At 39.6% G+C, this 116,855-nt stretch overlaps 9 protein-coding genes and 3 pseudogenes across 10 annotated transcripts; 9 read left to right on the top strand and 3 right to left on the bottom strand.

The window, feature by feature from the left end:
• Nucleotides 1-2,146: 2,146 nt before the first annotated feature.
• On the top strand, nucleotides 2,147-8,343 carry LOC131540664 (GTPase IMAP family member 9-like). The gene is made up of 4 exons (XM_058775781.1): nucleotides 2,147-2,290; nucleotides 3,724-3,894; nucleotides 4,624-4,675; nucleotides 4,818-8,343. The coding sequence occupies exons 2-4, from the start codon at nucleotides 3,772-3,774 to the stop codon at nucleotides 5,654-5,656; spliced, it is 1,014 nt and encodes a 337-aa protein (XP_058631764.1). The 5' UTR covers nucleotides 2,147-2,290; nucleotides 3,724-3,771; the 3' UTR covers nucleotides 5,657-8,343.
• A 3,442-nt stretch (nucleotides 8,344-11,785) lies between these two features.
• On the top strand, nucleotides 11,786-17,102 carry LOC131542085 (GTPase IMAP family member 4-like). The gene is made up of 4 exons (XM_058778397.1): nucleotides 11,786-11,909; nucleotides 12,438-12,550; nucleotides 12,637-12,688; nucleotides 14,452-17,102. The coding sequence occupies exons 2-4, from the start codon at nucleotides 12,470-12,472 to the stop codon at nucleotides 15,195-15,197; spliced, it is 879 nt and encodes a 292-aa protein (XP_058634380.1). The 5' UTR covers nucleotides 11,786-11,909; nucleotides 12,438-12,469; the 3' UTR covers nucleotides 15,198-17,102.
• Nucleotides 17,103-17,649: 547 nt separating this feature from the next.
• Nucleotides 17,650-23,986, top strand: LOC131544666 (sterile alpha motif domain-containing protein 9-like). Its single transcript, XM_058783049.1, has 3 exons — nucleotides 17,650-18,290; nucleotides 19,659-19,711; nucleotides 19,929-23,986. The coding sequence occupies exons 2-3, from the start codon at nucleotides 19,685-19,687 to the stop codon at nucleotides 21,402-21,404; spliced, it is 1,503 nt and encodes a 500-aa protein (XP_058639032.1). The 5' UTR covers nucleotides 17,650-18,290; nucleotides 19,659-19,684; the 3' UTR covers nucleotides 21,405-23,986.
• A 13,181-nt stretch (nucleotides 23,987-37,167) lies between these two features.
• Nucleotides 37,168-38,047, top strand: LOC131543825 (GTPase IMAP family member 9-like; annotated as a pseudogene).
• Nucleotides 38,048-40,426: 2,379 nt separating this feature from the next.
• Nucleotides 40,427-41,574, top strand: LOC131543818 (GTPase IMAP family member 4-like; annotated as a pseudogene).
• Nucleotides 41,575-43,286: 1,712 nt separating this feature from the next.
• Nucleotides 43,287-44,424, top strand: LOC131546142 (uncharacterized; annotated as a pseudogene).
• Nucleotides 44,425-60,027: 15,603 nt separating this feature from the next.
• Nucleotides 60,028-61,478, bottom strand: LOC131543806 (GTPase IMAP family member 6-like). The gene is made up of 2 exons (XM_058781608.1): nucleotides 61,457-61,478; nucleotides 60,028-61,215 (listed from the first exon to the last, which is right to left on the bottom strand). The coding sequence occupies exons 1-2, from the start codon at nucleotides 61,476-61,478 to the stop codon at nucleotides 60,308-60,310; spliced, it is 930 nt and encodes a 309-aa protein (XP_058637591.1). The 3' UTR covers nucleotides 60,028-60,307.
• A 136-nt stretch (nucleotides 61,479-61,614) lies between these two features.
• Nucleotides 61,615-64,043, bottom strand: LOC131543799 (GTPase IMAP family member 9-like). The gene is made up of 2 exons (XM_058781596.1): nucleotides 64,028-64,043; nucleotides 61,615-62,411 (listed from the first exon to the last, which is right to left on the bottom strand). The coding sequence occupies exons 1-2, from the start codon at nucleotides 64,041-64,043 to the stop codon at nucleotides 61,615-61,617; spliced, it is 813 nt and encodes a 270-aa protein (XP_058637579.1).
• A 17,608-nt stretch (nucleotides 64,044-81,651) lies between these two features.
• Nucleotides 81,652-97,263, bottom strand: tesk1a (testis associated actin remodelling kinase 1a). 2 transcript variants are annotated; one of them, XM_058789516.1, is made up of 11 exons: nucleotides 96,937-97,263; nucleotides 95,896-96,465; nucleotides 90,788-90,909; nucleotides 90,484-90,532; nucleotides 90,249-90,395; nucleotides 89,292-89,374; nucleotides 89,012-89,102; nucleotides 88,842-88,925; nucleotides 87,162-87,248; nucleotides 86,963-87,059; nucleotides 81,653-86,221 (listed from the first exon to the last, which is right to left on the bottom strand). In XM_058789516.1, exons 2-11 carry the CDS (start codon nucleotides 96,088-96,090, stop codon nucleotides 85,176-85,178), a joined length of 2,001 nt encoding a protein of 666 aa, XP_058645499.1. In that variant the 5' UTR covers nucleotides 96,091-96,465; nucleotides 96,937-97,263; the 3' UTR covers nucleotides 81,653-85,175. The 2 variants fall into 2 exon arrangements, with proteins under 2 accessions (XP_058645510.1, XP_058645499.1); XM_058789527.1 differs by lacking the exon at nucleotides 95,896-96,465 and having other exon boundaries at nucleotides 81,652-86,221.
• Nucleotides 97,264-102,499: 5,236 nt separating this feature from the next.
• Nucleotides 102,500-103,234, top strand: LOC131541388 (serine/threonine-protein kinase pim-1-like). Its single transcript, XM_058777137.1, has 2 exons — nucleotides 102,500-102,860; nucleotides 103,052-103,234. Exons 1-2 carry the CDS (start codon nucleotides 102,680-102,682, stop codon nucleotides 103,180-103,182), a joined length of 312 nt encoding a protein of 103 aa, XP_058633120.1. The 5' UTR covers nucleotides 102,500-102,679; the 3' UTR covers nucleotides 103,183-103,234.
• A 529-nt stretch (nucleotides 103,235-103,763) lies between these two features.
• Nucleotides 103,764-105,054, top strand: LOC131544683 (serine/threonine-protein kinase pim-1-like). The gene is made up of 4 exons (XM_058783072.1): nucleotides 103,764-103,964; nucleotides 104,086-104,264; nucleotides 104,407-104,457; nucleotides 104,593-105,054. The coding sequence occupies exons 2-4, from the start codon at nucleotides 104,202-104,204 to the stop codon at nucleotides 104,998-105,000; spliced, it is 522 nt and encodes a 173-aa protein (XP_058639055.1). The 5' UTR covers nucleotides 103,764-103,964; nucleotides 104,086-104,201; the 3' UTR covers nucleotides 105,001-105,054.
• Nucleotides 105,055-108,392: 3,338 nt separating this feature from the next.
• LOC131543795 (uncharacterized) lies at nucleotides 108,393-113,560 on the top strand. Its single transcript, XM_058781583.1, has 6 exons — nucleotides 108,393-108,411; nucleotides 108,624-108,671; nucleotides 108,757-109,059; nucleotides 109,137-109,261; nucleotides 113,272-113,448; nucleotides 113,528-113,560. Exons 1-6 carry the CDS (start codon nucleotides 108,393-108,395, stop codon nucleotides 113,558-113,560), a joined length of 705 nt encoding a protein of 234 aa, XP_058637566.1.
• The last annotated feature ends 3,295 nt before the right edge of the window (nucleotides 113,561-116,855 follow it).

Here is a 116,855-nt window from a genome sequence, read left to right as displayed (position 1 = left end):
GGAGAGATAGAGTATGTGCTTTCCGTACATAATAAAGCGTGATTTTGTGGCAAAAACATGGACATGATCTGTCGTTTTTATCCTTTTATTTACTATATTTATTTATTTGGCCAGTGTCGTTGTGGGTTTTGGTTATTTTGCTGTTGTAAGACCTTTGAAATAACAGAAATCATTTTGCTAAGTGATATGGTCATGTAATGCGGTCAAGAGATGCCTGGAACTACGTTCGCTGTGCGTTTCCCTGAAAATAATTGCACACCTCAGAACGTTCATCAGCCAATCAGATTCAAGCATTCAACGGCCCTGTAGTATAAGAATGAATTAATGCGTATTATTGCCACCGTATTGTAAAGTGTTACCATTATTTTTCTCTTTGCGCCATTATATTCACTGTTTGGCAGTTCGCATGCTTCTTTGATGTTTTTAATCATTCAGTAGAATGTTGTTCAGTGATTCATTTGTCAGCAGGCCAATGTCTTGTGTTAAAGTGATGATACACCAGGCAACATTTTGAGAGTGCATTTTATTCTCTGCTCTTGGTTCACGTCTTCTTAATTGTGATTCAGCTGAGCAGATTCACAGATAAAGATGCAAAGATTTTTGGTGAGGACTCCTCCATATACACCATGGCACTGTTCACTCATGGAGATCATCTGGAGGACAAAAACATTCACACTCATTTGTGTGTAACAGCAACAAACTGCTAAGTTTCATCAAAACTTGCAGTGGAAGAGTCCATGTGTTCAATAATGAAGAACAGAATCCTGGACAGGTCAGATTGACAATAGGTCACTCGTGTAAAATGCATGATTTACTTACACATTTGAGAAACTAGATATTTCGTGAAATAGTTAACCAGTTTGGGAATATTTTGAAAAAAATAAAATAAAACATAAGCCTATGTATACAGTGCTATCGTGGCCAGGCCATGCACTCATTATTTTTGAGGGGGCACGAGTTTGGGGGTCGTCATGTGACACACAACAGCCACAACAGCACTTAGCCTATGTTTAATTAATTTTTTTCTTTATTCGAAACATTCCCAAACACATTAACTATATCATGAAATATCTTGATTCTCACCTTTATTGATTATGTTTATAGTGGGGGATGGTCAAAGTAATTAATATAATGTAATCTATTAACTATGCATAAAAACCTGTCTGTTTATGGGTGTCATGCCATAACATATTTTTAATACTACTGACTTTATATTTAATGTGAATTTAACATTGAAAGTTAATGTGAATAAACACATTGCCAGTTAGGCTACTAATAGCCTACTTTCATTGTAGCTACAGAAAGAGAGCAAAGAACATTTACATGATCAAAGAACATTTTCACTGACAGTCTACTTTAAGTAGGCCTACTCTTAAAAACTCCCATTAAAATCACTGAAGCTGTTTACACTGTGAAATTAATATCTAACTTACAGATTCTTAGGAGAGAATTCGCCAGAAAGAGGTATTCAGTCAGCCAGCTAATGAAGAAAACACAGGCATTTTAGCAATGACTCATCTGAACGCCTCTGATTGGTCATTGCATTCATAAGCACAACAGCATCGTGTGTGATTGGTTATAATGCACAGTGCTGTAAAAACGCTTCTGTATCTGGCTCAGCACCAGCTAATGCAGATTTGAATTTAGCAGCTGATGATATGACCGCTGAACGATTTAATCACAATGTGATTGTATTAAATATAGAAAATATTAATCGGCGGTTTTTTTTTTTTGTCTTTTGGAAGCTGCATTCAAAATCCACTTGGCTCAAAAATCTGAGGGGGCACGTGGGCATGACACCTCTGATCGTGGCTGCTGTGTGTCACATGGCATGCATGACCAGCCACTAGCCCAGCGCATGACGCCCCTGTTTGTAATGGTATTTGTAGGGCAAACCATTAGCATTTCTGTGATGGTTTCTATTGTTTTTTCATCAGGGTTGTGACTCTACATTTCATATGAATTTCAACATTTCAGGACTTTTCAATATTTAAAAAAATATTAATTACTATTAATTAATTTTTTTGTGTAAATCATTTTTATGAAGAAAAATTCAGCTTTATAATCTGTTTGTGATTAAATACATTTCTAAACAGGCGACGTGCTGCTTTACTGACTGATAAATCTTATCATCATGCAGTGGCGTCTGGTCTCCTATAGATGGTAGTCTACACCAGACAACCCTTCCTGTGAAGCAAGGCTAGCAAGCGAAACTAAATCTCATGGATAGGAAAGTAAATCGAAACCTAGTTCAATCTAGCTATTTGCACAACGTGCTCTTCATTTAAAAGTGAGTAGTAAATTATGTTTGTTTGTTTTTCATCCATTAGTAAGAATGGTTTATACTAACTTATATTTGCACTGAAAGCCTGCGGATTAAAGTAGTTATTTAATAAAAGTCCATTGTTTTGTGTGATCGAGATGCGGCACCCGTTTAGGGTAGCTATAAATCAGGGAGCCAACTTCGGTCCTCGAGTGCCGATGTCCTGCAGAGTTGAGCTCCATTTCTAAGTACATAAAAAGTAGACTAAAAGTATACTTTCCTATTTTAAGTTTAAAAGAAGTATACTAATAGCACACTTGAATAAACTTCTTTTTCGTAAGGGCAGAGACAATGAGAGAAAATGGAGAAAAAAATCATGCGCGGAGTAAATGATGTAATCTGGGGTTTAGTGTAGGTATATAAACCTTGGTTTCAAGTAATATGTTTGTTGTCCCTTTGCCCATTTTAAATAAAGTTGAATAAAATTTGAATTACAAATATGAACACATCATGTGAGTAATAAGAGATGGGCTAGGAAGAGATGACATTTCTCATTTATTTCTTTATTTTACTTATTGTAAAGGCTGTCACATTTTAGGATTGCATTACTAGAACAATAGTTTTGACTGTACTTTCTCATTAGCTATGGACATAGGCGGCGCTAGGGAGGGGCTAGCAGGTGGGGGCGGGATCACACAGTTTAAATAAAATAAAAATCAGCAAGTACTGTGGAACCAAATAAATGAGAAACGAATGTTAATAAATAAATTAAAAATTTCCAATATTAGGCTAAATGGCAGGCCAACAGGCTTTTCCAAAATCCAAAATATTTTTAAAACAGGAGATTTTACATTTGGTTTTGAAACTCTTCTGCCATCGTCTTGTCTGTCTCACCTCACTCTTCTCGACAGTCAGCTCGACTCACTCTCCTCACGTGATAAATTAAATCTGGTCTGTGATGCGCGACTGTCGTTAGTTCGGTGTGCTGCATTGAGCAGCCGCGTTTAGTTCTAATTGTTGTGCCTGTTCTCTAAACTGAACTAAAGTATTTTTAATCTATTAAAAAAAATCTAAATGACGGTGAGGGACGGTGCTTAACACCGGTATCACCGCCAACACCGTTGCAGCAAGCCTAATGCACCTATACTACATAATCAGAAAATATTTGTTTTTTTGTTTGTTTGTGTGTTTTTTTAATAGGTTTTCAAGATTTCTGCAAATTTATTTGTTATGTCTGTTTAAGCTCATTCCTCAGGAAAAATAAATAAATAAATAAAATTATTGCGCAAACGCCCCCATGTCATACAGTAGGCTAAGCGCGATAATACTCCCACTCCTCATAAACATTTGAAATGCGCCTATATAGCAATTTTATTATTCATATAAAAAATAATAATAACAACAACATGTTTTGGTCATATTTACTATTAATTGCCCAGCTCCCCCTGTCTTTGATCTAGCACCCCCTCAGCACCTGCGTTCAGAATTCTCTGGCGCCGCCCCTGGCTATGGAGGACACCATTCATTCTCAGAGACAGTTATCAACAACATCAAGATCATGGGTCTCATCTTCCTTCATTATACTGGTAGTGCTTGGAATAATTGGGGTAACTGCTGCAGTAGTGGTGCAGGTATGTATTTGAAAATTCTTACCTTGTTACAATACAAGAAAATATTTACATTTTTGTAATATGGATATGTAAAAATAGCTTAGAAATGATTTAATTTCAATCCACCACTGCTGTATTGGGCAGCGTGTGAATTTTTTTTATATACTTTTCTCTGTCTAAACTAATTACCTTTTAAAAGGACATATTGTACACACACACTAAAAGGTTCTTCAGTGGTTCTTTGGGGTGGGTGAGCAACACTGCCATATAAAGAACCTGACCTCTGTGTAGTTCTTTAAAGGTTCTCTAACTCTCTCTTAGTTTAGTTGGGGAAAGGGTTAAAATATGACATTAAATACAGTGTATTTTCTGAAGACATCGTGGTTCTCAACCTTTTTGGCCCCCAAAGGCCCCCTGTAAGAAAATATTCCAGGGCCCCCACATGAGACTTTTTGACTTTAGAAAAGCATAAAAGTGATTCAAAACAGCTTTTGCCAGAAACACAAAATCACGAGTAAATTCTCATTCATAGCAAACAAAGAGTGAGAAACATCTCAAATCTAAGGAGGAGAATGGGGTTCCTCTTATGGTTCTACATAGCACCATTTGACAAAGGAGCTGTACGGAACCTTTAAAGTGCTACATATGAACCACTTTTAGTGCTATTTAGCACCATTTTTTAGAGTGTATAAATATTCTATAAATGAGAAAATGTGATCAAATGTTTGATATTGTGTTAATAATTTCTAGATGTTTAGGCTACAAAATCATCAACATCATGTTCATGATTCAGTTGATATAGGTAAGTATTTTTCCCAACTAGTGGCTCAAATATTATTGTATAAATGTTGCATTATGGCTTTTGTTTATATGTATATGTAAAGATTGGCAAGTGATTATCATGTAAATTTAATGTAATACTTGTAATTCTTGTAAATGCACAGTGCATCATCCAGGTGACGAGCTCCGGATTGTTCTGGTTGGAAAAACAGGTGTGGGGAAAAGTGCAACAGGCAACACTATTTTGAGGAAAAGGGTTTTTAAATCAGAGATATCCTCCTCCTCTGTGACTGGACAATGTGAAAAATTTTATGCGATAATAAATGGCAGAATAATATCTGTCATTGACTCTCCAGGTCTGTTTGACACCAGCCTAACTGCAGATGATGTGATTGCCAGAATTAAACGCTGTATTCCTCTCTCTGCTCCTGGTCCACATGTCTTCTTAGTTGTGATTCAGGTGGGCAGATTCACAGATGAAGAGGCAGCAGCTGTTAGAACCATCCAAGCAATTTTTGGTGAGGAATCCTCCAATTACACCATGGCACTATTCACTCATGGAGATCGACTGGAGGACAAAAACATTCACACATTTGTGCGGAATAGCCCCAAACTGCTCAGTTTCATTAAAACATGCAGCGGACGATACCATGTGTTCAACAATCAAGAACGAAATCCTGAACAAGTCAATCAGTTGCTCGACCAGATTGATAAAATGGTCACTGGGAACGGTGGTCAACATTACACCAGTGAGATGCTTGAAAGGGCTGAGAGAGCAATTGAGGAAGAAAAACAACGTATCCTGAAGGAGAATGAGGAGAAGAGACTAAAGGAGATAGAAGCTCTGAGGGCTACACTTGAAGGTGAGGCCCTTAAAAAAGCTGAAGAAAAGCTAAAGAATGATCACGAGCAGCAAGCAAGATGGCAAGCTGAGAGAAGCACTTCAATTTGGGGCAAAATCATTACATTTCTCGGCAACGTGAAGAAATTTTTCTTAGGCTAAGTCAGTTCAGGAAAGACTATAAGTATTAAATAAATAAAACATGACATGGATTTATACATTTATATATAAATTTAAACTGTATACATTATATATTTTTTATATAAATTTATATAACTACAGAAGAACACATGAGTAATGCAATATTAGCACGCTAGTAACTACTAGTAACTAACAAGCAACTTTGATTAATGAATTAGTAAGTAACAGTGCTTAGTCGAATATGGTAGTTCACTATTACCTAATCAGTAACTATTATTTTTTCCATACCTCCCCAAGAACTACTAAGAACTACTGTATACAGGTTAATAATTAATATGAATAATACATAATGCATAATTAATTCTAAATTAAAGGTCATGGTAACCCACTAGTAATGACTCAAGTATTACCAAATTCCTCAGAAGGAATTACTAATTATTTGGATCAGTATTCTAAAGTGAATAACATGATAATTATCTAGTAATTACTGAAGTCATTGTGAACTTTTGAGGTTTTTGTAAGGTCCTGGTTAGTAATTAATTTAGCTAGATTTGGTAACACTGAAATCATTACTAGTGGGTTACCGTGATCTTCACTTTAGAATACTGATCCAAATAATTAGTAGTTTCTTCAGAAGGATGTAGTAACACTTGAGTCATTATTATCCAAAACATTACATAGATCTCAAAAGCTCACAATGACATCAGTCAATATTAGGAAGTTATGATGATTTTCACTTTAGAATACTGATCCAAGTAACTAGTAGTTCATTTAGAAGGATTTGGTAATACTTGAGTCATTACTAGTGGGTTACCATGAATTAATTATTCATTATGCATAATTCACATTAATTATAAACCTGTATAAAGTAGTTCTTAGGAGTTCTCAGGATATATGAAAAAAAAGTAGTTATTGTTTAGCTAATAGTGAACTACCAGTTTCAACTTAACACTATTTCTTAATAAATCGTTAATCACAGTTTCTTGTTAGTTAATAGTAGTTACTACAATGTTAATAGTGCATTAGCCATTTGTTCTGTGTAGTTATTCAATAACGATGGAACAGTATTCTAAAGTGTTACCATAAATTTAAACTGCATTTTATTTTGTTCTCATGAATAGAATATTACTCAGTTTTAATTATATATAAAATGCTCATATCAGATGTAATTGTGATTCCATGGCATGTTTTATTTATTTAATAATTATACCTCTTTCCACTCTAACCAAGGATAATATTCAGCTTGATTTATGTTGCTAGGTTATTATTTGTATACCCTAGCTGCTTATCAAATTTTTATTTTTATTTGTGCCCTTTGCATGAGTATGAACTGAGTGCCCTTAAGTTGTCTGTATGGGGTTGAGAATTAGGTGTGCTTAACACCCAAAAAGCAATATACAATAGACATTTAGAAGATGCATTCCTAGCAACAAATGGCAATTTTGTAAATTTCTTACCGTAAATATATCAAAACATAATTTTTGATTAGTAATATGCATTGCTAAGAACTTCATTTGGACAAATTTAAAGGCGATTTTCTCAATATTTAGATTTTTTTGCACCCTCAGATTCCAGATTTTCAAATAGTTGTATCTCAGCCAAATATTATCCGATCCTAACAAACCATACGTCAATGGAAAGCTTATTTATTCAGCTTTCAGATGATGTATAAATCTCAATTTCGAAAAATTGACACTTAAGACTGGTTTTGTGGTCCAGGGTCACATAAGACATCGACGAACTGAATATCTGAATCTGAATATATGAAATTTAGTTTGTATTGATTAAGCAGGTGCTTTGTCATTCAATGAACTGTACTGTTAACTCATTTTAGTAGGTGTTTTTCTCAGGGACTGGAGGTACAAATACAGATCAGCATAAAAACAAGCATTATTAATTATGTGATGAACACATTTATTTGTTGTTATCAGTCATTGCACATTCTATGATGAAAGGGGTTTCTTAAGATATATTTGTCACAACATCAAGTTTTGAAATTTTGGAATTTTTTTTTTCATGCAACAAGCACAAGTGTGATTGCGTGTTATTCTCTTTCTCCTAAGTTATTTTGGCTTCTATTCAGTTTGATTTGATATTTGTAGTTTTTTATGCAGCATGATCACATGATGTATTATTGTGACAAATCAGCAGAATTTGCAACAACAATGTCAAGGAAACATCAGAAAACCAAACAAACCATACATAAAATTGATGTTTGATAATTTTCTTCTTCTCAAAATCACTGAAAATATTTAAGTGAAAGAGCAAATCAGTTTAAATGAGAGGCAACTAAAATTTGAATTGGAAAAATTTAGAATTTGCATTCCCATTTGACTACAATGCTTGCAAAACTTGGTTGCTTTCGAAGCACTGCTTCATGAAGCTTCAAAACCTTTGGCCAGTGTCTATGTTTTTTACCTCGGATCAGTTTTATAAATTTGTAGACATTTTAAATTACATATTTGTATAATAAAAAGTAAGAGTAGTATTTAATATTCTCTTATAATTTAATAAGCCCCCCCATAAAACAAACAAAACAAGCCCCTAAAGTAAAAAAACACATTTATACAGACACTTCATATTTAATGATATTTGATGAATTGTTAATTGCATTGAATTGATTACACTCTCAATAAAACATTTGCAATTTTTAAACATGTTTGGTCCTGTGTCCTGTGTGTAAATAAAATGAAAGAATAAATTTAAAGTCATGGGAACTGTCACGAATCCGGTCTGTGAATTTCCATTCACCCTCCACCAGAGGTCACTCGCTCACCACATTGACTCCATGACACTGGACTCCATTTCCCATCATTCATTGCACTGATTGCACACACGGCTGATTGCACTAATCACACGCACACCTGATCCCACGCACACACTGATTACATGCCTTATTTAAACCCTGGACTTTCTTTCCTTCACGGCCGAGTATTGTATGCACTTATGCCTCGCCTAGCGATAGCTACTACGGAGCCCACTTTGTTGTCTTAGGGTGTATTCACACCAGGAAAGTCCGATAGTTCACTTGCTTTGGTCCGGACCAAATAGAATGTTTTTTTTGTTTGTTTGGTGCGGTTCGCTTTCACACTGCCCTTTTTGTAAGTGAACCAGAAATTGTAAACACAACCACATGTGTGCTAAGGTCATCCGTTCATTGGACAGAAATTCTCAAGCAGGGAAAAACAGGAAGTGCAAAAACAGGCTAATCATGGAGGTCTTTCGTAGTGCAATTTTTATTATTTTACTGATTTGCTGTCATGAGAGAAAAACGCAATATGAAGAAACTTATGAGCATCATATATGAGACATGTCATACAATGTTGTAATTACAACTTGCCAAAAATAAAATCTATAGACATGAAATACTCAAAGCATATCAAAATGTTAGTTTAAACATTTACATAGATACATGTGCGCTAGGCGTACATCATATCGTTTGTGCGGAGAGTGGAAGCTGAAGCGCGCTTCAGAACATCATACAAATACGCCGTAATTGTTGCTCATAAAGGTAATAATAATACATCGTTCGGAACTGTAAAGGGTATATTTTTATTTGTGTGCACTCACAATATCAAGAAAACGTGCCTTTCTAAAATAAATAAAACTAATTGGATGCGCTTCCCGTCAAAAATGAACCGTAACTGAATGTTTTCCTTACAGACATGATGAATATATCTATAGAAAGCTTTGAATTTCTACAAAGCGAAATAAATCATATTCAAAACAAAAACTCTTTCATTATAATCCCTAAAGATGCATTTCTTTCTAAAGGCGCGTCCAATGAGGAGATGCGAGTCAGGATTTTTAACTTCATTTTTGTGACACCGACTCAGAAAACACTAGTTTATTAATAAATAATTCAAATATCTCCTTACTATTTTCCCAAGACACATTCATTGTAACTTTTGCCGGGGCTTTGCGGCAAGCTTTAGCCTATTTAGTGCACTCATGTCATGTTGCTGTGGGCGCTATGGTCACGAAAACTCATAATTTGCACGCGTTTTTAAGCATTGCGGTTTGAAAACGAGTGATTTAAGCGATTGAAATGCAAACAACAGCACTATATGCGCGAGCTGTGTGTTTTCTGAGCGTGCTTTCTGCAGTTGGATCGGATCAAGGCGGTTCATATTCACACCTTAAACGAACCGTACCAGAGTTCGTTTGAGCGGACCGAGACCACCTCTTCAGCTGGGTCTCGCACGCTTGTTTGGTCCGCTTTGGTGCGCACCCGCTGCATTCTCACCTGCCCAAACGAACCGTACCAAGAGGGAAAACGAACTCTAGTACGATTCAACCGAACTAAATGAGGCAGGTGTGAAAGCACCCTTAGTCTTGCCTGTTCTCCTGTGTTTGTTCTAGCCCGGGTTCCCTGGATTAACCCTTGCCTTGCCGTTTGGACACTGTTTGCACCCCTATTGGATTCTAGCCCGTGTTCCCTGGATTATCTCTCTGCTTTGCCCATTGGATACTGTTCGCCGATCGTCGACCCACGCTTGCCCTAGGATTACTCTTTGTCTTGTCCCTGCCATACCTGTTTGCCATTGTTTCGACCCTGCCTGTATTTATGACCATGCCTGTAAATAAAAGCTTGCACTTGGATCCGCACGTCTCACGTCTTGTCAGCCCCGTTACAGGAACAAATTCTTAATTCATCGCCACAATATATTTCATTTCGCCCTTTGGTTGTCATGTCCTATGGCAAGCCGTTTTAGCATTTACTCTATAAAACACACAAGTACCCATATATATATATTCATGCTACTGGTACTTATTTTTCTAGTACTTATTTTCTATTACCTAATTGTTAAGTAATGTGTCATTGTGGTTATGGATTTTGAATTAGTTAGTCATGTGCCTCAACAAGTAAAGTCGTAACAATGATATCTTTGTTGTAAATCATTAGCTAATGATTAAAGCAACTGGAAGTTGAAATACATCGCTTCGAACCACTGTCGTAATTAACACATGAATTTACACTATTAGCTAATATAATATGTTATTAGGAAATTAATACATTATGACACATTTAACTAATAACAATTTATTGATTACTTAATCTATGAATCATATAGAATGTTTATTTGTTGCTGATGCAGTAATTATTAATAAATGGTTTAGTTCTTCACGAGTTATATTAACTCAATGATTATCTGTGCATTAGTTAAGCATGAATTAATGCATATTAGTGCCACCGTATTGTAAAGTGTTACCATTATTTTTCTCTTTGTGCCATTATATTCATTGTTTGGCAGTTCGCATGCTTCTTTGATGTCGTTCAGTAGAATGTTGTTCAGTGATTCATCTGTCAGCAGGCCATGTCTTGTGTTAAAGTGATGATACACCAGGCAACATTTTGAGAGTGCATTTTATTCTCTGCTCTTGGTTCACGTCTTCTTAATTGTGATTCAGCTGAGCAGATTCACAGATAAAGATGCAAAGATTTTTGGTGAGGACTCCTCCATATACACCATGGCACTGTTCACTCATGGAGATCATCTGGAGGACAAAAACATTCACACTCATTTGTGTGTAACAGCAACAAACTGCTAAGTTTCATCAAAACTTGCAGTGGAAGAGTCCATGTGTTCAATAATGAAGAACAGAATCCTGGACAGGTCAGATTGGCAATAGGTCACTCGTGTAAAATGCATGATTTACTTACACATTTGAGAAACGAGATATTTCGTGAAATAGTTAACCAGTTTGGGAATATTTCGAAAAAATAAATGAATAAAGCATAAGCCTATGTATACAGTGCTATCGTGGCTGCTGTGTGTCACATTACATTCATGACCAGCCACTAACCCCCCCTTCGTGCCCCCTCAGAAATAATGAGCGCATGACGCCCCTGTTTGTAATGGTATTTGTAGGGCAAACCATTAGCATTTCTGTGATGGTTTCTATTGTTTTTTTCATCAGGGTTGTGACTCTACATTTCATATGAATTTCAACATTTCAGGCATTTTCAATATTTTTTAAAAATATTAATTACTATTAATTTTCTTTCATGTAAATCACTTTTATGAAGAAAAATTCAGCTTTATAATCTGTTTGTGATTAAATACATTTCTAAACAGGCGACGTGCTGCTTTACTGACTGATAAATCTTATCATCATGCAGTGGCGTCTGGTCTCCTATAGATGGTAGTCTACACCAGACAACCCTTCCTGTGAAGCAAGGCTAGCAAGCGAAACTAAATCTCATGGATAGGAAAGTAAATCGAAACCTAGTTCAATCTAGCTATTTGCACAACGTGCTCTTCATTTAAAAGTGAGTAGTAAATTATGTTTTTTTTTTCATCCATTAGTGAGAATGGTTTATACTAACTTATATTTGCACTGAAAACCTGCGGATTAAAGTAGTTATTTAATAAAAGTCCATTGTTTTGTGTGATCGAGATGCGGCACCCGTTTAGGGTAGCTATAAATCAGGGAGGCAACGTCGGTCCTCGAGTGCCGATGTCCTGCAGAGTTGAGCTCCAACCCTGAAAAAACCTCCCCTGCCTGTAGCCCTAGTAATTCTGAGGACCTTGATTAGCTTGTTCAGGTGTGTTTGATTAGGGTTGGAGCTAAACTCTGCAGGACAGCGGCACTCCAGGACCGACGTTGCCTGCCCCTGCTATAGATAAAGCTTGATTTAAAGCAGTAGCAAACAGAGTTGGTGTAAAATTCATACAATATAAATTAGGATTAGCAAACTAGCATAAAAAGTGTATTTAGTTTAAAATTCATGACATAAAATGGCCTTGTTTATCTATCTATATTGTATCTAATTATCTATTTTTACATGCCTTTATAGCTGTGCAGGACATTTCTCTAAGACCATCAACAATGACGTCTTGGAACTCATCTTTCTCTTCAATACTACTGATGCTTTGTATAATTGTTGCAGCTATTTCAGTAGGAATTCAGGTATGCTTACATGCTATACGTTTAAAATATGATACTTTGTCCTGTTTTCATTCTAAGCTGATTATCTTTTTGACATACTGTATAAGTGGCCAAATGTCAGGATCTTCAAGCAACAAAAACAGGATTTGGATGATATAGGTAAGCTATTGATTTATTATCCATCTATATACACTGCTGCTCAAAAGTTGGGACCAGTAAAATTTTTAATGTTTTTTAAAGACGTTTCTTCTGCTCATCAAGGTTGTATCTATTTGATCAAAAATACAGAAAATTTTTTTATTTTGTGAAATATTATTGCAATTTAAAATAACACTTTTCTATTTTAATATACTTAAAAATAGAATATATTTCTGTGATCAAAGCTGCATTTTCATTATTCCAGTCTTCAGTGTCACATGATCCTTCAGAAATCATTCTATGCATAATATGCTGATTTATTTTTGTTATATATATATATATATATTGTCCATATTATATATTGTGTTTTTTGCTATTTTGTACATTGTCTATTTTGTATATTATTCTTTTTATTATCTGTCTTGTCTTGTTGCTGTCATTCTGTTGCACTGTGGAGCTTCTGTCACTAGAACCAATTCCTTGTGTGTGTAAACATACCTGGCAATAAAGCTCATTCTGATTCTGATTCTGATTTCTGAAGGATCGTGTGACACTAGAGTACAAGACTAGAGTAATGATGCTGAAAATTCAGCACTGCGTCACAGAAATAAATTCTATTTTAAAGTATATTAAAATAGGAAACCAATATTAGAAATTACAATAAGATTTCACAATATTACTGTCACGAATCAGGTCCATGGACTTCCATTCACTCTTGCAACTGTTGCACGTCACCCAGGACTTCAATTCCCATCATCCATTGCACTGATGACTCACACACAGCTGATTGCACTGATCACACAGCTGATTCCCATCACACACTTTACTTAAACCATGAACTTCCTTTCACAGATCGCCGAGTATTGTTCTGCGTTTAGCACTCCCTTAGAGTTAGCTGCCTTACCGAGCCATTCTGTGTTTCTGTTTAATCTCCAGTATTGTTCTGCATTTATTACTCTCCTAGTTTTAGCTGCGATACGGAACCCTCTTAGTTGTCTTAGTCTAGCCTTGTCTGTATTCTCGTGTTTTGTTTCTTGCCCGTGTTCCTGGATTAACCCTTCGTCTTTCCGTTTGGACTCTGTTTGCCCCTGCTTGGACTATTGCTCATGTTCTCGGATTACCCCTCTTGTCTAAACCCTTTGGATATTGTTCGCCGATCTACGACCCACGCATGCCCTTGGAATACTCTTGTGTCTTGTCCTCAACATATCTTTTAACTTATGTTTGACCCTGCCTGTGTTTTGACCATGTCACTCTATAATAAAAGCTTTGCTCATGGATCCGCATGTCTCAGGTCTCGTTTGCCCAGTTACAATTACTGTTTTTTTTTTTCTGTATTTTTGATTGAATAAATACAGCGTTGATGAGCAGAAGAGACTACCTTAAAAAACATTAAAAATCTTACTGATCCCAAATGTTTTTGGGATAACGGATTTGTGATTTGATAACAGATTTGTGACAACTTTGCAAATGTATTAAAAAGGAAAAGCTGTAATAAGAACATTGCATAAGTGCATAAGAACTTTTACAACCTCAAGTCTTTTTGGGTATGATGCGACAAGCTTTGCACATCTGCATTTATCCGCATTTTTGCATTCGCAATTATCTGCCATTCTTCTCCTCACCTCTTCACTTCTCAAGATCTGTCAGGTTGAATCATGCAATGTATTTATTTCAGTTTTTTATTTTTAATAAATTAGCAAAATTAACAATTTTTTATTAAAAAATATATATAAACAAGAGTTAAAAAAAAAAAAAAAGATATAATTCTCATTAATGTTCAGTGCATCATCCAGGCGAGCCACTCCGGATTCTTTTGGTTGGAAAAACAGGTGTGGGGAAAAGCACAACAGGCAACGTCATCCTGGGACAAAAGGTTTTTAAATCAGAGATATCACCCTCCTCTGTGACTGGACAATGTGAAAAATTTAATGCAATTATAAATAGCAGAAATGTATCAGTCATTGACTCTCCAGGTCTGTTTGACACCAGCCTAACTACAGAGGAAGTGGTCAACAGAATTAAACGTTGTATCCCTCTCTCTGCTCCTGGTCCACATGTCGTCTTAGTTGTGATTCAGCTGGGCAGATTCACAGATGAAGAAGCAGAAGCTGTTAGAATCATTCAAACAGTTTTTGGTGAGGAATCCTCCAATTACACCATGGCACTGTTCACTCATGGAGATCGACTGGAGGACAAAAACATTCACACATTTGTGCGGGACAACCCAAAACTGCTCAGTTTCATCAAAACATGCAGCGGACGATACCATGTGTTCAACAATCAAGAACAAAATCCTGAACAAGTCAATCAGTTGTTCGACCAGATTGATAAAATGGTCACTGGGAACGGTGGTCAACATTACACCAGTGAGATGCTTGAAAGGGCTGAGAGAGAGATTGAGGAAGAGAAACAATGTATCCTGAAGGAGACTGAGGAGCAGAAACAGAGGGAGATAGAAGCTCTAAGGGCTCAACTTGAAGATGAGGCCTATGAAAAAGCATTAAAAAAGTTAAACAATAATAAATGACCAGTTGGCAAGATACCAAGCTCAGAATGATCTTCCATTCTTAATCCAAGGGGTCAGTTTTTTGATTAAGGCATTAAGCAAATTCTTATATTGATCACCTTCTGATGTGACCCATGTGAAAACTCACTGAGTGTTTCTACTGAAAAACTAAATTAACTGCAGAAGGCATTTCAAATCTCAAGATGAATAGTTAAATAGTCAAGTCATTAAAAAATAGAATTAAAGCACGTTTACCTCCTGGTGAATGGGACATAAGAAAGTTTAACTGTGAAAAGATGAACATGAAATGTCTGATAAATGTGTATCTTTGTAGTACAAACTTGTTTGTATATGAAGTAGAAGTGTGTATTTGAAGGTTGGAAAACTCCACACACAGTAAATTCCCTGGTGTTAAATCAACACTGCATGGTGTACATTTGGGAAACATATGTACACAAAGTGGTGTTGATTTAACACTGAGAAATTTACTGTGCATAACAGGCATCCAGACTTTCATGAGCACCACATCAAAAGTGAGTTTTAACTTCTATCTATAATGAATAAGGAATAATTTATTTTGAAGTGATAAACATTTGCTTAAAGGACAAAAACAAGGACATATTGTTGCTGGTAATAATAACCACTAACTGTAAATCCAGTGTTCAAATCAGACAACAGAGATTGGGAGAACTGGAAAAAAAAAAGAAGACAGAACATGCACAGAGAGTAAATGATGTATAATCTTCGGTTTATTTTGCCAAAGATAAAAGTAATAAGTGTTCAAAAGACAGCATTAGTGCTGAAGAGGGGCTAGGAACACATTACAATTTTCAAGCACACATTCAAGCACTTTTTTCCTGTCTATATCAAGATTACAATGGCAGTGACAGGATTATACAGCAAGAACAACAGTTTCTACCCCACTCTCTCATGGGTTATGTAGGACACTGAAGCATCTCCTTCGAAACCAACAACAACTTTACATCATGGGTATCACCCTCCTTTATTACACTGTTAGTACTTGGCATTGGTTTTACTGCTACAATAGTGGTGCATTTATGTATTTGAAAATTCTTGTTTTGTGCAAGTCACAATAAAAGCACTTCATTTTGGCCTTCATTTAAACTTAAGAATAGTTAGCTTTTGACTTGAAGGTATTATATAATTTCAGTCTACAACTGCTGTATTGTACAGTATGAAAATGTACAAGTGTAGATTATATACTTTTCCTTATCCTTATAAATGTTGAACTAAAGAGAGATTATAATTTAAAATGGTACAAAAGCTGTCACTGGGGCAGTGCCTTTTCAAAAGGTACTAATATGTAATATTTAGGTTCTAATATTTAAACTTTATGTATTAATCTGGATCTTTAAGCTACTAATATGCGCCATTTAGAGATAAAGAAAGTACAAAAGTGTACCTTTTTTAAAAAAAGCCGCACCTCACGGATATGCTGTTTTCCATCAAATCAAAGCGTAAATACACGTAGAAGACGTATCCGTGCAGTGCGGCTGACACAGAAGAGCGTGCGCAGTTTGCGTCCAGTAAAACATAAAACAATAGTCTACCATACACACCCAGAATTTGAATGCCTTCTCAAACAGACAATTGCTGTGTCCCAAATTGCTCATTCGTTCATTACTGCTTATTTAGTAAATGTTTTGTAACATTTTACATGCAGGAGAAAAGGGAAAAAGTGAGCGAATTCCAACATCATGTAAATTGAGAAATATATTTGTACTATACATGTACCTTACTTTGCGAAACTGAATATGCTGTCATCTCTCTGTGCTTTTGTCTCTTTTGTTGTATGAGTCAGTGCTTGACTTCTATATATTAGGGCTGGTACAGTACATGCTGGTGAGCATCTGTGTGCTCTTTTTGTGGGAGAACACTGCCACCTTAATAAAAGTAAAATCATCAGTCTTTTAATAGGGTTGTTTAAGCATATAAAGATGCTGTCTGAATTCATAATTGCATACTACTGTTATTTTTGCCATACAAAGATATTTCAGCTATTGTGAGAGACTAGCTACAGCACACAGTCAACATGGTCATGAATTACATTACTGTGCGTCAAGCTCAAAAAATACCATTAAGTAGTTGCCTACATGTATGCTTCTTGTATTACAAGTCTTTTGAAGCCATAACACAGCTTTTTTCCAAGGACATGATGAAATTAAGTGATTATTCATAAAGTTTTTCCTGTTGTCCTATGCACGGTACACCTGCCAACTCTTTTCATTCAGGTGAATGTGCGGCATTCAGCAGCAAAGACAAAAAGCAGAAACAGAAACAATGCTAAAAATGTCATTTGCCTTTGTGTGTATTGTTGTACTGAGACTATAATGAGAAATGACTTCTCTCCATTCTCTCAAGTATGGTTGAGATAAGTTTAGGACAGGATTCATACATTGTGTTTGTAAGTTAATTTTATAACTTTTTCTGGCCCTCTAATCATAATCTAGAATTGAATTTGAATGTAAAACAGGACAGTGCACAAAGAGCCCGCAGGATGTGGCAATTCAGGTGACACACCTCTTCCTGGGCCTACTGTCATACCCTGCTGTTTTGACTGCAATTTTTCCAATAATAGGTTTGAAGAAGCACATTGTTGAGAGCGAACGAGAGAGAGAGAGATATATACCCCTTTAAGTAAGCGTGGTGGTGAGCGCTTGGTAAACTTCCTGGAAGTTAGTTGGAACAGGGACCACGAAATCACAGCGTTCATACATACATACGATACGTGACACAGTCTTATTTGTGCATCTTCGTTTCCGAGGGAAAGATACAGCTGTGTATCATCGCTCAAGGCTCCTCAGGAAGTTTCCTCGTTCATCGTTTCCTTGAGAACTGAGATGCCCTTCAAAGATGGCTCTGGTTTCCGTGTTACAAGCTGACAGCGGAGTGAGAAAACGAGGATCAATTTGAGTATGGAGACGCACCCATAGACTACGTTTTTATTCAGTGGTCCTCGGAATATCACATTCAGCAAATCTGCCGCCGTCTACATCTGATTTAAACTGCTGGCACATGTGTCCAGTTCACAGAGCATCCCGCACCATAACACCGACGAAGAGAACCTGTCCTAACAACTGCAACAATATCTCAGTGAGTAACAGACTGTAAACTTATAAGTTCTTTAAGTTATAAGTTCCGCAGCTGTAGGGGAGACCGTTGTAAACACGGGGTCGGTTGCTACACTGTCATTTTAGAGAAAGAAAAGAGCTCTGATTTCATCATCAGTATCCAATATTCTCAACTGAGCAACATTTTTTCGCTAGATTTAGCGACTTCCCCACAAAAATAGCGCCTATCGACAAATCTAGCGACCAGACAAACTTTATTTAGTTTCTCGCCCTCGCCGGTACAGCTGCACGAGCGCGAGGTCTCGCTTTCCCAGCGCGCGCGCACACACCTATCTGTCTGCCCAGCAGAGGCGTCATGCCCATTCACGTGCCCCCTCAGATTTTTGAGCCAAGTGGATTTTGAACCCCCCCCAAAAATCGTGCCCCCTCAAAAATAATGAGTGCATGACGCCCCTGCTGCCCAGAGTTAAAATTGTACATGCAGGTGTATAGCCGAAATCACAAGTACAGCCGTTGTCTTTATCGAATGTGTATTTGATTCGTCAAAATCAAAATATGGCTCCATTATAAACCAGGATTTTAGTGCACATTAACATCTTTGAAGGGAGAGCTGGTTATAATCTTAATGGGCCGCGTTTCAGTCACTATCTCATATTCATCCCATTGTCTGACAACAGAAACAAAAATATATCAGTGACAGCAGAGAATCTGGGTGCATTAAAACACAGAGAGGCAAACAAATGTAATAACGGAATGACGCAATGAACATGCTAATTCACATGAAGTCATCTAGCGACATTTAAACTATTTTTCAAGCAGGCTTTAGCTACTTTCCACTGAAAGAAGCTGAACCAAAATAATCAAAGTTGGCACACCATGGCTCCAGAGATAGAAAAATATTTATTTATGTTCTGAAAGAAGAATTTATATTGAAAGAAGCTGGCAATAGTGAAGGCTATCATACACTCCCATCACATCTTACAGGAAATGTGGCATGCGACTGTGATAAACTTTGTTGAATTAATGACCAAAAACAAGTTTTCAGGAAAAGAAACCTTTTTATTAAGATTATTTATTTGCATAGCATTGTAGATTTCACTTACATTACCTAAAGTTGCCATTTCTCCAGTTTAACTTGATGCTTTGCTTTCGTGTTCAAGGGCACATTAAATATGACAGAAAGAGGTTTACACCATGTTCCAGAGAAATATAACTTTTCATTACCGAACATTTCATTACTGTCTTGCCTTTTTTTGTGGACTCTAGGACATACATGGCACATGCTGTAGGTGTTGTGTACTCCCTGTGCTCATTCTCTCTATTCACCTGAATGTAAGGAAATTTAAAGCAGCCAATGTGAAACTTAATTTGTTTATAATTTGGTTTATAGAAAGTGTTCCAACTGTTGTAAGAGCGATGGAGCAAAAAGAACCATCAGAAAAGGTATTGTAATTTTGTTTGCATTGTTTCTTTTTTATTTTTAATGTATTTGAGATTCTAATTCAGATAGAAAATTAGTTTCAACTTTGAAATATCAAAGATAATGAAATCGTTGTCTGTTCACACAAATATTTAACTTAGAATTTCAGTGATTTAGACTTTTATTCATTTTAATGAATAAAAATTCTCAATATAAATTTTTACATCATTATCTTTTCAGCGTGTAGAATGTTCCGAGCACACCAGAAAATCAGACAAGTGGACAAACCTGAATAACATGAATGACTGGACGAAAGATTATGTCTATGAGTGGCTAATCAAGAAGAAAGTCCCTGAGCAGTATGCTAAGATTCTTTACAGTGAGGATGTTTATGGAGCCTCTCTAATTCATTTTGACAAACAAGACCTCCTAGACATTGGTTTAAAGCATGGACCTGCGGTTCACATTGCTAAAATAGTGGCCGAGTTCAAAGCATCCTCAGAAAACTTGAAGCACAGTGCCATACCCAAGGACACAGATGCATCAATAGGGACCTCTGCAGCACAGCATTTCCAACAAGAAAAAGAAACAGCTGAAATTCCTTCCACTGGATCTGCTGAAATGGAGACACCTGCACAAATCAGCATTGAAGAAAAGAATGGTGATATTAAAACAAAAAGTGGTAATGTATCAAGTGTGCGAGGATTCTTCTCAAAAGACATACCCAAATATACAGGCAGTGGAGAGAAGTCACCTTTTCAAGATGAGAACACTTTATTATTGGAGGAACAGAATGATGGCATGGATACCAAAGGAGATGAGGCAAGTGGTGCACAATCCCTGGATTCACATTTGACACAATGGACAAAACAAACAAATAATTTTGGGAGTGAGACCAAAGCACACCTGATTGACTCAGAGAACCCAGAGGACACGTCAACGAGCTCTGTATTTCATTACTGTGCACCTCGTCCTTTTGATGAAAGCAGCGAAACATTTGAATACACACAAAATGAAATACTTCCGCCTGAGACTGGCCCAAGCAATCTTATTGACCCTCTGCATGAGTACAAACTCATGACAAATACAAAGAATGCTTTAGAAGAGAATGTTTTCAAAAAATTCAGAGATGAAATATTCTGGTTTGCTGCGGCATGCATGAATACTCGATCAAATGGAACTATCCATTTTGGTGTTGGAGATGAACCACTGTACAAACACGGACAAATTATTGGACTAGAGGTGCCATGTCGTAATAAATATGTAAACGAATTTGATAAAGGTCTGAAGGAGCACTTCAAAGGAAAAAGTAATATTGCAATGATATGCATTAGGCCCCCCAAGTTTGTAAAGGTAATATGTCCAGATAACAAGGACAAGTGGGTTATTGAAATTGATGTTGTCCCAAAGTATAAATTAACTCAGAAGAAATTTTTTTACACTACATTAGACAAGAAGAAAAGGAAGTCAACTTGCCTTTTTATTCGTTCTGGCGCAAACACCATTAATTATTTTCCAGAAAATAATCTTAAGATTCGTAAGCAAAACTCTGAGAATTTAAAAAAAGATGTAGAATTATGGGCTTTAGCTAGACAGTTAGCTGAAGAGCATATAGCTAGCTTAAGGCCGTGTTTCCACCAATGCATTTCTTCCAGAGGTCAGCATCAGCAGCATGCCTGCGGGGGAGGTGGCGGTCTCGAGCCCCTGCCCCTTTAATGCCAATGCTAAAATGCCCTTTTGGTCCTATTGAGGTGCCCCGGACCACGATTTCTTTCGTCGGCTGACTAAATTTTCTCAGTGTGTTCCGCACCATCGGCTGAAGTTGGTCCTCGTCTGCTTTTTTCGGCCGTTTCGACATGTTGAATTGGCGTCGGAGCTCGTCGGTCAGTCAGGCCATCTGATCATTCTGATTGGCTGTTCTGGCGAACCAGTGCACAAGAAGGCGCAGAATGGACGTGCTACTTTGCCATCGGGCGTCGAGCGTCGGCTTGGTGTGTCAGAGCAACTTTGGAACCAGATGCTGCCGACGTGAGCAGTCTGCTTTCGTCGCCACTAGTTCGTAGGCGTCGACTTTTTTTTTTTCCACAAAAGCACCACAGCCCATCATGTTTTGACTGTGAAGCAGATGATGTTAAATTTGCCCAGACACAAATTAATCCATGATGTCACAACTCAGTGGAATTCAATAAATGACATGTTGGAAAGATACACAGAACATACGGCCCGCCATCAACATTCTGAGAAGTTTGTCAAGAACATCGCAATGTTGAATGACAGTGAACAGAAACTGGCAGAAGAACGTATTCAGGTCCTCAAACCACTGAAAACACTGACAAGTCTCTTGATCAGTGTAAAAAGGCACATTATATCGACGATCCTTCCCCTAAAGAGATCTCAAATCCATGGCACCAGGTGTTCAGGACAGTGCAACAGTCAGAGAAGCCAAAGCAGCAATTACAAATAACCTGGCAAGGAGTTACACTGATCCTAAACATCATGATTACCTCCAGCCATTGATCCCAGTATTAAAACCTGCCATACTTTGATGGCAACTCTCATGATAGGCTCCTCATTATCAGAGAAATTCTGGAGCAGGTGCTGTTTGATTATATTTTTTGTTAACTGTATGTGATTTTTGTATGTTATACTGGAGATGGCTGTAGTTCTGAGCTGTGTATGCAGGTGTGTGCATCTGTGTGGGGGAGGAGCAATTATACTACGTGATCTTTCCCTTTGATACACGGGCTGTAGCACAGAATCCTGTGCCCTCCACAGAGGAAGAAAATCCATCCTCTCCCCTCCCAAAGAAGACCACAGGGTCAGAGGTATTTGGAGAGCTTTTCAGAACAGAGGAACAACAGGCCAGGCCCTTTCACTGAAGAGGAAGTCACCACATACAAGTTAGCTGACAGTATTCATGTGGATGCTGATCCATTCTTGTGGTGGGAAACAAATGATGTTCCCCCATGTAGCAAAAGTTGCACAATGACGCCTAGGTACTAGGGGTTGAACGACTTCTGTTTTTTTAAAGTCGACTTTTATGTGAAGAAAGTCGATTCGAAGTCGACTAGTCGCTGATGACGTCATTAATGAACAAATAAGTCTGGAGCTGTGACAAACACCTTGTGCACAGCTATGGCATATGACACAGTGCCGCCCACATGGCTATTGCTCCTATAACAGATCATTTTTATCAGTTCTTTTGTCATTATATTCGTTATATTTCTCACAGATTTCTGCTCGTTCTAAATCACATACAGATAAAGTTGCACAGTAAAGATTACATTCATATGAATGCATTAGTGAGAGTGATTGCGTGTGTGAATTAATTCTACCTGGCAGCTACTCTCTACTAGTAATGAAGCTGTGGGATTTAGTTATTAGGAAATATATGCTTGAACGTTTCAGTTTCTAAGCTATTTTATTGATAAATCGCAGAACAGTGTTGACAATACATTTCCGCACTGAACGATTCTGTACGCGCGCGTTCTGCTGTCTGAAGCCTATGTGTGCGCGTTACAGAGCAGCAGCGCATTATATTAGAATGGCGATTAACTGACCTGTACTATAAGCTGTTTAAAACGTGCATTCTCCCGTTCAATTTCGAGCATCCAGTAATATAATCACACGTCTTGTGGAGCGCTTTCAGAGTATGCATTTATTTGTCATTTTAACTGTTTGGAAACGGAGCTTAAATGTGGAAGTCCTTCAGAGATTTCTTATATTGTTGCGCCCTCTATAGGGCCAGCGACTAGTCGATGCAAGCTTAAAGTGTCATGACAGAGCATTAAAGTCGACTAGTCGATTAGTTGGTGCAACCCCTACTAGGTACCTCTGTTGCGAGTGAAGTGTAAACCACCCTCGCCTTGCTGCAGACAATGACTGCGTTTACATGCGCACGAATATTGCGATTATTTCCAATAATCAGAGTAAGGACTTAATCGCATTTTGATGTTTACATGTCAAGAGCAAAGCTCTTACTCCCGTTTACATGCAATTTCCATTATTCTTATTATTCGCTAAGAATTGTGGTTAATTTTTTCACTGCCATTATTCACATACCCCACTGGACAGCACAAATGATGGACTCATGTCGCTGTTTTAATCTATTTAAGTCTAATGCATAATGATTTTGTATCGCTGTATTCCACGCTTTTTCGGCGCCATGATAGAAATATGATGGAATTTGTTTGCCTATACGCTGCCGTCGCGTTCTGTTCGTCCTTTCTGGATGAGGGTAAGGAACAGAGCAACCTGATCTCACAGAATTCCGTGTAATGTTCACGGACTTAATTAACCCCGAATCTGTGGTGGCATCACGGAATCGCCGAAAATTCCGTGATGGGCTCACAGAAGGCATCAGCCGTGGTCCATGCACGGATTCACTGGTTTCCGTGCGTGGAGCATGGCTGATGCCTGTCACTGACTTACATTGGTATCACTTCTGTGAGCCCATCACGGATTTTTTTCTGTGAGTCCATCACGGAATTTTCGGCGATTCCGTGATGCCACCACAGATTCGGTTAATTAAGTCCGTGAACATTACACGGAATTCTGTGAGATCATGTTGCACAGAGACTGCTGGCAGCTTGTTGTGTTTTCCTCAGAATGCGATGCTTTCTTCCCCTCCATCGTTTCTAATCTCCGTATTATTACAGGTGCGTGTCACGTTATTCATATATGTCACAAGCGCATGCGCACTTTGGTCAGAGCGGCAATACTGCGATTAAGGTGTTTACATGCCTGTATATTCCGATTAAAATCGGCGTACGCCACCTATGTTAATACGATTATGCTTGCTGCGATTATAAGCTTAATCGTATTATTTAGATCGAAGTATTGCGTTTACATGAGGTAAAGCATAATCGCAATATCGCCAAAATCTCATTATAATCGCATTAAGAGGGTCCATGTAAACGCACTCAATGTTGGCAATGTAGGCTTATCCTTTTACAGAAATTGCACTTTACATTCTAAATGAAGGCTAACTGTACTAAAGTACTGGTAAATTTCATTGAGATGGTCAGTTTATGTTTACTGAAGTACAGGTATGTTTGTATGAAATGGTCAATTTATGTTTACATGTATGTTCATTTTTAAAATTTAGGGATTTATGTGTCAGCTGTGTGTTGCCAATGTTAAGAAGCACTTTTTTTGTTCTGGATGTGTTAATTTATCTGTCTATCTATATATTTATTTATGTATTTTTTTTTTTTAATTAAAATAAAGAAAGAAAGACTATTGCAATAAAAAATTGTATTTTTTCATCTTATCCTATTACTGTTTCTGTAGATGTGCCAAGCCATCAGAACCAAACAGAAACTAAATGTTTGCTAACTGAACTGCAGGCTAACTGTATTGTTGCATCTCTAGTACGGCCCCTAGTAAGGTGTTTTATGTATAGAATCACTGTGATAGCAGTTAGGGCCACATGCTGTATGTTTTGTTCAAATAGTTAGAGTACGTTAGCTAGAGAGGATAAGTCTTTATATTTTTCTTATTCATCAGATGCCTTCCTGAGCTTGAGTGTTTTTTAATGTTCTTTGATTTGATGCCACTCCCCTTGATTGTTTTGTACTTCGTTTTTCTTTCATTGCTGCATTGTTTATATAAATAAATATGTTTATTATTGCATTGTACCTTCAGTGTAATTTTTGTCCTAGCACATACATAATAATAATTGATACAAAATTTTAATGTTACTCTTAAACTCCTCCAACTGTGGGTCTCTGTAGGTCGTAATCAGCCATTTATCAAATTATGAGAGATCTTGACATCTTGCCAATTTTAACAAGTAGAATTTCTATTAAACAACTGTTAGACAGATGGTTTGAGAGAATAAATAGGCTTAAATAAAAACAATCATTCAGTCATTCATTCTAAGCCTTTGCCTAGATTGCTGTCAAGTGTTTACATATGGGTTGACAGTTTATTTTAATAAATATCAAAATTGTTAAATGTGTGGATCACCTCACACCTGCATGAACACTTTACAGTTGGTTGTGTGTATTCTATGTACATCTGTAAGAGTATCTAAAGCTTTTTTTCTGGCCCTACTAGGCAGAATTACTCTGCAACATGCATTAGACTGATTTGCCATTAAATTAGTTGGACATGCAACCGCACCAGTTGCACCGCCCAAAGGACGGCCCTGAGTATACATGTCTATATTTTTGATGTTTTTCTTAAAGAGTCTATTTATTTCATTTGAGCTGCACACCTGTGTTATATAGGCTAATATTTAATCAAATGAATGCTTCATGAAACCCCAGACTACTTTTTCTGAGATTTTAGCAGAGGTGTTTGTGTTGCACATCATAGAAGACAATGCTAGTATCCGATAATTTTAACTGTTTGAGAAAACTGGTTAATTTTAAGCTTTTTGCGCTATTTTCATCTTCGGGGTTTAAAAGTTACATTGTGTTGACGTCACAGTTTGTGACGTGGCATTGGACTAGTACATCGATGACGCTTCGGTGTCTATTAAATTATTCATGAGACGGCGTGTTCTTATCAAATGAGAAGACGCTTCGCTTAATTATTCACAGCAGCATGTGTTGATTTGCTATGACAGAGGCTTCAGACTGTGAGATCGTGTACATTAACTGAGAGAAACGTTCATGGATCGAAGGAGAGCGTTTGTTTTTGCTTTGTAATAAGAGCTCGGTACAAACGCGATTCATTCACTTTTAGTGAGTGTAACCGTTTTTACAGCTCCGTGACACAACCCCTCAAAAGGCTTATATAAACGCAGCAGAATAAGCCTAAAATGTTATCAGAGGTGCAACAGCCATTCAAATATATGTTTTCGATACAGAGTGCAAATGGCTGTGAATTTATTTGTGTGTTTAATTCGATGGGAGCGAAATTAAACTGTCTGAACGGGTTGAAACTGCATTGGGTTTGGGCTCCCGCAGAACCCGCAGAACCCGCGGAACCCAACGCAAATCTCGCGGGAGCGGGCGATTTTACCTTTGCTGCGGACGGGAGTGGGCGGTCAGAAATTTTCGCGGGAGACCCGCAGGGAACGGTGGGATTTGGTGTGTAATAGAAATGGAGTCAACACATTAAGTTGAGAAGAAAATTAAAGCTGCTGTTTACATGACAAAAGCAAAGCAAGGCAAGTCAGACATCTGGAAACAATTCTCAATTGTCACTGAAAAAAATGGGAAAGAGTTAAACTTCGTAAGTTGCGATAAATGTGCACAACAAGGACATAAATCTGGCACCTCTGCCTGAGGCGACATACCTATTTTCTAAGTTCTATGTGTTTATTTAATTAATTAAAGTTATTTCATATTTTGCTTTGGCTTATTTAGCATAGCTACTTAAACTGTTTGTTAACAGTTAAGGTCATTGCACACCGAGTCCGAAATTTTTGCGTGCGTTTTTCCGATTTTTCGTATTCCTCATCCTTTCCTATCAAAATGCATGCTACGGATGCGCAAAAGCAGAAACTCGAACCTGATCCTATTTTTTTTATTTTTTTTTTATGAAGGACGAAAGTTTCGGAGGCAGTGTGTGACATAATGTGAGGTTGTATTTAATTTTTAACGTGCGAAAATTTCGGACTGGGTGTGTGAAATGACCTTTAAACTGTTTGTTTAGTAAATCGTTTGGTGCTTCTGTATCAAGTAGTAGGCTACTTTTAAAAACTGAGGTACTGCTATTTGTGCTTTTGTTTTAACGGTTAATGTTTAATAACGCTAATAAAAATAAAAAAAAACAATGTTTTTGCCAGGTGTGGTACTTTGGTTTAGCATTACTTCATCTTATTTAAACGCAATCATGTTTAAATCATGCTATTCTGGGGTGCGTTTCCCAAAAGCATCGTTAGCCAACTATGGTCGCAAGTTCCGTCGTTACCAGCATAGTTCAACGATTCGGTGTTTCCCGAAACCATAGTTCAAACGAACGTTCGCAATCAGCGTCACAAACGTACGTGGTTGGAACTGCAACTCTCGACCTGTGATTAGAAGCATAGTTTCTTGTTAATAAGATATATGGGCTTAAATAAATATGCTCTTGGGCACAACAAGCAAGCTAACATCCAGTACTATCTGTATCTTCCATTCTATCTAAATATAAAATGCATTTTAATTATGTATTTTTGCGCGTCCTTTGTAATCACCATTTTTGAAAAGTGCGCATGTGCAAATACCTAAGGAAACCCCGGAGTATGACGTATGAGGGAACCTGCGATTAATCAAACATCAAATAAAGCACAATGACAGGGAACAAAAAAATAGTAAATTAGTCAGTAGGTGCAATACAGTAGCATCTTAGAGATCTCTAATCAGTTAAATAGCATAAGTTATTCCTCCACCACATGCGTGTGACGTCATTAACAATGGTCCTATGTTGCTGAACCAATGTGGTTCAAACGACGGAGATGCGACCGTGTTCAATAGCATCCAGCTGCAGCCCCGCAGACTCACCTCCGGCTAGACACCAGTGGCTGGACACCAGTGGATAGACAGCCTACGTCATTTCCATTTTCTCCGTCATTTCCGTTTCGCCGCTGGATGGACAGCAATTTTATTTCCTATTTTCACCTTTGGATTGACATATATTTATTTTATATTTTCACCTCTGGATAGACAACATATTTAATTTATATTTTCACCTCTGGATAGACAACATATTTAATTTATATTTTCACCTCTGGATTGACATATATTTATTTTATATTTTCACCTCTGGATAGACAGCATATTTATTTTCGGTTTTCACTAGTGGATAGAAAGCATTCTATAAAAGCTGTGTGCAAATTGAAATATGATCTTTATCATATCTCTTTACTTAAAACAATTCTCAATAATATACTTAATATTATAACATCAATAATTCATGCAAACTGCATTCACAAGAACCACCTTGAAAATATATATTGTTCAGATCATATCACTATTTTTTGTGATTTAAATTCAGCCTAGATCAATGGACTATAACGTTTTGTCAATACAACAGACTTGTACATGTTAATTGCCCACAGTTTTTTGCCTTGCCCATTTGGATATTCAATTCAGATTTTTTTTTGTAAATGTAACCACTTCTGTTTTTAAAATATACGTAGATTCACATGATCAGACAATTTACCAAACAATCCAGATCAAATTAACACTTCATGGTTTTGCAATATTTATTGGAAATTACACAATCTAATGAGTAAAATTAGACCATCAGAATGAAGATCCCACAGTCAGGCCCGTAAGGTTGTGGGGGAAGTCTCTATTTCAAGAGAAAATAAACAGTTGACAAAAAAAGAAAATGGCAAAAAAAAAAAAAAAATGAACAGTTCCAAATAAACTATGTGATGTTTTATTAACAAGTTTCGGGAGGAGCACGCGCAGATAATTAACGCAGCCACTTCATCATCAGCAATCACACCATCTATCCAATCAGCTCAAGAGAGAACCCCTATAAATAATCAAAGCAGTCTTACCTCCATCAGTTCTAGTCTTTCAGCATCCCTCCACCACCCCGACTCCTCACCTTCAGCCTGTTCCTACCCCAGCATGGGGGGGAACGCTCTGGGTCCGGGCTAAAGGCAGAGCTCGGACCCCTCTCCCCGTACAGGGGGAGTACCCTGGGCTCGGGGGTAAGTACCGAGCTCTGAGCCCTCTCCCTGGACAGCACGCCAAATACGCATAAACCTTTACTCAGTTTATTATATGTAAGTGTGAACTCGTGAATGCACACTATGCACACCACACCTCATTCCTGCCCCCTAAAACTGGCAGTCTGGGCAATGCTCAGGAAATTCAGGCTCTGTATAAAACCCTCGCAGGTCTCCACGTCTTCCGTTTCCACAGTACCCCACCCAGTCTTTGAAAAAACATCTGCAATTTCTGCATTGCACAATTTTAAAAGGGACACACATGTCTCTTACAGCCTGGGGCAGTTTTTTGACATTCACCACACCTAAAGCAAGAACAGATGTACAATATGATTAGAGTGAGAGATGTCTCAGCCTCTTTCCTGGTAAGCACTGTTCCATCGTCATCTCCAGTGAGAGATATCTCAGCCTCTTTCCTGGTAAGCGCTGTCAGGGTATATCCTGGTAGTAATGTTTGGAGCTCTTTGCCAGGTGCTATACAATGGCTTTTACTTAAATGATTGATTAACCTATTCTTATGGAAAAAAACAGATTTACAAACACAATGAAAGTGAGCCTGTGCCTTGCAACCAAGGTTGCACTTGTACATGCAATAGCCTGTGGAAACAAACACACAAAAAAAACATTAACTACAGATTCAAACAATATACAAATGGTGTGTCATATTGAGAAAATGTACCCATCTTTGTATTTTACAGATCTCGCAAGGTGAGCCTTTAAATGAATGATTACACGGTATCGGTCTGTGGGTTTAAAATTTTTGAATTGCACAGCGGGCAGTGATACTGGCTGCAGCACTCTGTGCATTTCTGTATTGGTGGTAGCTCCGTCCCTTTACGCACACTAATGTGATTTGCCTAAAAGAAGAGGGTAGTATTAATAGATTGTTTATGTAATAAGTAAAGTGACACATATGAAATACCGGTAGTACCTTATAATTCATAAGAGTTTACAAAAATCCAATTAATAACTTTCCAAAAAAAAAAAAGGAATTGAACAATGAAGGTGAAAAGTTGTGTGTGGTAGATGGACTGTAAAAAATAGTGTGGTAACAAAAACAAAAGCTTTATACAACTTATATAAATGTTAACATTCTCCTATACAAAATATGTAAAATGGTAAATGGACTGCATTTAGGCTATATAGCGCTATCAACAGACCCATGGCCACCAAAGCGCTTTAAACATCATCATAAACACATTAAACATCAGGCATTTACACGTGCATAGGAAAAGTACTACTTCAACAAAAACAAAAACATAGCTAACTATAGCTAGCAAACTCTCGTGTGCATAGACAACCTAGAATTTTAGACTATTCTCTGCCAAGACTGTTCTGAGATCTCGTTAACTGGGTACAATCTTCACACATCCAAGTGAAAAAAAACGTATTTACAATATTAAATCATACCACTCAAAGAACGATTTAATTGGAAAATCTATTGTAGCAACCTAACGTTAACTGTTAGCTCTAGAATTGAGGCACACCAGAGTTCACTAATACCTTTAAAAAACACAACACAGTACCTTGAAAACAAGACGATTTTTTTTACTAGCTAGTTTGTGAATTTGAATTCTGACATGACCTATAAATCATCGACAGTTTATTATTTTTTCTTACAGCTGACATCTGCATGGCGCATCAAATTTGAAAAGTGAATGACGATACGGAAATGACGTCAATTTGAAAAGTGAATGACGATACGGAAATGACGTCTGCTGTCCATCCACTGGTGTCCAGCCACTGGTGTCTAGCAAGAAGTGAGTCTGCGGGGCTGCAGCTGGATGCCTCTCACCGTGTTCGGGAAACAGTCGCGACTTGCTAGTTCGTTTCCAAAACAATGCATCGTACTTTGGTGGTTAATCAGCGAGTTACGTCGTTGTTCGGGAAACGCACCCCTGGATAAGTTGAACGAATATTTGAGTATTTGTGTAGCCAACATTTTTTTACAAGCTCTGAGAGAAAGTCTGCGGGAGCGGGCGGGAGTGGAACACGCAGGTTGCGGGAGCGGGCAGTCCTGGTTAGAAATTCAGCGGGAGCAGGCGGGTGCGGGTTTAAGAAAACAGTCTCGCGCAGGGCTCTAGTCTGAACCCAAAGCTGTGTGTCTGTCTCTGACAGTCTCTCCTCTTCCCTCTCCACTCCGCAGCGCACCACGCCCACTTTTTTTGGGCATTTTTTAAAACTGTGGTGAGTGCTGAAGCAGGGGGTTTCATGACCCTTTAAAAATTTGTTGAAAACATCAGTGTATTGTGATATATGTGAAACAATGTGTAATATTATGTACTTAACTTTCAGATGCATGTGCAAAAAAATCACAATTTGAATGATTTAGGTACAGTTTTTTTTCTTGAAAATATTGATATTATTATAGCTATATTATTATAATTAATTAATAATTATATGTAAGTATTATAATTATTACATATTATCACTAGATATTAATACATACTTTTATTTATACACTTAGAATGAAAAAGAATAGTAATAAATATGTGTAATCCATTGTTGTAAACCTATGTCTTCTAAAGTTTAGGCAACTCAGAAGTGAAGACCAGGAGACTTCGGGTTGTATCTTCAGCAGGATTCTTTTATTGAGAACACAAGCTGTCGGTAGCTGTAGTCATCGAAAATCTAACTTAAAGCAGTGATACATTGTAGTTTATATACATTTAGGGGGCAGTGCTTAGGAATGGAACCCAAGCACCTGGGTGACAACCTTAAGACATGCAAATGAAGTATTCAGGTATAGCATACTGCCCCATTTAACGACTCCTAATCTAATCAGCCTAACTGCCCAAAGACGGGGGCAGGGGCAGCAAGAGCAATTACAAACAAAAGGCAAGAGTCTCCGTCGTCTGGCTCATTTCACTTACAATAAGAGAACAGGAACTGGCAGGGACCTCTTGAATCGTTCATCTGATGTCATCATCTTCACCATAAATGCTAAATACAATGTATATAACTTCTTCAGTTTGTACACTATTACATAGGGATCTAAATTAAACATTTAAATAAATTTGTAATCCCACAATTCCCCCTTTGAGAGTTCTAATAACTCTCACAAAATACAAATTTAGACACTTAAAAGTTTATTCTTGTAACTTGTGATCGTTACAGGCACATAGCACTTGTTCTGTGTTGATTGTCTGTAGGGACGAACTGCATGCTGACACAGAAACAAAACATACAATTATGGTCCGTGAAGTTCTTACGGGTAATAATCTTTTCTGGTTGGAACTGTCATTTCCTCGTGAGAGGCGAAAGTCATTGCTGAACGAAACACTTGATACTGTGGATGCATAGATAGTACACCAGTATGAGAAACAACAGCAGAATTGCTATGTCCTTGATCCACAGCCAGGGTTTACCTAACAAGTTTCCGAACCATGAAGAATTATCTTCAGTCATCTGGTGTAATTTTACTGAAAGATCAAGGATGTCTTGTTGGATATTGTTCAAGTTCTTGGTTGGATCCATTAAACCGGTGCAGCATTCAGGGCCGATAATGGTACAGGCTCCCCCTTGTGTTGCAAGAATGTAATCCAAGGCCACTCTGTTCTGTAAGATCATCATCTTGTGTGAAGCGAGAGTGTCCGTGATATTGCCCAGGGCCAAAACCGTATCATTGGCCAATTTCTGTACAGAATCCGACAGGCTTCTGACTTGATCGAGAGCCTGCATGACGCCATACGATGGGATTAATGCTCCAAGAGTTCTTGACCACCACGTTTGTACACAAGTGAGTCCTGGAATGCAGCCCTCTTTGTTGGTAGAAGCTGAATTTTGTAGATGTGGAGAATTTGAGGTGGAGTGTGTGTTTTCTCTGATAGCTGGTAGAACATAAACCAGGGTGCACCTGCCGTTGAATTGGCTGGGTAGGATGCTGTAGACAGAAGTTCCACATAACCACAAAGTGCCAGTCGGTGGAGGAATCATACACAACTGATTTATAGCAAAAATTTCGGTAGGGATGGGTTCCCGTAGAGACACTCTTTTAAGTCATTCTCCTCTTTCGTAACTGATGTAGTAACGTACACATTGAATTTGGTTCCTCTTTTAATCACAAAGCTGCAACGTTCACGAGGAATTTCACCCAGTGTAGTCGATGCTGGAGCATAATTTTCCATGCACCAATAGAACATCATTGGCATGAGTAGATCTGTCATGATGGGAGTAGCTGAAGTTAGGTTGCAGGATGGTAGTCCAGGAATGCAACACGTAGAAGCTGGAGGAATCGTTACGTTGTGACATGTATCCTTGTTGTATAATCCACTGGTATGATGATCGAATAAGGTACACGTATCACATTTGGAGATAGGGTGTGCCACCCATGGGATTCCTGCTCCTACTGAAGGTGCGTGTGGCATGCAAACGTTCTTTCCAGCAAACAAGGCATTTCTTGACATATTCATCAGCTCTAAGAATATGTTGTTTCTGGGGTCTACACTTAGCGTGATGTCCATGATGGTTAATAATACGACAATCTTGTTCATGTTGATGATGACTGAAGTTCCGTATGTGATTCTCTGCGTTGTGTATTTTTTTCTTTGTTCTGTCTTTCGTGACAGTTGGCTCGGCAGTGGGTCTCGTTGTCTTTTAGAGGTTGTGGCTTCACACGCAGGTGAGGAGTTCGTGCGCATGGGTCTTGGAACAGCCATCAAGTGGTATCTGCACAGAGGAAGAAAGAAAACAAAAGACAGAGCAGTATTTGTTCTAAAGACTGCAAACATTAGGGTTGTATCCTCTGTTCAATCTGAGTCTGCTATTGTTGTTCCTTCTTTCCCTATTTCTTAATTCACGAGACACCTAAAGAACAGTGAGGTGAGGGTGGACTAGTGGATGGGGAAAGGCCTATGAGGGTGTGTTCACCACAGGGTTGGCCCCAAGCCTGTTGCATCCGGTTCTTCCCTGGGTTCCTCACTGGTCCATGTGTCCTATCCTATCCCTGTAGGTGGTGTGCAAACTTTAGTGTGTGACATCTCCATCCTCTAATGGAACATCAGTCATAACAAACATCATAACCCAAAGAGGATAGGTGAGTGACTGTGGTGTGCTGTAGTATAGCTTTGAAGGCTGTGAGTGTACTTAACTAGCATTCTCTCAGTGGAAGGAAGTGACAGTAACCTTCCTGTAGTTTTATTTACAAAGAATCTTTCAGCTTTGTTGTACATTACTGGGGAATTAAGCACTCACAGCCCTAACAGTTAACACCTGAGCAAACTGCTCCAACAGTTCGGTGAAGCGGGAGGGGCTGCTTCAGAGTACCAAGTAGACTGAGTAGAAGCTGAGTAAAGCTGTTAATTTCTCCTAATGTCTTTTGCTTTTCCTACACTCTTTCATCCAGTGTCCAGGTTTACCACAGTAATAACAACTGCCCTCCTTCTTAGGACACTTACGTTTCTGTCGGTTCTCTGTGTTGACCTTAAAGGACGCTGCTGCAATCTTTACTCTGGCTTTAACATCAGAGTCTCTTTCCCAAGTAGCTAAGCTGTCCAAGCTGTTTTGCAAGCTTCCAGTGGACCATGTTAGGTCTAAGAACGGCAAAGCTGATCTGTACTCTGATAAAAGGCCATCAAACCATGTTCGAACTAGTGGTCCTTTGTCATCAAGCACACTTTCAGGATCATCCACTATTCCACTGTAAGTTACAGCTGACTGACAAAACCTTTCAGTGTATTCACTCACAGTTTCTTCTTTCCTTTGCACACAGTTAGTGATTCTGGACCAGTCTATCTTGGGTCCTATGATATTCTTTAGAATTTTCAAAACACCTTCTCTCAAATCGTCTCTACTGGCATGTTGTAGTTCAGAAGTAACAGCAGACTCAAAACTGTTGAATTCAGATTCAGTTAGAATTTGTGACATCAGCTGTGTGACTTCTGCTAACGACATGTCGTAGAGACGTATTTTGTTGATCAATGCTCTTCTAAATTCAGAAAAATCTGTGCGTGCTGAGGGTAAGCTCTGGGACAGTCTCTCTATATCTTTAGATCCTAGTGTTTTGGCAACAGTTTGTACTTGCACAACAGAAGAGTTGGGAGCGAGCAGAGATCGTCTCTTAGCGCCACATACCTTCACTGAATCTACAGGCACATCAATTACTGATTGGATGATTACATCTCTTTCAAAGAAAGCTTGTAAGTCAGGATAATTGTCATTCGGTTGACTAACTTCTTCCACATCAGTTTTTGCTGAAGCTTTGTTGTGGTTCAATTTCTTAGTAAAATAGGATACTCTAGCACGGAGCTCTTTGTTCTGTTTCTCTAGCTCTGAGTTACGCTGAGATTGTTGTGTAGCTAGCGCTAAACCAAATTCTCTGTGGCAGCAGATAATGCCTTTAACATTGTTCTTGCGAATACATGCTCCTAACACCTTTTTACACTCATCTACAGACCAAGTCTTGTCTGGATGGATCTCATATTTCTGCGTTAGTTCTTGTCTAACTTTCTCAGTGATTATTAGGTTCATTTGTTCCCCTAACAGTGTTTTGAATTCACTATCTGACCACAATGGAGTCGCAAGACCATCCTTTTCTGTTGTTTGAATCAGCCTAGCATTCCTTCTAACCATCTTGTGAGTTTCTTTGTTACCACACAATCAAAAACACTAAAACTTCTCTGATCAACAGAGGGTACACTTGTTAACACAGCTTAACTATTGTTAACTTTGTTACCACACAATCAAAAACACTAAAACTTCTCTGATCAACAGAGGGTACACTTGTTAACACAGCTTAACTATTGTTAACTTTCCAAATTACCAACACTTCACACTTAACTTCCCTGCCTACAAGAACAGAGGATAAACCAAAATTATTAGCATGAAATGCTAAACTTCTCTGTGAAAAGAGGATAAACCAAAATAACTAGCACGTAAATGCCAATCTTCCCTGCCTACACAGAACAGAGGATAAAACAATATTAGCACTTGATGCTAAACTTCCCTGCCTGGACAGAGGGTAACTTCATCTCTAAAAGTTCATTTTTTTAGAGGAAAACTTAGTTAACCAAACCCTACAGCTGTCTGTTAACTCTTCTCTGACGGCGCAGAGGATAAACAAATTTGTACTGGTCTTAAAGGTTCTTTTGGATTAGAGACAGCACTCACCACAACCTTGGTTGAGAGAAAAATTCAGTCTGGAAATCTTTGTTCAGCTTGAAGTTTTCGCTGGATTCCAAAAGATGCAGTCTGGAAGCAGATCTTTGTTTGAGCTTGAAGTTTTCAAACTGGATTCAGGTGAGGAAGCTGGAACTCTATCCGGGTCACGGCACCATCTGTTGTAAACCTATGTCTTCTAAAGTTTAGGCAACTCAGAAGTGAAGACCAGGAGACTTCGGGTTGTATCTTCAGCAGGATTCTTTTATTGAGAACACAAGCTGTCGGTAGCTGTAGTCATCGAAAATCTAACTTAAAGCAGTGATACATTGTAGTTTATATACATTTAGGGGGCAGTGCTTAGGAATGGAACCCAAGCACCTGGGTGACAACCTTAAGACATGCAAATGAAGTATTCAGGTATAGCATACTGCCCCATTTAACGACTCCTAATCTAATCAGCCTAACTGCCCAAAGACGGGGGCAGGGGCAGCAAGAGCAATTACAAACAAAAGGCAAGAGTCTCCGTCGTCTGGCTCATTTCACTTACAATAAGAGAACAGGAACTGGCAGGGACCTCTTGAATCGTTCATCTGATGTCATCATCTTCACCATAAATGCTAAATACAATGTATATAACTTCTTCAGTTTGTACACTATTACATAGGGATCTAAATTAAACATTTAAATAAATTTGTAATCCCACACCATGAATAATGAATGTACATTGCGCAGTATATGATATGAATAACCAAATTCATTAATCATCCGGATGAACTGCTCCGGATTCTTTTGGTTGGAATGACAGGGGCAGGAAGAAGTGCAACAGGAAACACCATCTTGGGGAAAAAAGTATTAAATCAGAGTTATCCTCCTCCTCCTCTGTGACTAAGCAATGTGAAAAAAATAATGCAACGTTAAATGGAAGAAATGTATTAGTTATTTACACGGGACTGTTTGATACCAGCCTAACTAAAGATGAGGTGCTTGACAGAAATAAATGCTGCTCCTGGTCCACATGTCTTCTTAGTTGTGATCCAGCTGGGCAGATTCACTGATGAAGAGGCAGAAGCTATTAGGAATATTCAAGCCATTTTTTGGTGAGGAATCCTCCACATACACCATGTCACTGTTCACTCATGGAGATCGAATAGAGGGCAGAAACATTCACAGATTTGTGCGTAACAGTCCAAAACTGCTCAGTTTCATCAAAACATGCAGTGGAAGATTCCATGGGTTTAATAATGAAGAAAGGAATCCACAACAGGTCATTCAGTTGTTAGAACAGATGGACAAAATAGTCACTGGGAATGGTGGCCAACATTACACCAATGAGATGCTTGACAGAGAGAAAGCAATTGAGGCAGAAAAAGGTCATATCCTGAAAGAGAAAGAGGAGCAGAGACAGAAGGACACAGAAGCTTTGAGGGCTACATCTGAAGGCGAAGCTTTTGAAAAAGCAAAAGAAAAACAGCAGGCACAATGGCAAGCTGAGAAAAATGTTCGTATGCAAACTGGTGGGTTCACTTTTCTTAATGATGTAATAACTTTTTTCAAAAGAAACTTAAATCTTGAAATGAGCAAGGAAAACATTTCACTCACAGATCAGGTGGAATCACATGCACTAAACTCCCTGCTGAACTAAAATTTAAATAAATAAAATATGCAGCACTCAGCAACAAAGACATAAAGGAGATGTAGAAACTTGGTAAAAATGTTCCTGGCCTTTGCATGTATTGTTTTATGTATTGAAACATTGTTCCACAATGTATATTCAGGGATAAATACATATGATGCATTATGTATTTGTGTATAAAATTTAGGACTTTTTCTAGGTTCTTTAATCATAAACTACTGAATGAGAATGCAAAACAGCCTGAACCAGGACAGTGCACAATGTAGGAGCATGATGTAGCAGTCACATGACTGGTGTTATCAACTTCCCCTTAGGCCTTTCTCACAAGAATCAGAAATGATGTAATGCAGGGTAAAGTTGGTTTGCAATGGGTCTATTCCTATGTTATATTAGTATACTCTTTTCTCAAGAAACACTTTTAACCTTTTCTGTTTTCCTAGCTGTTTTTATATAATACAAACAAATGAAATGTTACTTGTTAGTCACTCATATGGTTCCTGATATATAAAATATGTCCATTTTTTGACTTGTTTAACAAAAGTGTTGAAAGTTTGCTTTTATTCAGGGGGACATTGTGAGAGTTAAAGACAAAGAGAAGGAATTTAGAACTAAAGTAAGGATACCTAAAATGAATGAATAGAGCTCAACAGGAATTTTATTCAGGAACTGTAAAAAAAACAAGCATAGGAAGGATTGCAAGTAATGATGGGGAGAGAGGAAGGGTACAACAAAAGATACAAATGGAAGATTATGTAAGGTTTGTTAATGAATGTTAATGACATGCCAATCAGCTAATCAACTCAAAACACCTGCAAAGGTTCCCTGAGCCTTCAAAATGGTCTCTGAGTTTGGTTCACTAGGCTACACAATCATGGGGAAGACTGCTGATCTGACAGTTGTCCAGAAGACAATCATTGACACCCTTCATAAGGAGGGTAAGCCACAAACATTCATTGCCAAAGAAGCTGGCTGTTCACAGAGTGCTGTATCCAAGCATGTTAACAGAAAGTTGAGTGGAAGGAAAAAGTGTGGAAGAAAAAGATGCACAACCAACCGAGAGAACCGCAGCCTTATGAGGATTGTCAAGCGAAATCGATTCAAAAATTTGGGTGAACTTCACAAGGAATGGACTGAGGCTGGGGTCAAGGCATCAAGAGCCACCACACACAGATGTGTCAAGGAATTTGGCTAGAGTTGTCATATTCCTCTTATTAAGCCACTCCTGAACCACAGACAACGTCAGAGGCGTCTTACCTGGGCTAAGGAGAAGAAGAACCGGACTGTTGCCCAGTGGTCCAAAGTCCTCTTTTCAGATGAGAGCAAGTTTTGTATTTCATTTGGAAACCAAGGTCCTAGAGTCCAGAGGAAGGGTGGAGAAGCTCATAGCACAAGTTGCTTGAAGTCCAGTGTTAAGTTTCCACAGTCTGTGATGATTTGGGGTGCAATGTCATCTGCTGGTGTTGGTGAGCTGAAGGCCACTGTCAAAGAAACCTGGGCTTCCATACCACCTCAGCAGTGCCACAAACTGATCACCTCCATGCCACGCCTAATTGAGGCAGTAATTAAAGCAAAAGGAGCCCCTACCAAGTATTGAGTATATATACAGTAAATGAACATACTTTCCAGAAGGCCAACAATTCACTAAAAATTTTTTTTTATTGGTCTTATGAAGTATTCTAATTTGTTGAGATAGTGAATTGGTGGGTTTTTGTTAAATGTGAGCCAAAATCATCACAATTAAAAGAACCAAAGACTTAAACTACTTCAGTCTGTGTGCATTGAATTTAATACATGAGTTTCACAATTTGAGTTGAATTACTGAAATAAATTAACTTTTCCACGACATTCTAATTTATTGAGATGCACCTGTATAGCGACTTTTTGCAGAGAAAACAAAACAAAAACCCAGTTTACATTTATCTGGTTGTTAGTTAAACGTCCCTTCAGATCCCCAAAGCAAACAAAGCAACTGCTAATATAGCCTACACTCACGATGTGTTAGATACGAACGTTTTAAAAGATTAATTGTTTTGCTATAAATGAATAACGCCCATAAACACTTGTTGAGTGAAGACAGTATTCAATAGGCCTACGTCAAGACGCAAATACTCGCAAGATGTGTTCCTCATTTAAAGGTAAGTTCTAGTTTCTGGCTGCATTTAAAGCACTAGCAGTGCTGGTGTAAAACTAGTAAAAGCTTAATGGGGAATACTAGCATCAGTTCTTAACATAGAGGACATCCAAACCAATTCCCTAGAACATCATTATATGCTTAAACATTAAGATTTGTACTCATGGAAATTACTAAAGTAGTCAAACCTGTTCATTAGAAGGGGGTGACTCAATACTTTTGGCAATTGTAATGAGGAGGCAGTGGCGTCAGGATCCATGTGCAGTTTTATTGAGACACAAGAGAAGTCAGACAGGCATAAATCAGTAACTGGTGTCAGATATAGCAGAGGCAGGGCAGAATCAGAAACAGAGTTCGGGCTGAGGGTCAAGGCAGGCAGCAATCCTTCGGAAACGGGTAAACAATCCAGGTCATCAACAGGTAAGCAAACACAGGGAAACCGCTCAGAAATGACTGCATAGCAAATCAAGACTTCGCAGGGAGAGCAAGGGCGGCACAGTTTAAATAGACCAAGCAATGAGGAACACCTGTGCAGGTGATCAGTCTCTGGCACGGGGTACATGGGAAATGAAGTCTTAATGAACCGGTTAATACTCTGGTGATAGTTCCCTCTGGTGGTGATTGGAGGGAGCCACAGAGGCTGAATTTGTGACAGCAATATAGTGTATCTATCTATCTATCCATCTATCTATCTATCTATAAATATTTCAGACACATTCAATATAATATTCTTGTTTATGTAATAGTTGCATCAGTGCATCATCCAGGCGAACCACTCCGGATTCTGGTTGGAAAAACGGGTGGATAAAAGTGCAACAGGCAACACAATCCTGGGAAAAAAGGTTTTTAAATCTGAGATATCATCCTCTGTGACTGTAGAATGTGAAAAATTTCATGCAATTATAATTGGCAGAAAAGTATCAGTCATTGACTCTCCAGGTCTGTCTGACAGCAGCCTAACTACAGAGGAAGTAGTCAACAAAATTAAATGCTGTACATTTGTGCGGGACAACCCAAAACTGCTCAGTTTCATTAAAACATGCTATAGACGATACCACGTGTTCGACAATAAAGAAGAAAACCCTGAACAGGTCAATCAGTTGCTAGACCAGATTGATAAAATGGTAACTGGAAATGGTGGGCAACATTACACCACTGAGATGCTTGAAAAGATAGAAAAAGCGATTGAAAAAGAGAAACAACGTATCCTGCAGGAGACTGAGGAGCAGAGACAGAAAGATTTAGAAGTTCTGAGGGCTCAACTTGAAGATGAGGCCTATGAAAAAGCTATAAGAAAAAACTGAATAATGACTACGAGGAGCGAACAAGATGGAAAGCAGAGAGGAACCCTTCATTTATAATGAATGTGGTGAATTATTTGAAGAAACTGTTCAACTTTGTCTAAGCCAGTTCATCTCCAATGGACTTACCTTCATCAAAAAGTTTAAAACAAATAATGGTCTTTTCTAGTTAATATGACCATTGTCAGAGAGTCACCGTCAACGCCATCACAAGCAATCACGAGATCACAGTCACCTGAGTTTTGATCGCCTGCACCTGCTCACCCTCATCAGCACTGCCATAAAGCACCCACACTCTCTGACATTCATCGTCCGGTCTACGGTTCACATACGGAACGGTAACCTGGCTCCTTTCTACTAACTTCTCCCATTGTTACTCCTCAGAGTCTCTCCAGCGGTACTCCACCGAATCCTCCCACGATCTCCTACGATTACCCTCATTGCTCTCCGGACTCACACCATCCAGTACTTTGCGATCTCCCCCATTGAAAGACTCACCTCCACGTGCACGAACTATCATATCACTATTATTGAATAAAGTCACATTCACCTCTACCCTTGGCTCTTGGCTCTGTTTTGTGACAGAAGACCGGACCAACACCGACACCGTCACCAGCATGGATCCCCGGCCATCATCAGCATCGGAGATCTGGGAGGAGCTGGTGAACACTCTGCGGGCCTCGCTGCTTCCTCATCCAGCTCCTCCATCTGCCTTGGCCAGTCCCATGGCGCTGCCTGCCACCTATGCGGGTGATTCGGCTGAGTGTGGCGGCTTTTTGCTACAACTGTCCCTCTATTTGGAGATGCAACCGCAGAAATTCCCTACCGAGCGCTCCAAGGTAGCTTTTTTGATTTCCCTCCTCACCGGGAGGGCGTTAAATTGGGCTAAGGCCATTTGGGATGCCAATACTGCCATAATCAATTCCTATGAGGCTTTTACTCGTCATTTCCAGGAAGTATTTGGAGCAGCTACAGGAGCGCTCTCGGTATCGGATTCACTCCTGAACTTACGTCAAGGCACTTCTTCCACCCCAGAGTACACATTACAATTCCGCACTCTGGCGGCCTCAAGCGGCTGGAATGAGGCGGCGCTTCTTAGCGCCTACCGTCAGGGGTTGGAGCCTTCGATCCGCCGGCAAATGGTAATATACGACGATACATTGGGATTGGAAGTATTCATGCAGCGAGCCAACAGTATCTCCCAGCGTCTCACTGCATGTGACCTCTCAGAAGCCGCTCACCAGCCCGTTTCACCCGCTGCCACCCCTCCAATACCAGAGCCCATGCTCATAGACACGGCTCGTCTCACTAACCGCGAGCGTACAAGACGATTAACATCTGGCCTGTGTCTTTATTGTGCCTCCACGGAACACTACATCAAGGCTTGCCCCATCAAACCCCGACGTCCTGCGGTGAGTACACTTCAAATGAATCCTCTGATCTCGAAACTGTCAGTCATTTCAGTACAACTCCTCACCCCTTTTCAATCCGTTCCAGCCACTGCCCTGGTCGACTCGGGCTCCTCTGGAAATTTCATCTCCCAGGACTTCGGTTTGTGTTTGTAGCTCCGTGTACCTTCGCTTTTTATTGAATCTCTACTTTACTTTCAATCCCTTTTGTCTAAAGTGATAATATATAACTTAATTCCCACCATATTTCTGGTGTTATCTTTCAAACTAATCTAACTAATTTGATCGTTCTCCTTTAAAAACCCATGAGTGCAGCTTGTTAGCCCGTTAGCTTGTCACTCGTGGTTCCATTTGCATTCTATTCGCGCCTATTATTATTTTATTTTTCCTCGCTCCGTTTTCATGAGCTCATCAAACAACAGTGGTAAGTGGTAAGTTAAGTTGGTATCATTCATCAATCACGGTGAGTAATGGCTTCTTCTCCTGCTATTGTTGTTTGCACTGTTTGCCACATGTATAGTTTATCTGTCTCTGTCAGCAGCGAGGGATTCACATGTGATAAATGCAGGGAAATAGTTAGGCTGACAGAGAAGGTTTTAGAACTAGAGACACGCATCCAAACTTTAGTTGAGGATAGTAAGAATGTGAGGGCTGTAGATACTGCTTTGGATGCGACTAGCTCAAGGAGTCCTGTACATTGTTCGGTTTCGGTTGAGCCCGTGCAGCAGGGCAACTGGGTGACAGTGAGGCGGCATAGTCGCGGGTCAAAACACCACTCTTCCGTTCCGATCAGAACATCAAACAGGTTCTCCCCACTCAGTGACGCACCCACCGAGAAACCTGATGAAAGTGCTCTAGTTATTGGCGATTCTATTGTACGGAACGTGAAAATAGAGACACCAGCCACCATAGTCCATTGTTTACCAGGAGCCAGAGCGCCTGACATCTTGGCAAATTTAAAAGTGCTGACTAATGCTAAACGTAAATTCAGTAAGATTGTTATCCACGTCGGCGCTAATGATGTTCGACTTCGCCAGTCGGAGATCACCAAAATAATGTTAAAGAGGTGTGTGAACTTGCAAGTACGATGTCAGACACTGTAATATGCTCTGGTCCGCTCCTGCTTACCGTGGTGATGAGATTCATAGCAGACTGTCGTCACTTAATGGCTGGATGTCTAAGTGGTGCCCGCAAAATAACATAGGCTTTATAGACAATTGGAAGAATTTTTGGGGCAGACCTGACCTGTTGAAAAGAGATGGTGTTCATCCCTCTTGGGGTGGTGCCGCTCTTCTCTCTAGAAATATGGCACATAGTCTTAGAGTTTGTACTTGACTAACTGGAGCCCAGGTCAGGAAGCAGACAGACTGGCTAAACCGATCGTCTGCTAGCCGCCTCACGCCACCAAAGTCAGTTAACTCTCAGCACATAGAAACTTTTTCACCTAGATATCACACTATAGAGACTGTGTCTGTTCCCCGAACTAGAAAATACAGAAAACATCCAAACCAAAGTAATAGTAACAATTTAATTGATGTTCAACAAATAAAAACGATATAATACAGATAAACACATGATAAAGCTTGGCTTATTAAATATTAGATCCCTTTCTTCAAAAGCACTTTTTGTAAATGATATGTTCACTGACCATAAACTAGATGTGCTTTGTCTGACAGAAACCTGGCTAAAACAAGATGATTACATTACTTTAAACGAGTCTACACCCCAAGATTACTGTTACAAACATGAACCGCGTCCAAAAGGTAAAGGGGAGGTGTTGCTACAATTTATAGAAATATTTTCAGTATCTCTCAGAGGTTGGGTTTCAAGTATAATTCGTTCAAGTAATGGTGCTTCATATAACGTTATCCAAAGAAACAAGTGTTAATGATAAATCCTGTGATGTTTGTACTGGCTACTGTATACAGGCCACCAGGGCACCATACAGACTTTATTAAAGAATTTTCTGATCTTCTATCAGAGTTAGTGCTGACTGCAGATAAAGTCCTAATCGTTGGTGATTTTAATATCCATGTTGATAATGACAGAGATTCGTTGGGATCAGCATTTATAGACATTCTAAACTCAATTGGTGTTAAACAACACGTGTCAGGACCTACTCATTGTCGAAATCATACTCTAGATTTAATACTGTCACATGGAATTGATGTCAGTGGCGTTGAAATTTTGCAGCAGAGCGATGATATCTCAGATCATTATCTAGTCTCCTGTATATTCCATATAGCTAAAGCTGTAAAGCCAACTTCTTGTTACAAATATGGTAGAACCATTACCTCTACCACAAAAGACTGCTTTATAAATAATCTTCCTGACTTATCTCAGTTCCTCAGCATATCCAATAGCTCAGAACAACTTGATGATGTAACAGGAACTATGGACTCTCTTTTCTAGCACTTTAGATGCGGTTGCTCCTTTACGCTTAAGGAAGATTAAGGATAAGAGTCCAACACCGTGGTATAATGAGCACACTCGCGCCCTAAAGAGAGCAGCCCGGAAAATGGAGCGCAGCTGGAGGAAAACTAAATTAGAGGTATTTCGTTTAGCTTGGCGGGAAAGTACCCTATCCTACAGAAAAGCATTAAAAACTGCTAGATCTGATTACTTTTCGTCTCTTCTAGAAGAAAACAAACATAACCCCCGATATTTATTCAATACAGTAACTAAATTAACGAAAAATCAAGCATCAACAGGTGTTGGCATTTCCCAAGAGCATAGCAGTAATGACTTTATGAATTACTTCACTTCCAAGATCGATACTATCAGAGATAAAATTGTATCCCTGCAGCCGTCAACTACAGTATCGCATCAGATAGCGCACAATAGACCCCCTGAGGAACAATTCCACTCATTCTCTACTGTAGGAGAGGAAGAATTGTATAAACTTGTTAAATCATCTAAACCAACATCATGTATGTTAGACCCGATTCCATCTAAACTACTAAAAGAGCTACTTCCAGAAGTCATAGATCCTCTTTTGGCTATTATTAATTCATCATTGTCATTAGGATATGTCCCCAAAACCTTCAAATTGGCTGTTATTAAGCCTCTCATTAAAAAACCACAACTTGACCCCAAAGATCTAGTTAATTACAGACCGATCTCAAATCTCCTTTTCTGTCAAAGATACTAGAAAAGGTAGTATCCTCACAATTATATTCCTTCCTAGAGAAAATGATATCTGTGAGGAATTCCAGTCAGGATTTAGATCGTATCATAGTACTGAGACTGCTCTCATTAGAGTTACAAATGACCTGCTTCTATCATCTGATTGTGGTTGTATCTCTTTATTAGTTCTACTGGATCTTAGCGCCATGCTCGACACTATCGACCACGACATTCTTTTGAATAGACTACAAAACTTTGTTGGCATTAGTGGAAGTGCCTTAGCATGGTTCAAATCGTACTTATCTGACCGCCATCAGTTCGTAGCAGTGAATGAAGAGGTATCATATCGATCACAAGTGCAGTATGGAGTACCTCAAGGCTCAGTACTAGGGCCGTTACTTTTCACGCTCTATATGTTACCCTTGGGAGATATTATCAGGAGACATGGTGTTAGCTTTCACTGTTATGCTGATGATACTCAGCTCTATATTTCTTCGCGGCCCGGTGAAACACACCAAATTGAGAAACTAACGGAATGCATAGTCGATATAAAAACTGGATGACGAGTAATTTTTACTGCTAAATTCTGAAAAACAGAGGTGTTAATTATCGGACCTAAAACCCCACATGTAACCTAGAACATTATCTAACACTTGACGGCTGCTCTGTCAATTCTTCTTCATCAGTCAGGAACCTAGGTGTGCTGTTCGATAGCAATCTGTCATTTGAAAGCCATGTTTCTAGCATCTGTAAAACTGCATTTTTCATCTCAAAAGCATATCTAAATTACCAATGCTCTCAACGTCAAATGCAGAAATGTTAATTCATGCTTATGACCTCAAGGTTAGACTATTGTAATGCTTTATTGGGTGGTTGTTCTGCACGCTTGATCAACAAACTACAGTTAGTCCAAAATGCAGCAGCTAGAGTCCTTACTAGAACCAGGAAATATGACCATATTAGCCCGGTTCTGTCAACACTGCACTGGCTCCCTATCAAGCATCGGATAGATTTTAAAATCTTGTTAATTACTTATAAAGCCCTGAATGGTTTAGCTCCTCAGTACTTGAGCGAGCTCTTATCGCATTATAGTCCTCCACGTCCGCTGCGTTCTCAAAACTCTGGCCGTTTGATAATACCTAGAATATCAAAATCGACTGCGGGCGGCAGATCCTTTTCCTATTTAGCACCCAAACTCTGGAACAGTCTACCTAACACTGTTCGGGAGGCAGACACACTCTGTCAGTTTAAATCTAGATTAAAGACCCATCTCTTTAGCCTGGCTTACACATAACACATTAATACGCTTCTATTATTCAAATCCGTTAAAGGATTGTTAGGCTGCATTAATTAGATCAACCGAACCGGGAACACTCCCCATAACACACGATGTACTCGTTACATCGTAAGTTGAATGGCATCTGCGCTAATGTTTGTCTGTTTTTTCCTAGTCTGTTTCTCGGTCCGTGTCCGATCAGATGGTGGGTCGGCGCCGGAGGTGACGTCTGCGGCCCTGATCGTCGGCGGAGACCAGGACGCCCGGATGACCCCAGAGATATATCCCCAGATATATCAACCAAAAATAACAAAATAACTAAAATATAATAAAATACCTAACTACATAATACTACTATTGTTAGAAATTGCAACAAAATTAAAATAGAAATAGAAACTTTTGAACTGCGGGTTTCGTCTGGTCAGAGGAGAACTGGCCCCGACTGAGCCTGGTTTCTCCCAAGGTTTTTCTCCATTCTGTCTCAGAGGAGTTTTGGTTCCTTGCCGCTGTCGCCTCTGGCTTGCTCAGTTGGGGACACTTAATTTCTAGCGATTATCGCCGATTTGATTGCACAGATACTATTTAAACTAAACTGAGCTAGACAATGACATCTCTGAATTCAATAATGAAATGCCTTTAACTGAAAATTGAGTGTTTAATCTTATCATTATACATTACTGACACTCTATCCTCCAATTTGATACTGTTAAGTGCTTTGACACAATCTGTATTGTAAAAGCGCTATATAAATAAAGGTGACTTGACTTGACTTGACTTCGCCAATCGTCTCCACCTGTCCCTCCAAAGACGTTCCCAGGAGCTCCGAGTCGAGACAATCAATGGAAAGCCGCTAGGACGTGGGCACGTCCTGTATGAGGTTCCAACTATGCCACTCAAAATTGGAGTTCTGCATGAGGAAGCAATAAAATTTCTGGTACTGGAGGGCTCCACCATGGACATCATCCTGGGACGCCCCTGGCTCATCCTCCACTCACTGGTAATCAGATGGGTAACGAGTGAGATTCTTCGCTGGAGTGAGGAGTGTTTTCAACGGTGTCTCAAGGGAATTCCACAACCTTCGCACAAACCCCCACAACTCCAAGTGGCCTCCACGAAGATTGAGAGCCCTGATTCCGACAAAGTCCTTGAAGTCCCATCTGATTACAGGGCGTTCCAGGATGTTTTTTGTAAGCAGGCAGCCACACAACTACCACCACATCGGCCATGGGACTGTGCCATAGATCTGCTGCCTGGGTACAAACTCCCCAAGGGTAGAGTATACCCACTGTCCATCCCGGAGCGCAAGGCTATGGAGGAATACATCGAGGAGGCTCTCAAACAGGGGTGTAACCCCGGTGTCCTGGCCAAATTCCCGCCACTGGCCCTTGTCAATCATGGCCTCCTAATAATCCCCATCCACTTGATTGGCTCTATCTCTCTCTCCTCTCCACCTGTAGCTGGTGTGTGGTGAGCGCACTGGCGCCGTTGTCCTGTGGCTGCCGTCGCATCATCCAAGTGGATGCTGCACACTGGTGGTGGTTGAGGAGAGACCCCCCACATGATTGTAAAGCGCTTTGGGTGTATAGCAATACACAATAAAAGCGCTATATAAATGCTTCATTCCTTCCTTCCTTCCTTCCTTCCTTCCAAACAGGGGTATATCTGGCCATCCAATTCTCCAGCGGCTTCAAGCTTCTTCTTCGTGGGTAAGAAGGACGGGGGCTTACGACCATGCATCGACTACAGAACCCTCAACTCCCAAACCGTCAAGCTCCCCTATCCACTTCCCCTGGTCCCGGCCGCCCTTGAGGAACTCCGTGGGGCCCGCATCTTCACGAAGCTGGACCTGCGCAGCGCTTATAACCTCGTTCGGATCAGGAAGGGGGACGAGTGGAAGACTGCCTTCATTACCCCATCAGGCCACTATGAATACTTGGTTATGCCCTATGGACTTGCCAACGCCCCTTCCGTGTTCCAAGGCTTCATGAACGAGGTGTTCCGGGAGTTCCTCCATCGATTCGTCGTGGTCTACATAGATGACATCTTGATCTACTCCCGGAACCTGGCCGACCATTGCCAACACGTTGCGCAGGTCCTAGAGAGACTTCGACACTACCAACTCTATCTAAAACTGGAGAAATGCGAATTCCATCGCCCCACGGTACAGTTCCTCGGATACGTAATAGGCAAGGAGGGAATACTAATGGACCAGGGGAAAGTCACTGCTGTCTCCACCTGGCCTGTTCCCCAAACTATCAAAGAACTCCAAAGATTCCTAGGATTTGCTAATTTCTACCGTCGTTTCATAAAGAACTTCAGTATGATCACCGCTCCACTCACCACCATTCACCAGGGAAAGCCCAAGTCCCTGTCCTTCGACCCCAGTGCCCACCAAGCCTTTGATGCTTTGAAGAATGCTTTCAGTACAGCCCCCATCCTCCGTCATCCCAACCCAGATCAACCCTTCATCGTCGAGGTGGACGCCTCCACCACCGGCGTCGGGGCCGTACTGTCCCAGCATTATGGCGAGCCTCCCAGCCTCCAGCCTTGCACCTATTACTCGAAGAAACTGACCCCCGTGGAGTAGAATTATGACATCGGTAACAGGGAACTCCTAGCCATTAAACTGGCCCTTGAGGAGTGGCGGCATTGGCTGGAGGGAGCCAAACAACCATTCACAGTAATCACCGATCACAAGAATCTCCAATACCTCCGTGAAGCCCGAAGACTCAACCCTCGCCAAGCCCGCTGGGCCCTATTCTTCACCCGTTTTCAATTCACCATCACCTACCATACCCTCCAAGCTCGGTACTGGTGGCCCAGTATGTCCCGTGATGTCATCAGGTTCGTCCAGAGTTGCTCAGTCTGCGCCATGTCATCCACTCCCCGACAGTTACCGGTGGGCAAGCTCATTCCACTCCCTGTACCTCGCAGACCATGGTCTCATATAAGAATCGATTTTGTAACAGATTTGCCTAACTCAGATGGGAACACCTGTGTACTGGTGATAGTGGACCGCTTCTCCAAAGGGTGCAAACTGATTCCTCTCCCCGGCTTGCCCACCGCACTGGACACAGCAGAACACCTCTTCCACAACGTCTTCAGGCATTATGGTATCCCCGAAGATATAGTGTCCGACCGCGGACCTCAATTTATTTCCCACGTCTGGAAAGCCTTCTTCCGCCTCTTGGGTGTCACCGTGAGCTTATCTTCGGGGTACCATCCTCAGACTAATGGCCAGACTGAGCGGAAGATCCAGGAGCTCGGACGATACCTCCGGGCATACTGTCATCAAGATCAGCACAGCTGGAGCCGTTTCCTCCCGTGGGCCGAGTATGCCCAGAATTCCCTCCGACAAGACACCACAGGCCTTACTCCATTTCAATGAATACTCGGTTACCAACCACCGCTCTTCCCGTGGACGGGAGAGCCTTCGGAGGTTCCAGCTGTGGACCACTGGTTCCGGGTGAGCGAGAGAGTGTGGGACTCAGCGCACGTCCACCTGCAACGGGCAGTGCGGAGACATAAAGCCTTCGCCGATGTCCACCGTAAGCCCACTCCCCTTTACCATCCAGGAGATCGAGTGTGGCTTTCTACCAGAGACCTGCGACTCCGCCTGCCTTGTAAAAAACTGAGTCCCCGCTACATAGGTCCGTTTCAGATCTTGAGGCAGATCAATGAAGTCTCCTATCAGCTCCAACTTCCTCCCAGGTACCGTATCCACCCCACTTTCCACATGTCCCTACTGAAACCTTTTTCCTCTCTTACCCCAGACCCACCAGAACCGGACGAGCCTCCTCCTCCAGAAATCCTGGACCAACCCTCCATCTACCAAGTCCACGAGATTCTGGATTCACGGCGGCGGGGAGGTCGACTGGAATACCTGGTCGACTGGGAAGGCTATGGGCCGGAAGAGAGATCCTGGGTGGCCTGGGACGACATCCTTGACCCACTATTACTCCTGGAGTTCCACCGTAACCATCCAAACCGTCCCGCACCCAGAGGTCGAGGTCGCCCCCGCTGCCGTGTAAGGGCGTCTGGAGCCACCCCTGGAGGGGGTAGTGTCAGATAGTCACCGTCAACGTCATCACAAGCAATCACGAGATCACAGTCACCTGAGTTTTGATCACCTGCACCTGCTCACCCTCATCAGCACCGCCATAAAGCACCCACACTCTCTGACATTCATTGTCCGGTCTACGGTTCACATACGGAACGGTAACCTGGCTCCTTTCTACTAACTTCTCCCATTGTTACTCCTCAGATTCTCTCCAGCGATACTCCACCGAATCCTCCCACGATCTCCTACGATTACCCTCATTGCTCTCCGGACTCACACCATCCAGTACTCTGCGATCTCCCCCATTGAAAGACTCACCTCCACGTGCACGAACTATCATATCACTATTATTGAATAAAGTCACATTCACCTCTACCCTTGGCTCTTGGCTCTGTTTTGTGACAACCATATTACCATATTTCATACACTTGTGATTTTGTAAGTGCCATGATTCTTTTGCTAAATTAGTCCTAGAAAGTCCTGTATGTCTCTCCCCTTATTTGAAATTTTTAACACAGAGAAACCATAAAATACATTTTTAATACACCACTTGCATCAGTCGCTACAATTTATGTCCAAAAATCTTAAAAGTTAATAAAGACTAGTTTTGTTTAGTTCTTTTCTGAATTAACTCTGTTGTTTTCACATTATTAAAATTGCATTTGAACATATGAAATGTGCTTGTTTGAAACTCAGCATACTTAGGCAGCCAGCTGACAAATTTTATTTTCAAGTTTGTAAAGTATTGATGCATTAATTTTGTTCAAAATTGTATTTCTAAAGATGAACAGCTTACATTTTTTCACTGCATGTTTAGAATTAAGGAAAACCTCAACTGCTCACCTAAAAACTTACCACAAATATTTGTTCGTACCTGGTATTCAGTCTGAAGTCTTGGTAGTTTTAGTGCTGCAATTGAGCATTCCATTACCTTATATCAGTATCTTAGTTCCTATTTTATAGTAGGCTATCTTAGTTTCTTGGTTTCTTAGGCCTACACACCCATTGTTTGTGTTTGTTTGTTTGTTTGTGTGTGTGTGTGTGTGTACTGATTCAAGCCTTTGGGTACTTGATGTGTATTTGGTTGCTGTGGGTATCTCTTATTAGAGTTGTGTTCATAGATCCCACCCTGTCATCCTGTCCTGTCTTGATTCACACAAATTACACTTGAAAGGCTAATAAATGGCAATTATGGAGAGATTGTAATACAAATAGGCCTATATACATTTCCTATGAAAATTAGGTGAAATGTATTTTAATTGAACAGACACAGAACAGTGTAAATAACCCATCATTTTATACTGAGTGACTTTTAGACACAATATTTCAATTTATTTTCTCTGTTTTTCTCAGCCAAAAAAAAAAAAAAAAAAATCCTGAATGAATCAGCATTTTTGAATGAATCTGTTAAATTTATTGACTTAAACAATTGCAGAATTCAGAACTGCATACTGGCATACTGTTTCTAATATTTTTGCAAATTTTTTCTGTGGCAGAAACAGTGTAGTTTGCCGTTCTGACTTCAGCAAGTCTCTTGTTTTGCTCAAATGAAGAATCAATCTTTAGTTCAATGAATCAGTTCACAGAAAAATCCCCTTCACAGACTGTCAGTCTGTCTGGAACTCGTGAACAGACAAGCGAACACTTTTGGATAGTTAAGTCTCACTTAAAATGTGACTCGTTTACACCTGGCATTAACATCCTTTTTTTTTTTTTTTGGTGACCAGATCATACATGTTCAGTGCTAAATTCAGGTGTAAACAGGGTCTAAAACATTTTGTGACTGGATCCCTGAAACCAGGTAGTCATTTTGAACAATAAAATGTAATTTAATGAGATCTATTGCATACGTTTGATATTGGTACTGTCACAAATCTGGTCCGTGGCTTTCCGTCTGATTACCACCAGAGGTCGCCCTCCTATCATACTGACTTTCACACCACACTGACTGTTACACATCACCCTGGACTGCATTTCCCATCATCCATTGCACTGAGTACACACAGCTGTAACCAATCACACGCTCACCTGAAAGCTATTACACACACTATATAACACCCACTCAGATCCTGCTCAAGTCACTGAGTATTGTTTAGCGATAGCTACTCTACGGAGCCAGTTCTACTGCCATAGTTTAATCATAGTCTTGCCTTGCCTGTTTTCCCGTGTTCTGATTCTCGCCTGTGTATTTCGGATTTCCCCTTTCATCTTGTCTTTCGGACTCGGACTCGAACTCCTGCCTGGACCTTTGCTTGTGTACCTGGATTATCTCTCTTTGTTTTGCCCCCTGGATTATGTCTGCCATCGATCGACCCACGCCTGTTTACTGGACTGCTCGTGACTTGCCCTCTATATACCTGTTTGCCAGTTTTCGACCCTGCCTGTGTATGACCATGTCTATGAATAAAGCCCTGCAGATGGATCCGCACGTCTCATGCTCTGATCACTCCATAACAGGTACAATGATAAATAATACAAATAAATGTATACATTTTTAATGGTGTATATATACATTGTATACTAGTCTACAGAGGTTAAGGTTAGATTTGGGCTGGTCTCTAAAAAGAAAAAAACCTACAGGTGTTCAACAAGTACAAACCATTCACTGATTTTGTCCAAGTTTTCTCATAATGAACTTTTCAAGAATAGTAAACAGAAAATCTGCGATTATGTTGATATATGTGTTGTTTCTCTCTTCCCTCCCTCTCTTTTCTTTCCCACAACTCTGTTATGGTCTGATTCAGAGCCTCTGCTTCACATTTGATTTTCAGATTCTCCAGTTCTTTGCTCCTCTGCTCTTCATTTTCCATTAAGATTGGTGCTATATAGCACTAAAAGTGGTTCTTGGCTCATAATCATAGGGGAACCACTTTTGGTGCTATATAGCACCCAGGGCTTAATTTGTGCCGGAACAAGCCAGATCCGGATCCGGCACCTCCGAAATCCGATCCGGCACCTCATTTTGTCGGATCCCCCTTCTCATGCAGCAATATGAAAGAAGTTTGTGCTGACCTATAGTGTGCATATATGAAACATCCTCTATAATGACTGCGCTTGCAGCACATCTAAATTTGAAATAAAGAACCTGAGCGCGCAAAAGACGCGACATGTGAACTTTTCTGCTCTCACAAGACATGCACAGTTCCAATAGCCTATACGCATGCGTTTTCTTTCTCAACTGTTCACATTTACTTATGAAAAAACCTGGATATTCGCCAGAACAGCCATTTTTATTAAATTTTGTGTGCATTTGGCCACTTAGGCTTGTCACGGTGTGGTGCGGGAGAGAAGCACGACGATGAAGGATAGTGAGAAACAGTCTTTAATAATCCACATAGGTAATCCAAAACACGAGGGTAGACACCACAAGCATACATAGACGAGATCGGACAAAGAAACACAGAACTGAATGCAACTTATAAGGGGAACGTAATTAAGGATAATGAGGAGACACACCTGAACATAATGATACCATAAATGAGACAGAAACTAGGTCACACATGGGGAATGAAAACACAAACAAAAGTCCATAACTGTGACAGTTCAGGGGTGTGACAAGGCTCAACAACAAAAAAATAACTCAATATGATACTCGCCAGGCGGCTTTGGATGTGACTGTGAGCGCTCAGCCTTGAGACCGCCTCTGGAGCACGCCAGTACCCATTAGCTTAAAAAGAAGTGGATTTTTGTGATGATGCAACAATGACCCGATTAAGCACGTGACAATTCTGTCAACTGTCCCGAAATGCGAGCGAAAGTCTTGGATCAGCGACAGCAGCTCGTAGTATTGCAGACGAGATGCGCTGATGTGAAGCCGCTTTGAGAGAGTGAAAGAGAGAAGACGCGGCCCAGCCGAATCACTCACGCTGTTTTCAAATGACTGATTTAATCTGCTAGTTTGTGTCTCAATTACAAAGATTTGTGAAATAAAATTCCATTATTATTATTATTTTTTTTTTTTTTTTCAGGCCTGGAAATTGCTGTTTCAAAATTTCATGGCTTTTTCAGGGTTTTTTTTATTATGTACGAACTAGGGATGTTCATTTCGGTTATTTTTCCTAACCGACAACCGACGCTTGTTAACTGATTATTAACCGCTAACCGACAAGATTATTTTAAATTAGAACTAAAATTAAATTAGAAAGAATAAGTGTCTGTGACCCGTTAAAAATACTAACATTTGTTTTCCGGGGATTAATTTTTCATGCGCAAAATGCAGCAAACAACCCTAACCTTTTACAATTCCGATTATCTTCATGACTAAAGGGGAGTAGTTGCTTCCACTGTTAGGAAAAAAGGAAAAAAATAAATAAATAAATCATGTGATTTCTCCAGCGCCGCACACAGTTTAGCATTCTACCTTGACAATGCAGCCTGTTCATTATCATTATAAAAAACAATCAGTCAAACATATGGAAAAAAAACAAAAAAAAAAACACTTTACTGTAGTAAAATCTGTGCCGTTAAGCAGGGCCGGAGTGGGATCAATTTTCAGCCCGGGAGTGTAATGCTCAAGACCAGCCCACCACCTATCCCCATCCAACCCCCTCCCTCCTCATGGAAACTGGGTAAATGAAGTGACAGATCTGTTCTTACTATGTTTCAATAAAAAAATATGAATAATGTAAATATGGCCATAAATATCAATAACAAATCACATACTGAGTTTTCTGCAACAAGTAGTCTAACTGTTATATTATGAAAAAATGGTTTGCATTCAAACGAAAATAAAGTAGTGCAGTAAGAAATATACTTTTTGCACTATTGTTTTTTTATATCCACGTCAATGTAATAAATAAAATAATGAAATAAATTATATGAAACATTTCTGCAACAAAACATACAACTGTAACATTATTAAAAAAAAAAAAAAAAAAAAAGTTTAATTCAAAATTGAAAGCTGCCAAGCAGTCATCAATAACTAAATGGAAAATCAGTAAGCATCTCGAAAGAAAGAAAGAAAGAAAGAACAGGCTAAAATCACTTACATTTAATTGAAACAGACAATCAATAGAAAAAACTGAATACTAAACCGAATAAAAAAATTCCTTCAATGTAAGTCAGTTTGGATAAAAGCGTTTGCCAAATGCATAACTGTAAATGTTGCTAGTGTACCTTGAGTCGCCAGTTCACTTGTGCTCGTTTGTCTTGAAAAAATATTTGTCAGTTTGGCACATTTGGCCGCGTCATCCTCCAATGCCTTTTTTTTTTTTAACCTGGCTCTTTTTTTACTATCCATTTTATTCTTCCCGCGATTAGCGCCCTCTTGCTAACTCACACCACAGCATTAATGGTTTCGGTTTGTCTCCATGGCAACGACCTGGGACACGCGCTTGTGTAGAGGGAGAGAGAGAGAGAGAGCGAGAGAGCGCGCGCGCTCTGACAACAGAAAACGTCACATTTTAATGTTAAATTCAAATATAGTGATATTAGCTTAGTTATCAGCCACACAGTAACTTAAACACATAGACGTTATTCTGTGTATGTAAAAAAATTAAAATAAAAATAAAATAAAAAGCTCGGCCCAATTTATGAGCGGGGCAGAGCGGCCCACCGGGAATTCTCCCGGTTCTCCCGATGGCCACTCCGGGCCTGCCGTTAAGCGTTATCGCCGTACCGCCGTGAAGTTATGCAAAACATTTTGTTTTACGTGGATATTGGAACGCGAGTGAAGTAGGCCTATACATAAAAGGTAGCCTAAATAATATTTTGGCATTAATACATCGCGAATACGGAAACATTTGATTTTGTGTCGAACGAGAGACCCAACACTGGTTTCAGTTTCGTTTTAGCCTTAATTCGTTTTGGTTTGTCGCTATAGCTTATTACATTTTTAATTCTTGTACTTTTCTAAATAGCCTGTTAATTGAAAAATTTGTTGTGGAGTGAGGGGAACTAAAATAGCATAGCTATGTTTACAGTGTTTATTATAATATTTGTAATTCACGTAGGCCTATTTATGAATGAAATAATAAAATGCGACTTATGTTTTTTTTCTCTCTCTCTCTAAAAAACGTTTTTTTTTTGTTTGTTTTTTTTAATACGCGTAGCTTATTTTAACCATGCGTTAAACCTTTTAAAATATCTTGATAAATTACTGAAAAAAATCAAATAAATAAATAAATGACTTTAAACCGTTTAACTGATCGTATTAATCGGTCAAAATTCTTATCGGTCGGTTAACGGTTAAAATGAACATCCCTACGAACCCTAATAAAAGCAACTGATGCATGCTGTTAATCACTTAAGCTGGCCCACCAATGTGATCGGCTGAACGCTCCGTTACCTCTTCCTCCTCTAATCACATGCCGGATCCGTCACCCCGCTTTGTTCCGGGACCTAGAAATTTACAAATTAAGCACTGATAGCACCATATCTTTAAAGGTACCTTTGTCAAATGGTGCTATGTAGAAGCATGGTGCCATATTGCATTGTATTTCTTCAACAAAAATGGTGCTAAACAGCACCAACAGTGGTTCTTTGACTCGTAAAGAAACTTTAAAGGGGCTTAACAGGTTCTTTGTACAGCAGTGGTGCTATATAGCACCTTAATCACCTCAAAGAACTACTGAAGAACCGCTGAAGAACCATACAGGAGCTTAACAGGTTCTGTATATGGTAGCGGTGCTATATACCCCCTCAGTCATGCCAAAGAACCGGTGAAGAACTGCTGAAGAACCACTGAAGCACCAAGATTTGGTGCTATACAGCACCAAAAGTGGTTCCCCTATGATTAAGAGCCAAAGAACCACTTTTAGTGCTATATAGCACCATTTTTTTTTTTAGATGTTGGAATAATGCTTTATAAAGGATGAATTGACTATTTAACAATGCTTAACTAATTATTCATAGTGTGCAGTTATTATAAAGTGTTACCATAGAAACTAGTTGATGGAAAAGGTGTGTCAAAATTTGAATGACTCTGGTGTAAACATTGTTTGTTATTAAATAAAAACTGAACAAAGTTTGTCATTATAGATTATTATGTTATGAATTTTTTGATTGACCGAGTTTGGCTGTCCTTGAAACATGTGGAATTAAAGGCAGTTATTCTCATTAGTTTTTTTTTCTAAACCAAGGTGCAAACTTGATTAAAATTTGAAAATCTCCAACTGACATTCATCAAAGACACGGCAGTGAACAAGGTGATCTTGCTCATATTTAACAATTTTGTTATCAAGAAAAAAAAAAAATGTATAGGCACATCTATAACCTTCTTGAAGAAAAACATTTTCAACAGATATTCATTTCAGGGTCAGACTTTATATATAGTTTGTTGCTGCTAATCCTGATTTGAAGACACTCTTCGAGAAATACCAGAAGCGATATCATGTTTTTAATAATGAGGACAAAGATACCATGCAGGTTGAGCAACTTTTTGAAATATACACAAGATGATTTCTGAGAACACAGGGCACTTTTATACAACCACAAAAAGTGGTTCTTTGGCTCGTAATCATAGGGGAACCACTTTTGGTGCTGTATAGCACCAAATCTTGGTGCTTCAGTGGTTCTTCAGCAGTTCTTCACCGGTTCTTTGGCATGACTGAGGGGGTATATAGGACCGCTACCATATACAGAACCTGTTACGCTCCTGTATGGTTCTTCAGCGGTTCTTTGGGGTAATTAAGGTGCTATATAGCATCACTGCCGTACAAAGAACCTGTTAAGCCCCTTTAAAGTTTCTTTACGAGCCAAAGAACCACTGTTGGTGCTGTTTAACACCATTTTTGTTGAAGAAATACAATGCAATATGGCACCTCTTATGCTTCTACATAGCACCATTTGACAAAGGTACTGTATAGCACCTTTAAAGATATGGTGCTATATAGCACCAAAAGTGGTTGATTACGAGCCAAGAACCACTTTTAGTGCTATAAGGCACCATTTTTTTCATTGAGTGTAGGCATTAGTAAGCAGTTTATAAATACAGCTATAAATGTTTTGTTCTTGAGCATATCTATAATGTTTAATAATTTTATTTTCATACTTTATTAATGATCAATTTATCATTTCTAAATTATTACGTTATTTACAAACCAGTTATTTAGGAGTTGTCAGTGGTTCATAAGATCATTTAGAAAGTGTAAGTAAATGATTAATAAACTATTTAAATGTACATTTATGAATCTTATTATTTAGACACATGATAATAGTTGCTCAGTGTGTTAATAAATGCTTTATTAACACATATTTCTGCTGTAATTCATGATTAAGTCAGGTAATTATAAAACATTTTGTATTTGCCAGGCATCTATTTTTGTGAGCTCATCTAAAGTGAGGAATATTTATACCTTGTAAAGCATTTACAAAGGAGATTTAAAGGCTCATTTATCTTCCAAACAGAAAAGTTAAACAAACACAACACAGAGGGATACAGAACACAGAAATATTTTTTCAAGATGCAAAAAATGAAACTGTACAACTGTAAACTTGATAAAAAGAATGAAAAATAAACCTCTACAATTTCATATAAAAAAAAAAAAAATTCAAGTTGTACATTTTCATTTTTTTTTTTTTTGCATCTTGAAATAAATATTTCTGAGTTCTGTATCCCTCTGTGTTGTATTTGTTTCTTTTTTCTGTTAGGAAGATAACTGAGTCTTTAAATCTCCTTTGTAATAGATATGCTTATAAATCAAGAACAAGACATTTATAGCTGCATTTATAAACTGCTTACTAATGACTATTAATGTCGGGACAATGCTTTATAAAAGATGAACTGACTATTTACTAATGCTTACCCAATGATCCATAGCGTGCAGTTATTATAAAGTGTTACCGTTTCTACATTTTCAGATAAGGCAAACATTCATGTGTTTTATAGAAGACAACTGCAAATAATTCTTAAAGTTTAAAATAGTGAATATGCATGCTTTATTCCAATGTTTCAAATGGACATTTGTGTACCTACATTTCAAAGTGTTATACATAGATTTAATTTCTCCACTGTCTCATTAGAACAATTAGTGTACCTGCTGTAACAATTTTTTCATCAGCTTCTTTATAATAAAAAACAGTGGTACTAAACCAATTAAATACACCTTCTTGTTGTCCTTGTTGAACAGGCTGTGCAACATTTCCCAAAATGTTTCACTCTGAGTAACATCTGCTTCCACCTTTGTTACTATCGCATCACTTGGGACACTTGGAGAACTCAGAGAATACTCTGGGATTTTACTCTGTGTTGGTGTCTTAGTAAATGCTGCATACATCAACAGAGCTGCAACAGCAGCAGCAGCAATGTAGAAGTGGCTTGTATTCCAGAACTTTCCCTGCTCCTTGTTTGTCCTAACATAATATTTTTTGTTTCTCTTTTCTAACTGACAGTCCACTTTCTCGAAGAGCTCACTGACCTGACATGTGTTTTCTCTGTCAGTATTATTGAACACATGATATTGTGAGCAACATTTTTGGATAAGTTTCTGCAGGTTTTTATCCTCCCTTACAAACTGTTCTGCACTTTTATTCTTAAGTTTGTCTCCATATGTAAAAAGCACTATTGTGAACAAATTCACATCTGAGCACAACATCTTCTGGAGAGTGTCCATCACATGTCTTTCTTGCTCAGTAAAGCGACCCAGCTGAATGACGAGGAGAAAAGCATGGGGTCCGGGTTCACACAGAGTCAAAGCTCTCTCCAGCTCCTGCTCTACATTTGTATTAGAATCATCACTGTTTAATAAGCCAGGAGTGTCCACAACAGTCACTGTCCTCCCACAGACAACAGCATCCCTCCGTTCACTTGTGGATGTGAGAGAAGTGGCACTGAGGTCCGAGTGAATCTCTTCTTGGCCCAGAATGGCATTTCCTGCTGCACTCTTCCCAACCCCCTGAAGACCGACCAGAACCAGTCGAAGGTGCTCCTTCACTCCTGGAAAAATGGAACTTCATTTGTTCAAAAAGAAAATAAAACTCAAAACTCAAGGTCAGCATTCATAACCAGACACAAAATGATATCACACAAACATTGCACATAGTAAGCATCAAGTATCAAAAGTCATTAAGCATCTAAAAACAAAACAAAACAGTTTTTTTACTCAATTATTTTTTTATTAATTTCAGGTTTGCATTGCAGTTATGCATTGTTGTATACTAAAAGAAACTACAGTGACTCAGTATATTAAAGTTTTCCATTAGCTAGCAGTCAGAGAATGGACATAAAATATGGTACAGTGCTGTTGTCAGTTGTTATTTTGCTCAATAATAATTAAAAATTGTATTACTAACAGATGACAAACCAATGATGGATTAAGCAATCAGAGAACTTTTCTCATTGAAGTTGGCAGGCTTTTACAACAACAGCAACAGCAGCAGCACCTCCAGCCACTGCCAAACCAGCTTTCAGAAACTTATTGTTTCTTTCCGCTCTGTCTCTCGCTTCCTGTTCACTCATTTTTAGTTGCAGCATAAGTCTTTCTTTTTCTTCCTCTATTGCTCTCTCAGCTGCCTGAAGCATTTCGTTTGTGTAATACTCTTCACCGTTCTGTAATACAGTCACAAGCTGGTCTATCTGTTCAAACAGCATGTTGACCTGGTTTGGATCATTTGCTTCATTGTCAACAACATGGTATCGTCCACTTGTAGTCTTGATGAAGTTCAGCAGTTCAGGACTGTCTTTAACAAAGTAATGGATGCTTTTCTGTCCACGCTTCAGCCTGTCTCCATGAGTAAACAGCACCATGGTGTATTTTGATGCTTGTTCACCAAAGATTTTCTGAATTTGTTCAACAGTATTTTTTTCCTCTGCTGTAAATCTCCCAAGCTGCACAACCACAAGAAAAACCTGAGGGCCTGGTGCAGAGAGCGATATGCACATTTTAATCTTTGCCTCAATCATAGTTTGTCCCTCTTTTGTGTCAAACAAGCCTGGAGTGTCAATAATGGCCACCTTTTGCCCATTGACATTTCCTTTGGCTTTATCACATTCTTTGGTCACAGAGGAGGAGGACAGATCTGAATTAAACTTGTTTTCTCCCAGGATGGTATTTGCTGCTGCACTCTTTCCTACTCCAGTTTTTCCAATCAGCACAATTCTTATTTCATCACTGCTCTTCAGATTCGTCTGCACTGTTAAAGGACAAGGATATTATTACATCTGTAGGCTATAACTTATTAAGTGTTGGAGGAGGAATTTTTCTCTATTAAAAGGAGGGAAAATAGTTACAAAATTGTGGAAAATAGTGTTTTTGTTATCTGCAAAAAAGTCAGTATTTTGTAGACACTTCAGTGGTGTAATAGCAGCGGTTCTCAATTCCAGTCCTTGTGTACCCCCGCTCTGCACATTTTGTATGTTTTTCTCTTATCGCTTCAGACGTTGCTCTATTCGAGTGCCCTGCGAAGTGGACATCACAGGATATTCCGCCATGATTCCAGTTAACGTCTATGTTCCATTCAGAGGGCATTGAAGTGTGTGAGACGTGAATTTAATGCAATGGACACCGTGTAGGGAGCATGTCAATCGGAACACAGTTCATGCACGGAGCTCACTTCTAACGAGCTGATGATCTGAATCAGGTGTGTTAACAAAGAGAGACATGCAAAATATTCAGAGCGGGGGTACGCTAGGACTGGAATTGTGAACCGCTGGTGTAGCACCCATTGTCTTCGGTTAAAACTGCACTTTTGCAAATCCGTATACTGTATCCATTTTTATTACCTCCCTTGGTCCTGTTTATCAACTAACAACATAGGCCTACATGATATTAGAACTCAGAATGTTCTGGAGATACAATTTATAGTCCCATATTCTAAAGAAAAACTAAAAAAAAAAAAAAAAAACATTTCTGAGGAAGGTTTATGATGGTATTCATTATGTCATAAATTCTGTACCACATGAGTGTCAAAAAATTGATGCATTCTGTGCATTACAGCCAGATATTTTGCAACATTCAGTTTCACAATCATGATGGAAACCAACACGGAAACAACCACCACCATTATACAGGATATAAAAATTACAGCATATGGATAAGATTGAGATGTGACAGTGCTTTTGGAAGAAGTATTATTTTATTTTGTTTTGCATATCGAATTCAAATTAATGCAGAAAATGTTGTATTACATGAAGGTCTTTTTGCAGCCATCTTATCCCATTCTTTAACCATTACAGCTCTAATACGCTAATATCCTTTCATGAATTGTTGCGGTCTATTTTTTCAACATAAATTAAACCTGTCCAACATAAATTCAATATTCAAATCTAGTAATAATATGTGACCTTGGACCACAAAACCAGTCATAAGGATCAATTTCTCAAAATTGAGATCTATAAATCATCTGAAAGCTGCTGAATAAATAAGCTTTCCATTGATGTATGGTTTGTTAAGATATGACAATATTTGGCCAAGATACAACTATTTGAAAATCTGGAATCTGAGGGTGCAAAAAAATCTAAATATTGATCAAATCACCTTTAAAGTTGTCCAAATGAAGTTCTTAGCAATGCATGTTGCTAATCAAAAATTAAGTTTTGATATATTTACAGTAGGGAATTTACAAAATATCTTAATGGAACATGATCTTTACTTAATGTCCTAATGATTTTTGGCATAAAAGAAAAATCAATAATTTTGACCCATACAATGTATTTTTGGTTATTGCTATAAATATACCCCAGCGACTTAAGACTGGTGTTGTGGTCCAGGGTCACATATAGAAAGTGATGTCATGACAAAATGATTTACCTTTTTCAGCTTCCATAATATTGAAGTGGATAGGTCTGGATATATTTGTTGAAGGTTTTTTTGGTGCACTTTGCTGAAGACTTTCTGTTCTGTGGAAAAGTAAACAGTTGAGTCTCTTTATATTCTGCCTCTTTTAGTCCTCCCATATCCAAATAAATGTTGCAAAGCTGCAAGCATGCCACACCCACTATGATTTCCATTTGCTCTATGAAATGGATATAATGGTATAATGGATATACATGTACTGTCATGGATTGTTGATGGTGGCTTGGTGAATTAAATTCTAGGATTAGGTGTGTAGGTATAAAGTTAGCATCAGAAAATCAGGGCACAAGAAGGATAAAAACCTTGGGACAACAGGTTTTCCACATCAAGCAGCAAGTAAATGGTTACACCACTAGTGCATCAACAGAGCTTAGAAAATCAACATTTGTAAATTTGGCAGTGAACTTTTCCATCACAAAATTACAAGTCTATTTTAAACAAATGCACACTTTAAACAGTTCTATAGGGTTAAAGGGTTAAATAAGAACAGTTCAGCCACATAATCTCTGTACAAACAGCCTTTTTCAGTCATTTTTGTTTTAAGGAAAACTGAAAGTAGGTTTTACAAATGGGTGTTGCAACTGCAAGGATGCTAGGCAAATTATTTTCTATACACCACAAATGACTTATGCAAATATGAGACGTTTGTTAAAATCATTCTCTTTTATCTGGCATCTGAACAGTCCTCCTTATATATTTGGTGTGAAATTTCAGGTTTACATCATTCGTCCTTGCATGTTTATGTCATGGGATACTGTTTACATATCACTTATTTAAGTTTCTAAAGAAGAGCCATGTAAAAAAAAAAAAAAGTGAACATCTTTTTTTTTTTACAAGCTATTATTCAGTTATGTTCAGCCCTGAAGACAATACGCTTTTAAGCCCTGAATAGAAATACAAACTACACTCTTAAGAAAAATGGTTATAAACAGTACCAGAAAAGGGTTCTTCAGCTTATAACAATAGCAGAACCCTTTTTGGTGCTAAATAGAACCATGTTTATAGGGTTCCATAAAGAACCATGGTTTGAAAATGGTATATAGGACCTAATGGTCTTTTTAATGATAGTATATTTATATATTTAATAGTATTATTAATATTATTTGTATATATGATTTATTAATATAGTTTTTTACCCCTCTGCCTGGTCTTATATTATCTTGTAGCCTCTATTAGGGTTTTTACATAATAAAACAACAACAATAGCATGTCAATTAGGTACTTTTATTTATTTTTAATGACAGGCGTAATTGTAACAAAAATGACACTGCTCTAACAACAGTTAGTAGCAGAATACATTAATAAATGACAATTGACATTGAACATAAATAAATACTTAAAGTAAAACAAAATAGAAACAGAAAATAGTGTGATATTTCCAAATTCCAGTGAAATACTGTATTTTCAAAATCCTCTATGATGCCTGAAAGTCCATCATTATGCATATTTTGGTGCGATTGAGTGGCAGTTTCTCTCTGCAGATGATGAGGTCAGCATCTGAAATGCATAATTGAGTTTACAGTTACAATGCCTACATGATTAAATTCACAAAAAAGTAAAACAAAATAAAAAAAATAGATGTGATGAAGACCAAGTTTCAGTGAAATATGGCTTTAAGTCCATCATTATGGTGTGACTGAGTGACAGTTTATCTGCAGATGATGAGGTTGTGGGATGTGATGCATCTGAAATACACAACTAAGTTTAGCATTACAGTGTGTCCATTTGTTCATGTAAAAATAATTATGTTCACGAAGGCCAAAAGTAGCAAAAAATGGACAGTATTTGAGCCCTTCACAATCTTAAAAGAAAAAAAAGTGATATAAAGTCATAGGATAGCTTTATAAAACCAAGTAATAATTAAAAAAATTCTAACAGTATGGATTATAAATGCAATATCTCTGTTAACTACTTAGTGGAGAAGAGTAGAGAAGTATCCTCAGGTTAAAAGAGTTTGTTTGGAAACCAGTTAAAATTGTAAACTTAAATTTGTATTTCAATTTAAGAATGAAATCATTTACCTGTTGAGAGTGTGTTGACGGTCTGTGTACTTGTATCACTGAACTCCAGAAAATCAGTAATGAGGTGCTTTGACAGTTACAGATTTGAAAAACAAAAGGGTGGGAACAAAGAACCCTAAACTCTAACACAAAGAACCATTTCAGCATAAAAGGGTTCTTCAGGATGCTATGGTTCTAAATATAACCGTTACTACATGTAAAGAACCTTTAAAGAACCATCTTTTTTTTTTTTAGGGTGTACACCAACAATGCAGTTTTTGAAACACCTGAGTAATATTTGCTAGTTTCTGTTGGTGAAGCAGGTGCTTTATCATTTACTGAACTGTCCTATTATTTAGTTGCGTTTGTTAAACGCAGTTCCCTTTCGAGGGAACTTCGAACTGCGTCCTCTAGGGGTCGCTATGGGGAACGCCGTCAGCGTGACCCGTGTCTGAAGCATATATACAAAAACACCACATGTTGGCCGGCGACAGCCTATGACGTCACTACCGGCACGACCACAGTATAAAGGGGCGCCGGGAAAATACGTCATTCTCTTCTTCGTCTTCAGTGACTGTTTTGTTTGAAGCGTGTATTCTACAGGTAAGAAACGATTTTCTACTATGGCGAGCACTAGCAAGGCGTTTAAGAGATGTGTGCATCCGTGTCCTCGTTATTTGACACCTGATGACACACACGATCTTTCGTCTTTTGTTTGGGCAAGGAGCACGCACGCCGATGTTCTCGAGGGGCAATCTGCGTGCACTGTGAGCTTTTTCTATGAGAAAGCTTCGCCTCGTCTGTCTCTCTTTTCGAGGAAGGAGGGACAGCCGTCTGCTTCCTGCGGCTCAAAACCCACTGCTGCTGAGGCACGGAGGAGGATGGGCTCGTGGGGCTCGCAGGCGGAGCTGGCTCATGAGTTAGAGAGGGGCTTTCCTTCTCGCTCGTCGGCCGTGAACGAGTGAGTCGCTGGATGACGATGATGCGATCTCTCTGACATCATCTGATCCAGCGGCTAGTGCTCTGCTGGGTTATGCCCAGGAAGAGCAGGAGATGTCTGAGGGCGAAGAAGTTGAGACTGAGCCCTCTCAATCCTCCTGCCCTGCGTATGACGAACTGTTGGAGGTTATGGAACGCGCCACGGCGAGGCTTGACTTGCCGTGGAAGCGGGCCAAGATGGTGGCACCACGGGGTTGTCTCGATGAGCGTTATCTTTCTGGCCATAGTCCCCCAGCTCGAGTGAGCCTTCCATTTCTTCCTGATCTCCATGCGGAGGTTGAGAGGGAATGGAAAAAGCCGTTTTCCTCTCGCATTCATAGGTTTCAGCATACCAGTTATGCTAACATTGAGGGATGCGTGAAAAGCGGCTATGAGGATGCCCCTGTGGAAGAGACGCTGGCCAGCTATCTCTCTGTGGGCGAGACATCCTCTCTCAAGGCTCCTCCTTGCCATCTAAGCCCCTTCAGGAAACATCTCGCTTAAATGGCAGGGCATACGCAGCAGCAGGTCAGGCTGTCTTCGTTGCACACGATGGCGGTGCTTCAGGCTTACCAGGCTGATCTGCTGAAGGACCTGGATAAGGGTCAGGGCTTGTCACCTGATGAAGTAGCTGAGCTGCGCCGCACCACGGATTTGGCTCTCCGTGCCACTAAGCAGGCCGCCACTGCTATGGGCAGGTCTATGGCAGCCATGGTGGTAACGGAGAGACATCTGTGGGTGAATCTGGCAGATGTTGGGAAGAAAGAGAAGGGCTTTCTTCTCGATGCTGCAGTCTCGCCTTCTGAGCTTTTCGGTACCTCCGTCGAGACGGTGGTCGAGAAGTTTAGGGAGGCGAGGGCGCGCTCAGCGGCCTTCAAAACCTTCATTCCAAGAAGGTCCAGGTCTGAGCCCGAACAACGCAGGGGTCCTGGCCCATCTCCATCTGGGGATCAGAGATGGGCACAGAAGGCTAGTGTCGCGACTCTTGCCCCTCCCCCGCCAGTTTCTTTGGTTTGAGAAGGTGCATGGCTATCTGAGGATATCTATGTACTAGCTTAGGGACTGCTCCCCTTCTGAGGGTTTTTAAGTAGCAATCTCCCTGAGCCCTTGCCTAAAGTGTGCGTCTCCCCTGCTAGGGTTTAAGTACGAGCTGGCATTGCTCCCCTCACCATTGAGGGTCACCTATGAGCATGCCGCTCCCATCTGAGTGTCTGAGATTCCTCTCATGCTGAGAGTTGAGTTCTCTGCTCTCCAGAGCTATGTTGTTGGTCGAGCTAGCATCGCTCCCCTCACCATTGAGGGTCACCTATGAGCATGCCGCTCCCATCTGAGCGTCTGAGATTCCTCTCATGCTGAGAGTTGAGTTCTCCGCTCTCCAGAGCTCTGTCATCAGGAGCCTCAGGTTGTTAGGTCTCTCTATGCCTCCCTGTTGGGTTGCTCTCCTTGTTGGTAGAGTTGGCATTGCTCCCCTCATCATAGAGGGTCACCTATGAGCATGCCGCTCCCTTCTGAGCGTCCTGAGTTCCCTCTCATGCTGAGTTGGGTTCTCCGCTCTCCAGAGCTATGTTGTTGGTCGAGCTAGCATTGCTCCCCTCACCTTAGAGGGTCACCTATGAGCATGCCGCTCCCTTCTGAGCGTCTGAGTTCCCTCTCATGCTGAGTTGGGTTCTCTGCTCTCCAGAGCTATGTTTTTGGTCGAGCTAGCATTGCTCCCCTCACTTTAGAGGGTCACCTATGAGCATGCCGCTCCCTTCTGAGCGTCTGAGTTCCCTCTCATGCTGAGTTGGGTTCTCCGCCTCCAGAGCTATGTTGTTGGTCGAGCTAGCATTGCTCTCCTCACCTTAGAGGGTCACCTATGAGCATGCCGCTCCCTTCTGAGCGTCTGAGTTCCCTCTCATGCTGAGTTGGGTTCTCCGCTCTCCAGAGCTATGTTGTTGGTTGAGCTAGCATTGCTCCCCTCACCTTAGAGGGTCACCTATGAGCATGCCGCTCCCTTCTGAGCGTCTGAGTTCCCTCTCATGCTGAGAGTTGGGTTCTCCGCTCTCCAGAACTATGTTGTTGGTCGAGCTAGCATTGCTCCCCTCACCTTAGAGGGTCACCTGTGAGCATGCCGCTCCCTTCTGAGCTTCTGAGTTCCCTCTCATGATGAGAGTTGGGTTCTCTGCTCCCCTAGAGCTCTGTGTCCCATATGCTCTCCTTGTGGGTCGAGCTGGCATTGCTCCCCTCACCATGAGGGTCACCTATGAGCATGCCGCTCCCTTCTGAGCGTCTGAGTTCCCTCTCATGCTAAGAGTTGGGTTCTCCGCTCTCCAGAGCTATGTTGTTGGTCGAGCTAGCATTGCTCCCCTCACCTTAGAGGGTCACCTATGAGCATGCTGCTCCCTTCTGAGCGTCCGAGTTCCCTCTCATGAGGAGAGTTGGGTTCTCCGCTCCCCTAGAGCTCTGTGTCCCATATGCTCTCCTTGTGGGTCGAGCTGGCTTTGCTCCCCTCACCAAGAGGGTCACCTATGAGCATGCCACTCCCTTCTGAGCGTCTGAGTTCCCTCTCATGCTGAGAGTTGGGTTCTCCGCTCTCCAGAACGGTGTTCCAAATCCATGTTATGGTAAGTGCGCACGCTAGTCTCTGTGCACTTTCTGAAAGCCACGTTGTGGTAAGATCGCACACCAAGTGTTTTGCGATCTTTCTAAAATCCTGTATGGTATGGGTTACGCGAGAAATTTGTCAATAGTTATTTATAGTTGGGGGGCTGAGGTGTTCATGGTTTCAGAGCGGGGACAGGGAGATTGGAGTTAAGAGCTCTCACAGCCTGGGGAAAGAAGCTGTTGAGCAATCTGACAGAACGAGCTTTGATACTCCGGTACCTTTTTCCTGATGGCAGGAGCTGGAAGAGGTTGTGGGAGGGTGGGTGGGGTCCTTCACGATGCTGGAGGCCTTGCTGGAGCATCGTGCAAGGAAAATGTCCAGGATGGAGGGGAGAGGGGCACCGATGATCTTTGCGGCAGTGTTCACTGTCCGTTGTAGGGTCTTGCGGTCAGCAGCACTGCAGTTCCCATACCAGACAGTGATGCAGCTGGTCAGCACACTCTCAATGGTGCCCCTGTAAAGGTGGTGAGGATGGGTGGAGGGAGACTTGCCCTTTTCAGCCGACGGAGAAAGTAGAGGCGCTGTTGTCCCTTCTTGTTGAGTGACGTGACGTTGGTGGTCCAGGTGAGATCCTTTGTGATGTGCACCCCCAGGAATTTAGTGCTACCGACTCTCCACGGTTGAGCCGTCGATGGTCAGTGGGGGGTGGTCAACAGAGTTTCTCCTGAAGTCCATCACAACCTCTTTTGTCTTACCCACATTGAGGGACAGGTTGTTAGCACCACACCATTCAGCCAGCTGTGCCACTTCCTCTCTGTAGTGCGTTTCATCGTTGTTGCTGATGAGGCCTACCACAGTTGTGTCATCAGAAAACTTGATGATGTGGTTGGAGCTGGACTTGGCAGTGCAGTCGTGGGTCAGCAGCGTGAAGAGCAGCGGGCTGAGCACACAGCCTTGTGGGGCCCCTGTGCTCAGTGTGGTAGTGCTCGAGGTGTTGCGGCCGATACGGACTGACTGAGGTCTTGCAGTTAAAAAGTCCAGGATCCAATTACAGAGGGAGGTGTTAATGCCCAGCAGGTTTAGTTTGTGGATGAGCTGTTGTGGGATTATTGTATTGAATGCTGAGCTGAAGTCGATGAACAGCATTCTTACATAGGAGTCTTTCTGTTCCAGGTGAGTAAGAGCTAGGTTGAGAGTGGTGGATATTGCATCGTCCGTGGAACGGTTTGGACGATATGCAAACTGGAATGGGTCCAGCGTGCTTGGGAGACTGGACTTGATGTGATGCATGACTAACCTCTCAAAGCACTTCATCATGATTGGGGTCAGTGCTATGGGACGATAGTCATTCAGACAGGACACATGTGACTTCTTTGGTACTGTGATTATGGAGGTGGATTTGAGACACGTGGGGACGACTGCCTGGCTCAGCGAGATGTTGAAGATGTCTGTTAAGACATTCGTCAGCTGTGCAGCACAGTCTCTCAGTACATGTCCAGGTATGTTGTCAGGGCCCGCAGCCTTTCGTGGGTTAATCCTGGATAGGGTCTTCCTTACATCGGCTGGGGAGAGACAGAGTACCTGGTCGTTTGGAGATGTGGGTAGTTTCTGTGCAGGTGTGTCGTTCTGTATCTCAAATCGTGAGTAGAAGTGGTTGAGTGCCTCTGGTAGGGATGTGTCATCGTCACTGGCCTGTGGCGGGGCCTTGTAGTCAGTGATGGTCTGAATGGCTTGCCACAGGGTCCGAGTGTCTTTACTGTCGCTGAAGTTGTTGTTGATTTTTTTAGCATACTGATGTTTTGCCTTCTTGATGCCATGAGACAGATTGGCTCTTGCTGTTTTGAGGGCTGCTTTATCTCCTGATCTGAATGCTTCATCTCTGGTCTTTAGCAGCCCACGAACCTCTGCTGTCATCCATGGCTTCTGGCTTCAGTCCATAGACTGTCACATCATCTATGCACTTTTTGATGTAAGCAGTCACAGTTTCAGTGTACTCCTGTAGGTCTGTGTGGTTGTTGTAGGTGGCCGCCTCTTTAAACATGTTCCAGTCTGTGTCCTGGAAGCAGTCCTGCAGTGCTGAGGTGGCATTTTCTGGCCATACCGTGATTTGCTTTTGAACCGGTTTGGTGAGTTTCAGAAGTGGTCTGTATGCTGGGATTAGCATAACAGAGATGTGGTCCGAGTACCCGAGGTGGGGGCGGGGTTCAGCTTTGTATGCATTTTTCTCTATTGTATAAACAAAGTCCAGTGTGTTATTTCCCCTTGTTGCAAAGTTCACATGTTGGTAGAACTTTGGCAAAACTGTCTTTAAGTTTGCGTGGTTGAAGTCACCGGCTATGATGAAAAAGCCGTCGGGGTTATTTGTTTGTTGTTCGCTGATGGCGCTGTACAGCTCATGACGCGTCCTTTGCGTTGCGCACGGGGGATGTAAACCGCGACAATAACAATGGCCGTGAACTCCGCGGCAGATAGAACGGTCGACACTTCACAAACATAAACTCCACCAGCGATGAACAGTGTTTTGATACTAACGCAGCATTGTTACACCATTCTTTGTTGATATACACACACAAGCCACCGCCGCGAGTCTTACCAGACAGTGATGAATCTCTGTCCGCTCGGTAGCAGTTTAGCCCGTGCAGCTGAATGGCGGAGTCCGGGATGTTGTCCTTTAGCCATGTTTCAGTGAAAACAAACACACAACAATCCCTTGCCTCATGCTGTGTAGACCGACTGAGTTGAATTAAGTCCAGTTTGTTTTCCAGAGAGCAAACATTTGAGAGCATGAGTGTTGGGAGAGCCGGTCTTGAGGGGTTAGCCCTTAGCCTGGCTCGTATACCTCCGCGCTTACCGCTTCCGTCCTCTCACACCGCTTGACGCCGCCTTGTGCGGGTAGCGTCAGTAGGCGAGGCCGCGGTCTCGAGGTCCGGCTCCAGCAGTAAACAAAGGCCTCGTAGCTTCTCAGTAGCCGCCGGCGAGAGTTTGTGTTTGTATGTGTTGTTGATATCCAAAAGGCTTTGGCGATCATAGATATATCCCGGAGTGATCTCCCGATGAATTAGCGGTAAATTGACATTGTTTGGAGACGAACAGACGACATTAAAAGACATAAAAGCAGCGTCTTTGGGACCCGGAGAAGCCGCTGCGTCTGAGCGCGCCACCATCTTGGATACTATTTTGGATACTATTCCGTTCCCCATAGCGACCCCTAGAGGACGCAGTTCGAAGTTCCCTCGAAAGGGAACGTCTCAGGTTACATATGTAACCATGGTTCCCTGAGTAGGGAACGAGACACTGCGTCCTCTAGGCTCGGTGCCATGCTTCGGACGCAAGCTTCAGACGAAGAAGTGAATGACGTATTTTCCCGGCGCCCCTTTATACTGTGGTCGTGCCGGTAGTGACGTCATAGGCTGTCGCCGGCCAACATGTGGTGTTTTTGTATATATGCTTCAGACACGGGTCACGCTGACGGCGTTCCCCATAGCGACCCCTAGAGGACGCAGTGTCTCGTTCCCTACTCCGGGAACCATGGTTACATATGTAACCTGAGACGTTCACACTGTAGTCATGTTCATCAAATGTGGATAACAGTTCATCCAATATGAAAATGAAAAGAGACTGTGGCATTTTTCAAAATATGTTCTTTTATGTTTCACAGAAGAAAGAATCTCATACAGGTTTGGAATGACGGAATGATGGAATGATGGAACGATGAGGGTGAAGTTATTTTTTTATTATATCCCAGCAATTGGAAATAAAATGACATGAATGAGAGACAAATGAGAAAGCGAAATTGTTCTTTTTTCAGAATTTGCATTTATGTTAGCCTACAATAACATTCCTCAATAAAATTAGAGAGTGGTTTAGAAAAAAATAATGCAGGACACCTGTGATCTTGCTCACACAGTGTAACTCAGTCCACTGAAGGCGAGCGTAGTGATGAACCCAAGTGCAGTTTTATTTAAACAAGGTGAAATCCAAAATACAAACTTTGAGACTTGACTTGAACAGACTTGACTTGGCATAAACAAACTCACCGACAGCAGGGTTACAACATCAATACACAAAGAACAAAGGCAACAGGAGGGCTATTTATATCAAACAATGATTTCTGGAATGCAATGGCCAATCAGAGGTGATTAAGTTAGAATCCACTCACAGCAGCGCTGAAATTGCGTGCTCACGAATCCTCTCATTTTAACACACGGAGTGAGATTCATTGTGCATATGTTCATTGTGTTATAACAGAGCTTTATGAGATCGAGATGAACTGAGATGTCAGCTTTTAGTGATAATAAAGGGAGCACTGTTTGCTGGCATTCTGCCATGCCAAACCATGCACGCAGCAGCCGATGCTTGCTTTTCTGTTACAGTGCTTTGTGAATGTTGATGCTCAGCCTAAATAACAAATATTTTATCGGGAGCGTTTATGCTGGGATGCTATGGAGCTTAGGAGATGTTACAGAACCATTTCATGTAAATTCCTTCGATGTACTGAAAAAAATGTATATAGATACTTTTATGCGGGCGGGAGCGGGACAAAATATGAATGTCGCGGGTCGGAGTGGGACAAGATAAGATATATTTCTGTGGAAGCGGGCGGGCGTGGGACAGAATCTTGCGGGAGCAAGACTGAAAAATCCGTTCCTCGCAGGTCTCTACTGTGGAGCAGTGGCAGGCAGAGGGACAGCAGAGGAACTGGGCCATAGAACAGTGATAGTCTGTGAAACATTGGAGGGCCTGGGCCATGAAGCAGTGGAAGACAGTGGAGCAAAGGAGGATCTGGCCCGTGGAGCAGTGGCAGAGCCGGAAGGGCAGGGCAGAGCTGAAGACCACCACAGCAGAGCAGGGAGCCCTGGCAGAGCAGGCAGAGCAGGGAGCCATGGCGGTAGGGTGGAGGAGAGACATGGATAGACGACTTGACTGTGACAGAGCAGGCAGAGAGTTCTTGAATGGCCTCCTTGGCCATGACAGGACAGACAGTGAGTTCATGAGTGGGTGCCACCACCTTGGGAGGTCCTGCAGTGGACGCTGCCACCTCTGGAGGCACTGGAGTGGATTTGTGGAAACGAGGGGCCTCTGGGGCACACTCATGGACAGGAGAGGCCTCCGAGGCAGATTCTTGGACAGGAGAGGCCTCTGGAGCAGACTTGTGGACAGGAGCTGCTCGCACTGATATCAGTGGTGGGTCCATCACACTGGCAATCATTCTTGGTTCGGACCATAAGGTAAACTCATATTACGATTATTACATGTAAACACCACATTTACTGGCTTTACGTGGTGAAAGTGAAACTTTAATGATGCATAGTGCTTAAAGCCACGTTAAAATTAAATGTCTACGGCAACATGAAGCTTTTAGAAAGCATATAGATTGAGGATTTCCTAAAAGCAAGGATAAAATAACATTTTGTGTACCCACCCTAAAAAAATGAGAGCTGAAATGTGGTACTTTGTCCACTAAAATAAGTTTAATCTTACCATATCCAAAAACTCGCTCACTCTGCTGTTATTTAACCCTTTAACGCGTACAATCACACCGGTGTGATCAGTCTTGGCTGGTCCCTGGAGCGTACGATCACACCGGTGTGATTAGAACTTTCAGTGAGTCACGTCATCAACTGCTGAAATTCAAATCTGCTTTCTGGCGCGGAGCCAGATCAGACGCGTGAGCGCTTGTAATATTATAACTTATTCAGTGTTTTCAACCATATAATGCTTATTTAAGATTTCAGACATTTAAATACACATAAGTACTAGCAAAGCCATACATTTATAGTTTGTAAAATATGCGCTGATGTCTATGGAAGCAGCAATAATGATCCTTACAAATATAATCTGACGACATGTTTTATTGATATCATATACACATAGTGTAGGTAACAATAAAGTTTGCTCTCTTCTCCCAGTTTACTGGAGACTTATTTTAACGTGTTTCGGGAGGAGAGGATGAATTTACATGTTGTAAATCCCACAGCTGGATTCAGCGCGAGCAAACATGGCGGCGCCCATCACCCGGTATAGATCAACTAACTCGATCATTATAAACGTGTTTAAACAACCAAACACATTTACTTGCACATATTTCAGAATCGGAATATCAGATATTTAATAATATAGCGAGTATGTTTGTGAATATTAATAATAAAAAAAGGAAAAACGAAATAAAAGCAATCCATGTGTCATACAGCGCTATTACAGCTGCGGTGTGTCACATGACAAGCATGACGCGTCACCATGGAAACAATAAGGCTATAAATTCTAAAATAACGGTCGCCTAAAAAAACTCACGCCTGGGGCTCAGCTAGAATATTTTAAACTCACGTGCGAAAGGGTTAAAAGATTAAATACGCGGGGATACGTTTTTAATTAAAATATTCATATTAATCAAGGATTTATTCACTTCTAATGCACCTTATTTCGAAATGTACAGAAATACATGCTTTAAATGTCCTTTAGTTAAGATTATTTCATTTATTCACTATACTATTTATTACTAATGTCTCATTTCAGTTTTAGTTTGGCTCTAGTTTTGTACTTATTCCAGTTTATATGAAACGGTTCATGTAGCATGGATTAAAATTCATATACAGAGTAAATCCTTTTCACTGAACATGTTAAAAATAAGTTTGAAACAGTTGACGGGAGCGTGATGGTGGTGACGCTGAAGGCGAGCAACCGTGGTGGTGTAGTTTGTTTATAGCCTAAGTTTAGCTTTTTAGTTCTGGCTCTTTTATATAGGCTTCAAAATTCGTCAAAGTTATATTATTTTGTGAAGATGGACAAAACGTGTAAGTTTCATGAACTATGACTGAACACAGAGCTTATTTTTTGAGATAATCCAAAAGCCTATTGAAAAATCCCATTGGCTTTTTGTCGAGGGAACCAGTTTCATGCTAACAGCCGATCCGCCTACAAAGTGACGTCATAGTTCCCCCACTCTATAGGTTTGCGAAGATCGGCTGCCGCCTGACAAAAGCAATGCATTCTGGTTAGAACATTTGTCCGACTTTGATTGGCGCTGCGGCGCGAGTACCGCGAGAGCAAAACGAGACCAGCCGCCGAGGTCAGGCCTTGATGACGATACACTTTATTCTCATTGGTTAGATTCTGTGATGACAAGCATGAGGTGTGTTGCCTGTTTATTCTAACAATTCAGTTCCAATAATGCTCACAAATCTGTGTTTTTATAACAGTAAAAGCTTTTTTAGTGTAGTCGTTATCTTGAGTCATTTTGATCAAAAACACTGATAAAAGCATATATACCCCAACTTTATTGTTTATGTTGAACTTTATTCATGAACAGATGGCGCTGTATTAAGCAGTATGTAAAAAGTATTTCTGTTGCTCATGAAAACGTTTCTGTATATTTGACAAATATTGCATTTAATTCACTTTGTCTGTGATAAGCGTATGGAAACACCGTGTGAGCGTCACTAACGGGAGCAGAAATGGTCCGACATGACATCTCCGCTTTTAATTCTGCCCCGACTACAAGCGGCTACTCTCGCCAGCCGGTGGCAGGCTAGTGTAGTTCATCTCGAACAAGCCTATTACCAGTAGCGTACCGTGGAGTTTCAGTCAGGGCCTTCAGTAAGCAACTGTAAACTACATGCACACATCTTACACATCTACAGCTAATGCAGCCATATGCATATAATGCACATATTATGCTGCACACAGGCTCTCAACAACAATAGGTACGTTTACATGGACTCTCTTTGCTTCCATAGGAATGAATTCATTCTGATTGACGAATCCGAACGTAGTATTTACATGAATGCTAAATAAAGTGATCAGGTTGATGTGAGCATTTATATGTCACAAGCTGATCGGATTTAATCTTTTGACATGCGCACACTGCATGAATATACAGAGTTTCCCGCTGTTATACATATTGTTTTAAAAAGCACACTTGATATTTATCTACTTCGGGTTGTGCTGAGCTGCTTACTTTAGAAAGCAGTAAAAGTGCCCCTTCCCGTGATCAAAACCAGTCGTCTATGGATGAGAATCTTGAACAAGGACTGGTGGGACATTGTCCAACACTTCACAGACGCGGAGTGAAAGCAGAATTTTAGAATGACCAAAACTCATTTATGACACTTTATTCACCAGGAAGAGTAGCTTGTTCTGCGCATCATACGTCATTACACTATTTTTACATCACTGCACATGCACAGTTCTTTCCAGTTTTGGGTTTCAATCCGATCAACGGTGCGTTCCAGACAGGATATATCGCCCTCCGAAAGGCACTTCGGAGTGAAAACAATCATGGCCGCCATATTGAAGGGTCGTTCCAAACTGAAGTGCTCAAAACTGGCCACTTTAAAGGGCCCTTCGGAATGAAGGATTTCGAAGGGTACAACTGATGATCACTTCGGGCTCCCATGATCCTTTGCGTAGATTCTTTGCATGATGACGGCGCCTCCATGTGGGGCACGGGATGATGACGCAGAAGGGCACTTCAAGAAACAGCTGTTTGGTCCTCTACACCCTTTAACCCTTAGAAGCACTCACTCCGGAGGGGAAACCCTTTGAAGGGATTAGGGCATAGGGATGAGCCCTTCTGAATGGAATGCAGGGCAAGTGTTTACATGTCCTCTCATTTGGATTACAAAAGGAATAAACCACCCCTTACAATCTGATTGAAATTTTAATCGGATCTGGCCAATTCAATCTGATTGACATGTTTACATGTGACGTTTTCATTTCGATTGTGCTTCTAGTCCTATTACGATCGGATTACTAGGGTCCATGTAAACGCAGCTAATGACAGCTGATCAACAATTTCAAAAGTAGGCTAGATTAGGGTGGGTTAAATGCAGACTAAATTTCCCTACATGGATCAGTAAAAGTAATCCGCCAATAAATGGGTCACTATGCACATTCACGTCACTCTAAAATGACGACGCGCCCAAAGCAGCAAAACTGTACAAATGCTGGACATCCACACACTACATCACACTATAACAATGTGCATGATACAATTCTCATTAAATAATAATGCACTCACCTGTCACTTGTAAATAAAGTCCATGGATCTGTAATTCCATGTCCCTTTACTCACATTAAAAAGTAAACACGGCCAACAAAATAACTTGTGCTAGGTGCTAGCTGTTAGCCACACATAGTGCACTCATAGTTGCAATCTTTAAAATGGCGCATAAAACCTTTGCTGGCCTTTGTTAGCGAATTCAGTTTGGGTGTAGGTCTTCCTTTCTCAGTTATTCTCTTTTGTCTGCAAAAGACGTTTTTAGTAGATTAGCAACAAGATCTGGTGTAGGCGCCGACGACTGCGGCTGTCATTTTCTTTTCGTTGACTTTCACTTTCGTACCTTGGAAATTCCTCACTAATGGGGCGGTCTAACGCTGGGGGTAGCACTGGGCACTAGAGGTCTTCACGGAGGACCCGAGACCCGAGGACCCGTACGGGTTCGGGTCTATATTTTAAATGGTCAGCCGGGTCCGGGCCGGGTCCCAATCTATTACTTCGGGTCCTGGGTCTATTTAACATTGTGTGTAATACCCAAGTCGATCGGAGAACACCGCACCCGCCAGAGATCAGTGTCAGTCAGCATGCGTGTGTTTTGTAACTTGCAGTTTGTAAAATTAGGATGAGAAAAGTGTGAGCGAGAAATAAGGTGAAAAAAAAAAACAATAAAAAAAACAACAACACGCGTTACCTCAGCCAGGGGCGTCGGATAGGGGGTAATAGTGGAACAGAGTAACAGGGGCCCTCGGCAAGGGGGGGCCCATTGCGAGCTCCCGTGATTCTGCGAACGATTTATTGGCTAGGAGGACTGTATGCATCGCAGTCAGGGAGAAGGCTACTAACAGTAGTAAGGGAATGGGTTTTTTTTCTCGCAACTTGTTATTGACATTTCTCGGGATCTGCACAGGTTCGGGCCCCACTTTCAAATAAAATACAGGTCCGGGTCGGTTCCGTGCAGCACATTTACGGGTATCTTGTGAAGACCCTTACGGCCCACCACTGCCTGTTACTTTCTGCTATTTCACATGCTGCACTGGCACATGACTATACGTGTGTTCGACTTGAAGCGGCGCTGCGCAGAATGATCAGTGTATGACATCAAAGTACCACGAGAGCGATAAGAGAGCAGACGGATCATTATGCTTTCAAAACGCTCTTGCAGTACTTTGATGTCATTCACTGATCATTCTGCACAGCGCCGCTTCAAGTCGAACGTGCCTTAAATGTTTGGATCAGGTGACAGAAAAACAACAGAAAAGACCTTGAGCACACAACTTCATTCCAAAGCATAAGATCGTACTTTTTACTTCACTACATTTCATAAAACATATAGTTACTCCTTATAATACATCACATGCTCCGAGACGCAGAAGCAGTGTCTGATTCATGAACAAACTGATTCTTTTCAATGAACCTGTTAAATCGGTTCGCAAATCGCAACAAACGATTCATTCACGAATTGGAATGATCCGATTGCAGCTGTTCTCGAGTCGAGAACTCACTGATTCAAATGAACCGTTTAGAGCGAGTCTCCAGTGAACTGAACTCACAAGCAAGAACAGGGAGATGTTGTGAGCGCGCGCGTAACTGATGCTGCAAAAAGTAAGCGACTAATGTCGAATTTTAGGATTATTGTAACTGAAAATCCTATTTAGGTCAAAACTGTCAGTTGTTTGCGAACTAAATCTGCTGTAAAGGGTGATCTATTTAAGCCCACTGAAATGCTTGAATGCAGATCAATGTCAGTGTTTTAGGTCAAAAAACGAAACATTAAAATAACACAGATTAAATCAAATAACTCATACACGTTCATATTCCCCAAGCTTGCTGGTGCTAAATTGAGGAAATTTTTTGATATAAAGTCCAAATATTTGTATTCAACCACCTAGAAAGATTACATCTGAGGATAAAAGAAAGGATGTGATGCTCAGAGCATGGTAACTACAGTAAGATAAATGTGGGAAGTGATGCCCTCTGGGGGCATTAAGCCTGGGGTGTTTTAACACCACAGTTTGTGAAGAAAAAAATCATTATGAAAATAGAATTATATTTTCCTAATCCCAGGTATTTTGAGCAGTAGGATTATAAAAATATGTGCTAATATAAAATTTAATTAAGTAGTCTATATAAAATCGCAAAATAAATCTATCTATCAGTACTTTTTTACTTAAGTACATAACAAATCGAGTACTTCGTCCACCACTGCTTAGAGGGCAGGACATAAAAACATTTGTGCACAGCAATTCAGAACTACAAGCATTGTCAGGAAATGTGGAGAACGCTGATGAGAAACAGGATTCAGGCCAGGTTAAGCAACTGCTAGACAATATTGATGAAATGGTGGAGAATACTACACTAATGACATGCTTCAGGAAGCAGAGAGAGCAACTGAGGAAGTGAAACAATGGATCGTAAAAAAATGAAGAAATGCAAAAGAGAGAGATGGAGGCTCTAGCATGTGAGCATCTTAGTGTGTGAATGACTAGAGAAAATGAAAATGCAATAAGAAACAGGAGGACTTGGCAAAACTTCAAGCTAAGAACAACATTTCTTTCATTTGGAATGTATTAAAATGGGCTCACGATCTGTCATATAGAGTCACATCAGCTCCACCTCAGTCACCCGAATACTGATCACCTGCACCAGCTCATCAAGGACTCCTATATAAGCACTCACCAGTCACTCCTCAGTTGTCAGTTATCACCGAACTACTCAACTGCTTACCTGTGCTACCTATTATGTCCAGTTTTCTGTAGTTATCAGCCAGCATTCATCCCATTCTCGCTGCCTGTGCCTGTGCCTGTGGAAAGGAAGGACAGTTATCATCAGCTGAGTTTGCATTACCACTCACTGAACCAGTTACTTACCTGCTTGCATCACTTGTGCATCTGCAAAATCTGTCAATACCTGTTCTGGCAGATATTTGTCTGTGATCCTCTTCTGTTACGACACTCATCAAATTTTGGTTTTCAAAATAAACCAGTTGTTTCATAGTGTTCTTTATTTGCATGTATGCATTTCACTTATGTATCTCAGAAGTTCAGATGTTTCAAAACAATTATGTTTACAGATGGTATGTTTACAGCGGTATTACCTATTATGAAAGATGCCAAAACTAGCATATTCCTACACAAATGTTTTCTACAAGCACACAATTTGAACTTTTCCACATGAATCCATGTATGAAGCGGATAAAAAACATAGATTGTTCAAAACCTTTAGTCTATTTTCAACTTTTTCCGTTTTTTAGACTAACAAAGTTTTTTAGCACTGTACAGATTTTCCATGAATGACAATGGGTGTCTTTCACTTTGTATGTTTTCCTTCTTTATTTAAAAAAATCAAAATAAAGTTGTGAGAAGAATTCTTTGGTTTTCCAGACTTATTCTAGATATTTGGAAATGTGGTTCTGGTCTGTTTTGTTAAATTTGAGATGTATCAGCCTGATTATTTTCATGCATATTCCAAATTTTTACATATTAAACATTTTTAGTGAAAAAAACCCTACTATCAATCTTGTTCCCGTCTGATCTGAATTTTGCTGACAGGGTATCAAGAGAGTGGCAATGGGATCATACGCAGTCCGAATTGGAACCTTTGTTCCAATAAACACAACAGCCCTTCTATATGAAATGATCTCTATACACTAGATTATGGCACAATGATTGTCAATTTTCTGATTCAGCTCTGTAGCTAAAACAATTTCTATAAACATTTCAAATACGTTTTAAATGTAAAAAAAAAAATGACAGCGTTTCTACATTCAATCTTTTTTTTTAATTTATGACATTTTCATAAATAACAATTCACTGACATTAAAGCTGCTGTTCCCCAGAACTAGTAAAAGTAATCATAGTGATAAGTGCTTTGCTTTCAGAGAGAAAGACATTCTCTCTTAGAAAGAAACAAATGTTTACACAGTAACATGACACATGGACCTTAAAAATCCATCCACGTCTCATCCACTATAACATCACTTCATCACTGACACAAAGGAGGCAAGTTCTGAATGTCTGTGCTGTTCAAATACACGTGATCAAATTGCTTTCATCTCTTCTGTGCATGGAAAATTATAGTCATAATCAAGCCGACTTTTCATTATCAGCTTCTGAGCTTCAGCTTCAGCCCAATTCTCACAGATTAGTATTAGAAAATGCATACTTTTCAAATACCTAATGAATTCCTTCAAACATATTCCTTACCAAACTATTAAAAATATAAGTTACTGTTTAAACCAAGAGCACTTATTGCATCCATATCTCATCTCAGAATTCAGAAGACAAAAATGCCTTGAGACAACTTCACCTCTGATGCCAGTCTGAAGGGAAGTTTTAACGTGCTAGACAGCTTCTTGTCTATTGTCATGCATTGATATGTACAGATCACTCTTTTGTACAGTACTCAGCATGCAGATACTTCCTATGCTCATTTCATTAGCAGATGTACATAAACAAGCATGAGGAAATTCAGTGGATGTGTTTCTATGGCGGAATCCACACTTCAGAAACACTTCAGCATAACAGACGCAGAATCTCAGAATTTGCATAAACTAATGCAAACATTCAGTTTAGAGTGAATATGAATTACTGTTTCATACTAGTTTTGACCCAAAACGAATCTAGGTTCCTGTGAAAATTTACACTCACGTTTAAACACAAAGCAAAAAAAAAAAAAAAATTAATCATTTGTGCTGGGGTGTGTCATAATTGTCTTGAGTAAATGTTAGTGGCATCAGAAAACACTGTGCAAGATGCTCTTTTGCTTTTTAAATACGATTCCATACCTTGAACATCACAAAAAAGCTGAACTAGATCAAAAGTGAAGGTAAATGTCCTCTAACATCTCTTGTGTGAGAGAAATCTGTTTTTTTTTCTCTACAGCAGCAGTGATCTAACAAGAGTGTATCCTCCAGACCACAAGGGGGAGATAAAAATAAAATGTAAACTGCTATCTTCTACAAGCACTCCTGCACATCTTCATTTTGTGTAAAACTCAAAATGTATAAGTTTTCATTTAAAAAATGCCTATTAAACAGTACACTTTACATAATTACCATGAGTTACTGCATACATTGCATCTAAACATACACATGTATCACAAAAATGTCTCAACTAATGTCTGGCATGAGTACTCATTGTCACACACCCTAGTTCACTCTCACAGCAAAGTGAAGAGCATTCAGTCTTTCAGAGGAATGCTTATCTAATAAATAAATAAATCAGATAATACACTTAAAATGCTTGACATGCCACAATTATCATGTAGGTCTCCCTTACAAACACAGTATTTGTTCTTTTTAAACACAGTGGCTTTCAGTCAATCAAACATTTATGGAGCCAAAAAGAGCACACAATAAAAAGCAGCCATTATTGTACAGTAATGGTTTTAAGTTATTCTGAATTACGGCAAAAAAGACCATGATAAAGAACTGGCACTATGGAACCAGCATGCCTTTCATTCCTCACTTCTATCCTGTGTGTGTCTCATACATATATCTGAAGGGATAGTTCACCCAAAAACAAAAAGTTTTACTGCTATATATAGTGCAATATGAAAACAAAATGACTTTTCAGCAGATGGCTTGAATACTGTGCAATATTTTGGGGTGGGGGCGGAATCATTCTACAATAAGTGCATCCACACTTTTATTTTTTATTTTTTTAATGTGATTCATCCTTTTGAGGGCTGACCAATTTGGATTTTTAAAAAAACATTTTTTTAATTAAACTTAAATTCACAAGAAACAACTTAAACCTCTTTCTTTAACCATAAATTAAACATAGTTTAAAGTAATCTCTTTCCACTTCAGTTTTCATAGGCCACATTGCCATTGTTTTTGTCTAATTCAAAATGACTATAATATTATGATTTTTTTTGCGATATTAAATAAAAATATTAAACAAAACAATAAATATACTGTAATAACAGCATTTAATGAAATTTTAAAATTGGGCATTTAATAAATATAAGTTTATTTTATAGTACAAACATAAAATTATTATAATAAAAGTATTTTTTAAATATATGCACTGCTGGTTTCAGAGTGAAGTGCGGCGCTGTTCATTTAGACACGTGCTCGATCTGAAATTGTTAGTGAATATCTTTCAACCTATGCATTTTGACAATCGCACTAAACCATATCACACTATCGTTGAATTTTTTTATATATTGTGTAACCCTAAAAAATTCTGTCATTATTTACTCACCCTCATGTCAAAAACTATGACTTTCTTTACTCAGTAAAACAGAAAGAAGATCATTTTAAGAATGTTTTAAACATCCATACAATTAAATAACACTGACTTTCACCATATAGATAAAAAACAGTGTGGCATTTTTCAAAACATTGTTTGTGTTTCCCAGAATAAAGTAAGTCATACAGGTTTGGAACAACATCAGGGTGAGCAAATGACAGAATTTTAATTTTTGGGTGACCTATCCCTTTAATTCAACCCACACTGCATCCACTAAGATAACCATCCTGACATCAGACCAGTGGCCTGACTGTGTGGCATTGCAGTTTCTGAGATGTTGCAGTGGTCATCTTTAGGTCTGGGCCTCTGGTAGGGGTAACCCTGGCTCACAAGTAGCTGTGGATGGAGCCAGACCCGTTGCTCCCCGACAGAGCAGTCCCTTTGCTGTGGTTGCGGATGCTTCCCCTCTGCTGAAGGTCCTGTACGGTCGTCGTGGAGGTCCACAGCGTGAGGGAGGAGCTCCACGCAGGCACACAGAAGGGAAGCTGAACCCAGCCAGACAGCAGGCTGGACATGAAATCACATCGTCATGTTCATTAGTGGGCGGTAAAGGCTCCGGAGCGGGGCCTCGGTAACCGTTCAGTCTTGCCCATGCCATCGGCCGCCCAGGCCTCAGTAGTCCATTGTTATTGTCCAAACGGGGAAGGGGAGGTAATAACGGTGGTCCATTAGAGATGGGTGTAGCCCAACCATTGGACTGCAAGGACGAGGAATAAGAAGAACCGCTGATAAGCCGCTTCCCTGACACGTTTCCTTCTGCCGTGTCGGGCGAGCTGCTACAGTCCATGGGCTCTGTGAGGCTCAGTCCCTCTTTCTCCACCTCTTCATCCTCCTCTTCCTCTTCTACCCGTTCTAAAGACACCATATCTAAGTCCAAAACCAGGCCTGAGTCCTCCACTGCATCTTGCCGTCCTTCTGCCTCTTTCTCTTTCATTCCATCTCTCAGTTCTTCAGTCCTCTCCTCCTCTTCTTGGCCATCTTGGTCCCGGAAGGGTAGCTGTCGCCCCAGCTCGGGGGTGCACGGCAGGGAACGACACCTTCGAGGGGGACCTCGGAGCCCTGGGCTCCCGTTTAGTGATGGGGAGGCACAGGGATCTGGAGGTGGTGGAAGGGTAAAGGTAAGAGAGATGACAGATTTGCTAGGGGTGTCAAACAGCTTGATGCGACCACCGTTGAGGTCTTGGCGAAGAGAGAATGGGTTGACCCGTGCAGGCGTGCCTAAACACGGTGAAGTGGCAGGGGGCAATACGTCTGATTGACTACGGGACAGACGCTGGTCACCAGGATGGCATGGCGAGCTTCTCCTCCTGTACGGACTGACGTCAACAGCAATGGGTTCTGAGGAAACCACAACAAGGATTGGGTGTCAGAGGACTGGTAAAACTGAGTGATTTTAAAGATGGATAAATATTTTTAATCTTTAATTTTGAGTTCTAAATTAATAAGGTGCTAACTGGTAAAATATAATTAAATTAACATGTGATATACAATACCTTTCAAAAGTCTGGGTTAAGTAAGATTTTTAATGTTTTTTTTGTTTTTTTAAGTCTCTTATGCTCACCAAGGCTGCATTTATTTAATCAAACATATAGTGAAAATATTGTGAAATATTAGTACAATTTACAAAAAACCTTTCTATTTAAATATATTTTAAAATGTAATTTATTTCTGTAATGGCAAAGCTGAATTTTCAGCAGCCATTGCTCCAGTCTTCAGTGTCACATGATCCTTCAGAAATAGTTCTGATATGCTGACTTGGTGCTCAAAAAACATTTCTTCATCATATTATTATTATCAATGTTGAAAACAGTTGTGCAACCTAATATATATTTTTATTTTTTATTTGAAGTAATCATGTTTTGTAACAATTTAAAAGCCTTTACTATCTCTTTTGATACATTTAATGTATCCTTGGTGAACAAAAGGATTCTTTATTTTAAAAAATCTTACTGGCCCCAAACATTTTCAGAATAGTGTATGTATATCATTTATTTTTCTTTTACCCAATATTATTAAATGAAAGTATTACACTGATTTAGTGCTTTGAACCCCTGCCCATGTTATCTGTAACATACTTACCTAGGATGACTGGAGCTTCACTCATCTTCCTCTCTCTCTCTATCCTCTCAAGTGTCACTACTATTTCAGAAAAGGCAGGACGACTGTCTGCACTCATCTACCACAGAAAGAGGATAACAAATTAAAAACAACTGAGAGCACATACAGTTTCATACAGGATTGTATTCTGTGTTATTGAATATGTGAGTATGTGGCTTACATTGCAGCAATTGACAGCCAGGCGAAGGAATGACGGTGGACAGTCTCCCACCATTTGCTCAAAGGTGTCCACATCCAGTCCAAAATCCTACAGACAGATGATATTACACTTACTGCTCTGATCAGACATCTTCACATGCAAATTTGAGATTAATATTGAGCTTTGCACTGTGTTGCTTTCTAAAATTTAAATAATAATAAAAAAAATAATATAAAAAAACTATTTTTATGGAAATATACTCCATCATGCTGCTTCACCAGCAGAGGGAGACAGCACTCTAAAAAGTAGACATTGGTATCAAAGTCTAAACTGCAGTGGTCACGAAAAATTTAACATCAGTGAATTAATTCTTCGATTGGATCTGGATACACTATATGGTCACGCATATGCACACACATATTTAGAAAAAAAAAAAAACATGGGAGCAATATATACGTATATATATATATATATATATATATATATATATAAAATATATATATATATTAATCGTTTGATAAGGTTTGACCCCAACTTCTTCCCATCATCGCAGCGCGGAAGGTTATCTATCATTGTGTGATGAGGGTACAGCACCAGTGTTGCCAGGGCAGCGGCACAAGTGGACTATTTTGAAAATTACAGAGCCATGGGTTGTGGTTTTTTGGGCTACTTTTATAATGTACCACGGCCGCCCAAGGTGTATATAGACAAATAAAAATTAAAATAGATCCTTTTACTGATGTGTATTATACTTGGAATTTATCCCTGGCAACTTAAGAACTGAGAGGCGGTTGTCACATCAAACAACGTGAGTTTCAGCAGAGCATACATGTTAAGGCTTTTACACAGCAGAAATAAACATGACAACAGCCACTATGGATTATATAAAATAATACACACGATTACAATAGGATATGGTTTGTATGTTAATGTGTACATCTGAAATGCTAATTTGTGCAGCAATATAAAAGGCTATAAATAGCATATTTTAACAACAGTAAACGACTAAATTCCACAAGTGATCGTAAAAGGAAGTTATTACAAACACTCGATGGTGGTTTGAAGTGAGTTCTGAGGAAAAGTGTACTATTAATCTCATAAATTGTCCTATGTAGCATGATGCTAATATTAGCTCTAATGCACCTGCAGAACAGGTCCAATTCTTCTTTATAATGCATTTTGTCATAATACTTCACGAAAGGTCGCAAGAAAATATTTTGTTGTATTTATTTAGAAATACTTTTGATAATAGTTGGGTAAATGTATACTGGTATTGAAGCGATGTGGCTTGGTAAATGTTTTATTGCCAGTAAAAGGCTGATAATGGCTGAATAAAAACAAAAAAATAATGATAAAAAATAATGATTATGTCTCATACCTGGCGGAAGTGTGAAAAGTTCTGTTTCCTTTAACTAGTTTCATGCATTTCTTTATTTCAACACATTTAGAGGTAAATCCTAGTATTTTAAATTTGTGATTAATCATGATTGTCCATGACTGTGATTAACGTGATTACATTTTTTAATAGATTGACAGCACTAATATATATATATATATATATATATATATATATATATATATATATTCGCAATTATTTGCTTAAATTTTAGTATGAACGATACGTTTTGAGTTTTAATACAATTGCAGAATATCAGCATTGATTCTGTGCTTCATGTGGTGGTGTGCAATTGTACAATGTACCTCAGTTCGTGGGAGGATATCTGGGTCAGCCTCAATTCGAGCAATAATCTCACAAAGGATTATTCCATATGCAAAAACATCCACCTATGTATAAAAATGAGATGAATAAAGTTACACAAGCACACAAGTAGAGTTGGATGTTGACTTGTTAGTGTTCAAAGACAAATTACCTTCTCATTGTACAGCTCTCCTCTTAACATTTCTGGTGCCATCCAGTAGGGGGAGCCCACAACAGCCAAAGGCTGCTTTTCAGCACCATCACTGTAGACAAGCAAGACAAAGCATAGTCATTTCAATCAATATTTGGCCTATGTTTGGAATATAGCCTTCTTAGATAGCCGTCATACTTTTGGTTGTGTCTCTGGTTAAGTACTGATCCATTTAAAATGTCATCATCAAATGTGTGTCAAAGCTGTATTATTTGTGTGTAAAAAGGAGAGATGTACTGACCTGTAATCGGGGATTTTCTCTGCCAGCCCAAAGTCCCCAACCACAGCAGTAAAAGCACCATTGTCACAACGGACCAGACAATTCTGTATAGTACAGTAGTACAGTCAGGGTATTTCATAGGATATAATGTTAAAGAGTATTTCAGTGTTCTTAAACTTATAGCCTTATTCATAGAATACTGAATAGATGACGTATTTTTGTAGGCCAAAACCCAAAGCGAGTTAGCATGTTAGCACTTCAATTTCCATCATCCTGAAGTTAATGTTTTTCTGAATAGGTTTTTGGTTAAAATAAGGTCTGTAGTAAACACAAACACACATTTTAAAGTTTTATTCTATGACAAAATACGTCAATAATACACCCTTGTGTTTTTTTTTAAAGCTTTTACTTGTCTTGCTAACAAGGGGCTAAATGGGACTACACTGGTTGTTGAGGATATTTACCCTCATCACGCTGACCAACTAAACTCATCTACTCACGAGTTTACTTTTACAGCCTCATTGCATTTATAATCACAATCTTGCAAACAATTCCAAGTTACAACTCAAACTTTCAGATAAATGTTTTTTAAATGAAGACTAAAATAGTTATCAGAAGCTTAAGTTAGTGACGTTAAAGTCATGCAACCAGGGTGTTTTGTTGTTCACTTTTTACTTCTGGAGATTGTATTTAGACTTCAGAATTCATCAAATTTGTGTTCCTTTGTGAATATTATCATGATGAACAAAACATGTAAGAATCATGAACTTTTGCTAATCACAGCTTATTTTCTGCACTAATTGAAAAGCCCATAAAAAAAATCTAATTTTGTCAAGAAAACCAGGGTGATGGTTGGCCTACAAAAATATGACATCACCGCAATGCTCTTTTTGTCCCATAACCCCAGCGTGCAGCAAGCACAAAATGAATAGACATAGCTGCTGGCACAATAAACCATATATGTCACTGTGTCTGTACCTTTGATGTAAGATCTCGGTGGAAAATGCCCTTGCTGTGTAGATACTGCAGCCCTCTTGCAATGTCCAGAGACAGACCTATTCTCACGCTCCATGACAGATATATGTCACTGTCCAGCAGCTGCTCCAGGTTGCCCCCATTTATGAACTATAAACGTAGTGACATTACGGTTATTATCATATCAACCAGCAAGTCCATTTACTCCTGAAGTCTGGATTTCTATGCAATGTCTTACCTCTGTAAGAGCATGAAGCTGTCCTTCATGAACACACACCCCCAAAAACCTAATGAAAGTGAAAACAACTATTTATTTTCTATATTTTTGGATTTCTTTTGTGAATATGCAGCTTCAACCTAGGATTATTTTCCAAAAGGATACATAAAATCAAATTTTTATCACATTCAAGTCAGACCCTACAAATACACAACTCAAGAAAAATATTATTTATGCCATTGCACTGTAGTATTTTATATCATTCAATGAATACAGAAGTATTCCCTGTTTTATGTACAAAAAGGAACAATGGTAAATCTCACACCTGAGGATGTTGGGGTGGCAAAGGCGGTTCATGAGTTGCACCTCTCTCAGCATGTTGGCTTTGTTACTGGCCAGTGTGTTCATCTTCAGAGCCATCACCTGCCCTGTGATCCTGTGCTGCACCTGCAGAATACACACACACACTTATTCAGTGACACTACTAAAAAGACATCTTTGTATGATACATGTAATAGACCAGAGATGCCCAAACAAGCCCATGACCATTTTCCCTTTCGATTTGGCTCACCATGGCACAGATGGTACTCAACCAGAATAATTATTTTACCGTCATGGGTACCGCAGTCATTTCTTCAGCAAATGCATGACTGCTAAGTGGAGCTTTGACCATAGACTTCTACAGGTGAACATATCAAAGCACATTTTTGAGAGTAGCAATCAACCTTGCCTTGCCAATGGGCTATATCTGACTGTTGTAAACAGCAGATATAAAAGCACTGTAGTTCGAAGTATTCATATGCACAGGAACAAATTTAGTACTTTAAAACTTATGTGAATGTGTTCGTTATTTAGAACAAATTAAAGCAGCATAATAAATGTCAAAACTGTGAGCCTGTGCTTATGTTTTACTGTAATATACACAGTATGACACATTTAAGTGCAGCATTATTTATGTGATTGAACATTTACTTTTGGCCTCTGGCCCTCAATCAAGTTTGATTTTTGGCCCATTGTATTAAAAGGCCTGAGCTTGCTGCTCAACCTTTAAATCTTGGCTAGTGCTTGCTGTAGCAGTTGCAGCGTCCTCCACTTTCCCCAGCTGCACCTGTATACATCTGCTACAGGGTGATTTCATGTATGTTATATATGTTTTCTTATATGTTATATGTGCAGCAGCAGTATTTCATGCTCACAGCAGCATGTTGTGGATGTACTGGCAGTAGCAAGCCTTGGTATTTGCTCTGCTGCAGCAGCAGTGTAGCAGATCTACTCTGCCAAGACTAAACACATTAACATTGTCATGTACAGTGGGGCAAAAAAGTATTTAGTCAGCCACCAATTGTGCAAGTTAAAGATGAGAGGCGCCTGTAATTTTCATCATAGGTATACCTCAACTATGAGAGACAAAATGAGAAAATAAAATCCAGAAAATCACATTGTAGGATTTTTAAAGAATTTATTTGCAAATTATGGTGGAAAATAAGTATTTGGTCAATAACAAAATTTCATCTCAATACTTTGTTATATACCCTTTGTTGGCAATGACAGAGGTCAAACGTTTTCTGCAAGTCTTCACAAGGTTTTCACACACTGTTGCTGGTATTTTGGCCCATTCCTCCATGCAGATCTCCTCTAGAGCAGTAATGTTTTGGGGCTGTCGCTGGGCAACACGGACTTTCAACTCCTCCAAAGATTTTCGATGGGGTTGAGATCTGAGACTGGCTAGGCCACTCCAGGACCTTGAAATGCTTCACGGCCACTCCTTCGTTCGGGCGGCGTGTTTGGGATCATTGTCATGCTGAAAGACCCAGCCACGTTTCAACTTCAATGCCCTTGCTGATGGAAGGAGGTTTTCACTCAAAATCTCATGATACATGGCCCCATTCATTCTTTAGTTTACACGGATCAGTCGTCCTGGTCCCTTTACAGAAAAACAGCCCCAAAGCATGATGTTTCCACCCCCATGCTTCACAGTAGGTATGGTGTTCTTTGGATGCAACTCAGCATTCTTTCTCCTCCAAACACGACAAGTTGAGTTTTTACCAAAAAGTTCTATTTTGGTTTCATCTGACCATATGACATTCTCCCAATCCTCTTCTGGATCATCCAAATGCTCTCTAGCAAACTTCAGACGGGCCGGACATGTACTGGCTTAAGCAGGGGGACACGTCTGGCACTACAGGATTTGAGTCGGTCCCCCCGTGTGGTTCTGGGATTTTTGCTCACAGTTCTTGTGATCATTTTGACCCCACGGGGTGAGATCTTGCGTGGAGCCCCAGATCGAGGGAGATTATCAGTGGTCTTGTATGTCTTCCATTTTCTAATAATTGCTCCCACAGTTGATTTCTTCACACCAAGCTGCTTACCTATTGCAGATTCAGTCTTCCCAGCCTGGTGTAGGTCTACAATTTTGTTTCTGTTGTCTTTTGACAGCTCTTTGGTCTTGGCCATGGTGGAGTTTGGAGTTGGACTGTTTGAGGTTGTGGACAGGTGTCTTTTATACTGATAACGAGTTCAAACAGATGCCATTAATACAGGTAACGAGTGGAGGACAGAGGAGCCTCTTAAAGAAGAAGTTACAGGTCTGTGAGAGCCAGAAATCTTGCTTGTTTGTAGGTGACCAAATACTTATTTTACCGAGGAATTTACCAATTAATTCTTTAAAAATCCTACAATGTGATTTTCTGGATTTTTTTTTTTCTCATTTTGTCTCTCATAGTTGAGGTATACCTATGATGAAAATTACAGGCCTCTCTCATCTTTTTAAGTGGGAGAACTTGCACAATTGGTGGCTGACTAAATACTTTTTTGCCCCACTGTATGTTACTATGATAAACTCTCAAAGAGTTGTATGACAGAAATAATTACATATACCGGTATTAATATCAAGCTTCTGTATGTAGAAACTGTAGGGTTCTTATCATCTCCCATAATCTTTACATATTCTCATGAACATCATGAATACATAGCAAAAATGGACATAAAATAAGTAGTAAGATTTATTACTGAGTGAAAAAATGTCAACAAACTAAAAAATACACTTGTTTTCAAGACACATTCTCTGAAAAGAGAACCATCTTAGTTTTTAATTTACATTTTTCATGTTATATAAAATGTTAAGTATCACTTTCCAAAATATTTCCATTGTACACTATGCCGGAATGCCTAAAACTTCCACAGCTAGTCAGCACAGCAGAGTATGTGCTTGATGGCTCAGGCCATTCAGTCGTGTAAATGATCTGCTCTCATCCGGGATAAAATCTATGTACATCTGCACAAGAGTATCTAAAGCTGCATCTAAAGCTTTTTCTGGCCCTACTAGGCAGAATTACTCTGCAACATGCATTAGACTGATTTGCCATTAAATGTGAGGCTACAGAGGAGTTGAAGATAGAGAATCTGGTGGAGGATTGAGTAGCTGTATCAGCTTTTAGGATCTGTATGTACAATAATGCAATAGTTGCGTTAGTGTATTTAAGTTTGAATTAAATATGGCTTTGTGTATATGAGTTAGAGAGTTGGAGAGAGATCCAGTATGCTGAGTATTAATAGCCATTAGGGCACTAATAGGCTTTCTGGATTTCCCATCATCCCACCTAACCAGCGGGAATCCGGGACATCGTCACATACAAAACATCGGCTTCACCCACTACCATCACCAAACATCATCCAACATGTATCAGATATCTGAGTCTGACCGACTTTGATTTATAACTATTTGTGAGCCGAATGTCAGTAATCCATTCATATTTCATACTGCCCCTTACAGAGCCATTTGTCATTTAGACATAATTATTTTATTAAAATTTTTGCTACGACACTAAATTTTAATAAATGTTGACTTCTAAAAAGGAAAATAAAAGACAAATGACAGTTTTCTTGAGGTGGCACAAACACAAACCACTTTCATTAAACATTCAATTTTTCAAAAGTTCCATGCACAGATTTCTGCAAAATTATGTAGTTGTCTACTGTATAGCAAAAATAAAATTATTTAAAAATGTGCCATAACAGCTCTGCTTTTCTTTCTTTATAAATACCAATAAAAGCCATGCATTAGAAATTAGACCTCTTTAGTTAGTAAATAAGTTTAAGATTTATGCTCACATTACTGTAGTTGTACTGAAAAGTTGTAGTACTGAAAATTTGTAATTCTGACTTTACTATAACCACTAATGAAGAATAATATATACAATAAATGGCAGCTAAAGACTGCTCCAAAAAAAAAAAAAAAAAAAAAGCAGGAATGAATAAGAGAAATAACTAAATTTACATTGTGATCCACAAAGTTCTTAAAAAGTATGAAAGGAGTGACTGTTATTAAATATGGGACAATACTAGTGGACAGACTTTCAAATGAAAGCAATAGACTGATATTTTTGACTTGCACTTGCGGCAGAGTCAACAGAGGCATGGGCCAATAAGCACACACATACCCCTCTGTGAAGAGGCAGACAGATTAGGGAAGGTTGGTAATCTGATTATACTGTCGAGTACAACCAACCTGTCTTATCATTAATCACAGACACCGTTGCTCTTAACATGGACACATATGACTCTGTTGTATTATATACTACATACAAGATGATTGAGACTGTGAGACTTTAGGATATGTGTCATTTTTTTAAACTAGGCATTCAAATTCCAGTATATGCGGTATATGCTTACAAGTTGCTTTAAAATATTTCTTTACGAACAATATTCAGAACCAATTCTTTTTTTGACAATACTGAATTGATCAATAAAAAAACGTAATATTCATTATGGATTATTTTTAATATTATAATCAGTTTTTATGGCGTTGAGAATTTATTAAACAATATAGGTTATTTTTTTAACAGCACTGCTATTAGTCAATGAAAAAAATGTAACCTAAAAATGGTAACATGTTAACTGGTTTTCATTAATCAGTAACATCACTGAATCAACCTAAATACATTCATTTATACCAACTTTTGTATCAAATCAGGTAGAAATGGCTCTTTAAAGTAACAATTTCTGGTGAAAATTATGACAGTAGTGCTTTATACACAAAATTTAAATAAAATAAAAAAAATTTTTTTAAGTTGATTAGTGTGAATATCTGTTTTACACACACACACATGCACACACATATTGGTCAAACTGTCAAAACTCTGATATTGTATTAGAGGCTCATCTCTCATCTCACAGTCAATGTCATTGTGAATTCATTTCACTAGTGGCCTGAATTTTGTCACTGCTCATAATTAATAGTATATTATGAAATCCATGGACTGTTCAAATCATGCAAACTCCCTCTTACTGCTTCCATCGTTAACTTAACTAATCATTTAAAGTGCAAATCATCAGAAGGTGCAACCAATCATCTATCAGAAAAATCATGACCGCTGTAATAAGTCTAGGACAGCAGTGCATTATCGTTTGTACATATAAAAGAGGAAAAGTTACCTTAAAGACTTCTGAGAAGAACCCGGAACCGATTTTTTCACAGAAAAAATCGTCAATTCGTGCCAGGCTGGACACGGCACTTCGCAGAGCCCGGTACGATGACGGCCGGATCCGGTTAGGCCCGTAAAGGGCATGCAGAGGGGGTTCACATGTTTCTTGGTTGTCATCTTGATCCATTATGATGTCCTTTAACATCAAAGGGTCCTTTAACGCAACCAAGTCCAAATATCCATATCTTGCGTCAGATGCACTACAAATAATCACTTACAAAAACAACTCAATAACTAATTAAACGTCGTACAATGCTGTAAACCACATAAAACTACCCGATTAAATATTCCCCAAAAAGGGCAAATGAACGCAAAAGATGAAAAGTGCGCTCGAGCTCTTTCCCGAGAGATGCGGTTGCCATGGTTCATTTTCCGGTCGCTCGCGCGGTCCTTATATCAGCCTACAATCCAGAAAGGTCGCGCGTTATCGCCGTTAGTTCTGATAAACAGATCTGCCCTCTCCAATATCTGTAGCTGTAGCCGGTAGCTTCACTCCCAACGGCTTTTACAAACAAACCACCTGCAAAAAAGGTTAAATATGGTTTAAAAATAAGTTATGTATAAATCACCTGAAGCTCAATAAATGGCGACAGTCAGACTGAGTAAAATTGTGCTATCGATATGGAGAGATGCAGCTTTAATGTCTATGAGAAAAATCTTATTCAAACCTCTTTAGATAAACATAGAATACGGCAAAATAATTCCAAGGGCTAGAAGAAATGCGGTGTGTCCGCACCATCTGTCACAGACAGGATCCATTGCGGATTGTTGCTGAAATGACATGACCGCTAAAGGGCTTGCTCTGAATGCAATTTGCTTTTCACCTTTATTCATTTTCAAAGCGAATACCGTTTCGCTGACTTAGCTGGTTATTATTTTCTATAAGACATGCGATATTATAATAAAGTGTCATGCACATGCAACCGGGGACGGCATGCACGTAGCCGGGCCCATGCGGCTGCCCTGGGATATGATGGCACTGTAACGTTACCTGATTTTAGCAGGATCGAAGAAAAGACTTTCTCGTTTGGGCACAAGCGTTGCATTTAGCAGATCTTCAGTGTTTTGTCAACAACATCTCATTCGCTAGCTGTCACCGTCAGTCTCGGCCATAGTGAAACGCTTATGCCGCTTGTAAATTTGCCCGTTCATTGGTGAAGAATAGGGGCAGGTCTTGGCAAGGCTGGACATTGCGCGTCGAGCATGCGCAGTAAATGCTCCAACGTGTGCCAGTGTGATTCTGCACTATTGCGATTCTGCATTGCATTCTTCGTTTTGTTTCCATAAAATAGTCGGACGCCATACGCTGCAAGTCATGTAAATCGTAGCTTAACTGAGTTTGAAAGCGCCCACTAAGCACATCAAAAATAAGTTTTTACATTTGCATGTATTTGTGATGTGAGCTTTCGTGATTTGGCTTCTGATTGGCCGCATTATACATCAATCAAGCATTCGAGCCAATGAGCGGCCAGTGCGCTGGCTTGGCTGAACTATGATGTCATCTTCGCATTTCGTGTCACTCTGCAACGAGGTCCATAAAGATGCAGTCAGTGCTGTGGATGAAATCGTCGTCGTGAGTCAGCAGTACAAGAACAGGCCACTGACTCATTATTTGAAATTGAAGTATTGCGTCACATCAGTATCAATTCACTGTTGTGCAGTTGTTTCTATGCTTCTTCTGTCATTCCGGTGAACTCTTCTCATCCGAACGAAGACACTATTCTTTTACCATCTAAACTAAATCAGACGATTGTTGGGAAATAAGTGACATTTTTAAAACCTACTACAGCCCAATGAATTTTATCTTATGTTTAACCTGAAATATAAGATTATGTATTATATAAGTGTTTTTTTTTTTAGTTAAGTTGAGAAGTTTGTAAATATTATTGCATTAGTATTTAATAGCGTCAAATAGCAAACGTTTAGCTCCTTACATATAACTCGAACTCTCTGTTAAAACATGAACTAATTAAGTGCGATAAAAGGAGAAATTTTGTTTGAACATATGATTATATGAATTTTTGTACATAGAAAATGAGAATCGCCAGTATGAACTCCACTAACTTAATTGATTTAAATTCCTTTGAATGTATGATGGCAATCAAACTGTCTAAATTTATGAAACCTAAATTTTTAACAAAACAACCCCAAAGCAATATTAATATTACTATGGAATGTCAAACAAAATATGTTCATTTTACCTGCATACATTTTCACTTTCCGATAAAATAAATAAATAAATAAATAAAAGATCAACAGTCTGAATCCCCTGCCATGTTTCATCAATAGGTGGCAGCAGAGTAAAATGTGTGCTTCATACCCTCATTCATTTCTCTTTAAACTTTTGGGTTTAGTTCAATTGATATGAGGTATGATATTTGATGTGTCATTTACATCTGTTGTCTATTTATAGTGTGTTTGTGTTTGCATATTTATGTGTCAATAAAATTCAGTTCTAAAAGAGTGTGAGAGCTACAGGAAATAGGTTAAATAAATTTTACAAAAGTAATAATACAACTCTAATAATAATACAATTTGACACAACTCTAACTCACTGATGTAGCCTAAAAAAATCTGCATTTCACCCTGAAATGAAAAAAACAAACAAACAAACAAAAAAACATGTTATTTAATTTTTTTTTCCTATGCTGATTTTTTTTTCCTCCTCTGGGACCTAAATGCAATGGGGAGGATTAATTCAGTTTTAATGGCAAGTTGGCAACCTGTAATTTTAAAACTTAACTTTTTCTTTTCCACAGGTGTCAGCTATCACAACATTCCCATCCAGCACCGAGGGGGAAGATCACAGCTACTTGACACAGACATATTGTGATTTGTGACAATTTTTATTTCGTTTATTTTGCAAAGCAATTGCGAAAACGTGCTTTTTGAGCAAACAAACACTAGTACTGTCACAGATAATAATGCAAAAATGTAAAAACACTTCAAATTGACAATTTCATGAAGCATTTAAAAAGCACTGTATTACATTTTATTTGCAGGTAAATAAAATGAATGACTTGGAGAGGGAAATGGGCTTTATAGATGGGATTTCAGGCTTTAGAGCAGGTGCAGGAGAGGTTATATTGTAATCTAGTCATCAGCAAAGCAGAGATAGGAAAACTGAGTGCATATTTTAGTTCACTCTTAATTTGTCACCTTTAAGTGGCAAAATTCAGAAAAAAGTGCTTGTTTTTGCAAAATGTAATGTGTGCTGTGCATGCAGAATGTATTCTTCATTGACTGGCTTGAATTAATAAAGGAAACTGACCTATATTTGACTATGTTTGTCAAAATGTGCAGTATAGCCTATAGCACACTGAGATGAGTGTTAAATTCAAGAATTTAAAGACCTCCATTTGATCTTACTTTTCTAAATGGAAGAATGAACTGGAAACGATGTAATTAATTATGTGATTACCTTTTTAAATAAAAATATTTATTTATTTTAATTTTTGGATTAACAATGCAATAAACAGCTGTTTATTTTTGCACTGATAACTTTTTGCCATTTGCTGAATAAACATGCAAGGCAATGAGATCATGTGACATTGTAGCATGCGTATTTTGATTGATTTATTTGTTTGTTTGTTTATTTTGTATTGTATTCCACGTACAGCTTTTTTAATGACTAAATTTCAATTTTTAATCTTTTGAGGAACAATATATAGCAAGTTTTTTAGCCTTTCCTCAGTCTTTTTTTCTTTTCTTTTTTTAATGCTCAAAAATCAAGAACAGTAGTCTTTCCTCAGACAACCAAGAGCTGCGCTTATGTGATGACGTAATAATGAATAGAACGTTGACAGTGGCTGCGTCCGAAATCGCATACTACTTGTGTAGGTACTACATTTGAATTCGAACGTACTACTCGACCGTTAAAAAAGTACGTTCTACTCGCCTCGCATACTGTTTTTCGCATACTATATATGAATGAGGGTAGTATGAATGGAATTCGGACGTACTACATCCGCCATGTTGATGTTGTCACGTGTCATGCGTCTTCACAACAGCGCGAAAATTTAAAGAGCCCACTTCACTGCGCAAACATCGTTAATGATTTAAATTCTTACCGCTTAACAAACCGTCTATTTAAAGAAAGCAGCGTTAACAAGCTGATGTACTACATTGAGGTTAACTTAACTCCATCTGATCGGTAATGATTAGAGATCTTTTTACACCTAATTCACACAATCGTTTCATCTGTTTGTTAAACCCTCAACAAGTCAGCCGTTTACTTGGATGATGTTAAACAAGTACAAGTTAACCACAATGAACATCAACAATGCTTTTCCCTGAGGTACTTTACACTTGAAGACATTCCGCCATTTTTCGAATATTTGTTTATTATGTGAGTTTTTAATGATTTGAGGTTAATGATTGAACACAAATAAATAGCCTAGGTTAACCATGGAAAACCAAATTGTATTGCATTAAACATAACATCGCATAACAACATCGATTAAACTACAAAGCTGTCATAGAAGCATGTATAATTACAAACTAAATTTACTATGACTGTTATTTATTTCTAAAGTAACCTTCACGTAGGATAAAAGTATGGGGGAAAGTCGTTTCTGCGACAACTCCAGATATCCGACGCACTCGTGCACGGCCCGTTTCAAACCGCCGCGAATCACAGCGCAATCAAACGCGTCTTCTGTGAATGCACAATGAGCCCGTGCTGCTGATTCTGCACCGCTCACGGACTGCACTGCAAACGGGTCCTCACTTAATTTTGTTCACTCTTTGCTGATATACTGCAATCAATTGCCAGACACTATAAAGATGTGAGAATCAGGAAGTCTCTTTTGGAGTCGACTCCCCATGCCTAGTTTGAATATTCCACAGTAAATTCACTGGATAGTTATCCACTGCTCGTTCTGCAGTTCATAATATCGACTTTTCCAAGTGGATAGCAATTATCATGGGACAGAAGAGAAAACTGAGTTCTCGCAGCGTTCAGGTGTAGCCTGACAACTCCCATCAAAGTACACCCCCAACATCCAGCACTAATCAGCCCGTTAGTGTTGGTGAGGGAAATGAGATGCCGGAGAGAAAGTGGATGAGGAAGGAGAGTTTTGAGAAGCTGCCCTCTCCTCATTTCTTTGTCTGAAGAGGGAGCTCAAGTCAGGATCAGCAAGTGGAGGACCAGGCTGCTTTCAGTGGCCATTAAAGGGGGCATATTCCAGGTTAGAGACTCCTGTGAGTCGATGTATAGAAAAATAATGTAGGAACTAGATTTTCTTTAAAATATACTTTAAAATACACTATTAAGGCTTCTAGAGTCGTTTTTGTGAGAGAATTTTACTTCCGCATCTGAAAACCGCCAAAACCGGAAGTGACGTAACGAGAGGGAGAGCGGTCCATGTTAACCACAGGAAACAGTGGATCGCAATGACAGTTCGGACGCTGAGGAAATTTTAAATGTTTATTTACACTTGTGTGACGGACCACAGATAAAATTATGAGCCTGTTTTGCAGCCAAGACAGCAGGGAAAGGTCAGGATTAGACAGAACAACGGTCAGAGGAGACAGATTGAGTTGATGTGTGATTAGAACAGCAGGCGTCTTGGTGAGACCAGTGTTAGCTAACGATATGTAATCAGACAATAGCAAAACTAGTATTGGTCATCTATGAGTATTGATACTTACCAGCAACATAAACTAATAAGCGTTGATCAGGCGTGTCACGCTCGTTAATATCCGACACTAACGTTAAGTGATATAGCGGTGTCTCATCACTGCAGGAGAGAGAGATAAACACGTTTTTGTTTCATTAAGTGTTTGTGCGGTAAATGCAAGGCCATGGTCACAGCTGAGGAAAGTCAGTGCTGCAGGGAGTTAGATACATACTGGGCTTTAGTGGAGAATGTGACCCCCACACTTGATGTGTAGTGTCCAACTCTGCACCCAGGCTTTGAGGCTTGCTGTCTGAACCCATATGCACTTCAGACAGGAGCATGGACCTCTCCAGGCCAGCAGACATTAGTGTGTTTAGGGCAGAGATCATTTATTACTCTGAGCTAAATACTTGTATGTATACATGCATAGTATATTAAAGATTTGAAAACCATTTTAAAACTATCTGAATAATTGTGTCTTCAATTACAAGTTGCCTATATTTAAGTAGGTCACAACTACCTGTAAGTCACACTTTTTGATGCCATTGGTATAAGACAGTCAATATTGACAGCATACAGACAAGTTGTCCGCTGGGCCTGTGGTGCTCTGAGCAGCCCTTACCTGCATGTGTTGAGTCAGACATTAGAAGACAGTTTACAGAGGAAGGAGGACTTTATAAAGGTTTTGAATGGCCCCATTTTGTTGACCATCAATAAAAAATAATCACAAATTGTCTTATTGTATAAAAACTTGTTTATGAAGTTTACATTAGATATATATCAAGCAGATCTGCATTTATGGTTAATTCAATTCAGTTTTATTTATACAGCACTAAATCATAACAAATGTTATTTCATAGCACTGTTAATACCCAACTAAAAACACAACATTGCAACTGTTAATTAACATACATATATATAAATGACGCGAATCCTCTGATTATAATGAACAAAGTGAAAATTTTAAAGTTAAATTTTAACCTGCAATATGCACTTTAAAGCAACGGAGGACCCTGCAAGTCAAAAAATGACGCTAAGGGGTACCTTGAGCGTCAAAAAGCGACGCCAAGTGGTCCTGACCAAGCTTCAGTATGTGACGAGTTGGGTGTGAGAATGGGTTGGTTCATCAGGGTGCAGGCAACACGCACTGCTCACATGTGCTTTCTCCATGGGGTGTTTCACCGCGACATCAAGCTGGACAACCTGCTGATCAATCCAGAATCCCTTCAAGTCAAACTGATTGACTTTGGATGCGGGGATCTGCTGCGTGAATCTGGCTATGACATCTTCTATGGTATGTAATATGCATTAAACCTGTAGTTTAGGATTCTAATAACTCTTTCCCACTGTTTTTAATAAGTTTTTTTTTTTGCATGTATAAATATGCGGTAGTATTTCAAGCTCTGACAGTCAAGTCTTTCAGCTTATTACACAGTTGAAGGTTATAACCTGACTCTCCCATCTCTCTCCCATTGTTCTGCACAGAATGCTGTCATCTGATTCGATCCCTCCTGCAGCAGGACCCAAGTCGGAGAAAAATCCTTTTCCACAGATGGTTTAATGTACAGAGCCTAAAATCATTTACTAATGATTTTGAAGATATACTCACACTTTAAAGATGTTTACTCCTTATTTTTTATGAATTTTTTATGATATCTGAATTCAAAACTCTTCTGTGTGGACAAAAACCCCGATTGCTGTTTTTTCTTTTGTGTGTGCATCATCAGCCCACCAGTGTTAGTGAGGGAAATGACAGTAAGGAGAGTAAGAGTAGTCAGGGTCAGCAAGTGCAGGACCAGGCTGCTGCAACAGTATATGAGAGAAGTGCTGATGACAAATCGACTGAACATAGTAGGACAATGTGTAACTGGTTGCTCTGTTCATCAAAAAACCTTTAACTTAAATATAGGTATCCAGTAATGAAGTCTTAATGAATTAATTATGGGAACTTTTCTGTTCATGAAAAGATGTGTAATTGTAGTTGTGATGTGTAATTAATTCCCATAAGTAAAAATACAAACCAGTATGCATTATATCAAAATCCTGTTGATTAGTTTGATTAAGAATTTATTCCAGGACGTGTGTTAAAATCTTTCAATGCAGATGAAACTGAGAGGACAACTGTTACTACCAGCCAGAAGAGAAAACGAAGTTCTCACAGTGTTCAGGTGAACGACTCCTGTGAAAGTACCCTCAAAATGCAGTAAAAGAGTGGCGGAGTACCATCAGCCTGTTAGTTTTGATGAGGAAAATGAGAGGCCTGAGAGAAAGAAGAGGAGGACGGATAATGCTGACAAGGTGTCCTCTCTACTTGTTTTTGACCAGAGGGGCAGCACAGGTCAAGGTCAGGCTCAGCAGGACCAGGCTGCTGTGCCATTACATGAGCATCGCACTGAAGGTAAACAAAATATCCTTGTTTTGCAAATAAATCTAACCCTAATAAAAAAAAATGTAAAATTTTGTAATATTTAATTATTATTTGGTTGAACCATGTTTTTGGTTAATGTTTCCTGCTTTAGATCACAAAGTTCAACAGAACGTTGACCATGGTCTTCAGGAGCCTCTTTCTAGTGGACTTAAAGTCCCTCCTCCTGAAAATCAGGAGAGCATTTTGAGCCGGAATGAAAACGGCAGAATGCTTGGTCAAGGAGGATTTGGCAGCGTCTATGAAGGGAAACGCCTGGAGGATGGCCTTGAGGTATTGTTATTTTATGATATTTAGCTAGAATTTTTTTTTTTTCTCACTCTGTCTATTTCAAGTCCTCTTTGGTGTATTATGCCCACTAGTTAGTGAAATATTTCAAATTTAATTGTGACTAATTTTTCATTTTGTTCATCAGGTGGCAGTTAAATTTGCCAGAAAGCCAAGGAACATGGAATACATCAACAATGTAAGTAGATTGCACTTTCTATGTTTATTCATAGTTTTAAATGGAAAACATGTAAACATTTGTCCAAGACTGGACTAAATCCTTATTTAAGAAAGTATCTTCATCTAACAATCATAAAAATGATCTTTCTTCTAGCCTGGACATTCTGAACCCCTTCCATTAGAGGTCGGCCTATTAATCTTAGTCAGTAAGGACCCCAAAGTTCCTCAAATCATTCAACTGTTAGACTGGCAGCTGCAGGACCAGCCTGATCAGTACGTCATGATTCTGGAACGCCCCTCACTCTGCGATCTATTTGTTTTTGTCCTGCGCTGTGGAGGTACAATCAATGAGGACATAGCACGGCTTGTCACGTGGCAGGCAACGCACGCGGCTCACATGTGCATTTGGTGTGGAGTGTTTCACCGAGACATCAAGCTGAACAACCTGCTGATCAAGCCAGAAACACTCGAGGTCAAACTGATTGACTTCGGGAGAGAGATCCCAGTGTGCCTCATGTCAAAAAGTTTGATTTATTGCCCTCTCATAAAGATAAAACTATAAGTTTTTACTGTCCAGTGATCCTAAGGTATTTATGAATGTTTTGGGAACCGTGTTTTTGTGTGTGGGCCATTGAAGACTATTATGTGTTTAAACTTTAAATTGTGAAACTGTGTTAAACGGGACAAAGGGAAGTTTTATTGGAGTTTTCACGCACACATATCAACAAAAACATACACGTAAAATGAGCAACGACTTGCTAGTGTTGTTGTAACGAACTCTAACTAGTTTAAAAACGTTTTAAGTTAAATAAAAAGAAGTAGAAGTGTACGTGTTTGTTTATTTAAAACAAACAAAGCATCGGACACCTTAGTTAAAACAATAGCATAACATTACAAAGTTAAATAATGTTGACTCATCTTACCCGTCTTCTAAAACAAAAAAAGCATCAGAAGCGAACGTTAAGGTACTTTACAACGTTCTATCATTACAGATTAAAAGGTATAGCTTTCTCACAAGTTACAGCAAATAGATCTGACTTATCTTACCCGTATTCTAAAACAACAAAAAAAGCATCTGAAGCGAACGTTAAGTAAAAAGTCAAAATCTTGTTACAAAAATTAAACAAAAGAAAAAGAGCAGCCCATCCGTCAGATAACCGCACACTAGCGCGTCAAAACTCAGAATGGCTTTACGCCGCTGAGTCCAGACCACGCCTACTGCCTGCCCCTAACAGCGTAAGGAGAGACCGATGCAAAGAATTAAAGTAATGTTTTAACATTAGAATGAACGTTATTTTAAATAAATCTTTAGCATTTCTTAATTAATGAAACAATGCGGCACTCATCCTAAAGCTTTTCATTTTAAAATAAGGCTTTTCCTTTTAAACAAACAGTATAGGCCTACCTAACCCGCAGGGAAATGTTGCTTATTTTATTTTATTTACTTTAGTTTAGTTATTCGCACTTAATTTAGTAATTCCTTTATTTACTCTTCTATTTTTGATCAAGTTTAAGACTTCTGACGTGTTACATTACCCAAACTTTTTCACTTTTAAAATTAGGTTACACTTTTTTCTTATAAAAATCACCTCTGAAGCCGCAGGAAAATGTTATTTGTCTTGTGTTATTTTATTTTAGTAGTATAATATCTTTATTTACTCTTTGATTTTGTCAATCTTAAAACTTCTGGAGCTATAGTTAAAACGCATACACGCGCATGTGAGCGGAAACCGGAATGAAAGCAAATGTTTTTGGATTTTTCAGAAGTAATTAGACGCCTAAACGTTTTACATTATCGCGCGAAATGTAAATATTTCGTCTCACGCGGTGCTACGAAATGAGAATGACACTGTGTGTCTGGACGTATGATTAACGACGCGACCGTATCAGATCAAGAGGATCGTTGTAAAACATTTAAAGGTGTTTCTGGAGACGCAACTCATTTGCAATCTAACGAGTTTTTGAGGATCTGGCATCGTAAACCCTGGTGTTGCTGTTCATTAATGAAACAATGCGGCACTCATCCTAAAGCTTTTCATTTTAAAATAAGGCTTTTCCTTTTAAACAAACAGTATAGGCCTACCTAACCCGCAGGGAAATGTTGCTTATTTTATTTTATTTACTTTAGTTTAGTTATTCGCACTTAATTTAGTAATTCCTTTATTTACTCTTCTATTTTTGATCAAGTTTAAGACTTCTGACGTGTTACATTACCCAAACTTTTTCACTTTTAAAATTAGGTTACACTTTTTCTTATAAAAATCACCTCTGAAGCCGCAGGAAAATGTTATTTGTCTTGTGTTATTTTATTTTAGTAGTATAATATCTTTATTTACTCTTTGATTTTGTCAATCTTAAAACTTCTGGAGCTATAGTTAAAACGCATACACGCGCATGTGAGCGGAAACCGGAATGAAAGCAAATGTTTTTGGATTTTTCAGAAGTAATTAGACGCCTAAACGTTTTACATTATCGCGCGAAATGTAAATATTTCGTCTCACGCGGTGCTACGAAATGAGAATGACACTGTGTGTCTGGACGTATGATTAACGACGCGACCGTATCAGATCAAGAGGATCGTTGTAAAACATTTAAAGGTGTTTCTGGAGACGCAACTCATTTGCAATCTAACGAGTTTTTGAGGGGATCTGGCATCGTAAACCCTGGTGTTGCTGTTCATTGATCAAACGACATACACGTTAACCATTTTATGACATGAGCCTGCTAGTATGAACTTTGTCAAAAGTTTAGACTTAAAGTTCACTGTCCGGTCAAAGGATGTATGTCCCTTTTGAAGATTTTATATGACACATAGCTGGTTAAGTTAAAAGTTAGGTAAAGTTGAGAAATTAGTATTTATAACGAATTATAATCTATTCGAATACGTCTTCAAACCGATGTTCAGGATGTAATGAGGTAGATAAAGAAGGTGATAAAGTTGAAATAAATAGAGGATCTCCAAAGATGATTGTTTTAATAAGACGGTCTATGGCGTAGGAAAATGACGTTTAATTTACTTAATTTCACATAATTTGTTATTTCTTTATACAATCTTTGATCATTGTTGCGCTTGAAACATATTATGATGTAGGTCTATACGTAATACATATAACGCAAATAGAAACCCCCGTGAACTTTACCGTTGTAAGAAATACATAAGACCTACTTCAAACGGCCGTTTGAACAGATGGTTCACGTCGCGCGAGGTCAATAAACAGATATCCCGAACTTTGACTTTTCGTCTGTTAAAATCACCCGCGGCGTTCAAACGCGCATAGATAAGGGACAATATGCGTCTACATGCTAGGGATATGCTAACATCGCAGCAATTAAGTTGTAAAAGAAAAAAAGAAAATCTAAAAGATGTTTCATCCCATCGGTGAAACACCTCCAACTGTGTTAAGTAAAGTGATGAAGATGCAGCCGGCTAACTAACATGCGTCTGATGAATTGCGCGGGATGGATTTGATGAGAATAAGGAAAGCCAGAATCCGAATAAATATATGGCGGCCGCGAGCGATAAGTAGGAGTCTAAATATAAAATGTATCCAGAGTTTCTGTTTTAAATAATGTAGCGTAAATCTATATCATACCGTCAGGTAAATTATGTAAACAGATGCGAAACCGGCGTTTAAATGTAAATAATAAAAGCGCTCCTTTATGCATGCATGTACGAATAATCGCAATATTTATAGAATACTAGTCATTATGTTTAAACACGAATTTCGTAATATTTGACCATACTATTTCACAAATTAACGTTGTGTCATGTACCTTACTAAAGATTTGTGGTATTAGGTCACCCCATGCCGGCTGTTATCGGATTTACGACGTATTTTCAAGAGGCGTCCCCCCAAAGTGATGCGTTAAAAAGCACGAGTTATAACATCCTCATTAACTGTAAAACTCTAACTTCTCGTACGCCGCCGTTACACCTCAACAAACGTCGGAACGATGGCTGACAATTATGATGGTGAGTATGTTTTGCTCATAGGAGATGTTTAAATATTTTAACGTGAATATTTGTTTAACATGACGTTATTATTTCCAACTACTTTCGATAATCTTGTGTTTGACGAAGATTTAGAACACATCCTTGAGGAGATATGTAAGTCTTTACTCTTTTTCTATCGTACGGTTTAATAATATTATTATTAATAACAATGATGATTATCATTTATTCAGTTGATGAAACCCAACTAACTGTTTGCGAGGACGACGATGGCCTTAACGGTAAGTTGACATTAGTTTTGTTTTGTTTTTCTTAACGTGTTAAAACCACCGACCCCTCATAAACAGTATTTACTAAATTTGACAGGCGTGCACAATGATGACGACAACCTTGTAATAATAACTGCAGAGGATGTGCAGCGGGAGATTGTGGGGGCCAAGTTACGTCACGAGTCAGCCAACGTCACAACGACCGCCCCCTCCCACACGGAATGTTCGGATGAACAACTTCACACGCCTACTGTCCGTGCAAACGCGCACACAGACGTAATCGACCCCTCCACGCAGCGAATGTACGGTTGCGGACAGGCCGTAAAACGCGTGAGGCTGTCCGAACAGGAAACAAGCGACTCGCCGTCAACCAGGCGTTTAAGGACTTCAGAGAACAACGGTGCATATTAAAACAGATTTTATGTTCGACTTTTATTTAATAAATTAATAAAGTGGTTATTGTTATTCTTTTTACAGAACAAGATCATGACCAACGAGGGCTAACAGCTTGGTCTGATTCGCTGGTCCACGCATGGGATCAGGTATCCTTCACTGATACGGAGAGTGAGGAAGAAGAAGAAGAGGAGGAGGAGGTGGAGGAGGTTGCGGAATTACTACATGAAATACCTCGGGAGCTGTTTAGCGATCGTGATTTAAATAGAAGGCTTGATCGCGAAGCGTTGAACCGTGTTAATCGTTACTTCGAAAGACTTTTTGATCTGGCCGGACAACCGTTAACTTACCGGCAAGTCGAAGAGATTGCAGCTAACGCGCAAGGTGACGTTATTTCGATTTTAAGAAATGTCATATCCTGTCAACAACAACACACCGAAGCCTTACGACACGCAGCGGAGTTTTGGAGAAATTAAGATGATTAAGATGATTATGCAGCATATAATATCTTTTTGCAAGATATTTTGAATGAGATCGTAGATTTTTCACGTTTGTTGGCAGGCGAATCCGGTTTTATGAACGTGTCGCTGCAAGGTGAGAGTCTCCCCACAGACATTAATGCGGTTCTAACGCCAGATAATAATCCAACGTTAATGGATGCAATGTGAGGACTGCGCTAGATATTGCAGATCTGACTTCTGTTATGAAATGCATAAACAGCCGCAAAGTGAAGGGGTGAGGTCACGCTGCGATCTCGTAAAATTTTGCGGGAGATGTTGCAGACAGTATAGAGCGAAATGGACGGGTGATAAACTATCACTGCACAAGTGTGCCCCGTCCAAATGTCCGCATTGCAACGACATACTGATAGATGAAGGGCATCACAGCTGTTATAGTCAACCCGCAAAACCTGCTGTGCATAGCGAAAAATATATTTATTTCGATTTTGAGACGATGCACGAAGATTCAAGACATACTGCAAATTACGTGTGCGCCATTTCGCAAGACGGTGAAGAGTTTACAGCCGAGGGGGTTGATTGCGTAGACAAAATGGTCAAACATTTCAGACGTCCAAAATTTACAGACTGTACATTTATAGCGCACAATGCTTCAGGTTTTGACTCTTATATATTGCTCGAGTATTTCACAAGTCAGGGTTTGGCACCAAAAATTATACTCCAAGGATGCAGACTCGTATATATGTACGATCATGTATTTAAACAGCGATACATAGACAGTTACAGTTTCTTACCTATGAAATTGTCAAAAATGCCCTCCGCTTTAAACCTAAACACCGACGAAAAAGGATTCTTCCCCCATCATTTTAATCGTTTGCAAAATGCTAATTACGTCGGACCGTATCCATCTAAAGAAGATTATGGATACAACACAATGATCGAACCTGATCAGGTCAAATTTGATAGGTGGTACGAGAGTGTAGCAGGACAGGTGTTTAATTTCAAAACACAACTGGCGATGTATTGCAAGAACGACGTTGTTTTGTTACGTGAGGGGTGTATGAAATACAGAAACGAGTTTATAGCGTGTACAAACGTGGACCCCTTCGGATGTGTAACGCTCGCGGGGTGCGCTATGAAGGTGTTTAAAACACTTTTTTTATCCAAAGACACAATAGCCCTAACGCATAAAAACGCCTATCTTAATCAGTACAAAGCTTATTCTACTCCGTCCATCCAGTGGTTGGAATATATTAAAGCGACCAAAAACGTTGACGTGCATCATGCATTAAATCACGGAGAAGTCAAATTCGGATCTTATCACGTGGATGGATATTATGAGTTTAACGGCGATAGAATGGCTTTGGAATTCCTGGGGTGTTTCTGGCACGGACATTGCTGTCGTTTTAATCCTAACTAATTAAATCCCGTGTCAAAAACACCTTTCGGTATGCTCAGAAGACAGTCTGATAATAAGCTGGAAGTTTTGCGTAAAACTTACAACCTCAAAGTAATTACTATTTGGGAATGTCAGTGGGAGAATGCCAAACAAAACGATCCTGATGTTAGGACTTTTATGAGTAATTACGCGGCACCTGAACGTCTGAATCCTAGGGCGTCGCTTTTCGGTGGTAGAACGAATGCACTGAAGCTTTACATTATTCACCGAATATGTTAAGACGTTTCTCAAATTCAAGCAAGAGGCTTCAGGTTTCCCCCCGCACGTAGTGACAGATGCCGAAAAACAGTCTTACGTTGAAGATTATTTTGAGAAGGAGGGCGTTCATCTTGACATAGACAAAATAACTCTCAATCCGGCACGTAGATCTATAAATAAATTTTTATTGAACGCCCTTTGGGGGAGATTCGGACTTAGATGTAATTTACCTAAGACCGAACTTTTGACAGATCCTGAAGATTTCGCCCGACACATTTTTGGAAACTACCATGTAATTAAACATTTCTCATTCGTATCAGACTCTGTAGCCCTAGTGCAGTGGTGCTACGCTGAAGACGACCCCGCCCCCGCATGCAATGTTAATGTGTTTATCGCCTCATTCACCACGGCTTATGGACGGTTGGAATTATACGAGCTTATGGACAGATTAGGCCCGCGCGTTTTTTACGTAGATACAGACAGTCTTATCTTTTCGTCGAAAGAAGGCGAATGGATGCCTCAAACAGGCTCGTACCTAGGCGAACTGACGAACGAACTCGACATAGACGATAACATCACGGAATTCGCATCAACCGGCCCTAAATCGTTCGGCTTTAAAACTGCAAAAAATAAAGTCACCCTTAAAGCGAAAGGGATCACGCTCCATTCTTCGAATGCGCAAATCGTTACCTTAGAAAGTATTGTCTGGTACAGGGTTATGTAGCATCACGTGACACGTCCCAACTGCTCACCCGTACAGAGACCATTGTACGGAATAAAAAGAAGTTCACACTACATAATAGATCACTTTTGAAAAGATTCAAAGTGGTTTATGACAAACGGATTCTTCTGCCTGACTGCTCCACTTTACCTTACGGTTTTTAACAATATGTCCAGACCAGAAGATGCGTATGTTGAAGAAGGTTTTGACTTTCGTTTTAATTTCCCGTTCTCCGCTGTGGTCTCCGGACCTTCCGGCAGCGGGAAGACTGTCTTTGTGAAAAATCTGTTGTGTAACGCAGATAAGCTGATCAATGTAAAAATTTACAATATTGTTTTTTTATACAGTTGTTGGCAACCATTGTATGGTGAACTCTTGTCATTGTTTGATATTAAATTTATTGAAGGCATACCAAAATCTTTAACGGATGAAAATTTATTGCCTCCTAATAAGAAATCTATTTTGATTTGTGATGATTTAATGGAATTAGCATATTCGAACGATGAACTCTCACGCGCTTTCACGAAATATGTTCATCATAAATCATTTTCCATTATATTGATAACTCAGAATCTGTTTTTTCAAGGTAAAACCAGTAGAACTATTACACTGAATACTCATTATATTATTTTGTACAAGAGCCCCAGAGACTCTATGCAAATAATGGTTTTAGGGCGACAAATTTTTCCAGGGAACACTACATATTTCATGGAATGTTATCAGGATGCAACCAATAAACCTTTCGGATTTCTCCTGATCGACTTTAAAGCTAAAACGCCCGAGCGTTTTCGTCTCAGATCGGATCTGTTTTCAGATCATCAGGTGGTGTACGTACAGAAAAGAACGCGGTAAACTTTGATGAAAATAAGAAAATGAGCGATAGGCTTTGTAAAACCTACCTCTTTTAAAACTGTTATATAAGGCTACACAAGCAGCGACGTGTCATTTTACAGTCGGCATCGGATCAACTGATTCTATCCTTATGCGAAATAGCTCTTAACGTCCTCCGCGGTACAATACCTCTAAACAGTACACAGTTCCGAAGATTAAAAAGAAAAAGAAGAAATCAAATACGCTGCTAGTAAAAGATCACCATCGAGAGAAAAACGCCTGATTAATCAAAGAGGTGGATTTCGCTCCTCTGTTAAGTGTCGCCATACCTTTTATCACTAGTTTAATAACATCCAGACAACATTAGGAATGGAATATGCTGAAAAGCATTATGTAATTCCGCAGAATCAGCTGAATAAATTAAGAGTCGAACGTCATGAGACAATTCAACAAGTTGTGGAGAACGATTTGGATGTTGCTATAAGAAATATATTACAGAGATCTGATTTAGATTTGCACGGGAAAGCTAAACTTTATTCCAATGTCTTGCAGAGGTTTTTAACTATAGTAAAACAGGGCGATTTGGAGAGCGGTACTTTAACTCTGACGCTCCCGAAACAGGATAACGTTCACACCGACGCACCTGCTAGCACACCTGCTAACGCACCTGACCCACCGTCTAATAAAGGCGATGAAGAGGATCACATCGTCAACGAGATCTTAAACAATGTACCGCAAAGGCAATTAAAAAACGTCAAATTCATTTTGAATAAAATGTCTAATGCTAAGCAGTTGTCTTCATGGACAGATTCTGGAGAGTTTGTGTTTAAAGGACGTGTAATTGCCAGTTCGCACTTGGTGGATTTGGTTAAAAGCATAACAGCTCCTCATACCGTCCGCGATGAATACAGACCTCGCGGATGGAACGAATTTCTAGATGCTTTTGCCGTTTTAAATATACCATTTTCAACTATAAGCAACCCGCAAGTTAAACGGTCGGTCGAAGCCCTTAAAGGGAAATCACCCGGACACAGCCGGCAGATGTCGCCAAAGATGACGACCCTGTTGAAACAACTGCGTGGTAAAAAGCGTGCGGCCACGTCACGGTTTAGTACCCCCGTAGGAGAGGCGTTTAATTCGCTGACTCTTGATTTCTAGCGCGTGGTTAACTTTTTAAGTTACTGTTTGTAAATATATTTGTAAGCATGTTTGAAATGTTTGAAATATTTGTATTAAAATGTGTTGAAATATCAACGCTATATTAATAAAGAAAAAAAAAGATATGACTGATTACCCAACTTCTTTTATTTATAAAGTACACACATTTGAGATTACATCTTTTATTTATTAAACATGTAATTATAGAACTTTACAGATCTGCACGCAGTGAATACAATTAAATGTATCACAGAGACGAGGTTTCAATCTCTTTACAAATCGAACTACCATGTCATCATTTTTAATTAGATCATCATAATACATTTTAACAATATTTTCATAACCGTAACCTTTTGACATGTGATACAGAAAAAACACACAATGTTGGCCGCAAGCATCTGATGCGAAGTCTTGAACCTGTTTGTTAGAGTATTGCACGCGAATAGAATTGTTTTAAAAAAAATCCTGGACAGTCTTCGGAAAACGCGGATCTTTAGGGTTTCCGCCAAAGCTGTCAAAAAAACAACTAACGCCGTCGTTGTTTACGTAGATGGCTACCCAGTGTTGACCCGGTTCTGTGGAAGGGTCGGTATTAAAATAAGCATAGCCGGTAAATTCTTTAACGGGTTTTGGGTAGGTAACGCATGGAAGCACTCCTAAAAATATGTGTTGTGTGCAATTTTATCCATAACGGCCGTTAGTTGGACGGTATTCATTTCGCCGCCTCAGTCAGTAATAATCGACCAGCACCTGTCTTCGATTGGATATTTCAACGATCGAATCGAAAATCGCATATACGATAATGGTTACGGATTGCGTGAGAGGTTGTCTGAATCGCGCTTCCAGTCTAATGTTTCCCGATCTAATTAATGATACGTGATTCGAACAATCTTCATCGGGCGATAAATTAAATCCGTAGAGGGTGTATCCGTTGAGAAAATCCTGGCGATCTATTGCAAGAGGGTGATTTTTAAGATGTCTTCCGGTAGATAATACGAGTTGATAAAAGTCCCTCACGGCAGATCCGTTATCATATTCCGGCTGAAGGGGTTTGGACGGGATCTGTATTCCGTCTCGATATGAAGCCAGAAATTCCAGGTTAAAATGTTTAAAAGCAAAGGGGTATTTATCGTACGCCCCTGAAAAAGCCGTATTTTCTGTCATTGCTAAAATTATAGATTTTGGTAAAGTCCCCAAAAAAAGATTTTCTTGATTAGACACGCGAGATCCTACCGGTATAGAGAAATTCTTCAGACACACACGTTCTATGGGGTATTTAGCTGTAATATTTGTAAGGTTTTATCCTTTATTTATCAATTTTAGCATCAGAGAACCAAATCGTAGAAATTCGGTTTTGATCTGATTAATTGATATTAATCAATATTGTATAATTTATACCCTATTAACAACTCGTCGCAGTATTAATATAGTATAAATCAGCAATGCTTCTTATTGTTGATAAGAATACAGAATTGATTGGGAAATTTGCCTGAGCAACAGGTAACACGATCTATGGCAAATAATTTAACGATTTGAAAATCAAGGCACCAGACTATTCATTAAAATTGAATCGAGCGTTTATTTACTATTCTAAGGCACAATACAAATAACCAAAACACATACACACACACATACACATATTATGGCAAGATCAAAGCAGTTTGAAGGAAGGTAACTATTCTCTTTTCTTGAGAATTAAGGACGACCTTATGGGGACGTCACAAACGGAAGACTCAGTTATTGTTATCTTTTAACGATTCATTCAACTCAACCAGTTTCAGCAAATAAGAGATTTGTTTGTTTACTTATTGTGCGTGGGAGTTGAAGGCTGTACTTAGGGGTTGATGAAGGGAAACCCAGGACCTTTCCTGCTGACTTTTTGTTGTCGCGTGACGTCACTCGGGATTCCTCCTTTGGATTGGATGACTCTCTGGCAGCGCGCGAATAGCGAGTTTGAAATTCTTACGCAGCAGCTTTGCAAGTTTTCTTTGGTCAGACGTGGCCAGGGTGTCGAAGTCTTTTGATGATCAGCCAGATGTTTCACAGCACGATCGAGGGGCAACGCCCAGACTTTCAGCCTCGTTTCTTGCAGTTGCACCAGTTGTTTCACCCCGTTCTTTGTTCTGAGCTCCGGTTCAAAGTTGGGGTGTCTGTTTTTATCGGACAGAATTAAGTCCATCCTAGTCACTGTCTGACCCAATCACATTGTCTCTGTAGGGCGGAGCCCCGCCCAACATGACTAATATTTTGTGCATACATTATCTGCTCATAAATATGTCACCTGAGTCACAATAGCCTAGCAGATTTCTACAAAGTGTTATAATCATACCTTGTGATGCTAAAAGTCAACATTCATCTATTTCAATGTACTGGAATCAGCATAACGTGAAATTTAATACCAAACATGAGATAGTTATATATTGAATACCTATAATTTTACCTACTAAATGGTTTAAGTCACAGATTAAAATATCCTAAGTTCTGATAACTACAGTCAGATATATGAAACACAATACCACATTCATATACAAATATCGTCTCTTGAGTATATTGCTTTTTAATAGCAGAAGTCCGTTCTGGAAGATCCTTTGTCCATACAATGTTGGGTGTTCTTTCCCTTTTGGAAAGAAGGAAAAGGCACATTCCTTTAGAAGGCGGGAAACCAGAGCTGAGGTCGTGAGGTCATGAGGAGTATCACGTTGGGTGTCTCTGGTGATCTTCTTTGCTGAGACGAAGTCGTAAGTCAGTCAAATTTTGTTTATCGGAAAGGTATTTTATGTTAGCGGGGTCGCAGTATCGCGAACGCTCTGGTCCTGGAGCTTCTCCAAAGGAGTAATTATGGGTTGTTAAACTCCGAACAGATGTAGCGCGGGCCTTCATCCTCACCTTATCATGTTTTACGAGTCTCTCAAGGTGGAAAGGGGAGTATGGCCGGACGCTAGTCTCCGAATGGAAGCATTGGGTTGGTCATTCGCTCA

The sequence above is a fragment of the Onychostoma macrolepis genome, chromosome 01 (genome assembly GCF_012432095.1).
Source record: "Onychostoma macrolepis isolate SWU-2019 chromosome 01, ASM1243209v1, whole genome shotgun sequence".
Classification (NCBI taxonomy): Eukaryota; Metazoa; Chordata; class Actinopteri; order Cypriniformes; family Cyprinidae; genus Onychostoma; species Onychostoma macrolepis.
This window is presented reverse-complemented; position numbering and strand designations above follow the sequence as displayed.

Bases quoted from the DNA above. Each gene is read 5' to 3' on its own strand.
- LOC131540664 (XM_058775781.1), top strand. From the start codon at position 3,772: ATGGAGGACACCATTCATTCTCAGAGACAGTTATCAACAACATCAAGA. The intron at 3,895-4,623 runs GTATGTATTTGA...AATAATTTCTAG, and splicing joins CTGCTGCAGTAGTGGTGCAG to ATGTTTAGGCTACAAAATCA. The intron at 4,676-4,817 runs GTAAGTATTTTT...GTAAATGCACAG, and splicing joins TCATGATTCAGTTGATATAG to TGCATCATCCAGGTGACGAG.
- LOC131542085 (XM_058778397.1), top strand. From the start codon at position 12,470: ATGACGTCTTGGAACTCATCTTTCTCTTCAATACTACTGATGCTTTGT. The intron at 12,551-12,636 runs GTATGCTTACAT...ATACTGTATAAG, and splicing joins CTATTTCAGTAGGAATTCAG to TGGCCAAATGTCAGGATCTT. The intron at 12,689-14,451 runs GTAAGCTATTGA...ATTAATGTTCAG, and splicing joins ACAGGATTTGGATGATATAG to TGCATCATCCAGGCGAGCCA.
- LOC131544666 (XM_058783049.1), top strand. From the start codon at position 19,685: ATGGAGCAAAAAGAACCATCAGAAAAG. The intron at 19,712-19,928 runs GTATTGTAATTT...TTATCTTTTCAG, and splicing joins AAAAAGAACCATCAGAAAAG to CGTGTAGAATGTTCCGAGCA.
- LOC131543806 (XM_058781608.1), bottom strand. From the start codon at position 61,478: ATGGAAAACTTTAATATACTGA. The intron at 61,216-61,456 runs GTCACTGTAGTT...CCATTTTTCCAG, and splicing joins GGAAAACTTTAATATACTGA to GAGTGAAGGAGCACCTTCGA.
- tesk1a (XM_058789516.1), bottom strand. From the start codon at position 96,090: ATGTTAAAGGACATCATAATGGATCAAGATGACAACCAAGAAACATGT. The intron at 88,926-89,011 runs GTAATTTGTCTT...TTTTATACATAG, and splicing joins GAGAGCTGTACAATGAGAAG to GTGGATGTTTTTGCATATGG. The intron at 87,060-87,161 runs GTAAGCCACATA...TTTCTGTGGTAG, and splicing joins TGGCTGTCAATTGCTGCAAT to ATGAGTGCAGACAGTCGTCC.
- LOC131541388 (XM_058777137.1), top strand. From the start codon at position 102,680: ATGGGTTGGTTCATCAGGGTGCAGGCAACACGCACTGCTCACATGTGC. The intron at 102,861-103,051 runs GTATGTAATATG...TGTTCTGCACAG, and splicing joins TGGCTATGACATCTTCTATG to AATGCTGTCATCTGATTCGA.
- LOC131544683 (XM_058783072.1), top strand. From the start codon at position 104,202: ATGCTTGGTCAAGGAGGATTTGGCAGCGTCTATGAAGGGAAACGCCTG. The intron at 104,265-104,406 runs GTATTGTTATTT...TTTGTTCATCAG, and splicing joins GCCTGGAGGATGGCCTTGAG to GTGGCAGTTAAATTTGCCAG. The intron at 104,458-104,592 runs GTAAGTAGATTG...TCTTTCTTCTAG, and splicing joins ACATGGAATACATCAACAAT to CCTGGACATTCTGAACCCCT.
- LOC131543795 (XM_058781583.1), top strand. The intron at 109,060-109,136 runs GTGCATATTAAA...TTCTTTTTACAG, and splicing joins AAGGACTTCAGAGAACAACG to AACAAGATCATGACCAACGA. The intron at 113,449-113,527 runs GTACCGCAAAGG...CTTCATGGACAG, and splicing joins TCAACGAGATCTTAAACAAT to ATTCTGGAGAGTTTGTGTTT.